The following is a 114,048-nucleotide window of genomic DNA, read 5'->3' on the forward strand; positions in this document are numbered from 1 at the left end:
AGGGATGTGCTGGCTGCCACTTCCCGCAGCCCCCATTGGCCTGGAACAGTGAACCACGGCCAGTGGGAGCTGCGATCAGCCGAACCTTCGGACGCTGCAGGTAAACAAACCGTCCCAGCCCGCCAGTGGATTTCCCTGACAGGCCCCGTGCCAAAGGTTGCCGATCCCTGAGTTAGAGAATGTGGGTCTGCTCCTGCCCTCAAACAAAACAAACAGCATTTAGTGTTGAACTTTGTGGCAAACAGATCTATATTTGGAGTAACCCACAGAGCAAAAATGTCCCTGCTTACAGTATCCTTTAAGGTCCATTTGTGCATGTGGGAGGATTTTCTGCTGTTGGTCCGCTAATTGGTTGAAGGATTCTACTACATGCAGAGCTACCATATACAACTCATGAAGAATATACCATTCCCAAAGCTTTATTGACTCCTTGCAAAGCTGTGAAGTGCAGGCTCCTCCTTGTTTGTTTATATAATACATTGCTGTCATATTGTCTGTGGCTACCTGAACAACGTATCCTTTCATCTGACGGTGGAAAAATCTGAATGCTCTTAGCTCCAGAACACTGATATAAAGGGAAGACTTGTGTTGGTTCCAGAGCCCTGTGCACCCCAGCCTGTTTTTGAGGCATCTGTTGTAATTATCATGGAAGGTGATGGAGAGCTGAACCTCACTCCCTTCGTTACATGATCCTGATCCATACACCATAAGAGTTTTCTGGATTTTGTTTAGAATAGTAATTATTAGCTTCAAGTTGTGAACTCCAGATTTAAAGTTTCCTGTCACCCAATGTTGAAGAGGTCTCATCTTTAGTCTCACACAGGGTGTGACATGTCATTGATGCCATGAGACCTAGTAAGAAGAGGAAGAACTTCATTTTCTGAAATGGATTCTGAAAGAGAAACTGAATGGTATAGGACATCTTCAGGAACTGTGAAGGCATTGGCAGTGATTTCTTTTCACTGGAAGCTGCTTTTAGGAGACAATCAAAGACACAGAAACACGAAAATCCCTTTGTGACGGGATGTCACCCCCGGGGTGCAGTCCGTGAACCGTGGGAACCGCTGCGTGCCTCTAAGACACACAGCTGGATTGGCTCTATTTTCACACTGCTTGGTTCGAGACACAGCCAACCTCACCAGGCCCTATTATCAACCAACATGACAGCAGGTGGCACCACTCACCTAAACTGAGCTACCTGAGTGCAACATCAGACAATCTCCCAGCTTCCCAGGCACACGCCCCCTGCTGGAGCATAAACGCAAAATTATACCATCTTGCACTGCACAGGGATCTGTACAATGTAAGATCATAAATAGTTCGCTCTCCCCTCAGTGTGGGAAAGATATGCAACAAGCCTGTGTTAACCAGGCTGAGGTTTTTCCCCAGACACTTCACTCAAAGGCACACTGGTTTAGATACAAAACATCAGTTTATTAGCTACAAAAAGATAGATAGATTTTAAGTGATTATAACTGATAGCAAACAGATTAAAGCAGATTACCTAGCAAATAAACAAAACCACAAACTAAGCCTAAGCTACTAGAAAGATTGGATATGAATTAGCAATTTCTCACCCTGGCTGATGATACAAGCAGTCCATCAGGTTTCCATACAAAGGCTAGAAATCCTTTTAGCTTGGGACCCACACTTCCCCTAGTTCAGTCTTTGTTCCTCAGGTGTTTCCAGGAGTTCTCTTGTGTGAGGAGTGTAGGGTGACCAGACAGCAAGTGTGAAAAATCGGGACGGGGACAGGGGATAATAGGAACCTATATAAAAAAAGACCCCAAAATCGGGACTGTCCCTATAAAATCAGGACATCTGATCACCCTAGAGGAGTGAGGTCCCTAGATGATGTCACACCCCAACTTATATAGCTTTTACATATGGCGGGAATCCTTTGTTCCAAAAACAGTTCCAAGTCCAGTGTGTCGAAAAATACAGGTAACCAAAATGGAGTTCAGTATCATGTGATCTGGTCATGTGCCCTTGCTGAGTCATAGCAGCCATTACTTACAGGCTGGCTGAAACATTTATAGGAAGGCTAAGCTTTTTCACAGCCTATTGTCTTTGTTGATGAGTCATTAGCACTGTCTAGCTTCATCATTGTTGTACCTGAAAGGCTAGCTCTAGGAGTTTTCCAGAGTAAGCACATTTGAAATACAGGTCCAGAGTCAATATTCATAACTTCAGATACAAAAATGATACATGCACACAAATAAGATAATCATATTCAGCAAATCATAACTTTTTCAATGATATCTGACATGACCAATCTTGTACAAAATGTATCTTAATCATGCCATAATCATATCATAATAATTTCACTATGACGAATATGTGGTGTAGTGGCACACCCTTTTCTTCTCAGAAAAGCTGTCACTATTCACAGGCATTTTGTAAAGACTATGGGTGCAGTGGAAACGATAAAGGAAAGACCTTGTACTGGAAATGGTTCTGGTCTATGATGAAACGCAGGTACTTCCTGCGTGATGGTCTTATCGAAATATGAAATCAAGCATCTTTTATGTCAAAAGCAGCAAACCAAAGAAAGGGACACAATAATGGAACCCAGAGTTAACATTCTAAAGTGAAACTTTCAAATATACGTGCTTAGCTTCCTCAGAGCCAAGACTGGGCAAAGACCTTGTAATCTTTGGATTAGGAAACAGTGGGAGTAGAAACCCCGATTTCTGAAATTTACCAGAACCTCTTCTATCAGTCTTTCCCCGAGTAAAAAGTTGATTTCAAACACTGGCATAAACAGTCTCCAAAGAATAGGGGGATGGAATCCATAGTTGGTTTGCTGCTCTCTAACCCCATGTCAAACTGAAGGTCTATCTGTCAGAAGTAGTGGAGGATGAATTCTTTTGTCTCAGCTTAGACTTAAATGGATGCCTTCTATACTGGTGTTAGGATGATGATGATGACTGCTGTTGTTATTGCTACTGGTAGTATTGTCTACCTCTGTTGGAATATGAAGAATAATGAGCATAATATTCTCTTTGATATCTGAAGGCAGGTGTAGGAGTTCTTCTCTTAAAAAGCCGTAAGAGACTCAGGGACCTGGCAGCTGTCTAGTCTCTTTCATTTTCTCTAACAATTCATCCATTTTTGAGCCAAATGGATCATCCCTCTCAAAAGGAAGATCTTCAATCTTCAACCTCATTTCTTAGGGCAGAGAAGAGGTCTGTAGCCATGCTTGTCTGTGAATAGTTACTGCTGCAGCTGATATCGTCCTGATCTTGATGATGTATCCAAAGCATCAAAAGACACTCTCAATGCATGCATAGCAACATTTAGACCCTCTTTAATAAGAGCATTAGACAGTCTGCAGTGTTCCTCAGGAAGATTCTTTGTAAAAAAGAGAGATCTTGTCCTAGAGGTGAAACTGTTATCTGTGCAGGACAGCTAGGTAGTTAGGTATTCTCATGTTCAGAGAAGCTGAAAAAAATACCTTTCTTCCAAGCAATCTAATTATTTCCCTTTTCTGCCAATGGAGTAGAATGTAAATGTTCCATTCTTGAACGCTGCATTGTTGCAGCTACCACAAGAGAGTTAAAGGGAAAATGAACATGGAAAAAAGAAAACTCTTCATATGGGATCTCACACAACCAATCAGTTGATATGAAGATAAGAGCATTCCATGCTGATTTTGCTGCCTGGCAGAGACCTTCCCAAAGAGGCAGAGATACTTTCTCAGTAGATGTATTTCCCAGTATCAAAAAACAGGATAAGGAGTTTCCTGAAGTAAACTGAAGGTAATTTTAACTTAGACACCATTCTGCTTACTGACTCCTGTAGTTCAGATGGTGAGGGAGATGAGGCTACTCCAATGTTTTCCTCAGGGGAGGATTTGCCTGTGGGTTCTAAGTCCTGATGCACAATACCAGCTTGTGAAAACACATCAACTTCTTCCTCATCACAGAGAATATCCTGAATTTTTGTAGGAGACCTACCTCTTGGTCTCGGATCCTCTGGTGTAGGATCTGAATGCCTTGGATCCAACACATTAGTATGTGCTGACGTTTCCTTGCCTCAATGTGGAATCAAGGTCATCGCAGCTGAATGAGGTTGAAATGGAAGCCCTGGAATTGTCTAGTATGGCCAATGCATCCAGGAAGATACTTGCTACTCATGCCAATTTGTCCAGTTCTGTAGCATCTCATAGTAATGAGGAAACATCAACTTCCAATAATCTTTGTCACAAAAACAGCCTTGAGGTCGAGGCTGCAGGTAGACTGATGTATCCATCTCCTTTTCTAAATGTGGATTGAAACCCAGAACTGACAAGGAACAAGATATGAGAGAGGTAGGGATCCATAGTAGCAACAAGGGTGAGAGAGTCTTTCTAGGTAAACCTATAGGTATTCGGGGAGGAAGTAGTAGCATCGCAGAAGATCCATATGTTGAGGAATCCACTCTGTTTTTTGTGAGAGGGAAAGCATTGTGTTGGATCCTTATCCAAATCTCTCTCTTCTGCTGAGGAAGCGTGAAACTGATCTGATAAATGCAGTTCCACGGGTACCTAAGTGGAAACCATCACTGAAGGTATCAGTGCTGATACAAGAGAGAGATCAATTGATTTATTAGGTCCTGACCCAACAGAGTCATCTTGGTCTCCGATCTGTCTCACATCCGCATGTTTGCAATCTGAAGGATTTGACGAGTTCCCTGAACAGAAGACAATGCAAGACCCAGAAAGGTGCTTGGTCTTGCTTCTTCTTCAGAACTGAAGGTCCTGGTTCCAAAGAGGCCTCAGGCATGGAACGCATATTGTCTAAGGCCATTTCTGTTACCATGTTCCTTTTTTGGAAGCAGGTCTGAGGTTTTTGTTGACTGGGCAGTCTTCAATTTTGTATGCTGAAGAAGGCTCACATGCATCTGTGGTAGTGCTTGGAAGGAACTGAGGCAGTAACTGCTTCCGTGCCCCCTTTTATAGCCCCATTCTCAGAATATGCTCAAACACTGTATGGAGGAGGCACACGAATGCTCAGAATAGGCATTGCTAGTATAAGTTTGTACCATTCAACGGAACCGGTCGGCGCATATCCCAAGAGTGGCAATATGCAGAGGACAGTCAAAGAAGAACCTGGTTTACTGGGGTCCCTTCCTAGCCACAATTTAATGCCCAGGTACAAAATGTAATTGGTTAAAGCCTATTTTCAAAATGTTTTCATTTCTGTGTTTGTAACACTGTTGCAGAAAACTGGCTCTGATGAGTTTAGCACAGCAGGGGGACTGCTGTTGGAGATTTAAGCACCTATTTAAAAAAAAGTCTCTAGCCTTTTTCCTTGCAGACCTACAGCTCAAAACATAATTTGTTAAGGAAGCTTGATGGTCAGAAGAAGAGTTTCCCCACAGATACCCTCATAAAAGGTTTCCTTCATCTCACAAGTGGGTTCTTCCCTCATGCAGTCCTCAGGATGTCCTCCAATCCTGCAAGCACATTGCTCTCATTCAGTCCCCCTCCCCTTATCCTGCAGGCCTCCTGCAATCAGGAGAAAAAGAGCTCTGCTTCTGCAGAGTTTAGGAGATATGTAGTAGAGGTTGCAGGAGGGATCTTAAGAGGTCAGAAGCCTAGGATGGGAAACCAAGAGGCCTGTAGGAGAGGGGAACATCTAGTGAATCTGAGAAGCACGTCTGTCCTCTTTACGAGCTTTAAGAGGCTCACAAGGGGCCCAACCATATGCTGAGTCCTAGAAGGGTCACCGGTGGCCACATTTGAAAGCCCAAAAGCCTCTTTTATATTATAGGGGGATGACAAGTCTGTTCTAGATCACTGGGAAGTTGATGAACCTATTCTGACTCTGAGACAGAGGATCCTCAGTGGAGGGAGCCCCAAGGAACCAACTCAGATTATGGAAGTCCCCTCTGCAAGGCCTTCTAAGATTCATGGAGGCTACTGACCGTCCCTCCTAATGCTTGCACGTGTGCAGGATGGCTTTGTTGAGGCTCCAAAAGAGCTCAATTAAGGACTTGCAGGGGATGGACACAAGCCTCTTAAGGTCAACATGCTTTGGGGCCTTGGTGAGCATCTTGAGTCTCATGAGGAGCAACTCATGATGCACCTGCCAAAGTTTGCAGGAGGTGGGCACTCCATCACAAAGCCCACAGGGTGTGGAGGCTCTTGTTTGGTTAGCTGGTTGACTGGTTGAACAGCCTACTAAGACTTGCTGGGGTTATGGAGGGGAGCCTTCACTCTCTGGAAACCCCTACCTGGAGCACTAGGAGCAGTACAATACATACAAAATGTACATAGAACACTAGGAAGACTGAAACACTATTTTTCATATTTTAATTTATCACTTTCCTAATAAGCAACCGAAAGCACATACCCACATTACACTCACTGACTTACCTCTCCAGCAATGCTCTCCTCTCATCCTGATTATTTTGTACTGTTGCTTCTAAAACTGCAATCTCCCCACGCAAATCATCCGTCTGTTTCTCTAGCTCACTGACCCTCCTTTGACTGCTCTGCCACTCTTTCTTCATTGTAGCGAGATTTTCATTCAGAGCTGTGATCTGCATGGTGAGCTTGGCTTCCACCTCCTCACGTTTTCTGTTTTCTTCTTCTTTCTCTTTTATCTCTGTGCGCTGAGAAAAAAGGAAACATTGAACAATGAGCTATCAAATAGTTCTGAGTTTGTAACCAGGTTGGTGTGTTATCAACTCCAACATCAAAATTAAAATGATGGTAACACTTATCTCTGATACATCTGCAAAACCATTTTTGATATTTTACAGCTAGCAGGGAGTTATTCGGGCATGTCTTTTCAAAGAGTCACTTTTTCTAATGGAACAATGTTCCTTATAAGTGAAAGAAAACTAGATTCTGCCCTTCTGGTATTGTTCAACTGAGGCAGAGAAATGAAAAACCATGTACTTACAATTTCAAAACTAAGTTAGTTTTCATTAATAAACAGCTATTATACTAAACAAATGCCTGCTTATGGTCCCACTATGGATTTATACCTATTTGTCAAAATAGTGCTTAGCCTATTGTACCTGAGTTTTCCTACAATATAATCTGTCTCACGTTGAAGGTTTTTGGAAATATTTACAAATCATTGATTAAAAATGTAAATGCCATGAGATTAAAATTAAGTCTGCCTCCCTCCCTCTTTGAAAGGAACCAGAGACGTGCTAAAGACACAAATTCTATACATGCTCACCAGTTTAGTTTCAATCTCAACACATTCCTTCTTCAGTTCTTCCTCTTTTTTTTTCAGCTGATCTTTGATAATTTGCTGATTCTTCTTCTCCTGTTCAAGAGCTAAATTCATGTTATCTACTTTGCCCTGCAGCTCTAATTTCTGTTGAATCAATAGCTGCTTCGCATCCTTTAGATTTGTCACCTCCTGTTAAAATACAAGTTTAAACTATCACATAGGGTCTAAAAATAAAATGGTAAAACTTATCTGTGAACTAACTTCAGACTGAGGATAACTATTTCCTGGGATAGGAGAGCAAATGCCTTTACGGCACAAAATATCAACTGACCATGTTTAAGTTAGGTACCTAGGTTACAAATTACATCTTAGATTCCTACAAACAGAAAAAAAAATTCTAATTTACTTCTCCACTAAAATAGTGGAAATTATGTTTGCTTACTTTCTGGCTTTCTGTTAAGTAGTAGGTTTGTCAATTTCACTTTTCTTTAAGTTGGATTCTAATAAATTTCACTGTCAGGTTTTCTGCACTAGGTAAGTGTCAAAAGGTGAGAGTTACAAACCCTGTGGTGGCAAGAAGGGAATTTTTATTTATTTATTTAATCCATTGGAAACAATTATTGCATGGGAGAGTTTCTACAGGTCTTAAGTTTGTAAATATTTACCTACATATTGTACTGGAAATAGCTTCAAAAATAGATGGAATAACTTAATTTGACACGAATCATTCTTCTTTAAATCCACAGCCCAATAAAAATGTATTATTCTGATGAATAAGGGGTGATAGTTTTTCATAGGACACATTCCACTGAAAGTCAAGACAAAACATCACAAGGATAAAGTCTTTTTTCTACTTTCAAACCCATGGGTGGATGATATGGCCATACTTGATTTCATAAGTGGAGATATTTTTGGTTTCAGTCTGACTGCAACCACAGAGAACAAGAGGTGAATATTAAGCTGACATCCCAGTTTGTGTATGTTTTAAAATTCTCTGCAGCTCTATAAATTCCTTCTTTTTTTAGCACAGAGGTTTCAGGAAGTGTGTGACAATTATAGTTAGTGTTCCCAAAATCAAAATGCATTGGGCATTGAATTCTCTGGAAGTAACCATCATTTTTAGACACTGGATCACAAAAGAACATCTGAAAGCCATAATATTTTTTTTGTATTTCCACAGAACTTATACATATTCAGGCTATTTTAAAATTAAATTACTTTTATTAGATTGTAAGCTCTTTGTGGGATGGACTGTGTCTTCTTTTATACTCACAAAACCACCTACAACATTGGGGAGGCCAGCAGAAGCAAATAAATTACTATTAATAAATATAATATGTAATTAAATGTAGAAAATGTAGCCAGGCTGTCTTTTAAAAGTGTCAGATTTCAGAAGAGACAGAAAAGTTTTAGAGATGTTAAATGTAACTAGCATTTATAATACAAACAAAGACTACAAAAAATAACTCCATCCTCTAATTTTTTCTCTTGCTTTTCTCTCTCTCTCTCTTATTATTTTTTTTTTTTTTGAAAGTGAAGTATCCTTAAAAAAGATTCAGTCTTGCCTCAAGAGTGATTTTTAAAGCAGTTTCAACAAAATTGGTTTAACTAATATTGGTTTAGTATTTTAATGTTGCAATAAATTACAAGCACTTAAGAGTGACAGGTAGGTACATTTTTAATGAATGTACAATTTTTTTTTAAATTAGGAGTGTCGCTTTTAAAAATCAGAGTTCAGGTTGGATACAACCATTCAAAAACAGCTTAAAATCTCCCCACCCCGATAACTTCACACTTTACATGGCTTTCCTTATCAGTGAGAACATGTACCTTAATAAAACTAAGATGTTGGTTTTGCTTTGGGATTTTGGTTTGTTTCTTGTTTTGTTGTAAGGCTGGAAGAGGCTGTTTAATTTCCTCACTTCTCAGAATTTGGGGACACAGAGTGAGAACTTTTCCTCTTGTCCACTTTTTATTAAAACATTGGGAGAAAGCCTGGATATTTAATTGCTTAGAGTCATCTATATAAAAGGAGACAGCAGGGTCTAGAGGTTAGAGTACAGAATTTGAAGTCAGGAGACTTGGATCACAACCAACTGACCCAGTCCTGCTGTGTGACCATGGAGAAATGACTTAGGCCTAATCCACAAAGGGACTTAGGGATTGCAACTCCTAACTTTTAGGCCCTTGCCACCAGGGCCAGCTCCAGCTTTTTTGCCGCCCCAAGTGGCAAAGCGGGGGGGAAAAAAAAGAAAAGAAAAGAAAAGATAAAGCCGTGACGGCAGCACTTCGGCGGCAGCTCTACCGCGCTGCTTCATTCTTCGGTGGCAATTCAGCGGCGCGTCCTTCCCTCCGAGAGGGAGTGAGGGACCCGCCACTGAATTGCTGCCAAAGACCCGGACGTGCCGCCCTTTCCATTGGCCGCCCCAAGCACCTGCTTCCTTCGATGGTGCCTGGAGCCGGCCCTGCTTGCCACCTCAGTGGAATCTACAGACCCTAGTTAAGGTACCTAGGCTCCCTATAGAATACATGGGGAGAGATAGGCATCTAAGAATGGGATCCACAGAAGCTAGCACACTAGACAGGGAGCTGCCTAAAGTAGTCAATGGGAGATGCTGAGGAGAAAGGTGGGTCCTAGCCCTGCCCCTCTCAGGGAGTGAGGCGACTCAGTCTGGGCTGGAAAAAGACACCTATCTCTGCTTGCAACCCACAGCCAGGGACCCACTCCTGGAGTCAGGTGCATAGGCTGTTTCTTACAGAAGTGATGGCAGCACACATCTAGCTCCTCACAAAACAGCCAAGGAGCAGAGGGGATGGGAAGGCCTCCCTTATAATCTTTAGCCCAGTGGTTAGTGTACACAGTAGACCCCAGTTCAATTAACCTCTCTGCCTGATATGGAGAGGGAAATTGAACTTGGGCCTCCTGCATTGCAGGAGAGTACCCTACCCACGAGGCTAGAGAGTCATTCTCACTCTCTGGCCCAAAGCATATTTAATTATTTATACTCAGCAGAACAGCTTCAAGAAGAGACACTGATCCCCATCAGAATAACCCCTGGCTCAGTGCTCTGAGAACACCAACTGGACTGGGCCCCACAAGATAGGCGGGGACATCTATCTTCACCTGGTTTGAGGATTCTGCTGGGGCTTAGCCATGAGAATAGGTGCCTGGAAGTCTAGACTGAGGTGTTATGTACTTACCCAGTGGCAGAAACTTTGGCACCTGGGGGACTTTTACAGAAAAAATGTAGGCACCTCCAGAGTTAGGTGGGAGCTGACCAGAGATTTTGAAGATCTCAGTGGTGCCTAAAGTTTGGACTTGGGTGTCTGATGTGGGAGTTAGGCTCCTAAGTACTTTTGTAGGTATGGGCCTTAATCCCTCTGTGTTTGAGTTCCTTCATGTGTAAAATGGAGATAGTAATACCCATAATTGCAAAGCAATTTGAGATTCTCTGACTGAACGTGTTACATTCGTGCATATTCTTATTACTATCTGTAGTTCCAATTTGTGTCTCAACATACCTTCTCAAATTCTTGCTTGCAGGTCCTAAGCTCGTCACTCAATTTAGTACTGTCTTTTTCCAGCTTACTCTTTATTTCCTGGAGCTCTGTTGTTTTAGATTTTTCATTAGCCAAATCTTTTTCTTTCAAAACCTTGAAAAAAAAAATCAAAGGAAAAATGGGACCTCATCCAGACTCTCAGTTATCAAAAACCTCTTGATTACAAAGACTGCTGATGGGAGAATGATTGTATCAGAACTCCATCCACAATTATTTTGTCTGATCTTAGAGAAACCCTATCATTTAGTTTCATCTTTAAAATCAATAATCATTTTTTTCTTTTCACATTCCTTTTGTTCAGTACATGGCCCCTCGGGGATATTTAACTTATGCTGAAATTGTTTTAATATATTCTGCCATTTCACCTATTTGTTTAAAATCTTTTATGTATCAGTGGTCCAATAAACTGCTGTAAGTGCAGGTACACATTGCATTAGCACAATACATTGAGAAGTCCTGGCATATTTCTAAATAGGTTTCCATTAGAAAACAGGAAAGAGGAGAAAGGTAATGGGAAAAGTAAGTTACCTTGTCTTTCTGGATTTCCTGTAACATTTTGTTCTGTTCTTTCAGCTGCTGTTCTTTCTTTGACACATCCTGCTCCAGAGTAGCCTTTATAGTCTTAAGTTCTTGGATCAACTGATTAAGGTTACCAATTTGATTTCTGTTTGAAACTAATTCCTCCTGAGCCAGAGCAAGTTTCTCCTCTGTGGACTAATTAAAAAAACAGTTCTGAAAATCATCTGTCAAAGCTATTTCAAGATCTCCACACTAGTCACAATAATTTAAATACTTGTTATGCGTCTGCATGGAAAGACCAGCTTCTGGTGTGTAGTACTTCATTTTAAAATTTCAGTAGAACACAGTTAGTAGACTGACATCTGGGGAAAGAAAAACTTCTCCAATAATGTTTCCAGTAATAGGAGTTGGAGTTTACATGTTTCAAATGCATCAAGAAGAAAAGAAGGAAAATACACAGTAAAAAAATTAATGAAAAACAAAAACTTATTTCTTCAGGCACTTGAATTGCCCTATGATTACAGGTAGTTGTACAGATGAGAAATAGGTAAAGTGGTAGGATGAGATTTTTCAGAAACATTCAGTGCTATCTTAACTCTGTTCTTGTTGAGTTTTTCCATAGACTTCAACAGGAAGAGAGTTAGGCCCATCATGAGTGCTTTTGAAAATCCCATCTGTCTTGTAGCAAAGTCCCAAACTTTTTATGGTTTCTCTCTTTCCCTCATATGTCTAACCTGTCTTCTTGGAAAGTAAGTTATTTACATCCTCTTGTTGGGACAATGCCTATAACATTGTGAGAGCAACAGTAAAACACATAAGTAATAATAAGGTAACTGTTGTAATTAACAGCTGTTGAGCAATTACGAGAGAAGCAAACTGAACTTTATCTTAGGGGAGGGCAAATCAGGAGCAGAAGTAATAATTTCAACACTTTGTCATGGACAAGAGAGGTTGCAATTCATTTCCAAAAGGTATTTTGAGAACAGTGTCTGAGCTAAGCAAGAGCAAAGGAAGAGACAAATCATGTGAAGAGGTGCTAGGTGTGTTAACACACAAATTATATAAAATTGGTTGAAGTCCCAATTAAGAAGACATCTCTATTAACCACTTCTTAATTAAGTGGCACTTGCTGTGTGTAAATTAGAGCACATAGCAGACTGCACTTTAACTTCCAAACTCCATATAATACAAGTAATTATTGCAAATTTATTGAATGACATTATTCAAAAATATTTACACACTATACAGTGCAGCATAGGCTGACTGCTACGTTTTCTCTCACCAATTTTTAGAGCTTCTTGGTCTGTGTATGTACAATTAAAATTCCAATCATTGCTACCATTAATGGTAAATTTAAAGGAAAAAAGTCTGGTGCAGACAAGGCTTACTTAAGCCTCACTACTCATTGATGCTAGCACCTAAAAATATTTTTTGCTCAACACAGCTGATAACCACTTAATTTCCACCAAATAAGTTTCTTGTAGTATCTTAATTTAAGTGTTAAAAATAAAACTAAAGATTTTATCCCCTTCATAGAGTATGTGTTTGTTAAACTCCTCATCTCCTCTCGCTCAAAGTAAAATGTGGCTACTGTTCCAGTGTTCCAAACTCTTGTGATGTTTTCAGAAGTCTCACAATATTTGGTGTTCTTCTTAAAGCCTCAGCTTGCTGGAATCACGAGATTGCATGAGTATCTCCGTTTAAAAACAATTCTAGCTCTCATGGTGGCGCAGAAAAGCTTGAAAAGTCAGAAGCAAATAAAAAGCCTCAATATTTTTCGATTTCGTGATGTGTAAGCCCAGTTCATAAATTCTGAGCCCTTGAGGTTGGTGATACTACTTTTGTAACAGGAGCATTTCAACAGTAGTGTTTGAAAGCAGGGTTGGCTGCATCAATGGAAGGAACAGATGGTGACTCAAGACACTAGAACTAAGGAATATCAGAAAAACGACCTGTTTTTCAGTAAACAAATATATAAATAACTGAACAACGCTTAAGGTCAGATTTATTGTTACCTCTTAGAATCACAAAGCTTCAGTAAGAGGATTATGTTGGGATTTAAGCACAGAGGGATAGTCCTTATAAAAAGGCATATTCTCTTTACGAAACTTAAACAATATGCATATCCCAAACCATATTCAAAGGCAGGTAAAAAGGAAAAGCATGTAAGTCATTAAAACCTGCTTCAGTATCTGGTAACAAAACAGAACACAGCCCAACAGTAGAGCTATGGAAATATCTCCCAAGATATTTTAAGTGGACACTAAACCCTGTTCAAAACATGCAGTGAAATCCTGGCCCCACTGATGTCAATGGGAATTTTGCCCATTGGGTCTTGCAAAGGCCTTTATGATGTGGGAGACTGCCAGAACTCAACAACGATGACAACTCAGACTATTACATTTTAATACTGGGTGAAAAACTGCCCAACCAAAATCAATGGGAGTTTTGCCCCTTACAGTTTCACCTATTATTTTTAATGGGCCAGTTTTAACATGTGCATTACAGTGTCCTCTTCTAACTAGTATCCTCTTCAAGAGTAGTAAATATTCTTTAAATGAACAATCACTCCAATGTATAACACACTGTTTGTGTGACTCTCTTCCTGTATGAGTAGCAGTACCCTCCGTTACTGGATGGAATGTCAGACCAGCTTAAATATTAATGTCCACACTGACATCTTAGATCCTATCTAGCTTATAGCTATAATACTGCTACACAAGTATGAATACTTAACAGATAAGCTCCTTTGTTTTCAGTTTAAAACGATTTTTAAACTAAAAAATCCCGGGTTTTACAAAAAAGTATTATTTGTTTTTTTCCTGATGTTCACCCTACTTTTGTATCATTCAAATATATAAAAAATAACTTGTTCTATTACAAAAATAGAATATAGTGCATGTTATATATCTATTTTACAAGAATACATTAGTCGGTGTGTGTATATGCAAAGCTGCTTGTTAAAGTAAGGCAATGTATTAGTCTAGAAGATACACACAATAAACAGGCATGCACGCAAGCTCTGAAGTGTGTGCACATCTGAACGTACTGATGAATCTCACGCCCACCATGCACACATTTCAAGCTGTTAGCAGATAATGGTTTAAAGATCTGACACACTAAAATGGGAAGAAAATGAAAATCTGTATCAGAATACATTTCAGAACACAAGGAAATATTCAAAAGTTTTAAAAAAAACAAAAACAGGAGAAAAGGGATGAAGTTGAGTATTTGCACTGCAAATGGTGTGGCCCAATTATTACATGTAAATATTTAAAGACTAACAGTTCTAAGTCTACAACAGTAAACTGTTTATTGAAATGAAAAGTTTTATTTTCAGATTAGAGATATATTGTTTTCTTAAACTCAGAGGTGACGTGTTTTGAGTGCTGTTTTAGTTCTGTAGCAAATCATATTGAATTCGTTCATCAAACCATTAATCTACTGAATACTTTTCCCCCTTCTCCTTCCGTCCACCAAAATAACCCCTGATATTTACCCAGAAAAATGATTAATAGTTGTTCCCACTGATTTTCACCTATTTTTGTTCTTATAGTAATAAACACTGATAAATTCCCAGGAAAAATTAAATAAAATAAAAACCGAAAATGAAGGGCCCTATTAACAGGCTAATGCTAGTTTAATTTTAAATTCTTGAATAAGGAATAAAACAAAGTACAAATTGGGTAAGTAATGAGATCAATGGGATATTTATTAGAATGTTCTTAAACAGGGGATGGGACAAGCAGAGGAGGCATTAGAAAATATTCTGAGGACATATGTACAAGGTGAGAGTGGCTTAGGTGCACTAGCCTTTCTGCCCTTTTTATTACATGTGTAATCTGAATTTGAGGGAGTAGGGGATGGGAGGGAAGAATTACAAGCAAATACACAGAGAGAAAAGGTCAAATAAAAAAAAACACCAACCAGGAAGACTATGCTATGAAGCAAGGTAATTCCCCAAATACATTCTACTGCTGGCATCGTCTATGGAAGAGACCAGGACTAGATTAGAAAAGCATCCAGGCCAAGACTGAGGTGCATTTGCAAGATCTCATACACTATCTATTTGTTTAATTCGATCCAGCCCAGGGCTAGCAGTTCCTCATTTTCATGAGTACTACACATTCACTTACAGAAAATGTAACTTTTTGAAAAAAAGAGCAATTTTTGTAAACAATATAAAGTCCCCCCAATTTACATATATTAAAAGAGAATATAATTTGTTTGAATTTGTCAGCTCAAATCCATCCATCCATTCCCCTCACACATACCATCAATACAGTTAAAGAATTGCAAGAAATCAACACCCTTATTTTTAAAAAGGAACATATCCTTTCTATAACTTTAACTTTAGCCAAAGTGAATTGGTTTGGTGCCATTTTTGTGGGGGGAGGCACAAGGCAATTTTTTAAACTGAAAAAGTATGTATTAAATTGTAATGTATAGAGGTGCGTGTATTTTATATACACACACATACACATACATATACACACACACACACGTCATATTTTCTTTTCAATCTACATTAATTCAAACTTGACTTTTAAAACATTATTGTGCGCACCTCTGTCCCACCATCCACCCCTTCATCCACCCCTTCAGCTTACACCAAATCTTTTCACCTTGGCTAAAGTGACATAACATATGTCCCTTATTAAAATAAAGGCTTTGATGTTAACCAGCCCTTCATTTCTTTAATTATATTGATAAGGAGAGGAGGAATTGGGTTCACCAGAGCAATTGTCTGATCTAAGGCTAGCCTTCATGGAACACTGTAACCTAAATATCTCAAGCTATAAGATTTCCCTTGAACTCCCATGATCTGCTTTTCATCATAGCGCAGCTTCCACAGCAGACTGATTCCTTTAGCTAGGAAGGTCAGGAAATAGCTCAGTAGTTTAACAATGATATTCCATTCTCACGCCAGCAGATGGTGCTATCAGTACAGCTCAACTCATGCCCTCCAATCCTACCCAGCCACTATACATGCCACCTCAGTTCATATCATCCACATGGCTTGAGGCCATCTATCTTCATATCTGTCTGAAACCTTGGCCTCCCAGAGTCTGTGTGCCAAGTTGTGTTAAACCATTTAGCCATTCCAAAGATATTTTTATTTAGCTAAAGTGAAGGCTAACAGTGAGGGTATCTCACATTCAGACCTAATCACGTTTATTTAAACTTCTCTTTAACAAAACTGGTTCTGACACCATGTGGACTAATCACTGCTTTGCAATGACTATCCTTCTTCTGTTAAAAGACCTGAAGTGACAAGAAAAACATTCAAGATCATCTAGTTTATATGTTTCAAAGATCTGTATTGTACAAAATGACTCCAGATGTTTCAACACACCATGAATGAGATACTTCATTGTAGCGATGGGCCAAACCAAAACCCTGGACCTGAACCCCAACACAAACTTTGGATCCAGATGCAATCCAAATTCTGTGGTTCTGACTCAGGTGTATTTATTATTAATATTAAGCAAGGCCCCTAGTTTTATGTAGCCTATGAGTGGTAAATTTTGCATTTGAGAAGATGAAATTCTGCTACAAGAATTGCCTGACTTTAGCGATTCTACTACTTTAACATCTGAATATCAAAATACTACTTCTGTGTCACCATTGCTTTTTAGATCACTGCCTATGGAGAACACAAATTTTTTCTTCACTTTCTTAATCTAAAACACATGCTTTCTAAGTTTATACTGCAATAAAAGCTATACAGCATGTCCTGGGTTAAGGAGGGTAGGAACATTTCCCCCCCCCCTCCCTTTTTTTAAGCAAAAATAAGAGAGAGACTGAAAATAGTTCTTAGAACTATTTTTAATTAATATTAACAGACCTGCAATATCAGCCTTGTTCCTTCTCTACTCTCATAATCTAGCTATGCTTTCAGCCCCAAAAGTGAACTTGTTCTAATTTAGGAAGAACTATAGTCGGGCGCCCTATTTCAAAGCTGATGATACAGAGTCAATACAGGGAAGTCTGGTAACAACAACAGGCACTTTTTCTTTGCATTTCACCTTTATGAAATGATAAAAATGGTTAGAAACAGAGTTTCTGTACTGAGGTTGTAACTATACATTGTCATATGAAACTCATGAAAATAACTAGCTGAAAAACAGGTCGCAGCTTTTCCCCTTTTTGTGATGTCACAAACTCGATAAATCATTCAAAACATTTACAAAGAGATTTAAAATGGCAGATCCCAAACCTGCATACAGTTATGCACCAGAGTAGTCCCATGATGTCAATGAGACTACTTACAAGTGTAACCATTTGCAGGATCAGGAACTTATAATGAAAAAAAATCAAACAAAAAGATGTGCTTAAGGGGAGAGATAACAGGAGATTTAGAACAAATATAAAAAATCACAAAGGTTCAGCAAATTAAAAAAAAACAACTGGGAAAAATAATGATGACCACTAGGTCTAATAAAGTTAACTATGAGAACAGCTTCCATTTTGCTTTGCACCAATGTTCTACGTAGGACAGGGTTGGGATCCAAAATTGGGTTTTGAAGAGTCATGTGACAGCTCCTGTGGCTCCTGTCCCAGGTGGCTGACTGAGCTTGCCTCTCTGCTTCAGGCATTGCAACCGCTGGGGTCCCAGCACCACTTAGGGTTAGCCCATCTGTCATGATGATGGGAGTTCGGGTAGACCAAATTTGAGTGAGTGGCACTGCAATCCCATGAGCCAGGTCACAACTCCACTCACACAAATTTGGTCCAAGCAGGGGGCAGAGTCGAACCAGAGCGGTGCTGCAACCCTGGAGGTTGCAACACCTGGAGCAGACAGCCAAGCCCAGACAGCCCCACAGCATAGGAGCTGCAAGAGCTGCTACTTTGGGGTGAGTGCCAGGCAGGACCCAACTGAAACCACCCCAGAGCCTCCACTGCTCTAGGAAACCCCAGCAGCTGTAACTATTAGACCCGGTACATAAGAACGTAAGAACTGTCACACTGGGTCAGACCAAAGGTCCATCTAGCCCAGTGTCCTGTCTTCCGACAGTGGCCAATGCCAGGTTCTTCAAAGGGAATGAATAGAACAGGTAATCATCAAGCGATCAATCACCTATCGCACATTCCCAGCTTCTGGCATACAGAGGCTAAGGACACTATCCCTGCCCATCCTGGCTAATAGCCATTGATAGAACTATCTTCCATGAATTTATCTAGTTCTTTTTTGAATCCTGTTATAGTCTTGGCCTTCACAACATCCTCTGGCAGAGAGTTCCACAGGTTGACTATGGAAGTGAAAGCAGAGAAGGAAGAATGGGAACAGGTGGAAGAAAACCTTTTCCAGTAACAAAACTGATTGTTTTGGTTTTCCACATATGAAAGGTCAAACTGTAAATCCCTGGTCTCATTGTAGTCAATGGCAAAACTCCCATCGCCTTCCATAGAGACAGAATTTCACCTCTGAAATTCAACATATTTTAAATGTATCCTGAGTTCTAAATTTCTCTCTTAAGTGCTGTCTCAGGATGATTCCCTTTACAGAAACAAACAAAAAAACAAAAATGTACCTGGAAACCAAACTGACCACCACTCTTCACAGGCACTGCAACAGTGAGAAATGTCTAGGTTTCCTGGGCAACCAATTGCAACCACTGCCATTCATAATATATGGATGACGGCATAGGGTTGTATGCCTTCTTGGTATGAGTTTGGAATGGCTGGATTAGGAATAGCAAAATCTCTCTACCATCAACTCACACTCCCTCATGTATTTTCAAATATACATTTTAGAGAACAGTTTCTTAATAATTTTTAAACATTTTAAATTTTGTGTGACATTTTTTCACATCCCTTTGCATGGAAAGGTGCACTGGTTGCCATGTGCAGTCCTTAGAATGACAGAAAAATCAGAAATTTTAAACCTCCAAAATTGATCTGTGATAGCTTTTCTATACACCAGGAGTTTGCAATTTCAAGAGAAATCACAAAGGCCGAAAGGGAAAAATGGCAAATGAACAAAAGGAAACAGAAACATTGCCCAAACTGAAGCCAACGTCCACAGGAACAGCAGAGAACTGGCAAGTCACACTCGCAATTCTGATGGGGACCTGCTTTGCTAATCACAGTCACAAAAGAACTGAACTGAAATGTTCTACACAGATACCCAAGCATTAGCACTTGATCTTAGAATGAGGATCATCACCTATTAGTGCCTCAGTGAGGAGTAACTCCCTCAGGGCCAGCCCACCGCACAAAAGACTGGAGCCTTCTCCCAGCAGGTGAAGTTGGGCAGGGGATAGGGGAAGAGGTCAAGATGTTAAAAATAAAATACTGATGGGCTCTTGGAGCAATAATGTTTTTGTTTTTCTTTATGTGTCCTTAGGTAAAAACAGTCCCATTAGTTGTGCACATCATTCTTAGCCTTCAGCTTCAGAGAACATACAGGAATCTCAGGAACTACCCCCCAAATATTTTGCTTATAATATCTTTGGAGCCTATCTATTTTGCATAGTACATTAAAAACACTAAATAGGGACACACTTGTTTACTATGAGGCACAAAAGAGTGAACTGCATTGCATTTCCGTAACTGTGGGCCAAGCCCATTATATTCTGTAGCCATCAAAAAGTTTAGTTAGTTTATAAAGCATCCTTAGTTTTTCTTTAAAAAGAAAATTCCACCTTCTTTAGCAAATATAATTTGCAACCCTAAATATTTATCAATCTACTTCCACTTGCAATAGATTTTTTGGCCTACTTTTCCATTAAGTTGCACTCTCTGTCATGTATTTCTAAATATTTATGGTGGCCGTGACATCAATTGCAACAAGGCTCCAGAATTCCAATTAAAGGAAACAATATCTGAGGAAACTAGGAGGACTTTACTTATAATATAACATGGGATGTATCACCATGACATGACAAAATATCCTCTGAGAGGAAAAGGAAAAATAAAGACTCTCCAAATCTTTGCTCTACTGGTTTTGTATATTTAGCACATAAGTACCAAGGTGAAAACAGTTTAGAAGGATGTGTTCATAGTCAATTGTATTCTTTGTGTGGTCTAAGAATAAATTGATCTTTTGATCATTATTTGGAATTTTCTCAATAGGATTTTTGTTGTTTTGTTTTTTACATCTTTTTAATTTAGCTATATTTTACAGTGGTCTTTTAGCATTTTATTAAACTGTCTTGTTCAGTGATGATATTATTATAAAACAAAAACCCATACACTGTCTCCATGTTTGTACGGCATTTTAGCACAATAGAACCACAATCTTAAAATTTATAAAATTATACATTTGCTAAGACTGGTAACCTTGTTTTCTTGTTATCGCCAACCTCCTCTGACCCCAGGTTGTGTCCTTGAATTCCCAACTCTGAGCATTCATAGGGACACTTACAGTGGAGCACCCATAGGGACACTACTCGAAGAAGTTGCCAATACAGACAATGACCGAAATATCATACAAGAAGATTTGGAGGACTTTAAAAACTGAAATAAGAGACATGGGATGGAATTTAATAGTGCAAAGTCATGCACTTAGGGACTAACAACAAGAATTTTTGCTATAAGTTGGGGACTTATCATTTGGAGGTGACAGAGGAGGAGAAAGACCTGGTGTACTGGTTGATCACAGGATGACTATGAGCCACCAATGTGATGCGGCCAAGAAAAAGGTTAATGCAGTCCTAGGATGCATCAGGCAAGGTATTTCCAATACAGACAAGGAAGTGTTAGTACCATTATACAAGGCACTGGTGAGACTTCATCTGGAATACTGTATGCAATTCTGGTCTCCCATGTTTAAGAAAGATGAATTCAAACTAGAACAGATGCAGAGAAGGGCTACTAGGATGATCAGAGGAGACTCAAAGAGCTTGGCTTGTTTAGCCTAACCAAAAAAAGGGGAGATATGATTGCTCTCTATAAATACATTAGAGGGATAAATATGAAGAAGGGAAAGGAATTATTTAAGTTAAGAGCCAATGTGGACACAAAAACAAATGGATATAAACTGGTTATCGACAAGTTTAGGCTTGAAATTAGACAAAGGTTTCTAACCACCAGAGGAATGAAGTTCTGGAGCGGCCTTCCAAGGGGAGCAGTGGGGGCAAAAACCTAACTGGCTTCCAGACAGACCTTGATAAGTTTATGGAGGGATGGTATCTGCAACTGCTAGCAGCATATATCTCCAATGGCTGGTGATGGGACACTAGAATGGGAGGGCTCTGAGTTACCACAGAGAATTCTTGCCCAGGTATCTGGCTGGTGACTCTTGACCACATGATCAGGGTCTAACTCATTGCCATATTTGGAATCAGGAAGGAATTTTCCCCCAAGTCAGGTTGGCAGAAAACCCGGGGGGGTGGGGGGGGGAGGGGGGAGAATTCGCCTTCCATTGCATCATGGGGCATGGTTCTCTTGTAGGTTTAAACTATGGTAAATGGCGGATTCTTTGTAACTTTTAGTCTTTTAATCATGGTTTGAGTACTTCACTAACTCAGCCAGAGGTTATAGGTTTATTAAAGGAGTGGATGGGTGAGGTTCTGTGGCCTGCAATGTGCAGGAGGTCAGACTAGATGATCATAATGGTCCCTCCTGATCTTAGAGTCTATGAGCACTGCAGTTTGGCCAAGACACAAAGGCTAATAGACCTTTCTTTCCAGAAAGGGCCATAGAACCTTTAATGACTACACATGATCAGGGCCAATTGTTTTGCAACTCACCCTAAAGATAACTCCTCTAGCACCATATTTCCTAACACTTGCTGGGGCACTGCTTCAGTCAGTCACCCCTATTTTCTGTCTGTGACACATAATGGTCTAATCTCCTGTGGGCTGTAATACGTAAGTCTAATTTTGGGTGTTTGGTTTAGTGTGTGGGTGCTGGATGGTGTTGGTGTCCTGTGATATACAGGCTGTCACAAGAGATGAACTAGTGGTCACTTCCGGTTTTAATTCTATGACTCCTCGACTATGAGTACTGACTGAGAGGAAAAAGCACTATCTACTGACTCTCCAACACCAGTTCCAGCAGTACTTGGGCTTTCTTGGAGGTCTCCAATCCAAGCACTGACAATGTCAGGGTCTACTTAGATTTGGCATCTGAATCAAGATGGTATGGCTACATCACTTTATATGTAAAATAGGTCCCACTAAAGAGAAATCCCTTTAAAAATATATCTTGAATGAAAATAGTATGTAAATTTGCCAAAACAACTGGGTCACCTGTAGAACACCACAGACTAAACGGGTTTGTTGCAGGAATGCAAGCTGAGGAGCACTGTCAAAGCCTGTTACGTCCATACAAAGGAGTCAAAAAGGCACTAAATTGTGGGGGAGGGAAATACTCTTGGGGTTGCTCCCTTGCATGCTGGCAGAAATGGATGCCATTAGTTGTATTTCTATTTCCACAGATTGGGAACTACGCAGGGGTAAGACTGGGGACAAGCTTTACACAGAGTGGAATGTGTAAAGAAAGAACTCAGTACTCCTAAATCCTTCACCTCGTTCCCAGAGCTCAGACAACAGCACTGCTACAAAACACTTGTGAACTAGAAGGGCATTCTAGGTACATCAGGCAAAAATACTTGGCATTTAAATTAATTCCAACATGTACTGTGTCCTGGGGGAAAGAACACAATACAATTCTATATATAGCAAGAGAGTTTTTTCTTCACATTGCTCTCACTTCGCTTCTTTCTATTCATCCTGAAGACAAACATTATTAAGTCACTTATGACTTTAAAAAGACACTGTACCTTAAGGTCTTGCCTTGTTGCCAACAGCTCAGATTCTTTACCATAAAGATCCAGCTGAAGTTCTTTCATATTTTCCTGATCTTTTTCATGGATCTTCTGTAGCTCTGCTAGTTTTCCTTTCTCTGCTTTAAGCTCCTGTGCTGATAATGTTACCTGCTGCTGTAATTTATTCTCTAGTTCTGCCTGAAACACACATACGAATCCTGGATTTATATTTTACAGTACAAAGCGGGCATGTAAGATAAAATGTAAAATATGGATTATTTGCTATCTCAATTTTATTAAACTAATTTTTAAGAAATGTTAATTAAATAAGCATAATTATTTCAATAAATCTTTTCTCTTGATTTACTCTGCAATACTTATAGTTACTATTTATCCCAGCTACAAAATTTGAACAAGGTCACATTATTAAATCATATTATTTCTTACATTAATATACTGTGATTTACTTGCTATATAATAAAAAAATAAATGACTAACAACAAGAGAATAATTAAACACGGGAAGGCGTTTTCAAACATCTAAACAGTATTTCCAAACCCTGCAGTTTCCATGGGCAGAACAACAGAAAGCCACTGCAATACTTTATATGATAAATGAGAGACTGAGTGCAGACATAATTTAATAGTACAGCACATGACACTAACATCCCTAAAGCTATATGGAGTTTGAACTTTTTCACCATAGTTCACGTTTCATATGGTCATTAAGACTCTCTATTCTCTTCTTACAATAGAGAATGAGTTGTTTAAAACCACCACTGATGCTCCAAAATGCTGAGGACTCTTGTCTAAATTATTCTCACGAAACTGCATGCTGCTATGCGACAAGATGGCAACTCTTGCCACATTGCATACAGAAGCAGTAGAATGAACACAGCAGGTCTAGCTATTTTTATCAATTTGATGACAGGTGTACTACTTGCATAATCCATAATTCACTATTTGGGCCTTCTACTCAACATTTTTATAGTTTTGACCTTGAACAATATTTGATGGGCTCAGTTCTGCATCCTGACCTTACCATTCCCAGTAACACATTTCAGCTACAGTAAATAGCTATTTTATCACCCACATAATGACATAAAACAGGAGCCTGCATCAGAGTTAATACTAATTTCCTTTGTAAGTAAGAGGAATGAAGAGAAGCCAGAACTACCTTTTCTAACAGGGCACCTTTTAATTCAGCTTGCTGTGTTTCAGTTTGCCTTTTCTTCTGATCAAACGATTCCTTCAGTTCTTTCAGCTTTCCTTGGAGATGCTGCTCATTCTTTTCCTTCTCTTTTAGGACACCCTGAATCTCCAGTATTTGTCCTCGTGCTGAATCAAGCTCAATTGTCAGCTGCTTAGAAATCTGTATTTAAAAATATAAAAAAAATGCATATTATCTTTACCTTAATCATTATTAGTTTGTGTTGCGATACATCAAATACATTATTTACAGCTAACATCTAATTGTACAGCACTTTTTTTCATGGAGGGGCTAAACCGGGCCACTCCACAGTCGCTTGGCAGCAGATCCTTTATCGTTGACGTGGCTATCCTGTGCTCTAGAATGTACGTTTTCATTTTTTAAAAGGTAAGACTAGTCCCTATAGTTACAAAGATAACCTCCTACGGGGAGATTTTCAAAAACAGCTAAATCTCTCAAGAGTTTCTGAAAATTTTCTCCCAAACAGCGTACTGATAAAACAATACATACAATGGTAGGGAGATGTCTAACTAAGCTTGAAACAATAGATCTGAGAGGTGTGAACTGTCACTATTCGTTTAAAAGAGATGTTAACTCAGAAAACTAATGACAAGTTACATGTTAACATAGTTAACTATTTCAAAAAATGTAAGCAAGCAGAGGGACAATGATCATCTGTTGTCACTGTATGTATTGTACGAAGAGCGCACCAAAACCAGGGATGATCATATTAGAATACACACAATCTTCTGTGACTGTCATCTGGTTTTGGTGTCAACTGCATAGGGCTTGGGAGAATACCACTACTTTTCCCCCCCTCCAATCTGATCTCTGCATATGTGATTGGAAAAGCTGTCATTGATATATTTTTATTTTTTGTAATTGGGAATTAGTAATCTTACCCCTTCCTGTTTTTCCAGTGAGTTTTTCAACTCATTCCGTTCTTTAGCTACAGACTCTGTCTGTACTTGAAGCTGGTGTTTAGTTTCTTGGCAAGATTTTTCCTAAAAAACAGATTACCTAGTGAGCATTTTTTGTCAACTTTACCGAATGCATTTCAGCTATTATTACAAAAACTACAAACTACCAAGAAAGAACACTTGCATTCTCTTAAATCAGAATCTGTATTCGGCACAGAAATATCCTCGCAATGTGCTATAAACTATAACTGTTTAGAACCCAGTCCTAGTCATTCTTCCCAGGTCACCAAGGCCCAGATTCAGGAAAGCACTTCAGCACATTCCTAAAATCCATGGACTTAAATGCTATTTACTCTTAAAGTTAAGCATGTGCTTAAGTAGCATTTAAGTCCCTGGGTCTTACGAATGTGCTGAAGTGCTTTCCTGAATAGGGATGCTTTTCTCAATTGAGGCCTAGATTGGCAGCTCAGAAGTGGAACCACAAGGATAGCTGTTTTAAGGCAGGGAAGGGTGATTCCCCTTAGGGTACCAAGAAATACTGAGATTCTTCCCCTTGTCAGGGAACAGTATAGGCTCAAACACCATCTTTATTAATTCTGGAGTAAGGTATTAGACAGAGTAAGTAAGGATGGCAGAATTGGAACCTTTGTAGTAATGTGATCTAAAAATCTCTTAACGTATCTCTTTCTCACCCTCTCTCTCTCTCTGTCACACACACTCACTCTCTCTCTCTTTAGGTCCAAATCCTACTCCCTGAAATCAATGGCAAAACTCCCATGGACTTCCCGGGAAGTAGGATATGGACCTTATTTTTAATAGTATAAACTGAAGAGTAAACCCTTCCAGTTATTAGAGTAAATGTAAATAATTAAGCAGAAGTAGCTAAGGCCAGGTCTACACTATAAACTTACCTCAGGATAACTGTATCGCTCAGGGGTGTGAAAAATCCACATCCCCGAGCGACTCAGTTATACCGACCTAACCCCCAGTTTAGACAGCGCTACGTCGACAGGAAGGCTTCTCCCCTTGACACAGCTGCCGTTTCTCTCAGAGGTGGGTTAACTACGTTGATGGGAGAAGCTCTCCTGTCAGCATACTAGCATCTTCAATGAAGCACTACAGTGGCGCCGCTGCAAGCGTTTTAAGTGTAGACCTGCCTTTGTAAAACATTGCAATCATCGGCATTTGTTAAAGAAGAAACAAAAGGGCTTTTTATAAAAGGGATAGAAGGTGGGGAGAAATGGTATTTGTAATTGTAAATACAGATTACTTTTGAGTGGAAATAAAAATAACAATCACACATGGGAGCTGAGAGATGGTCTGACGCAAAACAGAAAAAAAAATTGGGAAAAATATCCCTACAATAAATTTTAAACATAGAAAATTCACAAAATATGTATTGCTACTGTACTAGCTGATGCTGCTATAAGCAGCCAAAGTTTAAAAAACAAAAACAAAAAAAAACGGGGATTATCGTTTTAAACTCAGTAATAGTAAGGGTCACTTTTATTACAATAATGGACTCCTGGCCAAGCATTTTGCTGCCATACTGCCGCTTCTTAGGTCACTGGAATCACTTGGCTTTCAGACAGGTCTTGCAAGTGTGTGATATTTCCCAAAATGACAGACACAATTATTCTATGCAATGTTGTAGCCATGCTGTTCCCAAGATATAAGAGACACAAAGTGGGTGAGGTAATATCTTTTATTGGTCCAACTTCTGTTGGTGAGAGCTTACAGAACTCTTCTTCAGCTCTGTAGACTTGTGTAAGCTCAAAAGCTTCTCTCTCTCACCAACAGAAATTGGTCAATAAAAGATATGACCTCACCCACATTGTGTCTCTAATATCTTGGGAACAACATGGCTACAACATTGCATAGAATAATTGTCTCTCCAGACACCATTATGCTTACCAGAACCAGCAATCTTCCATCACACCCATAACAAGTGCACCAATGTGTTCTGCATGAAACAGATTAGAAAACCAAAACTACATTAGGTTAAGAAAAACTGACTTCATTGTTCTCAAACGTGGGTTGCATTTTGGCAAAGTTTCACAACCTATGTTTTTATAGGGCTGTCCAGTGTTTTCCACATTTCACATATAATTGTTTCAATGCTCATCACTGTCTGTGGTTTTCTTTCTATTAAAAAGCAACTAAAGGGGTCTGGTTTCTGGTATGAACCAATGTTTACCAGTAAAAACATCCAGCCACAACTTAATTCAGGACTTACAATTATATCTCAGTTTTGTTTTTCTTAAGGCAATCATAATTTCCACAGTTGGTGCCATCATCTTTGCAATAAATATGAGCAGTTTTCATACTACAATGCAAAGCAGAGCTGAAAATCATGAATGAGCAAATTGAAAAATACCCAATACTGGATGCCTGATTAAATCCACAACTTACCATTTCTGCTACAGCGGCTTTTCCTTTCTGTTTCTCCTTTTCCAATTCATCCTTTATATCCTTCAAGGATTCAATGGTTTTCGATAATTTGTCTTTGGTAACTGTAAGGTCTTTCAATAAAGTTTCTTTCTCTAACTTCATTTTCTGCAGCTCTGATGTTGCTGCTTGAATCTTGCCATCTAGTTCCTTACGTTGTTTATTTGTCTCTTGATTTAATTTCTCAAGGTCCCGTTTAAGGCTTGCTTTTTCTTCCCCTTGCTTTGATATTTGCTGTTTTGCTTGTTCCAGGGCATCAGATTTCTTCTCCAAATCCAATTTAGTACTAGATACACTGTGCAAATACAAAGGAGAACAGTGAAATACAAAACTTAAAAAAATTATCGATAAGTTGTTTTGTGCAATTAAATCTACTCTCTATAATCAAATACATTAATTGTTCTACTAATTTAAAACATGTTTTTTCAGATGATATATTGATGTTTCGTTTCTACGCTTAAATGAATGACATACTCTGAAGTCCCATTTTCAGGCTGGTGGTTCTTCTTTAAACATTACACCTATGAACTACCCCTGGAGAGCTAACATGCAAATTGTAAATCAAGATGTATAAAACCCCAAATTAAGGTTTTTTACTCAGCAGATTTCTGAACAGGTTAATATATTCAGATCCATCAACTGGCAACATACCCTTTGGTTCTATGAAAGAGTCTCACACACATTATTCCCAGACAAAGTTAAAAGTTGAGAGACTGACCTTCAACACAACAACATTACCAAATATATTTTGTAGTAGTTTTTGTTTGTGCTAAGTGCTGGAGAAATTGCATTTGCAATAAGATTCCCACACCAGCTTTAATACTATCCTGTATCCCCACTAACTTTCCACCTATGGGTTGAATCTCCCTTACCCATTTATCACACAAAACTTAAATCCGCTTAGTCAAGCATATGAATTCCAATATTCTCATTTGTTCTATGACAATATAACCTCCTCTTACCCATATATCAGATATAGGTGGTGATGATGAATATCTCATTTTTATACATATTAGAGATCTGAGCCCCATGCTTGGAAGGACCCCCTAATTTTTCAGAGGGTGGTATAACAGTAAAAGGTTGTTTGCTGATAACCAGCTTTCTGCTGCTGATACAACAAGCAGGATCTAGACAGAGTGTACAGAAGAGATGGAGGAAGTACACTGGGTGCATCTCAACCCACTCAGGTTAAGTCACAGTACTTGGTGACTCAACTATGGGGTGAAGGCTGATGGCTGAAGTGCAAGTCAAACAAGGCAATGCTTCTCTCCCCTGTGGGGGAAAAGATGCAGAAGCCCCCACTGAGATGTAGGGTTACTCTAGTGTTTTAGGTGAGGTCTGGTGATCGTGAAGGTGAATAATAATTTCAATTCTAGTCTAAGAGTATAAACATGCATTTGTTTGTTCTTATAGAACAATTCAAATTTGAATCTAGGTCTCTAGGTCTGAAAAGTAATGCATTAAACACTGTTAGCATACACTTCTCTTTCTGCTTCAAGCTGTTTAGTCAGTTCTGTTGTTCTGAGGCCTAGTTCTGTACACTGCTGCCGTTGCTGTTGTAGCTCCTGAAGAGCTTGTTCTTTGCTTGCTTTAACCTCAAGAATGTCAGCTTCAAGTTTCTGTAAAAAAAAAAGAAAAAGCTACAGTTACCATTACACAACCACCAGAGTGAAAATTCACTCAATTGTTCATAAATACCTCCAACCTCCACGTATAAAGGGGCTACAGCAGGGGTAAGGATCTCACCCCTAGTCTTCACGTACATTTAAAATTAAACATACTTCTATATTTTAATGTATTCAAATATCTGTAAGACGCTTAAAATACTGTAATCTAAAAATAACCCAATAATTTATAAACGGAACATACTCCAGCTCTGTGCAATTGTATACACTTCTCTTGTTACTGTATTCTAGCTTTTTGCCTCCTGCCTCAAATGTAATATACTGAAGATGTGTGTACATTAGGGTCTGATCCTGCAAACACTTATGCACTTGAATAAAGTTACTTGAAGTTTATATAACCACAAATATGAGAGCTCTGAAATTAGGAAGTGGTCTATGTCTCATCTCTTAATATTCTCCATGAATTATATTCAGGGTACCAATTGGAGGGGAAGGAGGCTGGGGCAGTGGAGGCCGTTATGGCATAACCCCACTTTCTCATTCATCAGCTGAAAAAGGAAACACTGGGAAAAGAGAATACTATCTACACCACTTTTTAGGTGGCTGGCCATCCTCCTCCTGCAATTTCCGCACTGCTGTTACCATGCATTATGAAACAATTTTGTTGCTTTACATGGTGAAAACTAGTTTTATAAACTCAGGTTCTTCATTTCTGAATACAAACCTTAAGCTGTCCCTCTAGCTCCTCCGTTTTCTGTTCTAAATAAAGACGTTTCTCTTTATACTCTTTAAGATTGGCTTCCAGCTGTGTACAATATTCTTGCTTGTCGTGCAGCGTAGCTGTAACCTGATCTAACTGAGTGTTGACCTTATTTAACTCCTATGAAGTAAAATATAATTGAAAATGGTTACTTTTATTAAAGGATGAGTATTTTTTAAATTATTAAAGAGTTCTCTAAACACATGCCTAAATATTTACTTGTCTAAAATGTTCATATGAAATTTTTAAAAATGCACATGTTATACTGGAGAAAAACAGCATATTTAATAGCTTATTCTTTTCAAATTGCTTTTAAGGCGGAACTTTTTCATGAGCAAAAATTTTTTCAATTTTTTGCTACTGTGTGCACGGGAACATAATATTAACCTATTTGTAGCAGTAGATTAAATTTAGCAGGAACAAGGACATCCAATACCATGTGACCAGTCAACTCTCCACAGACACCAATGGCTTACGGATCATAGTTTGAAAACTATTGGTTCAACATGGGACAATATTATTTTCTACCAGAAACGGAACACATACTGCTGATAGTCAAAAGACCACACATTTTATGGTGAGCTGGACCTAACTTATGCGACACACTGATGCAAGAGACTGACAAATAAGACAGCAGCTTCATTTAAAATAAAATCTGGGAGATTTTTAATTAATTAAATATGAAAATGAAAATCACTATAGAAGGACTTGTGCTATTTATGTTAATATTCAATTCCCCACCCGAGAAGGCACGGGAGCTGGTGTTACTTTTGGAAGTGGTTTGAAATTGTGAATGTTTTTACTGAAATAATCAGCAGCAAAACAATTAACCATGTTGACAGTTAATTTATCATCATTCGTTTTCAATATTAGCACCCCAATGAGATGTGCTGATTTAGGGATGGAGTGCACACAGACTTTCACCAAAGTAACTAAATTGGTTTTAATTCATCCCTTTTTTATTTTAATGCAAGTGTGTGTGTGTGTACACACTTATTTTGGAATAAAAAAGTATGTTTCTTCATTTAGCTGAAGTCTGTTTTTTTATCTTGAATCTGCAGACTCCAGAAAAACAACATTGCTTTGTTTTACACTCAGTATACTTTGTAAAGTCTCTCTTCATAATCACACAGGTTAGAAACTATTCTATTATAACATGGAAGCTTAGATTCTAGAGTACATTTCTGCAGCAGGGGTGGATTTTACAGTCAATTCCATACATTACAATATACAGGGCCCTGCTTATAGCAAACAGGACAAAATATATCACATATTCAAATTCTGAATAATGTCTCCAACGCAAATGAAAATCCACAAGGGCTTTGATTTTTTTCCCCAAACCAAATTGTCCTTTTGGTTTTGTATGAAGGTTATCTTAGATGATCTTGTAGCATTAATTTCTCCTACCTGTTGTTTATCTTGCAGTGCATTCTGGGCTGTGTCCAAATGATTCTGAAGATCTGCTCTTTGAGCGGCTTTTGATGCTTCTGCTGAAAGCAGTAATTCAGTCTTTGCTTTTATCTGAAAAGAAGAGTGTTACGTTTGCAATGTGAAGATTATAAAGAATTCTTGATTGCAGCTGCTTTTAACTCAAATTTTCTTCCTACTAACAAGCGCTTTAATACTAGCTATTTATTGCTAATTATTAGTAATTCTGACATGATGAAATGTTGGACACAGAAATCATAGCTAAACCACAAGTTATCAACAAAGTTTAGACAGTTGAAGACAGAATGGAACAAAATAAAATAAAGTTATGAATAATTGTTCTTCTCTGAAGGCAGGTCTACACTACGGGGTTACGTCCACCTAAGTTACGCAACTCCAGCTACATGAATAACATAGCTGGAGTCGATGTAGCTTCGGTTGACTTATTCAGTGTCTACACTGCGCTGGGTCGACGGGAGAAACTCTCCCATCAACTTACCTTATGTTTCTTGTTCTGGTGGAATACCGGAGTTGATGGGAGAGCAATCTGCGGTTGATTTAGCAGGTCTTCATTAGACCCACTACACTGACCCCCAGTGGATCGATCGCCGCAGCGTCGATCCACGATAAGTGTAGATATACCCTGAGTTATGGGGTCCAATCCAGTTCTCCTTTTAGTCAAGGGAAATCACCCTGGCATGTGGACTGTAGAACCATTAAAACAGTTTTCAGATAGGCTTCTTAGCCTTAATGCCCACAGCAAGTCTGAGTCTTTTAAGGAGACATAACTTCTCCTTCGTTGATTCCTTGGTGGTGGTCGTGTTCTTTTTGGTGTGTGTGTGGGGGTTTTTTTTTTTTGGCTGCAATCCTTGTATCTTAGAACCGCTGATGTCTTGCTGGATTATATCTTGCTTATTGCACTTTATTTGGCCATTTGTTGCTCACAAAACAAGCAAACTTTAGTAGAATCTTAGCCTACTAGCCTTGTATATTCAACAAAGGCCACCTTTTTCCATGATGAAGTGCAGATGGATTTTTTTTCATTAGGATATAGTACAAAGGCAAATTACCTGTAAATCAAGCTGGGATACTTTCTCTTTGCTTTCATTTAGCTGACTATTTAGTTCACCAATGCTTGTTTCTAGGGAGAGCACACGGTCTTGAGCAGCTCTCAGATGTGCCTTCTGCTCTTGCACCTGCTCATGCAAATTCTCTTGGGCTTGTTTATGGCTTTCCGATTGATTCTTCAGCTTTTCTGTTAGCTGAGTTACCTACAATATAAATAAGCTGCCAATTAAAAGTCCAAAGGCAAAATTAAAAACACCCTAAAATTCAAAACATGTTGTCTTGGTTATGAAGCCCCAATACTGATCAACTTCTCCACTTATTGATTCTACAAAGTTTCTCTTTCTGGACAACAACAATGCATTTATTTTTTGTGTGCAATATGTGAGTGACCCCAACTTTTAAAAGCATAACTATTTTGACAAGAAATTCAAAGCCAGCAAGCATGATCACTCTCATATAACACTGTGAGCGTGTATCCTTTTGTGTGTGCCCAGTTAGTGTTGGCTAGGTTGAGAGACAGATGAGGATGGTTGACTCTTGCTTTATTTATAAGAAAAATAATATAAACACACCATGGAGGCACCAAATGTGGTTCAATAGTTAGGCTGAGTTGAGCTTTGCATTGAAGGCCTGGATTCAACCCTTTGGTTATGTATTATTAACTCTTTTCCACCTGAGTGGATAGTCAGTTTGGGGCCCTGGGGATGTTCCAGCTGGAAGTAGAATTTGATGGTATTTTATTTGCTGCGGTCCTGTTTATTGGAAGGACTGTACAAAGTGATGGGCCTCTGAATACAGAGGGAGCCAAGAACAAAAGGAGCAGTTTCTAAGCTTATAACCCACAAACCCCTTTAGCCAACACCAATCCAAAAGCTCTCTAGCTTTTTTCATGGTCACAGGCTCCTGCTTGGCTTTCTTGCCTCTCCTTCTCTCTGTTCTTGTCTGCTCTCTATTTCTCTGTGCTCTCACCCTTACTTTCTCCCACACACTCCTGGTCATAATACCCAGTAAAACCTCCACCCACATGGTGCTAGATTCTGGGCAGATGCTATTGGGCTTTATTTTGCATGTTCACTCATCAATTTGAATGAGGTTTTAGCTTGACACATAAGGTTTCTCCCAGCTCATAACAGTATGAAAAATGCAACATACAGGACTTGCTCCTTGAATATAGAATGTAATTGCCAAGAATTTACAAGTAAATCCATTAATAGAAAATTATATATATTTGATTGCATCCCTCTCCCTCCACCCTTCACGTTTCACCTGTCTTCTTAAGGCCTGACCCTGCAAACACTTATGCTCTTGCTTTACTTTACACAACATGAGTAGTCCCACTGACGTGTATAAATGTTCATATGATCAGTACCTTGGATTATAAACTCTTCAGGATAAGGGTATTTCCACATTACCATTAACACTAATGTGAGTTACATGTGGCCATCCAGAAAATAATATATCCCTATCAATTTAATCTTTGCTAGTTTCAAAGCTCTATGTCTGCAATAAACATGAATTGAACTCCATTTAATTCATATTAGTATTCTATATATTGTGTATGTTTTATTATAAGTTTACAGCAAGTATGGCAAAAAACATCCATTAATTACTCACAAAAAATGGACATGTGTTTGCTACCAAAATATTTTTCAAGTAGCTCATAAAAGACACAGGTGTTCCTTCCCTTACAAACAGGTAACAGCTGGTATTGGGAACTAGTACATTTCTATCTTATTTGTACCAGTAGCATATACTATGGACTATACGCCAGAGAACTCACATTCAGCTCTAATTACTAGTAATGTGTTGCACATATGCTGGGAAAGGAGAACACGGTGTTCTAATAACCTTTGTTAGTAAGTGTGCAACAATATTACCATACTGGTATTTTAAACAGTATACTAAAAAAATTCCTCAAAGTACAAAAAAGAGTCACTAACATACAATCATGTTACCTTTTGCAAAAATATGAAGTAAAAATTGTATGCACAAGTAGTACTAATTCCAGCATAGCTTTTTTTTAAATATATGTGTGTGTATATACATACACATATATATTTTAAAAGAGTATGCAGCTAAAATTACTTTAAAAATACCTTAACAATATCTAATAATGTACCTTTCAGATGGTACACTGTGATTGTAAATTCCAACTTCAAAGATCTTTTCATTAAATCATATTCAGTGTATGTTATGTGTTTTCTTGTTCAAATATGTTATCAATTAGATTTCCACAGAGGTAAGAAAAAATAATAATAAATCATTTTGATTATCTGTATGCACACCATCCTTCATATCCAAGTGCACAACTTGTGCACCTAGATGTGAAGCACCAAAATGTATTGCTATCAGAACAAGAAGGGGGGGAAGGGAGTCACAGAAATCTTGTGAATTTTATAAAGAGATGCTAAAGCAATACAGTATCCAAGAAAGAGCGAAGTACAGTGGAGGCTGAAGCTGCAGACTGGGAGACAGAAACAAAGGAGACTCTTCTTACACAAACTTTCTCAAGGGTATTGGAGGCTTTTGCATTTCTTACCTGCTCTTGCAAAGTATGATTTTTCTCTTGCAGCTGGTTAAGAACTGCAGTTTCTCCTTCCCCTGCTTGAATTTTTGCATACAAGTCCTCTCTTTCTTTTTCTAACAGGGTGATGTTCTCTTTACTCTTTTGTAGCAAGGCCTCAAGGTTTTGAATTTTTTGGTCCTTATCTCCTATCTGACGCAGTACTTGTTCCAAATCATTCTAAAAATGCATTAAATAGTTTCTTTAAGTATAGGGACCTTAAAAGTTATTCCTGATGCATAAAATGTTAGATATCAAATTTCACAAATACTTACTACATATTCTATTTTGAAATTATAAATTCCTTTAATGTTATTTAATTAAAAAAAGATAATGTTATACATTAGGAAATCATGCAGCTTACATGTGGCAATGCACAGGCAATATTAACTGCTGCAGTACACTAGTTTGAAAAGAATGTGTGGGTTTGTTTTTTTTACCTGGGCTTCTCGGAGTTTTGCTGTAGTGCTTTGCTGAAGAGTTTGTTGCTCCTGATGCTGCTGTTTTGCTTTATCTAACTGATGCTGTAATTCGGTGCAATTTGCTGCTTTTTCCTTTAGCTTAAAAAAACAGTCACGGACTGTTGACTGAAAACTGACAAGCACAATTCAGTAGTTCAATAACATTTATCATTTACTCTAATACTGAAAGACTACACTAAACAATTTAACATTTCAAACAGATGTAAAAGTAGTAATTTGTCATACCAATTCTATAGCAAAGAACGAACACAGCACTGAAGTACCTCTCAACACTGACAGTAGGCAAATTCTAAATAACAAAAATTATCTCAAGTGTCAGACATGCATTATTTTACATCTTAACACCAAACTGTTAAAGGAGATTTAGTCTTTTTTCCTATGGATAAGGTAGTCAAAGTAATTTATATTCATAAAGTATACTGAGTGCTAATTATCATTAGCCGTTTTAGTAGCAACTTAGGGCTGGTCCACTCTACAGACTTGCACTGGTATAACTACGTCGCTCAGAGGTGTGAAAAATCCACACCCCTGAGCGACATAGTTATACAGACCTAATCCCCGGTTTAAACAGCGCTATGTCGGTGGCAGACCTTCTTCCAACAGCATAGCTACTGCCTCTAAGGGAGGTGGATTAACTACGCCGATGGGACAGCTCTTTCCCATCAGCATAGAGCGCCTTCATTAAAGCGCTGCAGTAGCGCAGCTGCATCGATGCAGTTGTGCTGATGCAGCGTTTTAAGTATACACCTGCCCTTATGCTCTACTTACCTTAACAGACTTTCTGGAGCCAACATGCAAAGCATTGCACAGTGTTAGCTGTATGACTGTCATTAAAGTCTAAGAGTGGAGGTGTCTGCTAAACTGCAGTGTAAAACTTTGAAAATGTACCACTCTTAGATATTTGGCACGTCTGCATATAGCTAATATAAACAGGTCAACAACAAATATTTGTTACTAAGGTAGAGCCCTATTGCAAAAAAAACTTGACCTATTAATAGAGTAGTAAAATTACTGTTTTCTGACACCAATTCCCCCCTACACATTATTCACTATAATCACGTTATGTCAATTACTTCTTCAATTGGACCCTGATCCCATAAAAATATATGCATACACAAAACTCTGCTATGCACGGCATAAGTTTCTGTGCATGGGGATCTTTTTGCATGCTCTGACCCTTAGCCTCAAAGTCCTCAAGTGCCTGGGCTATATCCTTTATTTATCTGTAAAGCACCTCGCACATTTAGGCTCTAGGCAAGGAAATAATTCTGAGCCTTCTAAAAACAAAAAAGTAACTGTCCTATAGACTATTTTGCCAAAAGAAAAATAGTGGATTTTTTTTAATGAGGATTTTTTAAAAATGCAATTACGTTTTAACAAACTTAGTCAAAGCTGTCAGTTGGACACAAACTCTGTAAACACCAACATGAGAAGGAGGTTGCACGTAGAATACACAAACCATCACTACAACAAAGGTGAAATCTGATCACGTGTATCACTCCTACCTCCTCTTCAGCACGAGAAAGTTTTAACTGCAGATCAGCCACCTGCTGTTCCTTGTCCATCAGTTTTTCACTAGAGAGTTGTCTCTGTTCTTTAAGTCGACCATGTGCTTCCCCTAGCTGGCGCTCTGTCTCCAGAAGTTTACTGTGCAACTGGAAGAAAATACTGGTCTCAGTTTTCCAGCCACTACGCTGTACTTCAGACTCATTATCCACACAATATAGTAATTTTCATCATGCTTTTAATCACACAAGAATGGTATGACTAAAACATCTTGGGAATTATTCTCATATACCTGAGCTAAATCATACCAGCCACGTGCACATGCAGGAACATAGGCTCAAAAGGGGTGGTATGTTCAGAAGGTGGGAAGTGAGGCTATGAAGAAGCAGCCTCGCCCCTTTATAGAAGCCCCTCTATATGAGCTATGTGGCCTTACACAGAGAAAAACCAGGATTAAATTCCATCCCCCACCAAATGCATAAAATATTTATCATGTAAAATAGCAATGGCTGAACCAACATCTTACATAGAGCTCAGAGTAAATCAGCATTCCCATGCTCTCCAATGGCCCATGCTCTAAGTTTTTACTGGCTACACTGGTTCCAATATCATGGTGTTCTGCATAATCTGGGCGAGTGGGACTTGTGTTTTCAGCTCACCATGAGCGCCTGGCACTCCTCCACTACAAGGGAGGCTGACGTATGGACTCTCTCTATAAGATGTGCTAGATCTTTAGGAGTGTCCTGTGGTCACATGCCCTTTTGTAGTTTACTCCCCAGCTCCTTCCATAGGACTTGTAACCCACTCTCTTGGATCGGCTGATGCATGGCAAACTTCCCCGGAGAGCACAAAGTAAGGACCTAGGCAAATTAGAGGATTGGGCCAAAAGAAATCTGATGAGGTTCAACAAGGACAAGTGCAGAGTCCTGCACTTAGGACAGAAGAATCCCATGCACTGCTACAGACTAGGGACCGAATGGCTAGGCAGCAGTTCTTCAGGAAAGGACCTAGGGGTTACAGTGGATGAGAAGCTGGATATGAGTTGACAGTGTGCCCTTGTTGCCAAGAATGCTAATGGCATTTTGGGCTGTATAAGTAGGAGCATTGCCAGCAGATCGAGGGACGTGATCAAATTCCCCTCTATTCTGCATTGGTGAGACCTCATCTGGAGTAGTGTTTCCAGTTTTGGGCCCCACACTACAAGAAGGATGTGGAAAAATTGGAAAGAGTCCAGTGGAAGGCAACAAAAATGATTAGGGGGCTGGAGCACATGATTTATGAGGAGAGGCTGAGGGAACTGGGATTGTTTAGTCTGCAGAAAAGAAGAATGAGGGGGGATTTGATAGCTGCTTTCAACTACCTGAAAGGGGGTTCCAAAGAGGATGGATCTAGATTGTTCTCAGTGGTAGCAGATGACAGAACAAGGAGTAATGGTCTCAAGTTGCAGTGAGGGAGGTTTAGGTTGGATATTAGGAAAAACTTTTTCACTAGGAGAGTGGTGAAGCAGTGGAATGGGTTACCTAGGGAGGTGATGGAATCTCCTTCCTTAGAGGTTTTTAAGGTCAGGCTTGACAAAGCCCTGGCTGGGATGATTTAGTTGGGGATTGGTCCTGCTTTGAGCAGGGGGTTGGATTGATGACCTCCTGAGGTCCCTTCCAACCCTGATATTCTATGATTCTGTGACGCTGTCATCAGCTAAAGGAGCTGAGGGCTTTCTTTACAGTTATTTGCTATAAACAGGCATCCATTCGAACAAATTTTTCTTCCCTCTGAAACCTCAAGCTGTTATTTTAGGCTATTAGTTACCTCCTGCCCACTCCTACTCACTACTGAATCCCAACCGACATATACATGTGAGCTTCCATTTTGTGGATTCAGGAGCAACAGGTAACTACAGAGTAAGACAGAAGTATTTCAATGCAAAACATTGAATGGGTCAGACCTTACAGTAGAAAAATTACTTCCACCTAACTGGAGCACTTACATCAGTGGATAAAAATATCTGAAGCTAAGTTATTTCCCTTTATAAGTCCACACTATTAACCACTGTAAATTAAAAATCATTCCACCTGTGGGTGATGGACTATTAGTAATTGTGACATAGTAACACTAGTAATTTGTGTGTGTGATTGGAGGCAAGAAGTTGTGGTAAATTGCTAATGTAATTTCCTTCTAAAAAATATGCACAAGAGTTGAGCAAACTTGGGAAAGTTTGCAGCAACAGCTTAACCGCTGATGTCATTTGTACCCGGATGTTGGGAGAAAACACCAAAGGTAGGAAGAAAGCTCCAGAAATAAAAAAAATCAGCAGAAGTATAACAACATTTTACATGTTACAGAAATGAAGGTTACACTTTCTTAACACATATGTTTATAAACAATGTATATTCAATAAATAATTAGTAGGTTTTATAAGCCTGTTGGAGACATGAGCAGCATGTGTTGTAGATGGTTATAAATCTATAAAAAAATCTATAAAAAGGGAAATAAGGACAACCCAAGGAATTACAGACCGGTCAACTTAACTTCTGTACCCGGAAAGATAATGGAGAAGATAATAAGGTGATACGTGAGAGTCAAAAAAAAACCCGAACCAACCTGATAGCTTTCTTCGACAGGGTAACAAGCCTTGTGGATAGGGGGAAAGCAGTAGACGAGGTATATCTTGACTTTAGTAAAGCTTTTGATACTGTTTCGCATGACCTTCTCATAAACAAACTAGGGAAATGCAATCTAGATGGAGCGACTATAAGGTGGGTGCAAAACGGTTGGAAAACCATTACCAGAGAGTAGTTATCAATGGTTCAAGTCATGCTGGAAGGACATAATGAGTGGGGTCCCGGAGGGATCAGTTCTGGGTCCGGTTCTGTTCAATATCTTTATCAATGATTTAGATAATGGCATAGAGAGTATACTTATAAAGTTTGCGGACGATACCAAGCTGGGAGGGGTTGCAAGTGCTTTGGAGGTTAGGATTAAAATTCAAAATGATCTGGAGAAATGGTCTGAAGTAAATAAGATGAAATCCAATAAGGACAAATGCAAAGTACTCCGTTTAGGAAGGAACAATCAGTTGCACACATACAAAATGGGAAATGACTGCCTAGGAAGGAGTACTGCGGTAAGGGATCTGGGGGGTCATAGTGGACCACAAGCTAAATATGGGTCAACATTGTAATGCTGTTGCAAAAAAAGCAAACATCGTTCTGGGATGTATTAGCAGAGTGTTGTAAGCAAGACACGAGAAGTAATTCTTCCACTCTGCTCCATGCTGATTAGGCCTCAAGTGGAGTATTGTGTCCAGTTCTGGATGCCACCTTTCAGGAAGGGTGTGGACAAATTGGAGAGAGTCCAGAGAAGAGCAACAAAAATGATTAAAGGACTAGAAAACATTACCTATGAGGGAAGATTGAGAAAGTTGGGTTTGTTTAGCCTGGAAAAGAGAAGACTGAGAGGGGACATGATAACAGTTTTCAAGTATGTAAAAGGTTGTTACAAGGAGGAGGGAGAAGAATTGTTTTTCTTAACCTCTGAGGATAGGACAAGCAGCAATGGGCTTAAATTGCAGCAAGGGCGGTTTAGGTTGGACATTAGAAAAAACTTCCGGTCAGGGTGGTTAAGCACTGGAATAAATTGCCTAGGGAGGTTGTAGAATCTCCATCCTTGGAGGTTTTTAAGAGCAGGTTAGACAAACACCTGTCAGGAATGGTCTGGATAATACTTGGTCCTGCCATGAGTCCAGGGGACTGGACTAGATGACCTCTCAAGGTCCCTTCCAGTCCTATGATTCTATGTTAGAAGAAGGGGCTATAGATGGTTACAAGCCATGGTTATATGCAACTTATTGACCTATTGGATTCTAACAAGTTATATAAATTGATTAACCATTTATTTAAAAACACTATTAACTTTTATAAAGGTCCCTTTAATATACAATGTGATCAAAATGCATTTTATTTTTTCCTGTAAGATACTGCTAAGCACAATACCTATTTTCTGCTTTAATGTCACAAAAAATTAGTCTATAGAAGCAAGAGGCAGAGTATATGGCCAAAAGCTCTTAAACCATTGACTTCTGTGGGGAATGGTGTGGCACAGTGTGACCATGTGATGAACTTTAAGCTAATAGGGCTGTATAACCAAAGACATTACCATAGCGAGTAGAATGTACTTATTACTGATTTTACTTATAAAGAAAAAAAATCTCTAGAGTTAAAAAGGTATGACCAATCAGTAGGCTATCATGTTCAAAGTTGCATGATAAAACCAATATTTATTAGCAGCTATCACTTCTAAGGAAAAGAGAGGGTTATATTTTCCTTTTCTCCTCTCCCCCTGCATCCCACCACTCCGCATCCCTCAATTACTGTCTCAGATCCTTCTTCATGCAAAACCACCTTGTGTTGAACATTCTTCTAATCCCTGTTTGCCTAACCAAACCATCAGCCTCTCCTCTTTCAAATAACTCAGTGAAACCCACTTCTGTCAGGTCACCTCAAAAAAGTATGTTGTACAGACATGCACTTAACCAATCCACAGAGATGTGCACATATCAAAAACTGAGAAACTGGATCATCTTTTTATTGAAACCCTTTTCTTTTCTACCCCCCATCTCTCAACTGTTTGTTACTCTCGCTCACCACATCACATAAAAAATTAAGTCCTGATCCTGCAATGAGCTGCATGCAAGCACATGGGTCCATCCAAATCATTACAAGATCAGGGCCAGGACCAAGTTATATTTTTATATTCTCTGTAACGCACAATTTTGGGTTCTCCATAAACAAGTGAAACTATCAGCTATGCTGTCAGAGTCCCATTCCAGTCATCATCAAGCAAAATGGAAACAAAATAGAGAAACCGTACTTTTTAAAACTACTGTATCAGAAGTGTTAACATCACTCACAGACTTGCTGTTTTAAGTAATGAGCATTTCCTGCTGAAGACTAAGGGATAACCCTGTAATGTTCTGAGGTCTCCAACTGCTGGCTAGAATGGCAGTTGAGGGTGCCCTGTACCTTGCAGAAGCACATGGAACTCTCCAGGATCTGGGCCGACAACTGTTTGAGACAATTTTGATAAGAGGGCACATGGGCTTTCTCCACTAGAGAGTGAGGTGGGTTACCATATAAACCATGTTTAGCCATTCAGCAAATGGCAATTCATTATGTCATCATGAACAATATCAGGTAATAACATGTTAGGAACAATCGAACAGTGGCCATAAACCAGTGGTGGGCAACCTGGGGCCCAACAGGGTAATCTGATTGCAGGATGTGAGCCATTTTGCTGATGTTGACCGTCCGCAGGCACAACCCCCCGCAGCTCCCAGTGGCCGCAGTTCGCTGTTCCCAGTCAATGGGAGCTGCGGGAAGCGGTGGGGAATGGCGAACCATGGCCACTGGGAGCCGCAGGGGGCCATGCCTGCGGATGGTCAACGTCAGCAGAATGTCTCGCGGCCCGCAATCAGATTACCCTGATGGGCCGCATGCGGCCCACAGGTTGCCCACCACTGCCGTAAACAGATCATCCACAAATTTTTCTTCAGCCCCGAAGAAATGATTAATCCTAATGAACTGTGTGTGCTATATTCCATGTATTAAAATAATTACATTGCATACATATAAAGATACCTTTCAAAAATTCAATATTTAAAATACTATTTCTCATTTTTTTAATTTCATTTTAAATTAAAAGAAACACTGCTGACTTTAGGACCAGATAGGATATTAAAGCTTTCAACACACCAACAACCTCAGCTTCATTTGAGGTAAAATCTCACACGCGAAAAAAAGTATTCTGTGACTGAATCTTAACTGGTATCTGTTTAATTGCGGTGTAGACGTTTGGGCTTAGGCTGGAGCTCCGGCTCTAGGACCCCACGAGGTGGTAGGGTCCCAGAGCTCAGCCTGCTGCCTGAGCCCAAACATCTAGACCACAATTAAACAGCCCTTTATCCCGAGACTTGTGAGCCCTAGACCTGTGAGCCCGAGTCAGCTGGCATAGGCCAGCTGCAGGCAGTTAATTGCAGTGTAGACATACCCTAGTAGGTTACACCCTTGCAATGATCATCTCCAGTCACAGGTAAGGTAATAAAAAGATAGCCACTATTTCCAATATTCAAAACTATGAGCTAAGACTGCTAAGTGAACAACAATATGAAATATATGGGAACTGTACAAAGCGATTAGAGAAGAAACTGGAAAAACTAAGACAAATCTCTCTTTCTAGGAGTAACCAGTTACTGTATCATGAATAGACTCAGAATCTCTCAATCCACCCTGAAGTCCTCCCTCCACCATGTCTAAATCAGTGGTCCTCAAACTTTTTTTTTACTGATTTCCCTCTCCCCCTAACTGGTATACACACACACACACGCACACACAGAGCCATGGTCAGGAACCAGAGGGGGCCCGGGAGCAGGGCCGCGGCCAGGAACTGTGGTTGGGGCCAGGAGCAGAACTGCAGTCAGGAGCGGGGCCAAGGTTAGGGCCGGGGGGGCCAGGGAGGGAGCTAGGGGCAGAGCAGGGATGGGTGGTGCTTCCTCTCCGCCCCCGTGGGGGCTGGCCTGGGCCCCGCCACACATGCCCCCCAAACATTCCTCCATGCCCCCCTACAGGGGAGTGCTTCACAGTTTGGGGACCACTGGTCTCAACAGACAATCTTGGGAACTCCAGTGATCCCCCTTCAGGCAGGTTTTCTTGGTTGGACTGAATTCCCTTCTGATGGTATCACTGGCAGATTTGTGTCATCTACATTTCCTTTCCTAGAAATTTATTAGGCAATCCAAGTTTTTTTTCCCCACCAAAAATTCTTTCACAAGCCCTACTTAGCTGGAGCATGCCCTCTTAGTCTGAAACCAGTTTCCAGCTGAACTCTGCCAGTTGGTTGTGCTTTCGGAAATTGCAATCTTTGCGGTCTAGGAAGATGGCTGCAATGTCACCCATCAGGATTCCTAAGCATATGGATCAAACTTCAAACTTCATCACATCTCCAAGCATCAGCTTTTTTTTTTTTTCTTTCATTAAACTTGGATTCTTGCCAAACCACAGGAGATTCCAGTAGAAAGTATGCATGCATAGGTTAAGGTGTAATTTATTACAGGCTTGTGGGTGGGCATCAAGCCAACATATTTATTTAAATTACTTTATGAAAAAGGGAAAGCTGTAAAAGCACAGGCCTAAAAGTAAAGTAAACCAATCTGGAATGAACCACAGATTTCTTATTGAAGGATTGAGTGTGATTCTTGAAACACAAACATCTCTCTGATCTCGCATACTACACACAAAGAGGCACCCAACAAAACAAAGATCAAACAAAACTGCACCTCAAAGTCAACTTTCATCTAACATTGAATAATAGTGGGTCAATCCCACAGCTCTATGAAAGTAGCTCTGATTATACTCCATAGGATTTAGCATGTGAAAGGACTATGGGACTGTTCACTATATGCATTCCAATATAAAGGCTCAAATCACAGAACCACACATTAGAAATTGAAAAAAACTATTAGGACTTTATGTTGTTCCTCTAGTCATGCAGAGTTCTTCTCTATAATACATTCACTGCTTAGTACATTTTTTAAGGAATCAAACGATGGGGTTTCCACTACTTCTTCTATACTATCCTACAGTCTAACAAGCTTTACAACTAGGAAACTTTCCCAATATTCAACCAAAACTTTCTTTTGTATTACTTCATCCCATTACAACTTACTCTACTCTGAGCCAGCAGAAACAATATTACTTGCTCTTTGTTATTTACAGCCTTGCAAAACTTTTAGACACATGAGGAAGGCTTGATCACTTTCATATCTGGCAAGTAAACTAAGCAATCTAAGTAGCATTTTCTTTTGCCAATACTCCACACCTAGAGTCAGGAAAAGAATGTGATCAGAACAAAAAAAAAAGGGGGGGGGGGGGGGGGGAGAGAGACACCAAACATAGTGCAATGGTCAGTTACCTAAGAACCCCCAACAGGAGAGGAATATCACAGATATGCCTCAAGATCCGTATTCATGGGTAAGGGCCTGATGAATTTGGAAATTATTGATTTCTCTGACTCTCAGGGCTTGTCCAGTCAGTGCCTTAGTCTGCATCAGCCGGGGTATAAATTCTAACATGCACCAGCATGTTGCACACTAACTGACCTGTGTGGACCCTGCAGGTGCACACTAAAAGTTCTTTAGTGGATGTTAATGTACTGCTGTTTGAAATGGGACTATATTAACATGCACTAGGGAACTTTTAGTGTGCACCAGCAGGGTCCACATGAGCCAGTGAGTTCCTGACCCAGCAGCATGCATTAGAATTTACACTCCAGCTGATGTGGATTAAGGCACAATGCAGACAAGCCCTCTGAAAACAAGAAATGAGCTCTAAGGCTAATTTAGATTAAGAAGAGTATTATTCTTAAAAAATGGAAAGCTACTTATAAAGAACTATTTACAAGGTTAAAGGAATTAGAGGTTCCTTTCACACAGAGCAGAAAATTTAATTATTTTAAACAGACAGCATTAGTAATTTTAGAGATACAAAACTAAAACAATATGAATTATGGACCAGACCCTCACCTGGTGTAAGCGAGCACAACTCTACGCCAACTTGCTCCAACTAAGTGTCTGGCCCTATAACTAGTTTCAGGTATGACAGTACTGATCAGAGTAAGTTTCTGTACTCCCTCTTTTTCCTTTACCTCATCTTTCTTTGTGTTCTTTGCTTAGTTCTCTAATGTGCCAAAACATGACACTTGAAATTTATTTTTCATTTATAACAGCCAGGAAATACACATTTAGCAGCATGTTTACATTTCCCCCCTCCAATAAACAAATGTGTACATACACACAGAGCACTGTAGTTCCCGGAGATTTTAAATGTAGATATCACAGACACACACAGAAGCTCTATATTACATATACACAAATATATAGAGAAAAGTGTAGTATTGAGAAGAATAATATGAATGAAAACAATGTTTTTGAAGGCACCACACCTGATTAAGCTCACTCTGCAGTTGTAGGCTATGTTGTTCTTTTTCCTCTCTCTGCTGTTGTAGCTGTTTAAACTCTGCCTTGAGATGCTGATACTTTGTCTCTATTTCTGACAATTCTTCCTTAAGTTTGTGGCTTGCTTCCCCCTTCTCCCCCAGTTCTGTCTGTAATCTCTGCAATGAGGCTTCAGAGGCAGACAGCCTTGCTCGAAGCTGCTCCAGGTCCAGGTCCTTTTGGTGAAGGCTTGCCTGCATATTTTTTTTACTCACTGATTCTTCATAGTGCCTTTCTTCTAACTGGGTGTAATCAAGTTCTTTCTTCAGCAGCTTTTCTGTCAGATTCTATAACAGCAATTAAATAGAAATTAAATTACAATTCTGCTTACATCTGATCAACTGTTATTACTCACATTTCCTCACAAGAGTTTATCCAGAGCAATGAACAAGTCTCTCACAATAATAATCTCCAAAATTGAGTTGAGACATGAAATAAGTCTGTCAATAATTCTACATTTTAATTTCTATTTCATATTAGAGCAGTCAATGCCAGAGTCCAAATAGCATACCATTACAATTATAATTCCCATTTTCAGGCTCCCTTGCTCTCTATATATTTTAAACTGTGCTCAGGAAAGTTGCTTTCTGGACTGAAACTAACACTTTTCCTTTACTCCTTACATAAGCCCTTTTCCTTGTCTTCTGGTAGCTGATTCAGTTGCCACTATTTCTACATCTTGAAGACTGATTTGTTTTACTGAAACAACTGAGCTTCTATGTTACTGGAAGCTCATGCATGTGTTTGGCAAATTGCTTTGTGACAGCTAAAAATTATTTGTATGTCAGAGGTACCTCACCCTTTCATGTACTTCTCTGTATGTTTAAATTTGTGGGCCACTGCCTCACCTGTAATTCTGTGTAAGGCAGTGGTGTCAACCTTTTTTCATTTGCGGACCCCTACAAATTTTCAAATGGAGGTATGGATCCCTTTGGAAATCTTAGACAATCTGCGGACCCACAGGGGTCCATGGACCACAGGTTGAAAATTTTTCTCACCACACTTTAGCAAAATTCATTTTGCAAGCAGCAAGGCCTCTGAATCAGTATTGATCAATGCCTCAGCAAGAGAGGCCATTTTCCTGCTGGAGGTGCCATCTTTCAAAGAGAGAACTAAAGCCAAGATCTTAACCACTGTCCTTAAATAGCCAATGGCACTTTTTGAAATTTATCAGCTGTCTTCCTGGGTGTCATAGTAAAATTCCAGCTCAGGGAATTCATTGTCTCCCTAAAATCCCCATGTAGGTATAACTGAATTCTTAACTTCCTGTCCCATTGTAGCATCTCTGTGTGCATCTTTCAGCTACCAATGTTCTCCCCGCAGTTTAACTGGATACTCTGTTTTTCAGCCCCTCTTTAAACAAAACATTTCTAAGAATTCAGCTGGCTGGCAGCTTGAAAAATCCCAGCACTCACAAGTTTAGTGTCAAAAGCGTCAGTTGGTGGTTTATGTTCGGCAATTCCTGGAATATATAGGTTCAAGAGAAGACATAGAAAGAACTGTAATTCTAGCTATGTTGAGCATTTTTAAAGCACACTTCTTCATAGCATCTAGGCACCAATCCCAAATTGATTTTGCTTTGGTTAGTTTAACAGAAAATTAAAACACTATTCAAGACTAATTTTGAGGATACAGAGTTTAACTACTGTTAAATTTCATCAAATTTAAAAGGGCAAAAAGTCTTTTTATACTAGTTTACTTGCTTTTTAACAAGTTTGGAGGGAGGGGAGAGTTATTCTTCGGCACATCAGTTTTTAAGTTATTTTGCAATCTGACAAATGGCTCAGCAGTAGCAGCTCACATTAGAACGAATATAATTATAGTCCTCTCAGAGTTTCCATTATAAAATATACTTGCTAAGGCTTAAAACTTGGCCAAGAAAATTTGCTCCAGGCTGAAGTTTGAATGTGAATTCTAGCCTGGCAATAACATTTTCCACAACAGTTCTAGAAAAACAAAATAACTATTTTTAGTTTCATGATTATATTATAATATGTATTATATATGCAATAAACAATACATACAGAATATCTGTTTTTAAGGTTATACGGGTAAAATCCTGGCCCCAACGATATCAGTGGCAAAACACCAATTGACTACAATGGTACCAGAATTTCACCCTGAGTTTATGGTGTGAATTAGTATGTTTTAACCTTTAGAAAAACAAAAACTCTAGCTAGCCTTCTTAACACCAGGAAAACAGGTTCAGCACAGGAGCACCAGCACAGCACCTTTTTTACAACCTGATTTCTAATATGCATATTTATAATGGCATTACAGCAGTTTCATTCGCGGATTATCACAATACCTTTGTAACCCTTAGAAGGTATTTTAATAGTAATCAATGTAAAGGTGCTTCAAAGAAGTAATGAGACACTGAACATTTTCATGCACCTTAAAGATGAATGACAGAATTTGAAAGAGAGATCCCTGGCATAGTTTAATTTTGAATTAACACTGGGAAAGGCACATCATAATGTGTGCAGTGCCATTGTTGTTGCGTTGGTCTCAGGATATTAGATATTATGTTTACATAATAAAGTGGCATTTATAATTGCTTTATTGCAGTATTTCCCAAACTTTTGAAATCGCAGTTCCGCTTCAGGAAAACGAAATAAAATATGCTCCTCTTCAACCCCCCACGCATTCTAACACCTAGCCAAAATGAGCAGTCACTCAAGAGGAGATTGTGTACATCTACTTAATATGATACTTCCTCTCAGTCCTTCCATGCTGTGATGAATAGTGAAACAGCTAACAATTAATGTTTATTTGAAGTATTATCACTTGTACCTGAGCTTATGTCTAAACTTAAAGCGGTGTGTAGAGTACATACAATGTATGCCGCATAGCATGGGTATAAACAGCAGTGTAGATAGTGAGGCAATACTTAGGTGAATAAAGACACTCCAGAACTGGGCAGTATAGGGCATATACTCTACACAGCTCTCTACAAGCCCAAGCAGTGCCTCCTGTGTCTACACTGCTATTTTTAGCACAGTAGCTTACCAGTGACTCGAAATGGCAGGAGTTGTTCCCCACAGCAGGGAAAATCTGAGGCAGTAGGAGAGGCTCTCACAAAGCAGCAAGGAAGAGCTCTGGCAGTGGGGAGGCAGCGGTGAAAGGCTCTGGCAGCAGGTTTCAGATGAAGCCCCTTTCCCATTAACACACCTTTCTTAGGAAAAGGGGCTAGATTTGCAGGGAAGCCTGAGCCATCCTAAGAGGCTTATTGTTTTTTCTAGCATTAGGCTGTTCTGGGCAATAGGACATTATAGGCATTGGGAGTAATGTAGGCTCTAAGGGACCTTGGTTTTATACAAGCAATTTGATCCCTGGAACTGTGATGCTCTGGATTTGAGCTACAAAAAGAGGGAGAATCCATGTGACAAATACAGTGCATGTTGCCTTCCCCCATTTTCCACTGTGGTCAACACAGGCTGGCCTGATAAATGATCCTGTTATGGGATTAATAAAGTGGCAGCCACTTGACCGAAATTCCAGATGTCTGTGTCCTTCCTACTATTCTCAAAGTTCATTGTTTTACTTTAAAAATTAGAGGAAGTAGATTCCTCTCCTAAGGTAAAGGCCTGCATTTATGTATTCATCGCTGCTCATTGTGATGCAGCTGCTGGAAGACATCACTGTAAGAATAACATTCTTCTAAATCAGACTTTACATGATCTCAACATCTGGATGCATACACAAAGACTGTCCTGGGCTATGCTGGAAGCTTAATGGACATACAAACTAAAACCCAATATATTCCACTCTGCATGAATATGTTTTCTATCTTTTCCAAAAGTGCATAGAATCATAGAATATCAGGGTTGGAAGGGACCTCAGGAGGCCAACCCCCTGCTCCAAGCAGGACCAATCCCCAGACAGATTTTTTTCCCCAAATCACCCCCTCAAGGATTGAGCTCACAACCCTGGGTTTAGCAGGCCAATGCTCAACCCTCCCCCCCCCCCCCCGCCGCCCCCCCCATGTTTACAAAGAGATTAAAAGTAAAGTTTTTGCATCATTTAAGAAGCTTTTCATAACGTTTCTAGTTCTGTGGCCAGACCTTCAACATAGGACAGTACAAGGTATCAGGAACGCTGCCCTATAGGGGCAGCTGATGATTCCAAGCACCCACTCACACCCAGTATAGGGTTTACTGGAGTGACGGCAAGTCAGGGGCACCAAGGAACACAGTACTCTAGCCAGTCCTTGGCTGACAGAGTGGTTTTAGGAGGCTACTTCAGATGCTGCAAATTAGAGCACTCTTAGGCTGCTATAAATCACTTTGTGGGTCATTTAAGCTCTGACAGCTCCAGGACTGGGGGCATCAAAAGGTGGCTTGGAGCCACCCCTCCCACACCATCTCCTCAACTGCACCGAGCATGAACTCGACACAGCTGAGGACTCTTCCCTTGATTTCTGATTTATCTTCCTATTTTGACTACAGATTAGTCATCTTATTCATCAATCTGCTGTCATTCCATTAAATATAGGGAATTAAATATATTGTGTATCAGTTTCAATGCATTCTTCATATATGATTAAACTCTGCTGGTTTGTGGAAGTGGAATAAGATGCTAATTCTCACTATCTATTATAGGTCTGCCTCAGATTTACATCATACTATCACAAGCGAAGTATAAAGAAATTTTAAACTGCATCTTACTATATTCCTTGGCAAATGTTATTTCTACATTAAACTAAATTAAACTAGTGTTTGGTCTCAGTCCCTGCCCCCCACTGACATTCTATGTTCTATTTTCCTAAATATGAATATGCTTCCTTTCCCAAGACACTATTTGGGCAATGTGCTATATAATAACTACTCTGCCAGCAACACACCAAGTACTATGATTCATCCTTCTAAGGAAGTGCTCCATCACAACTGAATTCCATATTTGGTCTTGCTTATCTCCACATACACACACAGAGACAGACATTGTGGGAGTATGCAAACAAAGAAAAGCATCTGGACAGCACAGGTCACTAGGTAGTATTCAGAGTTATGATGTAGGAGATTTTGGGGTTAGAAGCCTGCACTTTTTTTTTGTGCACTTCACATTAATGTAAGAGTAGGAATATTGCATAGGCATCTGCTAAGCTTCCAAGTTAAGAATTAACATCACTATGACAAACTTGACCTGAACGTTTTCCATGTTGATTTGTCCCAGTTTTGTTTTGGCAAAATAGTAGATAATACAATAAAACATTCAGTGGAGCATTATGCTTTGCAGGGGGAATTTATCCAAATTTTTTGGCAATGCAGAATTACAAAAGCAACTGTGAGGGGGGGAAAATATGTAACATTTAAAAAAAATGAAGTTAGAGAAAAAAGAAAAGCCTGCCTTTTATATGTTGAATGATTTGCCAAATACAGTAAACATGTCTTGGATTTATTCACAAGACATTTATACAATAGTGAAATAAATACAGAGCCCTGGAAAAAATGCTTCATCTCCACAGAGGAGGAATAAATTACATCACTCTCACAGGCTACAACTGATGAGAAAAAGGTATGTAGCTTTCAAAATAACAGAGATGTTTAATAACACACTGAAATGCTTCATTAACTACACTAACTAAACATGAGTTGTGATTATATTTTATTTTATATATATATATAAAATAGGCAGTCTGATATCATGGTGATGTGTAAAGTATAAGAACTTGGATAAAATACTGTATAAAATATGCAGAGAATACACAATGTTGTGGTGTAGTATAAAGGATTTATTAGCAAGAGTTTGAGATGGCACATTACTCATTAGCAGTGAAGCCTGAGGAAGTTATACAGGTCTAAACATGTCCTGAGGAAAACTTTGTACCCTACCAACCCACCATGTTTTTGCATATGCCACACAGGTTAACGGAAAAAAAAATTTAAAAGGATTTTTACTGGGACTTTTTTTAAAGAGACAACTGAAAAGCGAGCGATTCACTTGCCCTAAGTCCAACTGTACAGGGCAGCCTCAGAGTAAGCCACAAAGAACCCTACAAGTAATCTAAAAGAGTTTTATCTAAAATCAACGGGGCTTTGAAACTAGATAACTTGAGACCTTCCATAATTAGAATCAAATGCTGACTCCCACTGGGAAGCTGGGATTCTCCTTTTTTCTGTGTTATAATGCTCCCATTTACAGCTCTATGGAGTCGCAACACATTGAGCTTTAAACATATTACATTCCAGCTTGTGATTTTAGAGGGGAAATTCCACAAGTCAAGGAAAGAAAAAAATATTTATCTGTCAGGTTAACATGGCTGTTTAAATCTATTTAATGATGAGGAAAATCAGAAATAAGCCCCGTTGAGATGCATTAATGAGCAGAGAGCAAGTGAGGCAGGCATGTTAATTGAGCACATGGCTACGACTACCACATCTATGGTGTTCTCTACATATATACCCATACATAGAAATACACACTTGCATATGCACTTACATTGAGATACATAGATATAGGACCACTTCTGCAGCAGAAAGGTTGGGGTAGGACCTGGATAGCCCGCAATACACATTTTTATGTTAAATGTGTCAGTTAACTCGAAGGTGCAGCCCTCCACTAAATCGTTAGTGCAGAGTGATGTGACGATAAACGGCTCAATTGTGACTTTGCCATGAGCTCAAAGGAATGGGCAACACATTGTTACTCCTGCCCCAGGAGTCTCCCTGCTGCTCCAAGAAGAGAGTAAATCATGCTGGGCCTTTACCCAGAGGAAGCAGTGTATGCTCCCCAACACGCTGGCACAGCTCTAACCTATCCTTACCTTCTTCTGCCCTTCCCACTTAGCTGGCACAAGGGCAGGACACGGTGGTTCTGCAGAGTCTGCTTCCCCTTCAGAACTACTAGCTGTATACGGACACCACTGCATTAGCTATGTCATAATTTGGCCAAAAATAAATAAATACTTGTAGACAGCAATTGGTTAGGTTTCGGGTGGTGGTCAATAAATATGAAATTAAAGAATTACTGTTAGCCTGAGTTTGGTTACGAAAAGATGTGTGTTGTAAAGGAAGGCCCTGACTAGCAAGTAGAAGGAAAGGATAAGGACACAAGGAATAAAATAAGGAAGATGTCTGTTCAAAGAATAACAAATGATATAAAGGAAAAGCTTCTGAAAAGAAGGCCTCTGACCAATAGGGGTGAGTGCAAATGGTTTTAAATAAGACAAAAAGAATCTGTCTTAAAATGAGCCAGCATGGCCCTTCCCACCCCACACACCAGCATTAAAGTCTGTGTGAATCCAGAACAAACTGTCAGACTGCAAGAAGGAGGGGAGGAAAGGAAGCTGTAAATCTTATCTGAATAAGGACTAGAAATAAGGGGGAATTGTCTCAAATTGGTTTTAACTGAAGACAGTAATTTGCAATGACAGTACTTATTTGTTGAAGAGTATAAAAAAAAAGTAAACTCAAAGGATTCATTGCCACTACTTGCCTGACCACATTGGAGCCAACAAATATGGTTCTAAGCATCCTTGGGTTTAGCCCATTTATAAATATCTTGACCAAATCTTTATAAATGTTTTGTTATTGTTTGGATGTAGTAAACTGCTTATTACTGAGGCTTTTTAGGCATGTTTGGAGCAATTGTACACACACCATTTGGTCTTTGGATTTAATAAAGGAATTTGTGGTTAAATTAGAGTTTGGTGGTTTCCCACATTAATATAAATAATTTCAAATATTAATAATTCCAACAAGTGGGGAGAATTATTTCACAGGCCTATCCTAAACTACTAATGTTGCCACCACATAAATAAATAAATAAATAAATAAATAAATACACACATACACAAATGCACACACAGAAAATTATAATCATATATAATACAAAAAGAACGAGGAGTACTTGTGGCACCTTAGAGACTAACAAATTTATTTGAGCACAAGCTTTCGTGGGCTAAAACCCACTTCATCGGATACATGCAGTGGAAAATACAGTAGGAAGATATATATAGAGATATATATATACACACACACACACGCAGAGAACATGAAAAAATGGGTGTTGCCATACCAACTATAATGCGAGTACTTAATTAAGGTGGCTATTAGCAGGAGAAAAAAAACTTTTGTGGTGATAATCAGGATGGCCCATTTCCAACAGTTGACAAGAAGGTGTGAATAACAGTAGGGGGGAAAAAATTAGCATGGGGAATAGTTTTTACTTTGTGTAATGACCCATCCACTCCCAGTCTTTATTCAAGCCTAATTTAATGGTGTCCAGCTCGCAAATTAATTCCAATTCTGCAGTTTCTTGTTGCAGTCTGTTTTTGAAGTTTTTTTGTTGGAGTATTGCGACTTTGAGGTCTGAAATCGAGTGACCAGGGAGGCTGAAGTGTTCTCCGACTGGTTTTGGAATGTTATAATTCTTGACATCTGATTTGTGTCCATTTATTCTTTTGCTTATAAATTTGTTAGTCTCTAAGGTGCCACAAGTACTCCTCGTTCTTTTTGCTGATGCAGACTAATACGGCTACCACTCGGAAACCTGTCACCATATAATACAAATACATTCAAATGTTTTATATGTACACAAACATGCGTTATAATGGGGAAACAACCATAAAATTGTAGAAAAATTCTCTGATTTGTTTTCCTGTCTCCTCTTTCTCTTCTGTCTCCTTTTACTATTTTTCCCCACTTCTTCTTTAGGGAATACAGTAGAACCTCAAAGTTACAAACACCTTTGGAATGGAGGTTGTTCATAACTCTGAAATGTTCATAACTCTCAATAAAACATTATGGTTGTTCTTTCAAAAGTTTACAACTGAACACTACTTAGTACAGCTTTGAAACTTTACTACACAGAAGAAAAATGCTGCTTTTAACCATCTCTGTTTAAATGAAACAAGCACAGAAACAGTTTCCTTGTCTTGTCAAATCTTTTTTTTTTTTTTTAAACTTTCCCTTTATTTTTTTAGTAGTTTACGTTTAACACAGTACTGTGGTGTATTTGCTTTTTCTTTTCTTTTTTTCCTGTCTCTGCTGCTGCATACTTCTGCTTCCAAATGAGGTGTGTGGCTGGTCACTTTGTAACTCAGGTGTTCGTAACTCTGAGTTTCTATTGTACATGTGTGTGTTCATTTATATATTACATATGCAATGATGCCAACTCAGGATTTTATCATAAATTTTGCAATATTTGATGTTTTTCTGAAAGTCCTGGCTCTTCAAGCTGAGAATCTCAGCTTTTATTATAAAAAATAAATAAATAAGTTCCTAGCCTTCACAGTTGTGAAAAGCTTCAAAATGTGACCTGTGTATGACCTAAAGGCTCAGGAACCAGATGGCATATAAAAAGAACCCCCAAAAGTATATAATTTCCTTCTAAATGTAATTATTTTTAAGCCAACCTCCTAATATTTTGGGAACTTACTAATGATTTTTTAATGCTTGTTTTGGCAATACTATATAGAGTGTAAATGGCAGATATTAGCAGGGCCAGCTCTGGCTTTTTTGCCGCCCCAGGCAAAAAAGCCTCCCACCGCCCCCTGACCCCCGGCGGGGAGCACGGCAGGGGAGGGCGCCGAGCCCAGCCGCGGCCCCGCTCTCCCCGGCCAGAGCGCCGCGGGGAGGGCAGCGAACCCAGCCGCAGCTCCGCTCTCCCCGACCGGCCGGAGCGCCGGGGGGAGGGCGGCAAGCCCGGCCGGGGCCCTGCTCTCCCCGACCGGCCAGAGCGCCGGGGGGAGGGCGGCGAGCCCGCCGCGGCTCCGCTCTCCCCGGCTGGACGGAGCGCCGGGGGGAGGGCGGCGAGCCCGGCCGCGGCCCCGCTCTCCCCGGGTGAGCGCCGCCCCCTCCAGGTGCCGCCCCAAGCACATGCTTGGAGGGCTGGTGCCTGGAGCCGGCCCTGGATATTAGAAAACTACAATTATAACTGTAATGGACATTACTATCTTTAAAAGTTATAATGTAAGATAAAATCCTTCAAATGTACTACAGTATTGTAAATGTATTACCCCCTTCAGGCTAATCGGGATAGTGAACAATCAGGAAAGGCTTAACTTTTGATGCCACAATGATGTATTTTGTTAAACTCTTTGGTTAACACTCTGAAATGCAGTTTGTGACACAAGAGCCAGATTGTACATTTTCACATAAATACCAGTTTTACAAATGTGATTAATAATAAAACTCTTACCTGGTTTTTCTGTGCTAATTCATTAACTGAACTTTGAAGTTTTTGTTGTTCCTGCACATACACAGCAACCTCCTGAGGGCCTTTTGCAAGCTCAGCCCTTAGCTGATTTATGGTGGCCTTAATAAAAAAAAAATTAAAAAACAGTTACGATTAATAATCAATTAGATTGATAGCCCAAATATAGACAGGAGGTCGGGGGGGGGGGGTATAAACCAGCTTGCAAAAAAGAATGTGTCTTTAATTTGCATGAATGATATGTGCAAATTTTGGCCCAGATCACTACCCATGGAAATACCGGGGGCAGGGCGGGAATCCCCTTGCTGAGATCCTTTCACATCATCCCATCAGGAAGATGGTTGCTTGCCCACTCCAGTGGAAAAGGCCAAGGAGCCCATCCCCAAACCTGGCAGATCCCAAAGGATCTGCATGGAGGCCTTGTGTCTCCGATGGCTCTGACTCTCAGTGGAACTGGGATCCCTTGGCTCCATTTCAGCAGTGTTGCCAAGATCTCTACCCAGCCAGGAAGGATGGTCAAGTGGACAGGGCACTAGAAGGGACTTAAGACACCAGGTTCAGATCCCAGTTCTGCCGTCGACTTCCTGTGTGAGTTTGGACAAGTCACTTAATCTACCCTGTATCTCATTTCCCTATCTGTAAAGTGGGGATAACAACAGTTCCCTACCTCACAGGAGTGATGTAAAGATAACTACATTAATGACTGTGTGGTGTTCAGATACTACAGTGATGAGGGCATAAGTACCTTAGACAGATAGCAATGGTTGCCCTAGGCTCTCATCTTTAAGGGCTAATTTCTGAGAGACAGATGCACAATGTGCATCACCCACTCCCCATCTCCTCCCCTGGCAAAGACCCCAGACAAATCTCAGCATGACACACAGGAAATGGTGAGGGGGGAAAGAGAGGGTGGGGGAGGGGACAAGGTGATGTGGAAGAAAGGAAATAAGTGTGTGGAGGATCCCCGCTATGCATGGATTTAGGTGGCATGATCTGGTCCTTAAAGTGGAAGACAAAGGTAACTGCTTTTAATAAAATGTGAGTTAATACTGAGCTTCCTAATTAAGATGTGTCTGAAGCAAACCATCCAATGGCTAACAAGTCCAATTCACTTGCTTTTACTCTTTGTTTCAATCTTTCTGCAACAAAGAAAGATATGGAGAAACATCAGCTTTCTGCATTTTAAAGATAAATGAGAAAAATAAAATGCACGTTGTGTTATCTTTGAAACACATAGTACACCAATGGCATTATTTGTTATAAATGCTTTTCCTTTCCTTAAGTTATTCTAGCCACAGATTTCTGGTCACAAGTACAGATGTTAATTTGATCATTTCCTTTTTTAGAAAAAGAATAGCACATCCCATGAAAGTTTACACTATTTTGTGCAAGTAACAAAAGTTACGAGAAAGAAGCAGTCTTGTTCATAAAATAGGATACATTTTTGGGAAGAGCAAAGAGAATGTATATACACATTAATTGTAAAAATATATTTTGCTATTAACTCTGACTTTTCATAATGGCACACTTTATACTGTTGTAGTTGCAGAGTTGTCACTAAAAAACATGGGATCTCTAATTTGCAAATACACTGTTTTGTGAGAGTATCCAGAAAAGTACACAGACATTTTGTAGAAGTGATAGTGCAAATGCAAAAATGTGCACAAATTTGTCAAACACTGTTGCAGCTGTTTAAACCAGAAACAGAACAAGAACCTACATAGAAGAGTTACTGTAAATATATTTCAAGCTACAGTTCTGCCAGCCATTGTTCAAAACAAAATCTCATGTTTAGTTATTAAACAGCAACAAAGTGAGGTTGAATAATTATTTAAAATACGTGCTGGCTGATGTGTTTATTTGATTAATAAACCAATAAGCAAACAGGAACTGTTTAACAAGGTCTTGATGTTATCTTGAGACTACAGCATTACAATGTAATGAGAAAAAGCTTTCACAAAAAAATTACCTCAAATGTAAGTGTCTCCATTAGAAAGCAGAAAAAATAAAATGATGGATGAAATGTGGAAGCAGGCAGTGATAAACGTTTTAGGTACAATTCTTCAAAGATCTATAGTAAAACATTATGTTTCTATGCCTTTATTTAAAGAGACAATCTTGACTTTATCACAACAAAGGCACTTTATACAGAAATACTCATATATTTACTCATGCTAATACCCCCTACTCATGTTAATATGCACTGGAAACAATATCAACAGTCTAGCAGGTGTCTTATGCCATGTAGGCAATTATCCCATATATAAATAACTGAAATGAGTGCCTGCAAAGATTCACACACATGCTAAACTTGACTGCACTGAGACTATCCACAGTGAATGAAGTTAAGCACAGTGTGTAAAGTTAACCATGTCTTTCCATTGATTTCAAAGGCTTTTGGAGTACGTCTTATGTGTTTTAGGTGCCGCAGAGAAAATTTATTATGTGAGATTCACTATAGTGAGAAACTAAACATGGGATAATTAGAGATGCTTTTGGGATCCTCATAATCTAACTAAGACAGCAACTTGCCATGTTTTCAGGTATAACTCCATAACAAGCACAACATACAATATCCAATGAATAAGGCGGCAAGATGGTGAATCGCAAAAGAAGAGCTCAGAATACAGTTGGATCAGTGATTTTTAAATATGAAAAATTAGAATTCTTTCAACAGTTTTTAATTAGTTAATGCCAAAATGATATTTTAGTTCCTTAGCAATGAAGGCCAAAAAACCCAAGCACAAGATGACAAACACAAAGCCACATTTAGAGCAGAAATGCCACAAATATGGAAATGGTAAATTTGTTCATCTCAAAACTACTTAGTTTCTCAGTATTTAAAGGAAAACAGTAAGATTTTTTTCTTATTCTCTCAATTCAGGCTATACAGTTCTCTTTTTTTAAAATTACATTCTCTGGAAACCAATACTATGAACATGAGAAGATATAGTTTGAGTTCTTAATGCTATTTTAGTTAGATTCTCAATCTGCACTCTCAGCATTCTAAGCAAAAAGACCAAGGACTGTGTTATAGTTACAGGATGAGCTGTGCTTCAGACCCCTTTTGATCCCTTATGAGTGCATCCGTCTGGTGACAGGTTTCACTACCTTCCCCGCTTTTTGGGTGGAACCACACATACTACCTCTCTCAGAATGGATCTCTGGGCTGCAGCCCCTTGTTTACCAACTGTGTTAACACCACAGGCCCAACTGTGTTTAACTACTGTAAGACCTTTTCCTCCAGGGCCAGTGACATGGGCTGATTAAAGTGACTCAAACAGCTTCTTCAAAACAAGGAATTGTTTATTCACTCAAGGGCGCACAGCAAGTAGAGAAAGAGATAAAACAATAAAAAGCCTATACCCCTGGGTCTTACCTAAACTTTATTCTTTCTGTGCAAGTTTTATGTAAGTCCCATTCAGCCCAGCCACCCCTATTGCTGGTTTGAGAGAGACAGACAGCCCCTGCTACACTCTGTGTCTCACTATCAGAGGGTACGTCTACATTGTGTTTTTAAACCCGCGGCAGCAAGTCTCAAAGCTCGGGTCTATAGACGTGGGCTCACACTAAAAACAGTTGTGTAGACATTCAGGTTCAGGCTCTGAAGCCCATGTTAATATGGCTGGTAAAAAGGGGAGGCTGCAGCCCACCTCCTCACCCAGGCCTTAGAGTCCTAGCTCCAGCCCAAGCCGCAATATCTACACTGCTGTTTTTAGTGCTATAGTGCGAGTCCATGTCCAAGGTTTGAGACTCGCTACCATGGATTTTCAAACATAGTGGAGACGTACATAGAGACTTCTCTTCAACCACTGCTGCCTATTCACTCCCCTGCCTTTCTAGGCTAGGGTCTTTCATGGTTTAGTATCCCTTTGATCCTTGGCTTGGACGTGGGAGAAATTAACCTGCTAGCCTGGTTGAAGCCAGGCAGATAGGCATTTCCCAATTAATGGGCCTTTCACTGTTCCCTTAAGGACCCTTTGTATTCTCTCTCGAGGTATCTTATCTCTGTCACTGTTTCATTTCCCATTAGTTCCCTCCTAACAGCCTCCTTTGATTTAATTCCATGAAGTCAGGCAGCATAATATCCAGCAGGTAAACTGAGGCAAATGTGATTGTCAGAAAATAATACAGATAACTCCCTCGTGCTCCACAGACTGAATAGTCAGAGACTGAATTACTCTCTCAGGCCTCAAGAACAGGGCTGAATCACAGGCTTGGGGAAGCTTTCACCACCATTACTATATACATTCCATGGGTGGAGGGCGTCAGTTTCCAGTGTTCTCAATCTAGCACTTTTCACAAACACATTTTATTAGTTTTTAAAAGCTAAGTGGAATTCAGGCTACTGATTTTAAAATCTATTAGATCTAATATCACTTCTCATAGACAGCAACATTTTATTTTAATGTAGTTAACCTGTCTCACATTATAGTCACTGCTATGTTAAAGGTTATGATGCAGAGGAGATAGCAACATTTTATAGGAGAATGAATTACTGCTACTTACTTTAGTACTTAAATGATACCAGTTGTCTTTGGTTCACTTTAAATAATACCTATCCAAATTTTTCATAGATAGCTAATGTCACTGAAAACACTTTACTGGAAATTTAGTCACACAGCCCCACCAAGATTTCCCATATATATGCATGAGAATAACTAGCTACACTAATGCAACCCTTCTCCCCTATATCTGCTACTATGTCCAACAAGAGTGACAATGAACATTAGATTGTTTCTGCTAAATGATACACAGTGAAATAGTTAGCCATTTTGATATGTAAATCCATCATTTGGATGAACAGCAGCAGTTCATATTTCTGTTAGAGCTAGCTCTGCAAAATTTGGCAGACATCACTTTATGTTCAGCTTACACTTTCAGATTGTCTTTGAAACAGACAGACTAGATAGACAATATTTTGAAATGAAAGTTTAAATTCTGAAGTACAATTGTGATACTTCAAAAATGGCAGCAATTTACATGGCCACATAACCAATTACAGTAACTCCTCACTTAAAGTCGTCCTGGTTAACGTTGTTTCATTGTTACATTGCTAATCAATTAGAGAACATGCTCATTTAAAGTTGTGCAATGCTCCATTATAATGTTGTTTGACAGCCACCTGCTTTGTCCACTGCTTGAGGAAAGAGCAGCCCATTGGAGCTAGCTGGTGGGGGCTTGGAACCAGGGTGGACCGGAAGCCCCCCTATCAGTTCCCCACTCCCCTAAGTTCCCTGTGCGGCAGCTGCCAAGCAGGCGTGTCCTCCTGCCCCCCATCTCCATAGAGCGGGGGGTGAAGGGGGTGGACACGACAGGGCTCAAGACGGAGGGAGCCTGCCAGCAGCAGCTGCTGTCTCAACTTGCTGATCTACTTAAAAAGGTAGTGTACTCAGAGTGGGGTCAGCATACTTAAAGAGGCGATGCGCGTCTCTCTCTCTCTCTCTCACACACAGAGTGTGTGTGTCTGTCTCTCTCTGCCATGCTGTCTCCCCTCCCTCCATTTGTGCTTCCTTGTAGAGTGTGAGGCTACATTAACAACAATGTGTTAACCCTTGAGGGCTCAGCTGAGTGCTAGTTCAACATTTAGCAGTAAGGCATTCCCTGGGAAATATCCCACTCTCTGACTTCACCACCTCAACCAAGCTTCACAATCATCATTGCTGTGTACAGTATTAAATTGTTTGTTTAAAACGTATACTGTGTATATACATATATATAAAATATAGTCTTTTGTCTGGCAAAAAAAATTTCCCTGTAACCTAAACCCTCCCCCCTCCATTTTACATTCATTCTTATGGGGAAATTGGATTCGCTTAACGTTGTTTCGCTTAAAGTAGCATTTTTCAGGAACATAACTACAACGTTAAGCGAGGAGTTACTGTATACTCAGGACCCCAACTGCGACATTCTTTTCTTCACATACATGTTTGATCAAGTCTGTGAACGGATTCTCCTTAGTCTAAATATTTTAAACTTGAATAAGAAAACACTGGACTTATTGTTTGGTAGAATACTGTACTCTCTATACAATTCATGTGGCCCCATGAATGCCTTGTACAGTCTCTGCAGGGCAAGGAAAGAAGCGACGATATCAGGAACCCTGAGGAGTTTAGAAACAATACAAGGCCAAGAGAACTGGTTACTCCACACATCCCTAAAGCTCTGCAGGGCAGAGGAAGGAAGGAGGAGCTGGAATCTGTGGAGCTCCAAAATTCCACAGGGCAGATGAACCCATGGTGGGAGAGGGTTTAAAGGGGCCAGTTATTCTGCACCACTGCAAAGGCCTCTAGAACAGCATGAACTAGGGGTAACTAGCAAAACTTATAAGCTTATCTGAGCTGTACAGGATAGGGAAATACATAGTCATGGTGGAGTAGGGACCTTGCAGAGCTCTTAAGTTCCATATTGGCCCTATATTCAAAAGAAGGAAATTAACAAACAGATAATTTTGTTACTTTTAGCACAAGCATCTCCTCACCAAAATTCATTGATCCAAGGCAAAAATTACAGCAAGGTTATAGGTGATAAGATTGCTACCTCTCGCTGAAGTGCAAACATATTCACACCAAGGATTGTTCCAGTTTAAGAAAGCCTAAGCATTTAGAAGTCTGGAAATGAATAGTTAAAGGAAGGAAGATAAATATTCAAGTATCCTCACAGTTCAGACATTCACTGAAATAAACATGCATGTGTAAAAATAAAATCACATTGCGCATTCCAAAAACAACCTTAATTCAGACTCCTATTATCTACCCACCTAACATTTAACAGGAAATGCTTATTGGAAAAACAACAGTTTTAAGAATATTTGAAATCACTGATTACAGATGAAAACACCAAACATTCTCCAAGTTTCTTTGACCCACTTTCTCTTCTTCCAAGGTAATTAGGTAATGTACTAGCTTCATTTAATCAAAAGGGTATACTGAGATCTGTGCCCTATTGAGCACAGCATGATTGCGTAAATATTGTTAAGTATTTTCAGATCAGTCAACACTGGTCTAATTCTGCTCCCATTGAGTTCAACAGATGCTGGTTAGCCCAACGCTGAGCACTTCTGAAAAACCCACCTATAATCTGTATCTCATATGAAATGTGGAGTCTCACTTTGAAAAGATAAACAGGAAAAAGGGGCATGGGGTGATACAGGGCTATATATTTCCAGGACATATAATTAAGGTGGAAGTAACAGATTTTGTTTTCAAACCTCAGAATGGAATAGTGGATGAAGAAAAATAGTTGTGCCTCTGGTCTGACCATGAAGGATGAGACATGATATATTGGTGTCTATTGGCCAAAACAGGTAGTTGGGATTGGCAAGAGCCTAGTTTCTGGTTTGTATATGGAGGATAATAGGCAAAATGTTGGTTTCTATGGCCAATAATGAGCAGGTGAACTGAAGGATATTGTGGGGGAGGAGGGCAGGGGGAGTATGTGAGTGATTTTAAGGTTTGTAATTTATATGCAAAATATAGATGTGATAAAGGGTAAGTGTCAAAAGGCTTCTGATTAATAGGTTAATGCTGGAAAAATTGTGCAGAATTTACACTGATTTTTAAAAGTCACAATGCATATTCTACAAACACATGTACATTTATTTAAGGGACTATATGAACTGTGAGAACATTTGAATAGTTATCTACCTTGCATTAATGGTTCATTTTCATATATTTACATGCTTAGGGAGTTATTTAAAACTGTAACCCTGTTTTGTAAACATATGTTTCAATTTTAATGTTAAGTAGCAACCATAACCTTAGGTAACAATTAGTTTCTGTCTCTGTATTACAGCACACAATTTAGGAAAGCTCAAAATAAAATTTTTCTTTTTGAGGCAGAAATTTATTGCTCTGTCTCGCTGGAGAGATCACAACATATACCAGCAGGGGAGGTTGCTTCTCCTCTACATGGCTGGACAAAACTAACTTTTCATGCTAAAAAGAGAATTTTTTTGAAAAGATTTAGTGTCTGGATACCGATGCATGGATTGTATCAATTTACTCTAATCTAATGAAACACTCCCTACCAGACTAGTTAGGGAAGAAAGCAAAGTTCTATTCAGTGTGATGGATTAACATTCATCATTATCATATGAAAATCACAACAAAGCTAAAACATGTTCTAAGCCTTTTTGTTTGGCTTCATTACCTCTGAGTTCGCATACTCTGCCTGCAAATGCTTGCACTCATCTTTCAGCTTCTCTGATTCTCTCTCACGCTCCAAAGTCATCTTGTCCATCAATGTCTGAACTTGGACCAGCTCCTTCTTTAAAACAGAAACATCCTCCACACCAGGCCTTTGCAGCTGAAAGGCAGCATAACAATAATTACTACCTATAAGGATTTCTAATACTGACAGATATGTTTTCAGTATCACTTCATATTCACTCTCTGCAAAAGCTTCCAAATTCATTTAAGATTTCCTGCTGAAACTATTTTGGGTTATTTCCAGACGCTTTATTTTCAAATACACTTTCATTTCTAATCTAAACAGAGAATGGTATTATTTATCAGTGTTTTTATTATATATATTGCTGTAGCACCCAAAGACTCCAATCAGGAGTGGGGCATTAGGCACTGTTTTCACTTTCATAAAGACAGAGTCCCTGCCCTGAAAAGCTTACAATACAAAAGAACAACAGAACAGATGAGGAGTGGAAGGAAAAGATAAACCTTACAGGAAAAGCAGCCAGGGTGGTAATCCCAGCTATACATCACAGGGAGAAGGTGGGTGAGGTAATATCTTTTATTGGATCAACTTCTGTTGGTGAGAGAGACAAGCTTTTGAGCTTACACAGAGCACTCTGTCAGGTTTGGGAAATGTACTCACAACGTCACAGCTAAATGCAAGGTGGAACAGATTGTTTAGTCTAGTAGTTAACACATATTTCCAGAGACACTTCAAGGTACTCAGATACCACAGAATATGCTCTGAAGAGAGAGTCCAGGATATATACACTTAAAACCACCTTCACCAAACAAGGACTCTCCACCAGAGAAGTAGATAGCATCATGGAATGGGCCATCCAAACACCCTGAGAGAACCTGCTTCAATACAGAAATAAAACCCCCTCCGACCGCACAACACTACTTTTCACCTACCACACCACACTAGAACCCATACGGGGTATCATCAAACAATTACAACTTATACTCAATGTGGACATTATCCTGAAATAAACCTTTCCTGAACCTCCTCTTCTGGTCTTCAAACAAGCCCCCAATCACTCTCCAAGCTCCTCATCAGACGCAAGCTCCATGCAGATCAGGGCCCACCAACTCAAAGTAGCACCAGACATTGTCAGAACAGATGCAAAACTGTAGACATATCTCCATTTCTGCTATAATCAACACTCCCCACAACACACCTTTCAAGGTCCATGGGTCCTACACATGCCTATCACAACCTATGGTGTACCTTATCCAGTGCAGTAAATGCCCCCGTGACTGGAGAGCTGTTAACAGGCTACTTCACCTTGAATGGTCCCTTGAAATATGTGTTAGCTATTTATGCTAAACAATCTGTTCCACCTTGTATTTAGCTGTGACACTTTGAGTACATTTCCCAGAGAAGAAGAAGAGCTCTATGTAGCTCAAATCTTGTCTCTCTCACCAACGGATGTTGGTTCAATAAAAGATATTACCTCACGCACCTTGTATTGCTAATATTCTGGGACCAACACAGCAACACCACCACTGCATAAAGCCATACATCATGTTAGTTCCATGGACGGATGGGTTGTTTACATATTTGTTTTATATGTGTTACCCCCAAAAAAGTTTTAGGTTGGCTTTTGGAGGGGAAAGTAGCACTTGGAGCTGAAGTGGGTGGGAGGAAGGGACTGTTGGTGTTGGACAGGGAACAGGAAAGAGAATAAAGATGAGATGGGACAGAGAGAGGAAGGATAGAAGGAGGGACAGAAGCGAAATGTCCGGGAGAGTGAGATTGGGCAGATGAAGGATTGCCGTGGCAGGAAGGGGTGGACAGAGAAATGAAGACAGTCCACTAATCAACAGCAATACAGAAGAGGAAAAGAAAAATCCAGAGCCCAAGTTTCTCAGTTGAGTGAGTGAATGAAGATGACAGGAGGCTAGACAGCTCCTCCTGGCTACTCTGCTTTTCCTTATGTGGAAGAAAGGCTGCTGGGTAGCTTCCTCTTAGACCAGGATTGTGAAAAAGGGTTACTAGGACTAACTTTTCTTTAGTATTTTGCCTCTGTGGAGCCACACTCTTGGAATATGTGCGCCCTGGGCAGCCAAGAGCAACAACGGTAACACCAGTGTAGACAAAGTGATGACAGGTGCCAGCCTTTAACCAGCACATCACCGAGGTCTGGGCAGAGCTGCTCTTATGAATGCAGTTGCCTGGTGACAGCAACAGTGAAAAACATGAGGGGAAAAAGGCTAATATAGAGACACCCATTGAAGTCAACAACAATGGATCTATTCACATGAGTATATTCTAATCATCGTCAGTAAGGGTTGCAAAATTAGGCCTAAGTAAAACACGTACGAGGATTAATATTTTGTTTATGAAAGTCCTGAAATGAGGGAAGCCACACAGAGGCCTCTGAACAGAGCACAAACAAGCATCATGTCATACATACCTAGCAATAATGCAAATAACTGAATAAACAGAGCAGGCAAAATATACATTCCTTGGCTGGGAAGTTATTGGAAGTTTACAGCAATGGAATAGATAGTTTAGAAGAAGGGATTTTCTGAGCCGCTCTTTCTCTCACAAATAAATCACTGTCCAAGTAAACAATGATAATCTATTTTAAGATTATGTTTAGAATGGGCAGATGACTAAAAACGCTCTCCTTCTCATTTGGGAAAGGCTTAATAAATAAATAAATAAATAAATAAATAAATAATGTGGTATGAATTACCAATTCAGTCTTTAAATCTTCTATTATGGCTCTCTCTTTCTGTAGTTCTTGCATCAGGTTTGTCACTTTCTGCTCTGCACTTTCTCGAAGACTCATTTCCTCATCATACTTTGCCTTAATATCTAGTAAAGAAGGAAGTTATGCAAAAGATCATTCATTCAGGTTTTAATTAAAAGAAGAACCGATTGCATAATAATTTTATGTACTTACCTACAATCTCAGTAGCCAGCTGTGCGGCTTTTTGCTCAAACAGGTCTTTCATCTGCTTAATATTAAAATTTTCTACTTGGGTCTCTTCAAGTTGCCGTTCTAATGATTCTAGCTCAAAAACAGTAGTATTTATTGAAAAAACTAACATCAGAGGTTACACAGAAACTTATATTGATAAAAGAGCATTACAAATGAGTAACTCACCAAAGCTCACTTAACCTTCAATTCACTTCAACAGGACTGTTCATATGCTTAAAGTTAAGCATGGGCTCAAGTGCTTTGCTGGAATAGGACAGTGAGCACAGCACGTTGCAGGACTGAGCTCATAATCTAGCTAGCCAATGAAAATTAGTTTATCCATTTTGGTCACTTTTTGTACACTGCTAATTTCTGAGCCCTGAGGTGCAGTCAGAAGTTATTTAATAAGGATCAGCCAGAGATTGTGTGTGTACACATAAGAAAGTTATTATTCGACGAGTGTCTCATGCAAATATAACATGGAACAAAAAAATTAAGAACATGCAGATTTTTAAAAAAGTGTTTTCTTTGGCAGCAAGCAGGGAAGACTGGCACTGAAGTCAACAGAATGAGCATTGACAATTGGTGTAATTCAAATGTCAACAATCACTCTGTCTTCCTCAGCACAATGGCTGTTTGGATATTTAAAATGATTAAGAACATGTTCAAAAATCAAAACCATGATCAGAAGTACTTTTATGGTCACAATAATTTCACCTCCTTTATCCTAGAAATGATAGAACCAATCAACCTTTTTTTTAATGTTTCTTTACTCTAAAAATGAACAAGGCAACCTTACGTTTTCCCTATAAACTTATTGAAAAAAAATGTAGGCAAGAGAAGACATTACATAATTGCACCATTTTAGCCTTTTAATATAGGAAACAGTATTTTTCATCAAGTCTGAAGTTTCACTTAACTTAATTTTTCTAACACACAGAACTGTAGTATTTCAATGCAATGTAGAAACTTCTCTATTAAAATATATCTCACCTGTAGATGCAGCAGTTGTCACTCCATCAGGCTTAGATTCCTTAAGAAAAGAAAAAATGAAGAATAAGTGTGTCACTAGACAGAGTAAAGGTAATAACAAAAGTTTCAATAGCAGACATTTCCAAGAATTCCATACTTGAAGCCTCTTAGAATGGTTACGAAAATAGACTGATGTGCTTCAATGCTGCAGAGCAATTTAGGACAGAAAAGGCCAAGAAGACTAGCCATCCTCTTATATCACTTAGCTATCATACTGATGCAGAACAGCAAGACTCCAATGCTAACGAGCCTTCTGTTATATTGAAATCTGCCTCTACAGCAATATATGTTGTTATATGCACTATTACGTGCAAGAGAAGCAGCAGCAAAGAAAGGAAAGACAGATTTTCCCAAAAGGTTCAAGCAATTCTATACTTTTAATCCTTCACATATAGAGCGAAATTCACCCCTAATGCCTATTTCTGAGGTTTGTATAAATCAGTTCTGAAGCAACTCTGCTATATATGAAAATAAATTAGAGCTCCATTGTTTCAGGAGGCAAGTTTAATAAGGTGCAAGAGGCTACAATTAACTTTGTTTGGTGGGTGTTTTTGGAGAAGGTTTTGCGGGTTTTTAAGATTATATTGCCATTTTCAGAAATACTTTGGAAGCAATAATTCACTACAGATAAATACAGTGACGAGACAGATAAACTGAGCATGGTCTGAATGAGCCTACTGTCAGGAAAAATCTGATTGGAAATTAAAGATCATGTAGTAATGAACAATCATAGCACCTTTAACCTCATACACAGTTATTTCATGCATATACAACTGATTTTTTAAAACACTTCAGGAATCAATTTATGGAACTAACTGAATGGGGCCACGTGCCTTACAACAAGGTATTAATCTTCAATGTCAAAGATGATAATAAACTGCTTGTTGTAAACCTGCTTCAAGTATTTTAAAGCAATTACTTGCTGGCGCTGCACTTTTTCTAATTCTTTCTTCAGCTCTTCTGAATACCATCTCTCCTCCTAGACAAGGGGAGGGGAGAGAAAGTGTATTACAGGCTCGCAATGTAAGCTGCTAGCACACTTCACAATTTGAAATCATGAACTATATTCAAGTAAAATTAATTTCCAACCTTAAGTGAAGCTTGCAAATCTTGGACTTCTTGTCGGAGTAGTGATATTTCATTGCTGAATAAAGATCCGGGAGTTGAGAAATGAATAAGTCATGGTTAAATTTTGTTGATTAAACTTCCAGTACATGCAATAGTTCTTGTTCAGATTTGTTATGAAATAAGCTGGATACAGGACACCTCACATTTGATCAGTGTCTTAATACAGTCTTAAATTTCAAAAAATAAAAAATGTAACACAAACTGAACTGCCATCCATTATCTCATTTTCACACTAATCACCAGATTAAAAAAGTGCTTAGTCACCTTAAATATCTTAATAATTTTCAGTCTAATGTATTTGGTCTATTCTCAGAATGAGTAATTGCACTAAGGTTTATGGAATTTTCTTTTCACCCTTGTATTGGACCAAAAATAACCCAACTATTTCCATATTGGGGTCTTGGAGACCCCTAATATGTGAAAATTGGAGATAACACATGGGATGCATTTAAAACTGACTTTACTTGTAACCAATGAACTATAAAATTATGAATAAGTTAAAACTTTCTAGATTCAGAAGAAGAAGTTACTCATCTTGTGCAGTAACAATGGTTCTTCGAGATGCGTGTCCTTATGGGTGCTCCACTATAGGTGTGCTTGCGTCTCTGGGCTGCTGATCAGAGAACTTCGGTAGCAGTGTCCGTTAGGCCCACACATGCACTATCTCTCCTTGTGCTGTGCCACGAGGCTAGGCGATGTGCTACGCCCCCTTGACTTCCTACTCTCACCTGGGACTTAAACCTGGTGTTGAGAGGACTGACTAGGCCTCCTTTTGAACCCAGGGCCACCTATTCACTTACATACCTCTCGATGAAAACGGCCTTCCTGATAGCAATTACTTCGGCCAGGAGAATAGGAGAAATAGCGGCTCTGGTGCACATCCCCCCTTCACAGTATTCTTTCGGGACAATGTTACACTCTGGCCACATCCAAAATTCATTCTTAAGGTAACCTCCCTGTTTCACATGAACTAACTGATTCATCAACAGCACAGAGATGCAAGCACACCTGCAGTGGAACACCCCTAGGGACATTATTCGAAGAAGCACATTACACAGTACTTGTGCTGGGGTCTAACTGACCCCATGATGAAACACGTTTTTCAAAAAAGGAACACACTCTACAGGCATTGGGGGCTAACTGACCCCATGTTTAGACAATGAAAATAGATAGCAACAGCAACAATATAAAAGGCACAAACACAGCAAAGTTGCAATAAATGGCCTACTACTTTGAACAAATGGAGCTAATACCTGACATATCTTCTAAAAATAGTAAGTTTTTACACGTCACACATTTTTGATGTGTTTTTCTACCTCATTCCCTGGAACAGATGCAACATCTTCCCCATTAGTCTCTGGATCAGTATCCAGGACACTAGACACTACTTCCCTAGACGCCTTAGGCAAGGCTGGAATGTTCCTTTCATGTACCAGTGGGCAAAAAATTTCTGTACCCGGGTCCCTGAGAAACATTCACCTCTTATTCAAAGATGTATTGTGATTCAACAAAATCTAAACAACATATGCCTTCAGACATGCAATGTGCATATGCAATCCAATAGTGCGTCTTTGCCCCAGCCACAGCATCTGTCAAGCATAGATTTTTCAGAAAATGCATCTGACAGTCGTTGCATCCCCAGAAACTCTTCCTAGCAACTGTAGGCTTCCCAGAAAACCAATGCGATGGCATTATCTTCAAAGAAACTCAATTTGCTGGACAACAGTGATGATACATAAGGCAAATGTTATCTGGACTCTCACAGATTCCCAAGAACCTTTTGGTGCTTGCTTTTTTTTTTTTTTTTTTTTTTTGGAAAAACAAAAAACACTGAAACAGAGAAGATAAAATCAGTGCTGAAAGACTGATATAATCATATCATAATTGCTGCCTCAACATAAAAACAATCTGTGCTGGAATAGTTGCATAATTAATTTCAGGTCTAACTGACCATAATAACTTTTGGATGACCTTTTCTGCTACACTAAAACCACAATAGGATATGAAGATAAAACCAGTGCTAACAAGTTGTCCTTATCATACTTAGAGAATACTTAAAGAAAAAAATAGCCAGTGGTTTGCCTATCATGTTTTATTTATTTTATTATGTATTTGGGGTTCAGGAGACCCCCAAAGACCTTGAAAGTGTAGTACTTTCATTTTTCCCATTGACTAACATCGAGGTGGTCTAACTGACCCCATTACCTTTTTGGTGACTTTTTTTTTTTTTTAAACACAAAAATCACAATAGGTAAGATAATAAACCCAATGTGGAAAGATTGACCCCATCCTAGTTTGAGCATACTTAACATATGAAGAAGTACAGGTTTGGCATAACAATTTTTATTTACATTTTTGTGTGCATTGGGGTCAGACAGACCCCAAAACATTAGAAGGGTTAAATATGCAAATAAACTGATTTAGACCTATATTCTGTTTTACTGGATTGTATCAACTAAATAATAGAACTTTAGAATTGCAAGATAGTGTATTAAAATGTTTAGTGTGTTATAGTCCATGTTATTAAAAGTGCAGGTTAGTTCCCCCTCATTTCCCATATAATGTCAAGGGGCAATGCTAGGAGACCGCATGCTATCCTATTTGTTCTGAAATACGCAGTTATATAATATTTAACCCAAACAGCAATTCAATGTGCCCAATAGTTACACCAATCTGAGGGCCTGAGTGCGCTGACATTCAAAACCCTGGGGCTTGTAACTCTCAAATTACACTCAGAAGCCTGATGTTCTAGTCGCCCAGGAAAACGAAATATGAGGAGGAAATAGTTATTACTCAGTTTGCATAGCACCTTTCTAAAATCTCAATTCACCTTGATTAATTAAAAAACTATACACATAAGGATCACATCACATCACTGAAATGCAGCCACCCTTAATGTGGAATGTAGCAGCCATATTACTGCCAACAACACATTATTTCTTACTCTTATTATTGGTATACAGTAATAATCTGAGGCCCCAATCACAACCAAAGGCTGATACAAAAAACACTACACAACAATTCAGGGTCACTAAATAGAAAAGAAAATCTCCAATAAATATTACTAGTGTCTCCCTAGTTATGTCTATATTGTAAGTTATCTATTTAAAGCAATAATGGGATTTAGGTCTTCTCTACATAGGAATGTTTTACCAGTTATGCTGACATATTCATACAGATATAGTTATACCACCATAACCACCCGTGTGGACACACTTATTCTTTATAAAAGTGGCTTTTTTTAGTTTAGTTTATGTCAGTAGGGAAGTGGTTTAAGCTAAACTGAAAAAGCTCTCTTATACTTGAATAAAAGTGTTCACGCAGAGGGGTTATACTGATATAACTTTGTCACTTTAAATTCATACCTTGGCTTATATTTAAAAAAATGGCACTTTTCACAATACTGTGCTTGCCCTGGCCCAATTCCAAAATAGTTTGCTATATCTCCCCTTTCTAAGCCTTGTCTAAATGGAAAAGTTTATTTGGTATAACTTGAGGCACGAATTTAAACCAATATATTTATACTGTGCCAGTATAACTCTGTGTGTGGACACTCATTTCAGTAAAAGAGAGTCTTTTTCCGCATTTATGCTTATGTCACTCTGGAAAGAGGTTTATGTTCAACTGAAAAGGCCACTCTTATTCTGCAATAAAAGGGTGTCCACACAGGGAATTATACTGGTATAACTATATCAGCTTAAGAACTGGTAAATCTTTCCTGTGTAGACAAGCCCTCTTATTTCTTTTTGCTCCCCTTGAGCTGCATGATTCCCAGTCCTTCTCCCACTTCTGTCTTCAGGCCTTCTTCTATGCAGCCCTCCTAAATCTGATATATCATGCTTGATCCAGATATACTTTAAGTTCCTCTTTTATGTGATGTGTGAAAATGACTATAAAAACATTATCTTAGTCATCAAATCTGTCCCCAATGTGTATTGAGGGTCACATCTACTCACTTTAGTGAGCAAAGTAAATTGGTATTGTTCTTTGTCTTCTTTCCCCACAAAACACAAAACTAAGACTGAGTGAGCTGTAGATTCAATCCATCTTGTGTATCATCAACAGAATTGTTTACTGCATTCCAGTCAGTTACACCTGTGCAACCTCACTGAAGACAAGGTGTTGCTGAGGGCACGATTTGACCTATAGAACCTTTATTAATTACTGGTGATGATACACCAGATGGAAAGAACTCAGCTTGACTCTCAGAGACTATGCTGAATTTGCAGAGCTGGCACGTTGACAGAAAAAAAAGCAAACAAAAGAATCCCCATCTTTTTACTTGTAAACTGAGCACATTTGATAAGCAGATGAAAATAAACATCGAAACCTGCAATGCCAATTGTACAGACTCACTTTTAAGAGCAGACCCACACCTTCCCAAAGCCCCAAACCTTCCCAAAGGCCTAATCCCCAGCCTTAGCCCCTGTGTTCACAAGTCTTAACTGATGAATGACTGGGGAGGGTATTTAATATTAGCCCTACCTAATTCATTTTTAATGTCATCATTAAGTCATGCTACTTTTTACTTTCTAAAAAATATCCTAGAAAAATCATTTTTATTAGTTTATTTGAATGGTTTTTTCACCAATTTGAGCAGAAATAATTTGTTTTACATGTAATAAGAGAAACATGTTAAAAAACATTCAAAACATTTAAAAGCCTCAAATGTTAGTGTAGACTCTTTTCTTTGCTGAGCTACAGAGAAAGGGTCTTGTCAGACTCTTTGACAGCTCCACTACCGCTAACGTATTTAATAGAATGCGCATGTTCAGCTCAGTGAAGTCATCAAGATCCCATGCCAACTGGAGAACTGTCAGTCAGAAGAAGCCTCCAGATCAGTGTGTGAAAAGAAGATCTCCAATGACCTGGGATGTGAGCAATGCGGTTTTGATGGATGTCCTGCCCTGCTATTTTGTGACCTGCTGCCTTGCTTCTGTCAATGCCTAAGATGACTCTCAGCCTATCCCAATAGCAATCGTGAAGAAATGGGAGCTCCTTCTTCCTACAGACAGTGACAAGTAGGTTTTGGATTTTGTTTTGGATATTTTTATTTTTATTTTCCCACAACGGACTCCAACTTAATAGCCATAGCATGTTAAATTTTATGTTCTTTTCTTTATGAGTTCAATAGGTTATCGATGTTTTAATTAAATTATTTATCATTTTTGACGTATTATTTTTATCAATCGCAGAGGGTTTGCTCCACGGCTAAGACAACAGCTAGTCAAGATATTAGTTGAACCCAGCAGAGTTATACAATCTACACCTTTATTATATTAGCATCACGTGTTCCCACACAGTATGTGAACACACTCAAAAGCTGCTCACCATCTTATTGCTATGCACAACCAAGATGAAAATCATGGAATGCATAAACTGGAAGTAATAGAGGCTGAACAGAAGGGGAGCCAAGATGGAACTATGTGGAACCTTGCATGAACGAATCCTCAGGGACAAGGAACAAGAGCCCAAAATCAATTTCTGGGAATGCTCAAATAAGAAGGGAATCAAGCCACCCATGAGCTACCCCCATCAACTCCAGCTACAGCCATAAGAGTCAACAGCACCAGCTGATCAACAGCATTAAAAGCAACCAATGGATTTAACAATATCAATATGTAAACCCAATTTTCATCTATCACCAGTCCAGTATCAGCTAGCATGGTATTAAACTAATATTTTAATTGATTTTAGAAATGGGGCATTACGATTTAAATACTTCATTGCATAATTAACTGTTCAGATTAGTACATGCTTAAATGTAATTAGAAATACTTAACATTGACAGAAGACTATATGCACAAATTAATATTGTTCTACCTTTTCGGTGAAGGATGCTCGTCTCCTCCATGACTTGAATCGATGCCAGATCCGTGAACTACTTCATAGTGCTTGAAAAGTTCTTCAGCAGATCCATGAGATTTCATACACAGAGGACAAATAAAGCCCTATTATAGAGGAAAGAAAATTCAACAGTAGTTTTTGCCTTTTCCTATCCTTTTCATCCTAATCAAGAGATTCATTGGTACCATTTAACAGGAAAAATAAAATGTAGGAGAGTAGTTACCTTAAAAAATACCACTTATCTAATTCTCTGACATTATGGAAAGTAGAGAAGACTAGAAAGCATAAAAAACCACCCCATTTCATTATGTAGTGCTGTTCTCCAGTAAAATTGTACCTATTGCTAAATTTCACTCCCAGAACTAGTACACAGAGTTGTCATAAATTTAAGAAATGTAGCATCACAAAGGACTGTCACTTTTTTTAAATGTTTGAGGAAAAGCAGTGTTAAAAAGGCACTTTCACAAAGTTTTTATTAAAAAAGAGTTCTGTTCCTTTCAAAGATTTTCCTAGGATGGAGAACCACACTCACAGTAATCAGACAATAAAAAATTGCAGAGAAGAGCCAGCCAGAAACTCCAGCAAGCAGGGGCAGAAGCAGCCAAAGCTGGGGCTGCTGCACTGGGGGAAAAGGGTAAAATGGGGCCCAGCTGAGCCCATCCCTCCCCCCAGTAACCCTCTGGACACAGAATTGTACAGGACAGACACCCCCACACACACACAACTCTTGGAGGCACTAGGACCCAGATGTAGCCACCCCACCTCCCTCTTATGCGGGCTTGGGAGAAAATCGCAGAGAAGAGTCAGCCAGAAACCCCAGCCAGTAGAAGCAGAAGCAGCCAACGCAGGGACCTTGGGACATTCAGAGAACTTTGCACAATTTTGACTCGACTTTCTCTGCCCTGTGCTGATTGACTGTTTGCTGCAACCCTCCCCCTCCCCCACAGTCTCAGCTCTTCACTTCAGCTCACTGCTCCTCCTACACTCTTCACCCCCTCCTGTCCCCCTCACCCTCCTTCCCCTCCGTTCCCTTTTCTCTCCAGTTAGCTGATCCTCTTGTAAGTAAATCTCTCTTCCGAAAAAAAATATCATGGAACTAACATGCAGTTTGCTGTCATTACACTGTTCAGTCTGCTTGTGTATTACACGCTTTCCCCCAACTTGAGTCTATCTTGTCTATTTAGACTGTAAGCTCTTTGAGACAGGGACCATCTACTATTCTATGTTTGTACAGCATAATGGGCCCCCAGTTGGTTGGACCTTAGGCGCTACCAGAACAAACATGTTAAATAATAATAATAAAGACAACGACAACAGCTTAATATTCAGACACCTGTTTGAGTCTACAATACTAATATTAGGGGGAAATGTCTTTTGATCTTGCAAAAGTGAGCAAATTAACTAAGTCAGTGATGGATAACTACCTCATGAAAATCAGATCTGTTTGGTCTAAAGAATTTGACATCATCCGTTTACATTCTAGAAGATTCACTGTAAATTCATGCAGTATTGCTCTTTTTGGATTGCCTCCCTCCCTCCGGCTTGTCTACACTCAGTTAAATGATTGCCATGATTTGCCCTGTAACAAACATTAGTGATCTATCCGGACTAGCCTTCAGCAGACAAGTTAAAATACCTCAATTTAACTGACAGTCAATTAACTCCACGTAAAAAACACCAAGCTACACAATTCGCTGGTGGGCCACCAGATCATTTGTTTACATTTGCACAGCCGCCCGCTGCTCCCATTGGCTGGGAAGGGCGAACCGCAGCCACTACGAGCTGTGGGCAGCCGTGCAAATGTAAACAAATGGTTGGGCAGCCCGCCAGCAGATTACCCTGTCAGGCCACATGCGGCCCGCATGCAACCGCCAGGTTGCCCACCACTGCCATAGAGTGAAAATGTTGTGAAGTTCCCATTCGTGGTCGAGTGTAAAGTGTCTACTGAGGAAGTCAGAGTGCACATTCAGCTCTCATGGAAGGTAAGTGGGTGATAGTCTGATGTGATTGTTGATGCACCAATTCCAGTGGTTGATTGTTTCTGCACACAGGGAGGCCGATCCCGCTCCCCCTTGCTTATTGAGGTAGAAGACAGGCGTAGAGCTGTCTGACATTATAAGGACACGGTGAGAGTGGATGAATGGGAGAAAGTATTCTCACACCCTCCGTACTGCTCACAGTTCCAGGATATTGACTTGCATCTGGATTTTCAAGATACACTAGCCCAGGGGTTCTCAAACTGGGGGTCGGGACCCCTCAGGGGGTTGCAAGGTTATTACATGGGGGGTTGTGACCGGTCAGCCTCCAACCTAAAACCCCACTTTTCCTCCAGCATTTATAATGGGGTTAAATATATAAAAATGTGTTTTTTAATTTATAAGGGGGTGTCGCACTCAGAGGCTTGCTATGTGAAAGGGGTCACCAGTACAAACGTTTGAGAACCACTGCACTAGCCCCTCGAGCTGTGTGGTTGTTCATATAGGTTCCCCAAACTAGCAGGGATGCGTCCATAATTACAGTTCTCTCTGGAGAGGAGAGGAGAAAAGGGACCCCCACATATACATAATGGGGATTTGTCCACCATAGGAGGGAGGACAGTAGATTGGTCGGGACTGTCACCACAAGGTTCATGGAATGGCGGCTTAGGGAGTATCAGGACTGTAGCCAAGCTTGCAGGCACTGAAGGTGGAGTCTTGCGAATGGGGTGATGTAAGTGCACAAAGCCATGTGACCAAGCAGGGAAAGATATGTTTTGACCAGTACCTGAGGGTTGCTTGCGATGAGACCTAGGAAATCACTGCTGATGGTCTGGAATCTGTCTGTGGGCAAGTACGCCCTTGGAGTGACAGAGTTCAAGACTGCCCTGATAAAGTCTAGAGATTGGGGAGGGACCAGATTTTTCTGTGTTTATGCTGGTTCCCAGTGAAGAAAGGAGGTGGAGCATCATAGAGGTTGATGCATAGGCTTCCTGGTGAGATTTGGCAGCAAGGAGCCAATTGACAAGGTATGGAAAGACAAGGAAGTCTGACATGAGCCACTATGACTGAAAATACATTGGCAAAGACTCGGGGGGGAGGGGGGTCGCTGCTGCGTCGAAGGGCAGTACTCTATACTGAAAATAGTCGGAGCCTAGCTTAAATCCAAGAAAGTGTCTGTATGTGGAGTGAATATCTATGTGCCACCAGACTCCTTGTCGTTTTTGTGGATACAGACTAACATGGCTACCCCTCTGATACTATCTATGTGAAAGTAAGTGTCCTTCCTATTGAGAGCCGTGAACCACAGGGTGATGGAATTATTGCTGCCAATATGACCATGCGAAATCTGAATTGCGAATGAAGCAGTTGAGATGGCAATTGTTTTGTAGCATGAAGCCAAAGCTGAGGACACTAATGGTTCCGACCCAGAGCATACAGCTGTGAGAAGGAACTGGAGGCAGTCAGTCCGCCCTTCCCTTTATCACCCCAGTCGGAGGCACAAGATGAACCAGGACAGATGCATGGACCAATGGACACTACTTTCAAACTCTCCAGCTCCGTAACGCATAGTGTGCATGCATAATCCAGAGTGGAATACAGTAGGGACCATCATTCGAAGAAGAAATTATGGATACTCTCTGATGATATGTCCTGTAGACTAAACAGACAGAGGTGCCAAAACCCCTATTTAAAGGGGAAAGAAAATATGATGGCAGATGCCCTGTCCAGAAAGGAAGGGTCTGACCTGCCTCTGGGTCAGTCAGTGATTAACCTTCCTGCAGCTCTGTAGGAGGGGGAAGTCTGACGCTAAGAGCATCAGAGTGCCAGAAGGCAAGGAGCTCACTGCTATCAGGTAATGAGTTTCAGCTAGCCTGACCAACTCAGTGTACCCTAACTCACTGTAGTTATTGTCTGTATCAAAAAGGTGTCGTGTAATGCAGGGGTTCTCAAACTGGGGGTCACGATCCCTCTGGGGGTCGTGAGGTTATTATATGGGGGGGTCGCAAGCTGTCAGCCTCCACCCCAAACCCTGCTTTGCCTCCAGCATTTATAATGGTATTCAATATATTTAAAAGTGTTTTTAATTTATAAGGGAGGTCGCACTCAGAGACTTGCTAAGTGAAAGGGGTCACCAGTACAAAAGTTTGAGAACCACTGATGTAACGTGCCATTGGAAAACAAAAAATTCTCTGATCATTAATATTCTTGTGTGATGCATGTGCATGCCATGTATTAAGAATTATGGATATATGCTGGAATGATGACTAAAAAGTATTTAAGCCAGGCATGTTGGGGAAGTTGGTAAATAGGTCTGCCCTAGACAAAGGAATGTGCATTTGCTTCTCTGACCAGTCCCGTCATCAGGCAGACACAATGAAGGTCTCATTTACATATTAGGTAAACAAAGCCATGTGGGGAGGAAACAGCTTCCAACAGGGAAGAGAAACTTTATCTGGGCTATAAAGACCAGGGTCTGAACCTCAGGTGATAAGTAATTTAATCAATTGAGGGTATACAATATACTGTATATGCAGTTTATCAAGTGAGGTGTTTTATGAAAGCCTATAACACACTGGTGATCAATATCATTGTGAACTGTATGTATTAACACTACATAAGGAATTATGGATACTTATTTATATTATGCTTTACAGTCTGTGACCAAAACAAAGAGGAAAAAGATCTCTCCCAGAGAGAAACATCACAGCTATCTACTTGTATCCAAGAAACTGAGCAAGATGTGATGAAAAACAATGGAAGGCCTATTTACATAAAAATCAGCAGGAGGGTGGGAACAAGGGAAGAACAGCATGAGGTCATCCTGCCTCCTAAAACCAGGTCATTGAATTTAGGACGATATAAACAAGACCAGACGCCATTTTGGCATCCATCACTAGATGAACACATGGGGCCAGAACTCGTGTAAACTGAGAAAGATCGGTCCTTCAACCAAGGAGGGTTGAAGTCTCTGGGCCTGAATACAAGTGAGAAACCTACTTAGGCAAAGATCTTTCCACAGGAAGACAAGGGAAGGCAGCAGCTTGTACTTCTGTGGAAGATCCTGACTGAGGGAAAATCAGCCATGGCTGGGAAGAAGGAAGATTGGTGAGAGAAACCATCTTCGACAAAGTCTGTACCTTGGTAGATCAAGTTTTAGCCCTTTAGATGCATGTTTTCACTTTTATTTGCTTGTAATCATCTCTACTTTTATTTCTTTTACCTGGCATCACTTAACCTATGTCATATGGTTAATAAATTTGTTTTATTTTTACTATATACCAACTCAGTGCTGTGTTTGAAGGAAAGGGGGTATCTACCCCAGTTAAGTTAATAAGATGTAATGCACTTTTGTCTCTATGAAGAAGCAACAAACCTTATTTCTCTGAATGGTCCAGGACTGAACATTTCAGGGCACACTGTTTTGGGGAGATTCGGGACTCGGAGTGTGTTGGGGTCACCTTGCTCATTGTAACCAAGGCTGGTGGAAGCCAGAGGGGAGCCGCAGACAGGCTGCTGGAGTAAGAGCTGCTGAACCAGAGCTGTCCAGCACACAGACACTCACGGTGTGGCCTGCATGCTTGTAAGCTGGCTGTGAGTGTCCCAGGCTGAGAACTACAGCAGCAGGGCATTTCAGGCACCCAAAATACCTCAATTTAACTGACAACCAATTAACTCACTGTAAAAAATAACAGTGTAGACAAGCCCTCTGTGTGTTTGGAAAGGGTTGGACTCTATTCTGGCTCTTTATCCTTTTTATATTTTCACACTGGGCCTGATTCTCATTTACACTAAAATACCTTTACACTACTCTAGCAGCAAGAAGAGGCCCTAAAGTGGAAGTAAGTGTAATTTATACCCACTTTAAAGTCCTTTTACAATGTCAGACAAAGGCCTATTTGCATTGCTCTAAGTGAGATTAAAGCCTTCTGTCTTTTTTGTTCTCTATTCACATATGCTATATTTAAAAATCATGTTACCCTTCAGTGCCTTGCACTGTCATGAGCTCACTTTGTATTTCTGTAACATTAAGATAGCAAACTTCACTATGAAATTATAATTCCCTTGAAAGCTTTGTCATTCTGTGTATAATTTGTACTCTTTTGCAGCAAAATCAGCAATTACATACCATATAATGACAAGATTACATAATTAGCTTTGCCTTTAATACTTAATTTATGAGCTAAACTGCATATAGTGTACTAAATATTCTCAGCTTTACCTGGTAACTTCAAATATAATCACCTAAGTAGTGTATACAGTATGGATATCCTGTTTAAGATGGCATTTACCCTGTAACAACACAGCTGTTACATGGTTATTTCTGACTTGTCAAATAAAACACTTAAATCTGATTTAATCTGACGGAATTGACTAGTCTATTTATTTACTTAGTGAATTAGGGTATTTATAAAAGATTAGGTGGGAACTTTTAAAAAATTTATTAAACTCCAAATAAACAAACACCATACTTTTATTATCATATTAAGTTCCCAAAACAAAGCACACTAGATTGTGGATTCAGTAGTTGTGCTAAATGAGACTTCAGATGAACAATTTTCCCCTTTTGTGATTATTCTCCCAAAAGCAAACATTTACACCAGGAATCAGCAACCTTTGGCACGCGGCCCATCAGGGAAATCCGCTGGCGGGCTGGGATGGTTTGTTTGCCTCCAGCATCTGCAGGTTCGGCCGATCGCAGCTCCCACTGGCCACGGTTCGCCGTTCCAGGCCAATGGGGGCTGCAGGAATCGGCGTGGGCAATCGGCCAAACCTGCAGGTAAACAAACGGTCCCAGCCCGCCAGTGGATCTCCCTGACGGGCCGTGTGCCAAAGGTTGCAGATCCCTGATTTATACCCAAATAGCATACTTATTTGCCAGGAAAACTTGATTTTAAAAATCAATTTTAATCATTGTTTGTAATTATTTTCTCAAAGAAAAGTTGGTTCTCATTTGATGGTAACCATTAAAACATGTTGATATGCAACTAAATGTAGCCTTTACTTTACATTTGGTCCAGGTTTTTATTGTTTGTTTTTTGGGGGGGCTAACTAGAAGGATATACTTTTATTTGAGCAATTATACTGCTTACATTACATTTATTCAGATTCTTAAATTTTACATATGTTAAAAATAGAGAATGGTACATTTCTTATTTACTAGATGATGAATTTTTTACTTGCAATTTGTATCAAGCTCTATTTGGATGGAAATTAAATTAAAATGCACAAAACCAGCATTTTAATTTTTTAATTATCATTACATCAAACTATCTTAAATGTGGTGAATACATAAGAAAAATGTATCAAAGCATGTTTTGCATTTAAAACAAACTGTCTTACTAAAGAAAGGAAGTATTAACTGTAGCTAGTGAACTGGTTGTTTCTGGTCACTATGTGCTTCAAGATTTCAGATGTAACAGAACCCACCCTCTCAATTTTTAGTCACAGACTGGAAAAAGGAAAACAAGATTTCTTGCTTTTTCAGCTCCGGATTTGTTTCTTGACTTTGAATGAACTAGTCATTGAACTAAAATGAAGAAAATATTCTCTCTGCACCTGCAGAAAAGGTTACTGCTGTCAAAAGCTGGTTTAGCACTTCAACAAATTTTACTTCAAGGTATTTAGCTAGTGACTTCCACCAGTTCAGTGGTTTAACTTTCTTTAAAACTCAGTAGCAAGCATGTACTGCTTAATACTAGTTTTAATATTTTAATAGCTAAATTTAAACCTTAACGTAAGTGTCCATTTCAAATTTTATATTTTAAATAGATTTTTTGAAAGTAAACCCTGTTTAATCTAAATTTAAAAATCTGATTTTTTTTTAAATCATTGGCTTTTATCCACCCTGTTATTTGCTTTCTAAACTATTCCAAATTCCCAACATTCATCTCCATGACTCTAGTACATTCAGCAGTTCACTTCGGATTTTTTTTAAGTGAGCAAGCACTTATATATACAAGTTGTATGTATCTAATCTTCAAGCTGCCATGAAAGGTGCATCTAAAGTTGATATATTCTCTATCTACCTTACTAACAATACTTTTATTCATCTAATGCATTATAATTAGTAGATTATAGAATGTACTTTTCATTGCAGAGTGGAAGAATGAGAAATTCTGGGATGCTCTTACTGTGACACTGACAACAGACTTGATGTCGCTATCAGAAGCAAAGGTTTTATTCTTTTTTCACTCAGCATAGACACAGGGCCGGCTCCAGGCACCAGCTCAGCAAGCAGGTGCTTGGGGCGGCCAACGGAGAGGGGCGGCACATCCGGCTCTTCGGCGGCAATTCAGCGGCAGGTCCCTCACTCCCTCTCGGAGCAAAGGGCCTGCCGCCAAAGAATTAAGCGGCTACAGTAGAGCTGCCGCCGAAGTGCCGCAAATCGCGATCGCGGCTTTTGTTTTGTTTTGTTTTTTGCTGCTTGGGGCAGCAAAAACCCTGGATCCGGCCCTGCATAGACAGCAAGCAAATGTACTCAAACAGCATCACATTTTGGGGGTGGGGTAAAATTTAGATGGAAGGCATAAGGAGGATTTAGCTGTGCACCTCCCATTGTGCAGTTAAACCCTCCACTTGCATATGTGGGCATCCATAACAATTGTCGGCCTCCTTTAGAACAGTACCTTCAAAATAGGTCACAAAAAAGATAAAAATGACTTGCACTTGGTGCTGTATGTACACAGAAATCAATTATTAATCCAATTGAGATGGGTTGTAAGTCAGTCAATTATCACAGCAAGTGGATCAACTACATGTCCTGCAGAACTGCTCAATGCCTTCCCTCACAGAAACATATATCACCTAGTTAGATGAGAGGTATTTAAGTGCTGACCACAATATAAATGCAGTTTAATTAATTGGATTTTTATTATATACATGTCTCATAGTGCATGATACAAAAGCTAAAACAAACATATTCATGACCAAAAGTTACTTCTCAGATATATAGACCCAGGGCAAGATTTCAAAGTGGGATAGCGCCATTGAAGTCAGAATTAACATTTGATTAACAGCCGGCCCCATAAGGCTTAAAATCAGCAAATACTATTTAAAAAAAAAAAAAAGGAGCAGCAGCTCCCAAACTGACACTTTGATTAGTAACTTGCAGAGGCTGAAGATTTCATGGGAACTATGCCAATTTACGCCACCTGAAAATCTGGTTTCCTTTTCAGAGAGCTTTTCTAACAAACCCTTTTCATAAAGGGGTTTTAGTTCAACTGTAAAAACTCAACCTCTAATCGAGTTACTGAACAAAATGTCAGGTTGGGAGCTATTTTTAAAAAATATATCATGAAATATTTTTTTGCCAATTTAAAGCTGTAAGTGGGGGCAAGAAAGATAAGGGTCTGAGACACTTATATCTAGACTATGATGTTTATGTAACAGAAGCTATGCCTACACGGCAATGTAAGCGTAGGGTTAGTGGGTCTGCTGACCTGTGTCAAGAAACCCTGGGCTTGCGCATCTACATTGCATTTTAACCCGAGGTTGAAAATTTTCTGGCTCCTGTTCAAACCTAGGACTCTGGCACCCACACTTCAGTGCACAGACCCGAGTCAAAGTAACCGTATACCAGAGATCCTAGCGCCCCCCTCCCCCAGTATCGATACTCTAGCCCTAGGAACATGATGCACTGTGGGAAAACTCTACTGCCCAGCCTGTTTCCTAACTGTGGTGGTGCTAGTGATGGGACTTGTGACCCTATGGAGCACGAGTGCATAAAGTGCATAATTAGCTCCTTTGATGGCTGTCTCAATATAATGACTGCAGTCTGAGAAGGCTTTATACACCTCTACCCCAATATAACATGAATTCGGATATAACGCGGTAAAGCAGCGCTCCGGGGGGGCGGGGCTGCGCGCTCCGGCAGATCAAAGCAAGTTCAATATAACACGGTTTCACTTATAACGCGGTAAGATTTTTTGGCTCCCGAGGACAGCGTTATTTCGGGGTAGAGGGGTACTGAACTATCATCTAATCTGAATATTGAGCTCTCTAGCTCTAGGCTGAGTCACATGAGCAGGAAAAGGTTCAGAGAAGGGTAACTAAAATGATTAGGGGTTTGGAATGGGTCACATATGAGGAGAGATTAAAGAGGCTAGGACTTTCCAGCTTGGAAAAGAGGAGACTAATGGGAGATATGATAGAGGTATATAAAATCATGAGTGATCTGGAGAAAGTGAATGAGGAAAAGTTATTTACTTGTTCCCCTAATATAAGAACTAGGGGCCATCAAATGAAATTAATGGGCAGCAGGTTTAAAACAAATAAAGGGAAGTTCTTCACACAGCGCACAGTCAACTGTGGAACTCCTTGCCTGAGGAGGTTGTGAAGGCTAGGACTATAACAGGGTTTAAAAGAGAACTGGATAAATTCATGGAGGTTAAGTCCATTAATGGCTATTAGCCAGGATGGGTAAGGAATGGTGTCCCTAGCCTCTGTTTGTCAGAGAGTGGTGATGGAGGGCAGGAGAGAGATCACTTGATCATTATCTGTTCGGTTCACTCCCTCTGGGGCACTTGGCATTGGCCACTGTCGGTAGACAGGATGGACCTTTGGTCTGACCCAGTACGGCCATTCTTATGTTCTTATGTAAAATGTCTGTGTGCACCAGTTATGAAGGTAAATAGGGCATCAGTCTCCAGGGCTGTCAAACTACCAAAATGAAACTTTTCAATTCTTAATTTTTAAATGGGATGCTCAATGAATGTGTTTTGTGTTTTATTTATTTGTCTGTTTTGAAGTTTGACATAAAATGTAGGTTTCAGAAGAAAGGCACACTCACACCCCAGCCTGGCCGCTGCCGGCTGCAGAGCGATGAAGTGCATCCGCAGAGGTTGGGGTGCAGGGTGCTCCAGCACCCCCTGGGGATCCCTTATTCCCATCCCTGCTGCACACAGGGAGGCAGGGAGAAGGGATCCCCAGGAGGCTGCATGGAAGTTTGGGGGTTGGCTCCCATTCGCTGCCATCACAGTGCACACTGCGCTAGCTCCTCTGCACAAGCAGCCCCAGGGAGGGCTGGGGGCCTGGAAGCAAGGGCCAGAGAGCAGAGCAGGGACCAAGCGGCTGCCCTGCAGGGAGGGGCAGCAGCCCTGCCAGGGGAGGGATGATCCCCAACATCCTGGCAGCCAGGAGCCACCTCCTGCCTATCAGCTTTGCTCCTGCTCCAGGTAAGCTCCATGCAGCAGCGAGAAGAAGCCGGAGCCACTGCCGTGGGAGGAGAAAGGGGGAGCATGCTCAGCCAGACAATAATGGTGCTTCCAGAATGCTGCGCTGGCTGGCTGCCTGCAACACTGCTCCTCTGCCGCCAGGAACTGCGGGATACAGTCAGAGGACTTACAGGACCTGAGTCAAGCTGTGGCCGCATGTACACAGGCAATCAATAGGGCTCAGACCCTAGATGCCAGCTTAACACAGGCTTGGCCCACGGTGGATTTGATTTAAATCAAATTGATTTAAATCATGATTTAAAAACTAGTCAGGAAGACTCAATTTAATCATGTATTTCTACATAAGAGTGCATTCTTGTTATAACCTTAATAAATATCCTTCACAACTCGGAGACAGAGGAGATAGACGAGACCCAAACTGGGTTTCTTTTACGGCCTGCTGCCATTATAGGTTTTCCCTTCTAGTGAGAGAATGGTATGGTAGATCTCAAATCAATGAAGGCTACACTCAGAAAGACCTCAAGACTTCTGGAACATGCTGCTCAAACAGTTTCACTTTTGTTTCTACTGCCTGTCCCTCCCTTCTCACATTTATCTCCAGACTTCTTCTCCTTGTCCAGATCTATTTCGCCCCCAACAATCTTCTATTCATTGAACTTTTTGAAACTTTGCACTTTTAGAGAAAGGTAAGGGATTGACTCGGTGTACAGAAATTTGCAGAGGGACAACAGGGTTGAGGTCTGTTTTTCTCACCTCTATATATTATTTGGTTATTTATTTAAAAACATTTTTGCTGTTAACAAAACATGATCTCTGGAGACACAAATCCACAGTTTGAGAACTACAAAACTAAGCATCTCTGATGGTATCTTCTAGACTGAGCACTGACTCCCATTGGATAGCTAGAAAGATTAGCCTAAATAATCTGTACAGTAGCCCCTGGAACCCCATAAGATTGGGTCCCTAATCCATGAATTACTGGAACTCATTTACAAAACTTTTCTTAAACATTACATGAATATATTGTCTCATAGTATAGAATTAGAATTTGTAAGACCTATTCCATGATGAGAGATCTTTGAGCTATAATGTATCTTAATTAAAACTATCTTTAGGTAGTTTTTTTCCTCAAAAAGCATTTTATCAAAAAAATCCAATTTAAATTAAAAAATCCAATTTTTTTAAAAAATCATTGATATTTATCCACCCTGGCTTGGCCCCTGCAACCTGCAGGGTCCTGGGACCCTGCATTCAAGCCTTCGGTTTGCACATTTGCAATATGGACGCAAGAGGGGCTTGGCTTGAGCCCAGGCTCAAAATTGGGCTTAAATTGCTGTGTAGACATACTGGGGTCTGATTTTCATTAAATTGGCTCTTTTGTATATTGGGCGGGAGAGGGGGAGAGAGTAACCAAGTGGTATCTTGTGCAATACCTATAATATTCCTTATGAAACACATTTATCACTGGGGAAATACATTTAAAAATGTATGCAATATTTTAACTGCCAAAAGACAACCGAGGCAATCTGAAATAGATTTAACATTTTTCATCCCATGATTACACAGCGGACAAAGATTCCATTTACCGTTAGGTATGCAATGGTGTGGCATGGCAACTCCTAAAAACTCCTGTAATTGACATTTCTAGAGTCTGGGACTTGCTCTTTAGGCAGAGGGAAAGGAATCTTAAAGAAACCGAGTAGAGGAGGGTGCCATTAATGCCTAAACTTCACCAAACATTGTGGTCTCCAGGGAAACAGTTCAGGCTACCTTATCAGCTTTGGAAGAAAAGTCTTCCAACAAGATCTATATCAGAACATCCTGCCTACATTTATAGCCAAATTTTTCAGAGTTAAAATTCAGCCTTGGTTACCTAGTTAAATTTCCAGGTGTCCTGTCATCCTCTCGCAACTAATACAGAAGCCATTTGAAGTAACTAAAATGTCAAATTCGTTTTAGGGTAGCATTAATATTCTCATGCATCATTGCAGCGATGGAGTATTCTTTGGGAAGTAAGCCAGTACACTAAAAGCAGAACTGAGCAGAAACACTCCTTGCGATCAATTACAATACATATATTTTTAATTGTACCAATATAACTTGCAATGGTTACAAAAACTTCACCATCCCACACACATATACAGACCCACAAACAGTTCCAGTGTACAGACTGAAATAAACATTGTATAAAACCAATGAGTATTACTGGCAGAATGCTATTATAGAAGCCTCCTAATCTCTAACCATTCCAAAGAACTATTTTAATGTTGATTTAGACACAGTTTACATAGCACAGAAGACCATTCACAGGACTGAATAGCTTCTGCGTCTCTGCTACTTTTTCTGCTCACATCTGGCTTTGGAGGGAAGGGGGAATGATGTAGATAATGCTTTCAGTCTTTATAGAGAATCATCTCCTTAGCTTTATACTGGAATTTCATAGCCACTTGCCACTCATCCCAGGCCAGACCTACAGTGAAGTTTTCAATGTAGCCTTATCTTTTCAGGGACAACTTCTTCCCCACTCAGACTTTGTCTACACTGGCAATTGAATAACAAAACTTTTGTCTTTCAGAGGTGTTAAAAAAAAAAAAACACTCCAAAAGACAAAAATGTTGCGGACAAGCGCCGGTGTGAACAGTGCTTTGTCAGCAGGAGCGCTCTCCTGCTGACAAAGCTAACCTGGCTCGTTGGGGGTGGAAGTTTTCTGTCAGCAGGAGAGCCGACAAATATTGGCTATTTTGCGCAACTTTTAGCAGCACAGCTGTAGCAACACAGGTGTGTTGCTAAAGCTGTGTAGTGTAGACATAGCCTACGTCCCTTCTCAAGAGTTTCAGGGATATAATAGTAGGGTTTTTGCAGGATGGAATTCAGGTGCACTGGTATGGTATATGGAGCACTGGAGACAGGCTCTGCTCCAACATCTTAGTTCAAAAATCACTCCAATTAGTCTCCTATTTTCATCAACACCATATTTTAAAACAAAAGCAATTTCTATTCTCTATCCCCTCTGATATTACACTAATAAATATAACTGAACCGGTTTATTTTTTTAATATGCTGTACAATTTGGTATTGGTTACCACAGCTACACAGAATTTAAGAGCTATGCTAAATTACCAAATTTCAGATTGTAAACAGTACTCTTACTCCCTAATACAAACAGCATTTTTTGCAACAAATCACAATTAGATGTAAAGCAAATTTTTATTAGAACATAAGAACTGCCACACTGGATCAGACCAATGGTACATCTAGCCCAGTATCCTGCCTTCCAATAGTGGCCAATGCCAGATACTTCAAAGGGATTGAACAGAACACAGCAATCATCAAGTGATCCATCCCCTGTCATCCAATCCCAGCATCTGGCACTCAGAGGTATAAGGACTCCCAGAGCATGGGATTGCATCCCTGACCATCTTGGCTAATAGTCACTGATGGACCTATCCTCCATGAACTTATCCAATTCTTTTTTTAATCCAGTTTTACTTTTGGTCTTCACAACATCCCCGGGCAATAAGTTTCACAGGCTGACTGAGTTGTGTGAAGAAGTACTTCCTTTTGTTTGTTTTAAACCTGCTGCCTATTAATTTCATTGGGTGACCCCTGGTTCATGTGTTATGTGAAGGGATAAATAACACTTCCCTATTCATTGTCTCCACACCATTCATGATTTTATAGAACTCTATCATATTCCTCCTCAGTCATCTCTTTTCTAAGATGAACAGTCCCAGCCTTTTTTTCCTCTCTCCTCATATGGAAGCTATTCCATACCCCTAATCATTATTGTTGCACTTCTCTGTACCTTTTCCAATTCTATGTCTTTGTGGAGATGGGGCAACCACAATTGAATGCAATATTCAAGATGTGGGTTTACCATGGATTTCTATAATGCATTATGATATTTTCTGTCTTATCTATCCCTTTCCTAGTGGTTCCTAACATTGTTAGCTTCGTTGATTGCCGCTGGACCTTGAGCAGATGTTTTCAGAAAACTATCCATGATGACTCCAAGATCTCAGTCTTGAATGGTAACAGCTAATATAGAACCCACCATTTTATATGTATAGTTGGGATGTTTTCAAATGTGCATTACTTTGAAGATATCAACAATTTGTTACCCAGTAATCCTGTTTTGTGAGATCACTATCAGGGCCGGCTCCAGGGTTTTTGCCGCCCCAAGCAGCCAAAAAAAAAAAAAAAAAGTCGCAATCGCGATCTGCGGCACTTCCGCCGCGACTCTACCGCCACCACTTCTTCAGCGGCAATTCGGCGGCAGGTCCTTCTAGCCGAGAGGGAGTGAGGGACCCACCGCTGAAGAGCCGGACATGCTGCCCTCTTCCATGTGCCGCCCCAAGCACCAGCTTGCTTTGCTGTTGCCTGGAGCCGGCCCTGATCCCGATGTAGCTTTTTATCTCCATTTCCAGATCATTTATGTTGAGCACTGTTCCCAGTACAGATCCTTAGGGGACCCTGCTATTTACCTCTCTCTACTGTGAAAACTGACCATTTATTCCTATGCTTTGTTTGTATTTTTTAACCAGTTACTGATCCATGAGAGGACCTTCCCTCTTAGGCAAAGTAAGCAGTCATGGGATAAGAGCCTTTGGTAAAGGACCTTGTCAAACACTTTCTGAAAATCCAAGTACACTATCCCAACTGGATCACCCTTGTCCGCATGATTGTTGACAACTTCAAAGAACTCTAATAGATTGGTGAGGCATGATCTCTCTTTACAAAAGCCATGTTGGCTCTTCCCCAACAGATCGTATTCATCTACGTATCTGATAATTATATTCTTTTCTACTATTTCAACCAATATGCCTGGTACTGAAGTTAGGCTTACTAGACTGTAATTGGAGCCTTTTTAAAAAATCAGTGTTCTGTTAACTATCTGCCAGACATCTGGTACAGAGGCTGATTTAAATGATAGGTTACATACCACGGTTAGTAGTTCTGTAATTTCGTATTTGAGTTTCTTCAAAACTCTTGGGTGAATACCATCTGCTCCTGGTGACTTATTACTGTTTAATTTATCAATTTGGTCCAAAATCTCCTCTATGGACACCTCAATTTGGGACAGTTCCTCAGATTTGTCACCTAAAAAGATTTGTCAGGTGTGGGAATCTCCCTCAAATCCTCTGCAGTGAAGACCTCTGCAAAGTATTCATTTAACTTCTCTGCAATGGCCTTATCTTCCTTGAGTTCTGCTTTAGCACCGTGATCATCCAGTGGACCTGCTGATTGACAGGCAGGCTTCCTGCTTCTGATGTATTTTTTTTTAATTGCATCCTTCATATCTATTTGTATTCTAAGGAGATGGAGGTGTTCCTGACTTTACTCATTTCTGATAAGAGAAGTTACATAAAAATGACACTTACTCATTACCCTACTTCTATTAAGCAACTCATCCATTTAATTTTTTAACAAATGTAGTTCCTATTACTTTTTACTTCTGGTAGCCCTGCAAAGTCAATGCAGCTTCAGAAAAAAGGAGATATATATTTTTAAGTGCTTGCCAGAATAGAATCTAATTGTTAACAAAGTTCTTCTTGTAGAGTTTGTATTACTGGTGATAAGGCATGAGCCAGAAACAGCTGAGTTTGAATTTCAAATGCCAGGTTGAGTGTGCAGGGCTTGCCAATTAGAAGAAAGTCATTCTTTTACTGGTCAGCGACTCAATATGGAATAATTAACAAAATTCTATGAAATTATTTTTACACAGTTACTTTTCAAAATATAACCATAAATTAAGCAGGAAACCTACTAATTTCTGCATGTAGCTACATTGTTTAAGGTTCAGCCTACTGAAGTTCCAGGCTACTAAATTCAATCACTCAAGGTCTGGTTGCTTCAGACATGCCACAGGTAAGTGGTAATTTGCCAAGCATGCCTTAGGGAAGACATCTGTATTTTGACTGAACAGCATGGTAACAAAGACCTCACTTTATTTAACATAATCATCATCGATATGGGAAATAAAGAATAGTTCTCGCAGTAAGGGCAGCCCATCGCCTAATCAAAGACAGCACTTAATTCCAATTGATAATTAGCAGTACCCTAGTTCTTCTCCTGCTGGTCCACGGACCAATTTGGCCATATGACTTACAAAAATTTGGCCAGCTCACTTCAACAATAAGCCAGCATACACTCGATCCTTGTAACGAGATCTAGAGTAATCTCAGGACAATCCCTGGAGTCCCAATTGGTGAGTTTCACTGTCCTGAGACATCACAATCCCCAGATTCCCCAGTCATCAAAACACGGGACAAAGATCACTTCCCCTAATTTAATTGTCATCTGGCTGTAAAGTTTCCTCTGCATGGACTGTCCTGCAAGCATTTAATGTTGCAAAGTACCAATAAATGACAAAATAACTTAAATTACAACATTTCAATGATAGTATCAACTTCCCAGTGGAGAAATAAAAATGCAAAAACATACCACTTCGTATACTTCACACCACTGAAACAATTGACCTCTTCACACACAGGCAAAAGTGATGCTAGGAGAAGGGAGGCAAAAGGATCCTCCCCTGCACTCCAGCCTCATTTAATAAGTGGCAAGCTGCCCATCCCCAAAAGCCAACCTAGCTTAGACTTTCTTAAAGCTCAGAGGGGGGCCAATCAGAGAGCCTGACAAAGCCTGTCTGTTATTTGCTTGTGAATACACACATCTGTTCCATCTTCCCCAGGCAGCCCTGGAAAGAGCATCCTGAAATGGTGACAAGAACAGCTAAGGTGGTTCCCTTGTTTGCAGAGGTTCCGCTGCATGAAACAAGGCTCACTTGGCCACCATGATCTTCCTAGAACATAATGGAATTGGAGAAAAACACATTAGCTAGTTTCAGAGTAGCAGCCGTGTTAGTCTGTATCCGCAAAAAGAACAGGAGTACTTGTGGCACCTTAGAGACTAACAAATTTATTAGAGCATAAGCTTTCGTGGGCTACAACCGCCCACGAAAGCTTATGCTCTAATAAATTTGTTAGTCTCTAAGGTGCCACATTAGCTAGTCTAATCCCAGGAAAAAGTAATAGTTCACCCTCAATGTCCACTAGTGCCAATATCTGGAGCCAAATGCTATAATTTTCTTGTTGCTCCATGATGTAAATAGGTCCACCTGTGTATCAAACCACATGGCCGTCAGATGGCCAAAAATCACCTAGTCCCATTCCCATTCTTCCACAGCAGTTGTTTTTTTCCTGAATGGAAATTATTTTTTTTTTTTAAAACATTCACCATTTTCCAGAAAGGGCAGAACCTGGGTAGCTTGGGTGCTTTTCCCCCTGGAGTGGGGGAGAAGAGGAGGGGTTGTACCTTTCTGATAATTTAGACACATGACTAATTGCAACTGATCGTTATAGTTGCACCTGCAACTGATCATTTCAGTATCTGATGTCCATGAGTATTGAGGAAAAATTACTTGATTTACCAGAAGACTGACCAGCATAAAATTAACACCACACTGAAGGATGGAAGAATTATTAAATATACTTCTAAACACAAGAGCTACTTAAACAAAAAGCTTTTACATTTGCTCAGAGAGATATAAAATAATGATTGTGTTCTAAATCTCAGAATTGTTTTATAAGAAGTTTTTTATTGTGATTTTGTCAGTGTACTTGAAACTCCTTAGTAAAATTGTTTAAAGGGAAAATTCTGAATGTTTTTTAAAAGTTCCTATTCCCCCATCCCAAATATTATTGAAATATCTTCTCCTAACTAAATTATAACTGTACCTCAAAACCAGACTCCCATTAAAAGTCTGTCTTAAGAGTAAAGTAGATAGTTAAACAGAAATTCTAAAACATTTAACTGTATAAATGATTTCCCAAATCTTATACTTAGGTTCATTATTGTGACTAACGCAGAAGTAAAGTACATTCACTAATGCAGAAGTAACATATATTAATTCAGAGAACAATCATGCAAAAACTGTTTTTAAAAATTTGAATGCAAATTTCTGATATTACAGAAATTCCATGAGAGACAGCTGCAAACCAGAAAGAAAACAAAAGAAGGTATCTCAAGAGATACCTTATTGTAAATATGCATAAAAAGATCAACCCATATTTCCTTACAGCAGGGAATCACAAGAAACAAAGTGAAAGAGGCTGGTACCCAAGCAACCAGAAAGGAAAGACCTTTATTTTAAGCAACCCATTACCAAGCTACTCAAACAAAATAAACAAGACCCACAGTAACAGCGGGCAGGTCATGATGCTCCTGTCTTCTTGTCTCTGTCCCAATGTGTTCATTCTGGTAATGTTCAGACAGACCAGTGGCACTTACACACATTTTCATACATAGTGGACAGATGAAGCCCTGTGAAACAGTAACTTTTAGGTATGTACATTTTTTAAAAAACTAAGAACATAAACAGAAAGAGCACCTTACGTCAAATATGTATTAAAATTCTTAAAAAGCATGCTATTGCCTATATGCAAGAAACAAAGCTGGTGCTTATTACTTTTCAGTAAGTTTCTTAAGATGAAATTTTGCTGATCAGGAGTCCAAAACACAGAGAAGACAAACAGAATGTTGTTAAGTGAATTAAAAACAAAACATATCTGAGACACTGAACTTTGACAGTAGGCAGTACATTCATTTTGTTAATTGTTTTCATCAGTTTTACTAGGCCTTTGGTACTGCTCCACACTACAAAGGGGCACATTATGCATAATGTATCATGACATAGCCATTGTAAAATACTAGGGCTATGTCTACACTACCACTTGTGTCTGTATAACTTATGTCACCCAGGGGTGTGGGGAAAAAAACATACCCCTGAGCAACATAAGTAACACAAACATAAGCGCCAGTGTGGACAGCGCTATGTCAGCGGGAGAGCTTCTCCTCCCAACATAACTACTGCCACTTGCTGGGGGTGGTTTAATTATGTCGATAGGAGAGCTCTCTCCCATCGGCAATGAGTAGCTACACGAGAAATATTACAGTGGTGCTGCTGCATCGGTACAACTGCGCCGCTGTAAGCTCTCTAGTGTAGACATAGCCTAGGTCAAAGTTCTGTACAAAGGTCTGACATGACATTTTGTAACATTGCTTTCAGACCTTTTATAAAAATAAACTGGGAGAGGGTGTGAAAGAGCTGGAATACCATAGTACATGAACAAGAGGACTCAAGTCAACATTTGCAGAAGAGGGGTGAAAATTCACACATTTTCTAGGGGGGAGTTCAGTCAAAGTTTTGCTGACAAATGATTGTACTATACATTTTTTTCCTTCTGATTTCCTTCAGTTACAGTAATGTTAAATGCTCCTTATGAAAAACAGAAGGTAAAAATAGTTTCAGGGGGGAAAAAACTGAAGAAAGTGTCCCTTTAAAAAGAAATCTGTTGATGTGGAGCTATACAAAGTAAATCCAACTATTTTTCTCCTAAGTTATTTCTTAAATGGTAAGCAGCTTTTTAAGGGCTTTTTAAATTTATCTCAGTACTGTTAGCAAAAGCACTATTATTATGGATTCAGAATATGAGAGGCAATAATATGCACATGGAAGGAAAATTTAAATTCTGAAGAAACTGTAACCAAGGTAAGAGTGCACTTTACATAAATTGTTAAAAAAAAAAACAAAAAAAAAACCCTAGTAACCTTTATTTTTAATTCAGAACAGCTTTAACCAATTAGCAACATTTACAACACATTTGTCACCCAGAATGGTCATTTACCTCAATTTAAAGGATCACCTGTTCACTGCACTACCATGTTCAACAACCTAACTTACTAAGTTAAATCCATACAGCTATAAGAAAATCTTGCAACATCAGAAGTACCTTTCCTCTAGCCCCTTGTCTGAAGTATGTGCTAACAAGTCAATCCAAAAGAGTGCAATGCCTTAATAATGTCTCTCTCTCTCACTGATGAAAAAGGAAAATAAGAGTAGAGAACCAAGACTCAAATTGCATTAGTTAAACCTACTTTTTGGTTTATTTTGCTTTCCAGTTAAAATAAGCTTTTAACAGAAACTGTTAAAAAATAGAAAGCTATATACGCAAGCTAACTTCTGGAGCTCAATTTTCAAAACTGTGCATGCCACTTGTTTTCGTAAAATGGGAAATGCATGTACACATAGTTGGCATCCTTTCGTCTGCAAGAGATGGTGGGATTTGCAGCCTACGATGTAGCTGGTTTGCAATGTCTCATGTGACTGAATAGTCCAATCCGAGATTTGCATGACCTTTGGCAGCTGTTTCAAATGTATGTTTCTTAGTTGGGAACTGCTTGCTTCCTATGGGCTCTTTTCTCTTCAAGCTGTAGGAGCCAGCTCCTGTCATGGACTTTGATGCCTTGATGGAGACATTGGCACCATTTGTTACAATCACTTGCCAAGGTTTTCCATCAGTCAGGATCAATTCCAAATTCCTTCATATTTCGCTTGCATGTGTATTTATAGCGAAGCTTGAGACGTCCTGTTGTTCTTGTTCCGTCTGATAGTTCCCCGTATAGCATGTCCTTGGGTATGCGTCCATCTTCCAAACTACTCAGATGGCCCAGCCAGCGCAGTCATCTTTGCTTGAGCAGGGCTGTAACACTTGGTAGAACATGGATAACTGATGCTCATCAGGAGAAAAGATTAAATAGTTTCCACCTACGCTGTTACGCCACATACTCAACACCAAATGGCAAGATAAAGTCACCAGTGTATACATGGGCATTCAAATAGATGCACACGGAATCAAATATCTTACTAGTTTTAAACATGGACCATGTAAATGCACAGGTAATGCTGCACAGCAGAAAGAGTGCGCTGGGCTACAATACATCTGGCATTATCATTTAACACATGGGGAGGTTACAAAGATGGATATGTATTTCTGGATAAGTGATACACTGGATACTTGATACACTGATCTGATTTTCTTTGTTTAGGGTTTTCACCGCACAGTGTACCTAGCACATGAAGAAAAGAACAGAGAGGATTTACAAAGGTGTTGCTTTCTTAGACGATTTTAAAAATTCTACATATTCATATTAGATTTACCTTAGGCATAAGATATTCAGACATATTGATTTGAAAACAGCTTCATGACCTCAGCCCTAGTCCTAACCCAAAAAAGCAACTCCAAGACTTGGATCCATTCAATTAAATTAACGCTTCCTCCTCTTCCAGCCCCCTTCAACCCAATCCTGATATCTATTGAAGACTCGTGGGATCTAAGGCCTTGTCTACACTACAGAGTTTTGTCAACAAAAGTCAGCTTTCATCAACAAAACAATGGAGGTGTACACACAACAATGCTCCTCCCACTGATTTAACTTTCCTGTTACTCCAAAAAAATAAAACCACCTCAACAAGAGGCGTAGAGCTTTTTGCGACAAAGTTAGATCAATGCAGTGTCACTGTAGACACTGTGTTTAATTATGTTACTGTAAATGGCCTCCAGGAGGTGTCCCACAATGCCCAGCTGGCCACCGTGGTCAGCAGTTCAAACTCCGCTGCCCTGTAGCCAGGTACACAGGCATCCGCCACTCTCCTTTAAAGGACTGTGATTTTTTGAAATTCCACTTCCTGTTTGCTCAGTATGGACCGTTCACATTGTATCTTCCCAGCTGACCATGGCGGCTCCCTGCAGCAAACATGCTCCCGCTTGGAGTACACCAGAGTTGTTGAACCTGCTGGATCGGTGGGGAAAGGGAGTCCCAACTCTGCTCCAGCCGTAGGAACTTCGATACCTACAATCAGATTTCTCTTGGCATGTTGGAGAAGGGCCACGAACAGGACATGCATCAGTGCCGTGTGAAGATCAAGGAACTGAGGCAGGCGTACCAGGAGGCAAGGGAGGCAAACCATTGCTCTGGAGCTGCGCCAAAGATCTGCCACTTCTACAAGGAGCTGGACGCCATCCTCGGCAGCAATCCCTCCTCCACCAACAAGAGCCCCGTGGATACTTCAGGGGAAATTGGAGACAGCGGCCAGCGGACTGAACCCCGAAGACAAAGTGGTGGATGAGGAAGTGGAGTTGGAGCATGAGGTAGGACAGGTGACAGGGTCGTCCTGTAGGCGTGGCAAGCCAGGACCTCTTCTCGAGTCCAGAGGGTTCAAGGCAGTCTCAACGCTCCAGCTCTGGAGCGCATGATACACAAGAGGGGAGCTCTGGTAAGCGTTCATTTTGATTTGATACTACTCAGTTACATGAGATAGCGCTGTCCTTTCTTTCATTTAGTGTACTAGAAGTGGGTAAAGGGATAGAAATGTACAAGAGTAGAAGTATTTGCGTCTGCTTCCCATTCCCCTACAGCTAAGCAGTGCGGGCCCTGCAGAAAAGTTCGTTAATTCACACTGAGATTTCACAGGAATCCTCCAGAGAGATCTCTAGGAAATTTTCCTGGAGGTACCTGCCAATCCTCTGCCGAAGATTCCTTGGCAGAAATGCTTTGTTTCTTCCCCCACTGTAGGAAACTCTGTCACGCCAACTGGCAATCACTTGTGCAGGGACCAAACTGACACACAGACAAGCAACATAGAGACCTAGTCTGAAGCCGCATGAATGCCAGAGATGCACCCTTGCATCCTTGTTTACCCTCAGGAGTGAGATATCGGCTTCAATTACCCCCACCTGTGGAAAATGGTGGCAGAATTTATAATAGTGTCCCTAGTCGCTTGCAGTGATCCTCTTAAAAAGCCACGTAGACCCTTTGTTCCATCTTGGACCTTCTCCCCCTCCTCCCCCCCCGGGCCAAACTCACCATGTTTAGGGCACTCGATGAGCTGCATGCTTGCCAAGGGAGAGTGAGTGAGAAAGAGGTGTATTTAACTATAAATGATTCAATGCTGTGAGTGCCTCTGTTTATTGCTTCTTGTGCTTCTGCAGATGTGCACTTCAGGGGAACCCCTTACACACCAACAGAGCGCCTCCACCAGATAAGGAGGCAACGCAGGAGGAGTAAGGAGGACATATTTAGGGAGGGCCTCCTATCGTCAGATACCACAGATGTTGAGCACAGGGCATGAAGAAAGACAATTGATGAAAAATTGAAAATAGATAGCCTGGAGAGTAAGCATGGCTAGGAATGTATTTTAGTGGACCAGGAGCAAATGATAAAACTGATGGAGGACAAGAGATGCTGCAGTCAGAACATGTGTGCTCGCCTTCCCCTGCAGCCTACACAGAACTGCGTGCCATGCCCTTCCCACACTCTCCACACACATTCTTTGCATCTCGCAGTACCCCTTTCACACCACCCCTTCGGATAGGTTCCCTAAGGACATCTGGACTTATACACAGCTATGAGAGCTTCCATTAAGGGAGTGCTCCTCAGTGTCATGTCCCTTGCATGACATGGGATAGCTACCCACAGTGCACTGCTCTCTTTCTCTATGCTGCAGCACCAACTGTGGACACACTCCGCCAACACAAGTAGAGTTGTGTGAACATGCACAAGTGCTGTAATTATAGCAGTTTATGATGATCGGCACAACTTGCGTCGATTTAATTCTGTAGTGCAGACATCGTCTACATAGATCCCCAGATCTTCTGCTGGGCCCAGGTTATTGTCTCTATTCAGATCCTACAATGCCCTGGGTTGGGAGATTTAGAAAGATAAACCTGCCTGCCTGGAACAGAATGAATGATCCATTGGGACTCTCAATTCCATATAATCCTAGATGATCGGATGGGATTATAATGAGAGGAAGATGTCCTACAATGGGTCTGGCTATGAGGGACATGGGCAGCAGATCACAATGTACATGGAAAGAAGGATCACAGGAAGGGAACATTTTAAGCCAGTTGGGTAGGAGACCACAACAGATTTTGAGGTTAGATACTGTAAATATCTGAACTTTCTGAGATTTACCTATCATTAACTTAGACTCTTCAACACAAAGGAACCATACTTTATTGTAGTGATTCAATTCACCTCTGCACTTAACTACATGCTCACAGGGAATTTCAAACATACTATATTACAGGAACAATCCAGTCTGCCACTAGTCACTGTATTAGTCAACTTATTTAGGCATTTCTTAAGACAACTAGAGAGTAGCTTGAAAAAGCAAGTGATGCATGAGCCCTATGCCTGAGTTCTTCATCAGTTCTCGGAGCAACTTGACTGCATAAAAATGCAGACACCACACAATTCTTTAGCACTTCTTGATGTATCTGAAGCATATTACACCAATATGCAGGTTCTTTTTGATATCAAATGTAGAATCACTGATGCCTCACGCAAATTAACAGGATCATGTCACTTTACTCAAAGTCCTGAGATGAAATTATTTCATATTAGCAATATATTTTATATATTTCTTGTTCTCACTTAACCACATATGTGCTGACATTTCACTATGAAGCCTATTGAGAATATGTCTGCTCATTTTAAGCTAGAAAACTTCACAAATTCAACTCACTAATTCATGCATGCTATGAAACATTTGTTAATTTCCTGGTACAACACATTTGTCCATTTACACAGATTTTGTCTAATTAAAGTCCCTCTCAAAGAGAGGTGAATCAGATGCCAAGTGTAAGAACCTAGTTCCATATATTGTTATTCTACAGTACCTCTGAAGTGCTTTCATTGTTCACGTCCACTGCATTTCCTGGGGCTGCAGAGGAATCCGAATCCGAGCTCTGAGACCCAACTCTGCCTGGAGTCTGAAACGGAAGAAATATAAATTTTATTAAACTGAGTCTGAAGTCTATGTTGCAAAAACGAATGTCTTTTATAAATTTGTTTATAATTTTAAGATTTTACATCAATAGTAAATTGAACAAACTGACAAGCATACTGCATAAATAGTCAATGCAACAGTGTACAATCCAAACTTACTGCCAAGCCCTGACATGATCACTTGAGGAAGGAGTATTTATTAGAAAGATCAATACACAACAATATATAAGAATTTAATACATAAAGAACTAAGCCAAACTGCACTTATTATCATTCAAATTACAGCTAAATACAGTTAAATGGTTATTCAATAGAAAAATCCTAGAAATTAAAATTTTGCCTCTTAAACAAGGTATTAAATAATACTAACATACTCCTCTTCAGACTGTAGAGTTTTGATAACTAAAACAACGTTTTTATACTTGTCAGATTATTCAGTAGAAAAGCTGACAAAAGTAGGCCCATTGATATGGTAGTAAGTAAATAAAAAAATATTACTTTACAAATCACCAAATTTCAATATAGAGGATAAGTAGAAAACTAAAGTTAAAACTGCTTCATAGATCAAACTTCCAATTAAATTAGACTAGCTTATTCAACAAGGAATCCTATAAAATTAAGTTGTATATTTTCATTTGCTTCCAGTATATGCTTCTTTCCAAATTACAGTTTCAAACCAGTAAACAAATTAAGGGTATGTCTACACTTACCGGAGGGTCCGGCGGTAGGCAATCGATGTTCTGGGATCGATCCCGGAAGTGCTCGCCGTCGCCGCCGGTACTCCAGCTCGCCGAGAGGAGTACGCGGCATCGACGGGGGAGCCTTCCTGCCGCGTCTGGACCCGCGGTAAGTTCGGACTAAGGTACTTCGAATTCAGCTACGTTATTAACGTAGCTGAATTTGCGTACCTTAGTCCGAAGTGGGGGGGTAGTGTGGACCAGGCCTTAGTAAACACTACTTCATTCAAAGTCTCGTGAAATAGATACAGGTTACTAATCCTCAGCCAATTCATCCTACTTTTCAGCAAGAGATTCATTTTCCCTTTTCTTATTTACTTCAAAAGTTCCACTGCTTCATCAGAATTATAAAAGAAAGTTAACATTCTCAACAAGGCAAACTTTAGCAAGGAAAGTTATTGAAACAGCCAATCAAAAAAAAAAAATCTTCCATAGCATAACATTTTTCTCCCTCTTAAATTCTGTGTGGGTCCAGATTGTTCTGAAAAAACAAGGATTTGTTTACTCTTATAGTAAAATTTTACTTTTGGGGTCTGAACCATTGACCATCAATCACTCCCAATCTAGAGCCAACTCAAAGTTTACTTTAAGAATTCCATTGACAGGGTTAGAACGTGAATGAAGTACTGATGTTGTAATTTTGTAGGCAATCTTATATAAGGTATTCACACTTTCTGCATACAGAATTTTAAAGGGAGAGGGCTACAGGAATAAGTTTTGTCTACATACTTCAGAAACGGAAATATCATAACATTATTTGTCTTGGAAAAAAATCCAATTCTTATATTGGTATTTCTCATAACTTATTTTTTTATATACCATCTATTGCTTTCTTACCAACCAGTTAATTTCCTATAGACTTCACAACAGAAGTAGGTCTTGGGATGGGATTTAAAAATGAGATCAGTATAAACACAGAAAGGGCATTCCACAGGTAGGGAGTAGGATGGAAGAATGTACAGAGACTGTTATAGGAAAGCAAGGTATCAAGGCTAGCAACACTGGTGAAATGAAGGGGGCAGGGAGCAACACAAAAAATGAGGAGGTCAGGTAAGTAGGGCGGGGAAAAGGTATCATGCAAGGCCCTGAAGGAAGTGACAAAAGCTTCATGTGGCAGATAAGCTGCACTCAAGAAGCTATTTGAAGTTCATAACACAATAGCACCTACAAGTTATGAACAATGTTACATATTCTTCTGTACCAGCAGACAGTGTTCCTTACAGTAACTAATATATCTTTTATATAAAGTACTGCTAACATGTGGAGATTCAGTGGAGGGATTCAAAGTGGGGAGCAATGTGATAAGAACAGTTCGGGGAAGAGGGGTTAGGTATATTACATTGTGGAAGTAATAGGCAAGATACTCAAGGAGGGCTAAATTGCTGATATCACTGTTTTCTAGAAAGGTATGAAATATCCAGCAGCAAAGGGAGCAGGAAAGTCTCCTGATACTCCTGGGGAGACACCCCGTGCATAGGAATATTAGCACAAGATTAAATGATATCATATGTGATGTAAGAGCATTTGTATATGTTTAAGACACTAATTATCCTTTCCTTTCTTGATGACAAATAGCTTCTAACTCACATCCACACCCTGTGAGCTATACCTACATCTACTGTCAGTCAATAGTCAACCTTCAGGTCAAACTACTGCAATACTTTTATGTCTAAAGCATATGTCTACTATGTGAAGATCTGGAAACTTGCTAATAAATTTTATTAGATTTCACCTCAATATAACTCTTCCTCAACTAAGGTCCAAAGATCCTAACTGCCAGGGTGAGAGACTTAGTAATTCTCTCCCCAGAGCAAAAAGAGATCTGAGAACAAGAACAGACTTGCCCAAATTTGGGCTCCTAGAATCAGCTGTGCTGCAGTAAAGGGAACAGAGCGTAAAGGCATAGAAGCACTTTCTGATAGGGATTTCTGAACCACGCCCAAATCTCATGTTGTGGTAATAAGCTCTAATACACCAACTGTTTAAGTATGAATATTCCTGAAGTTCTAGATGACAGAAGTGAGTAAACGCCACTAATAAAGAATTGGTGAAGGAACAGTGTGTCCAAACAGGAGCAACTTGTACGGGAAATTATTATTGCCTAACTTGAACCTTAGGTATCTCATAGCCTTCTCGATATGGTGAAGGATGCATCTTGAGTGTCCAACTCCAAAGCAATCTTGCAAACAGAAGGAATTATGTTACTATATGAAATTTTGTTTTATTCAAACATTTGTTGAGATCAGCATTGGACACAGATCCCCTTTTCTTCATGGGAATGAAAAAGCAATGAGAGTAAAAACCTGTAATCTAAAACTAAAATATCCTAGCACCCACTTTATTGTTCCTAGTTGGAAAAAGGGAGGACTTCTCCCCTCAACTTCACATGAGATGGATGTGGGCAGAAGGAGATTTAGGTTTTTATCAGAAGTAAAGGTGGAACCATTTTTTATAACCAAGAACTTAATGGCTCATAGTAATAGCCCTTCAAACTGTAAAGTACAACAAAATGGAGTCCTCAACAGCATGGATGAGGGGGACCAATGGAAAAGGTACTTGACCAGCAAAATTGCTACATGGACCCAGATGTTCATAATGGGTCTGATTGTCCACTCATACCGGTATAAACAAGAAGTAGCTCTGCTGACGTCAATGGAGTTACACTTGCTAAGCGAGAGGATAATCAAGCCCAACGTCATCATGGGTGTTGAGCAAGATTGGTATTGGCACTCCTTAGGCTATTGAGCCCTCTGAGATTGACACCCATAAGATCTGTAGGGTCTAATAGTTAGGATATGATTCTATGTGAGACTAATGTGAAAAGAAGAGGGGCTTTGAACTAGTTATGTATGTGTGCATTTTTAAATGGCCAACATCCAAGTAGTGGGCAATAATCCTTGGTTCCATTAATGTGCTCTAGGTTTCATCTGTTTTTGAACTAATGAAATCAGGGCTTTGAAAAAGGACAGTCATACAGCTCCCAGCACCTTTGTGTTATCCAGAGGGGAGGAAAAAATCAAAAGATTCCACTGGGAAGAGAGAAGAAACCTCTTCAATTATAATTATTAAGAATTTGTTTCCTGTAATACACACAAAATACTAAATGTTGTACATAAAATAAAGGAAAGCATGATCCCCCCCCCAAAGAGCTTACAGGACTAAAATGTTGCCTGTTCCACTTACTCCTATTGCAAAATTTCCTCTCTAATGTGCACATACCCAGACGAAAGACTTGTCTATCTTAGACAAGTGGGAGGAAGGAGGAATGAGAATACTGCATCTTGTTATTACTCTACTTTTCTTCACCTTGAAACTCTATGAATTTGAGGCAGAAGCACCTTGCCACACAGTACATGAGCTGTGGCCATCTGAACAAAGGTTATGCCCAGACATCATTCTTGTACCCCCCGGCACTGAGGAACCCCAAAGAAAATATATGCATGTTCACACTGACGGAGAGTCTCAGATACTAAATTTTTCTCATATAGAGAAACAGCAACTTCAGACTGTCAGATCAGCTGTTTAACCCATTTTTTATGAGAAGGGAATTCTTAGGCCTGGTCTACACTAGGGGGGCAGGATCGCTCTAAGATACGCAACTTCAGCTACAAGAATAGCGTAGCTGAAGTCAACATACCTTAGATCAACTTAGAATCACTTACTTCGCGTCCTCAAGGCGCGGGATCGACGGCCGCTGCTCCCCTGTCGACTTTGCTTCCGCCTCTCGCCGAGCTGGAGTTCAACAGTCGACGGGAGAGCGATTTATCGCGTCTAAACTACACGCGATAAATCGATCCCCGAGAGATCGATCGCTACCCGCCGATGCGGCGGGTAGGGTAGATGTACTCTTAGAACCACAAGCTGCTCAACTCTGAGGATGATGGAGAGACTTTCCTACAGGCCCTAACAACAGAGAAACTTTAATTCTCGAAACCTCAGAGCCAATTAGGTTCCCATCTGTTCAAATGTCTCCAGTACACAATTTATCCCAAGTGGTAATAGACCTTTCTGATACAAAGAGAGCGTCAGCACTAAGGGATGCACCTTTTCTGGACCCCTTGCAATGAAAGTAGGTCTTTGGTTCCATCCTTCAGAACCTAAAATTCAAAGAATGTTCCTTCATGTACTTTAGCAGTGAAGTCTTAGAATAGAAAGATGGAAGTACAGAAAAATGAGCAAACTTGCTAGCCCTTGGCAGTGATGCAAGAAGACTATTCTGCAGCCCACCTACATAGGAGGAAAGAAAGGGATAATGGGAGGGTGGACACTTTTAGACCCACACTTCTGGAACATGTGCGTCTGTGCCAGAGTAGAGATCTGCTGAAGCAACTAATGATAAAGAACATGTTATTTTCTTTCCGTTGTAAATTCTTACATAATGTTACTGTACACGGTTAAACAGCTGCCATGCTTCACCCCAGAGATGTCTGCATTTCAACATGAGTTATGCATATTAAATATTGATAGCTTGTAAAACACAAATTGCTTTAAAGCATTTGGCCCTGCAAATGCATGGTTATTGCAATGTTCAGGATGAAAGGTGCTATATAACGTAAGATGTTATTACTGCTTGCTTGATTAAAGTCACTGCTTTATGAAATACCTTAGGTGTGCTATAGTCACACTGAAATGCACTGCAAGAAGTCTTATTCCTGGTGTTATGCAAATACTAGCCAAAGTTATTAAACAATAATGGTAAAATCTTTCTAGCCTTTTGAAAGTAAAATGCTTACTTAAAACAGACATAGTTCCAGCCTACAACACAGGGAAAAAGCATGCTACAAAGGGGTTTATGTGTGCTTTTTTTTTTTAAATTAACCTTCCAAATCTGGAGAAACGTACATGTCCATTAGCAATATAGCAGAGACAAACTACTTAGTATCATGAAAAATTTAAATGCAAATTTAGTAGGATATTGTGAAGACGCTGAAACCTCAAAATCAATCCACAGTACAACTTTCAAATTTACAGTGTACATGGACTTTATCAGTAAATTGGAGAAAGAATCTTTTTAACTGATCTTTTCATTACTAAACATTTAAGAACACACACATTTAGTTTAGGCTTCAAGCATAAACACTGCTGTACCATGCACTATGAACATCACAGTGTATACGCACAGCTTTATAAGTATGGTCCATACTATATAACCCAGAAGAGGATAGAAGAAGCTGATGCCCTTTTAGTTTTCTTGTTTGTTTGTTTGTTTGTCTTTTAATTATTCACTCCTGGATAAATTTCTGTGGTGTGGGTGGGAGGGAGAGAAAAGCTATCTACATAAAATATACATAAAACTATTACAAACATTTTTACAAGATTAAAATTCTGAAGCACTGAAGTATGGTTAGCGCTGGAAAAATGATTATGTAAAACTAGCACCTTCTTATTCAACAGATCTGCTTCCTGTGTGCCTGAGTCATATTTGTTTATTTTAACTACAAGTACAAGTTTACTACTGTTAGCACTGTAGAGCCAATACAGCTGCTGAAAAACAAGGTGAACTACACAGTATTCTTCATGTATCATCAAAACTGGAAGCTAACCAAATGCAGAAACAGCACCAACAACAACAAAGGAAGAAGGGGAAGAGAACAGTTTCCCTTTTAAAAATCAGGTGATGCTTTACATATATTTACTTATTTATTTTAAATTTGGAAACCTAGTACATCTCATGAAATATAAACATGGGTTCCCACGATGTCACTTTTACAGTCACTTCTCTGTGTATAGCTGTACTCAAATTTATCAGCAGTGCCCTTTAAAACATTTTTCAAATTAGATTTAACTCAACCTCTTTAAAAATAAATGAAAAAACAATATATGAACATGAAGTTACACAATTTTCCTAGCAGGGATTTAAATACAGCATAAGGCTTCTATTGTTCAATCATTCTGAATTCCCTAACAAATATTAAATGCAAGAATCAAAATATAAAAAGACAGCACTGCTCGTTTAAGTCTCTGCTCCTGAACAATTTTCAGGACATTAGCTTTGTTCCTTTATTTTACTAGTTGTGTGTGCTATTTTTAAAAGAAGAAGAAGAAACCTATTCACAAACTCATTTTTCCTTTAGAATTTTAGTGAGAAAGGACTATTTTCAAGTTATTAAAAGGTAATTTCACATTTCAAACTAACATTACATAAGATCATTCCAAGCCCTCAGTACATCACTTTTTATCCACTGAAATTAATTACACAATGCTAATACTTAAACTAATTCACATGCTAGAAACACTGTGTACTGTATAATATTATTATTTACTTATTTTGAAGAATGCCAGCTGCTTTACAGACAGGTAAAATGAAACAGCTCCTGCCTCAAAGGACAAAGTCTTCAGCCCCCATCTTGCAATGAGATCCATGCAGGCAGAACCTTGCATCCACATGGAGACCCAACGAAGTCAATGGGGCTCCATATGAATGCAAGGGTCCATCCATCCAAACCTGATTGCAGGAATGGAGCCTAATAGACAATATATAAAAAACAGATAAGACACAGGATGCAACACACAACAGATGACTAAGCCATTATATCCAACACATCATCTTGGTTAAAAAAGAGGAGGGGAATGAAAAAAGACACGCATCCCTGATTGGTTTTGCCAACTTCAAAAACTAAAATGAGCTACGATGAATAGTAATCAGTATTCTGTTTACTTTCTATTATCAAAAAAATGGAAGGATACTTTTCAAAGAAAAAGATCACAATTGTGCATGAAATGAAAACAGTGCTTTTGCAGCTTCAGTTGCTGCTGTCTTATAATTGCTATGCAAAGTGAAAGGTTACAAAGGTGGAGATTTCCCTATGTTACACACTTTCAGGATTCATGATATACTATTAGTCGTGACTACCTGTTGGCTTAGGAAAAAGAACATTAACCGAATTCAAGTTATGGCCACAAAGAAAAAAATATTGCAAATATACCTGTTTCAGTGACTGCAAAATGTGTGTAATTTTAAACTTCATTATTAATCAAATGTGTACAAATATCACATGCTTAAAAGCATAGAAGAAACCAATACATGCTTTAAATTAGCCATTTCAGAACACAATATCTCACTTTTTAAAGTTTATACTCCTAGTATATATTCATACAATCTAAGCACAAAATTATGGATAGTTATTAACTCCAGTGCAAGTCAGGAGTCTTCCTCATATTTTGTCAACTCAGTATAGGGCCCTACCAAATTCATGGTCCACTTTGGTCAATTTCATGGCCAGGGTTTTTTTTAAATTAGTCAATTTCATGTTTTCATTTGTTTACATCTGAAATTTCAGGTGTTCTAACCATGGAGGTCCCAACTAAAAAAGGAGTTGGGGGAGGGTGGGGGGGTCCATTAATTTATTGTAGGGAGATTGTGGGATTGCCACCCTTACTTCTGCCCTGCTGCTGGCAGGGGTGCTGCCTTCAGAGCTGGCCAGCAACCCAGCTCTAAAGCCAGGACCATCACCACCAGCATCAGTGCAGAAATGGGGTGGGGGGTTACCATATGTCCACTTTTCCCAGCAGCATGGATGGCTGACAGCTGGAGCTGCAGCCTCTCCACACAGGTGTGTGTGTGGGAGAGAGAGACAGTTCAAGCCACAGCCTCTCCACATGGGGGAAGGGGACAACTCAAGTCGCGTAGCTTCCTGCAGCTCGGACAGGTTCCCAGAGGTGGGTCTGACCCAACCCAGGAGTGGCCCATGTAGGGAAAGAGGAAGTCTTGTCTCTCCCCATCCCCTGCTGGGACCAGCAGCTGGAGTGCTGCGCAGGGTAGGAACCCCAGCTGGGCACCAGATTTCACGGTCTGTGATGCAGTTTTCATTACCATGAATTTGGTAGGGCCCTAATCGCATACCAGGAGCTGCTTCTAAAGTAACCCATGAATACAACTGTTTGTATAATTTTAACATAATTTTCTGTTAAAGGGACACGGTGAACTTAATCATATGTTGTAAGCAAACATTTCTTTATCTATGTTACTAATAACAAAGAAAAAGAAAGGTTTTTAAAGTTCACATAGTCACTATGCCTCGTTTATATTTTGTATTTCCTTCTACTTAAACAATAAAAATGAATGAAATCAGTTTCATTTTTGCTCACAGTTAGTTCTAGTTTGAGTTTCAAAAACGACAAGGGAATGTTTATTTGTTTAAAAACAACGGTCTTCGCTGAAATTTTAAAAATGTGGGAACATTTATATTTGCCTTAGATTTTATAAAAGATCATGTTAATTAAATTTATATTTTGGGCCACATTTCCGACAACTGCGTAAGTTTTTCTAAACAGCAGATCATTTCTCAGGATCAATAAAAAAAATCAACTAATGTTAATAATACCTAAAATGATCAGCACCAGAAGTAAAGTTTCCCTGTTTTTTGCTGTTACCTTATTAATTCTTTGGGAAATCATATTTCAGGCAGGAAACTATTCCTTGTAAACAGTAACTTTTAAATAAGCAAAAGGAAAAACTTTGATTGATTAGAAACTATGGCAGAAATACAGTCTGAGGCACAAGAAAAATCAGTCACCCCACACTTCAAAGTACACCAACATGTACACAGATATCCTTCCTTCCCCCATATAACAAGGATTTGTTATCATTCTTGCAATACATGTTCCTTACATAGAGTATTATTAGAACAACTTCAAAAGCCTTCAAACCATTTCACAAATATGCTTGTGAAAACAGGCAATTTTCAAAGCTGGTGTCAAATACCAAAGTTGGCTGTTTTCACCACTTATACATGACTAAGTTCTACATGACACTGACATTGCAAGAAAGCTATGCAGGAATTAGAGCACACCCTTTCAACTAGCTGGGTGACTCAACTCTATTCTGTACATCCCAATGCTGAACACTAAGATGAAGGCATTCCCTTTGCACTTTGAACCAGTTATCCAACTCCAGTGGAAACCAAATGTTTTTGACAACCATGTTTGTCATCTATGTTTTGTTGCACATTAATTTTGCATGGTCAACATCCATGTAAACCACAAACAACCTATTAGGGCAGGTACCACAACAACATAATAGCAAGGTAAACAACTGAGATTTTTTTAAAGGCAGATGAGAGCAGAAGGAGAGACAGGGTTCAGAATCAAATAGCACAAGTTGATTTTTAAACCTATCTAAAGTTACACAGGAACCAATTCCTAAAATAGGAGACTGCTGGCTGGTAGTTTTTGGTATCCTGGCTTGCATTTGTATTTCAATTGACTTTAGAGTTTATTTATTAACCAGAGCCCAGAGGGGAGTAGGATGGAAATATACTACCCAGGTTTACTGTGGGTCTGAGTTACAGAATCTGTGTGACTTGAGTTTAATTTGATCTTCTGTGAGTGTGTGAGCGTATAATGGCTCGGAGAGCTTCAGAGGGAGATGTAAGAAATGTATGTTTAATAACACAAGACTTCGGAGAGTGAGTAATGTCTCCCAACCCCAGCAGACACACCTCCCTGCCAGAGAGTCCTGCCATTAACCCTCTCTTGACACTAGAACGGGCCTCCGGCCCATTATCAGGCGGACACCACCTAGTGCAGCTGGAATCAGGTGGAGAGGAGCTGGGTCCTGGGCCTGCATCCCTCCGCTCCCTCTCTCCATTGGATTCCCTGGCCTCGGCCTGCACCAGGCGGGGCAGAAACAAATCCGGGACACACGAGGGGGCCCTGCCCAGCCCAGACTGGGGGGGAGGAGACCGAGGGCACTGCCTGGATCCTGCCTGGCACTGGACGCTGGGGAGACGGGAGAGAGGACTCTCCCCCCGGGGCGTACAGCCGGCAGGCTGCCCCACAGCTCGGGGGGAGGAGGGCCCTGTCCAGCAGGGAATGTGCTTCCTCCACCCGCCTCCCCCACGAAGGGGCAGAACGGGGACCCGCAAGCAGCCGGGCCTGGGGAGGCAGGAGCGCGGGGCGGCCACGCGCGCCGCCTGCCCCCTGCCCTGCCCTGACCCGCCGCCGCTGGCAGCAGGAAGCGGAGCCGCCTCCCCACGCGGCTGCCCGGGCCGGCCGCTGTCACTCTCTTACCCGCTGCAAAATCCGCCTCAACATGGCTACGGCGGCCCGGTCCCGCCGGCTGCCTGCGGACGCGGCGCCGGGGAGGGGGGCACCCGCTCTCCGCGCCGCCCGGCCCGCACGCTCGGTGACAGCGGGGGCTGCCCGCCGGGAGGAGGAGCCGCCGCCGCAGCAGCTGAGGGGCGGGACGGCGGCGCCAGCCTCCGCCACTGACAGGCAGCCGCTGGGCGGGGAGCCCGGCCGGCTCCGGCCTGGGGGAGGGGCCTCTCCTCTGCCAGGGAGCGGCGGCCTGTCCCGCAGGCTGGGCCGGGAGCGCTCTGGCCTCACCCGGCCTCCCCGCGGGCCGCAGTCAGGGGAACCGGCGCTGAGCGGGGCCCGACGCGGCTGCGCCGCTCCCCCAACCTAGGCCGCGCTCCCTCCACCCACCCCGCTTGGGTTTGCCTGCCCGGGCCCTATGAGGATGCCCCCCCGCTTCCTTCGGCCCCTACTGCGGAGCAGGCTGTCGCCCCCCAGGAAATTCAGCAACAACTGGCTGAGCGGGACCAGACTGGACGCTGCACTGCAGGTGGTTGCAGGGCTGGTGCTGCCCTGTTGGGCCCAGGATACCAGACAGACAGAGAAGGTGGGCGAGGTAATCGCTTTTATTGGACCCACCCACTTCTGTTGAGAGCCAGGCCAGAAGAGCTCTGTCAGCTCCAAAGCCTGGCTCTCCCAGCAGCAGAAATGGGGCCAATAAAAGCTATTAGCTAACCCAGCGTGTTTGTCTAGTGCTAAGGATATAGGACAAAAGTGGGAGTGAAGCTGGACAGGAGAGTGGCACCTGCCCGGAGCCTGCTCTCATTAAGCCAGTTGGGGCTATTAATAAACTTCTTCTTTAAAACACTGGATCCCAGGACCATACCTAGTATAACCATGGCTATAAATGCTGTGGACACACTGAAATAGTTACCCCAAACAGTACCATGAGGACATGCTGAACTGTTGCAGAGACTAGATACGAGGAATGAATTTTCTCACTTAAGCACAATTCAAAAAAGTTAAACATGCACTTAAATCCCATTCACTGAGATTTAAACTTGTGCTTAAGTGTTCAGTGACTGGGGATGTTTTTTCTGGGCCAAATCCTGGTCCTAATGCATTCAATGGCAAACTACCACTGACCCGCAAAGAACCAGGATTGTTTTAAACGTAGAAAATGCAGTTGTACTAACCCAGAGAGAATTTGGAAGCAAAGACTATCAGCCTTGACTCTCTTAGGTTTCAGGATTGATAGACCAACAGCTCCTAAAGAAAGATAAAGTTGTAAGACTATTTCATAGTATGATCATTTAGTTAAGTAATTAGTATTTATTTATAATAGATATAACACTGGTCTACAATTTTTGAGAAGTCGTCTGCTTCAGAGATAAAATGTGCTATTTATTATGTATTTTGATGTGCTGAATTCAAATATGACAATTAAAACAACTGATTGGCTACTGTTTCTAAGATATTTAAGTTTTTACATTTTATGTCTATGTATATTGTGTAGATAGTAGAGTTTTAATCATAAATTGTAAACCTAGGTCTTTTCATGTGTTTATGGTTGCTTTACATGATAATATTTCACCTGTCCTGTTTATGTAACACTTTAAAAATCAGCAAAAGGGTTATATAAATAAAATTTATTATGAAACAAAAGGCAAAAAACTATTCTGTACATAGTTTAGTCCTATTCAGTGTCTACTCGGCGCTTCTTGGCTTGTCTCTTGTATTCATTAAATGGAGCATCTCTTGTCACTGTCCAGCAATAGTCTGCAAGCATTGGTGGACTCTATTTGCCCTGATAGCGTTTCTCCATTGTTGCAATGTCCTGGTGAAATCGCTCGCCGTGCTCGTCGCTCACTGCTCCGCAGTTCGGTGGAAAAAAATCTAGATGAGAGTGCAAAAAATGTATCTTTAGTGACATGTTGCAACCAAGGCTTTTGTATGCCTTGAGGAGGTTTTCCAACAACAACCTGTAGTTATCTGCCTTGTTGTTTCTGAGAAAATTTATTGCCACTAACTGGAAGGCTTTCCATGCCGTCTTTTCCTTGCTACGCAGTGCATGGTCAAATGCATCATCTCGAAGAAGTTCACAAATCTGAGGACCAACAAAGACACCTTCCTTTATCTTAGCTTCACTTAACCTTGGAAATTTTCCACGGAGGTACTTGAAAGCTGCTTGTGTTTTGTCAATG

At 40.0% G+C, this 114,048-nt stretch overlaps 1 protein-coding gene across 2 annotated transcripts; it reads right to left on the minus strand.

Moving 5' to 3' along the window:
- Positions 1-6,357: 6,357 nt before the first annotated feature.
- Positions 6,358-111,961, minus strand: EEA1 (early endosome antigen 1). Of its 2 annotated transcripts, none has more exons than XM_029910881.1 (26): positions 111,842-111,961; positions 100,985-101,077; positions 75,284-75,411; positions 69,422-69,476; positions 69,252-69,311; positions 68,294-68,333; positions 67,283-67,390; positions 67,073-67,194; positions 64,330-64,485; positions 56,164-56,280; positions 45,972-46,310; positions 36,980-37,129; positions 35,433-35,552; positions 34,969-35,172; positions 32,432-32,632; positions 31,341-31,454; positions 29,898-30,053; positions 29,028-29,167; positions 27,513-27,843; positions 25,083-25,184; positions 24,148-24,342; positions 22,987-23,169; positions 11,265-11,450; positions 10,698-10,829; positions 7,179-7,364; positions 6,358-6,600 (listed from the first exon to the last, which is right to left on the minus strand). In XM_029910881.1, the coding sequence occupies exons 1-26, from the start codon at positions 111,863-111,865 to the stop codon at positions 6,358-6,360; spliced, it is 3,885 nt and encodes a 1,294-aa protein (XP_029766741.1). In that variant the 5' UTR covers positions 111,866-111,961. The 2 variants fall into 2 exon arrangements, with proteins under 2 accessions (XP_029766741.1, XP_024074158.1); XM_024218390.2 differs by lacking the exons at positions 6,358-6,600; positions 7,179-7,364 and adding exons at positions 9,141-9,196; positions 94,659-94,784.
- Between the last annotated feature and the right edge of the window lie 2,087 nt (positions 111,962-114,048).

Source organism: Terrapene carolina, unplaced genomic scaffold (assembly GCF_002925995.2).
Source record: "Terrapene carolina triunguis isolate 2854851 unplaced genomic scaffold, T_m_triunguis-2.0 Scaffold68, whole genome shotgun sequence".
NCBI classification, from domain to species: domain Eukaryota; kingdom Metazoa; phylum Chordata; order Testudines; family Emydidae; genus Terrapene; species Terrapene triunguis.

Bases quoted from the DNA above. Each gene is read 5' to 3' on its own strand.
- EEA1 (XM_029910881.1), bottom strand. From the start codon at position 111,865: ATGTTGAGGCGGATTTTGCAGCGG. The intron at 10,830-11,264 runs GTAACTTACTTT...TTTTTTTTCAAG, and splicing joins AGGAAATCCAGAAAGACAAG to GTTTTGAAAGAAAAAGATTT. The intron at 7,365-10,697 runs GTATGTTGAGAC...GTATTTTAACAG, and splicing joins GCAAGCAAGAATTTGAGAAG to GAGGTGACAAATCTAAAGGA.